Source organism: Pongo pygmaeus, chromosome 17, assembly GCF_028885625.2.
Source record: "Pongo pygmaeus isolate AG05252 chromosome 17, NHGRI_mPonPyg2-v2.0_pri, whole genome shotgun sequence".
NCBI classification, from domain to species: domain Eukaryota; kingdom Metazoa; phylum Chordata; class Mammalia; order Primates; family Hominidae; genus Pongo; species Pongo pygmaeus.
In genome coordinates this window covers 75,006,132-75,150,310 of record NC_072390.2, presented here as the reverse complement: position 1 = coordinate 75,150,310, position 144,179 = coordinate 75,006,132, and the positions used below count along the sequence as shown (strand labels likewise).

General features: G+C 37.7%; 1 long non-coding RNA gene, 1 other non-coding gene and 2 pseudogenes across 2 annotated transcripts; all 4 read right to left on the bottom strand.

Moving 5' to 3' along the window:
• Positions 1 to 34,365: 34,365 nt before the first annotated feature.
• Positions 34,366 to 36,008, bottom strand: LOC129018791 (general transcription factor IIH subunit 1-like; annotated as a pseudogene).
• A 39,439-nt stretch (positions 36,009 to 75,447) lies between these two features.
• On the bottom strand, positions 75,448 to 75,588 carry LOC129019236 (U4 spliceosomal RNA). The gene has a single exon (XR_008495568.1). It is a non-coding gene; the product is annotated as a U4 spliceosomal RNA (small nuclear RNA).
• Positions 75,589 to 77,970: 2,382 nt separating this feature from the next.
• LOC134738411 (uncharacterized) lies at positions 77,971 to 119,868 on the bottom strand. Its single transcript, XR_010124120.1, has 3 exons — positions 119,679 to 119,868; positions 114,844 to 114,999; positions 77,971 to 78,195 (listed from the first exon to the last, which is right to left on the bottom strand). It is a non-coding gene; the product is annotated as an uncharacterized LOC134738411 (long non-coding RNA).
• Positions 88,362 to 89,207, bottom strand: LOC129018979 (small ribosomal subunit protein eS1-like; annotated as a pseudogene).
• Positions 119,869 to 144,179: the final 24,311 nt, after the last annotated feature.

Genomic DNA, 144,179 nt, shown 5'->3' with positions numbered 1-144,179 from the left:
ACTTTACCCAAATTATCTAAGTTTCTTGGCACGTCACTGGGAGTGGGGTTTTATCATCCCTAGGTCATTGGCAAAGCCCAGAGATGTTGAGAGGCTTGAAGAAGATCATAATAGTGACCGCCAGCCCTTAGCTTTCAAGCAAGGTCTCTATGGCTTCAAAACCCAAGTCTTCAAATATTTATATGTTAATTAGCTTGATTTAGCCACTGTGCAAAGTGTGCACATATATTATATATATGGTAAAACATCATGATGTACATGATAAATACATACAATTTTTTTCAATTAATTTTTAAACCCATGTCCTTTCTGTTCCTCAAAACAGCTTCCTTATGGTGACTTGGAGTAGACACCAGGGGTTTTAGCCTCTCAAAGATCTTTTCTCCTAGGATGTATTTTCATGGAAAAAATAATAGACTCCACAAGAAAACTCATACCTAAATGAGACAAATGAAACACATACACATGCATGAGCTTATGCACACAAACACCTACAGTTTGATATATAGGAATATCAATTGCTATGTAGGAATCTCAGACTCTTCAGCTGAGAGTCGTTTAAGAGGAGAACTGAAGCTAATTCATTCTTGTGTTCTCAGAGTTTAAGACAGCATTTAGAACAAAATTTATGCTCAGTAAATGCTAGATGAAGAAATGAATGAAGGAATCTCCACACTCCTTTAATTTAGGAATTTTTGCTAGAGATAAATTTCTGGAAATACATAAATAGAATCTATCACATAGCTGTTCCCAGGACTAGAGAACCACTCATAACTTGGTTCGTAAAGACAGGTTCTGGTAAAAACTACAGCTTCTACCACCACTTTCTTCCATTCCCCAAAGTCAAGCAGTATATCTTTGAACCTATCAATTAATAAAAAGATCTTTGAACACCAACAAAGATATCATCAGGAAAAGCTGGTATGTATATTTCACTTACTGTTACACTGTTCCAAATATCCTCTTATTACTGCCCTGAAGTTTACCAACTTCATCTTGTTGCAAATGAAAAAATAAATGCCTTTTCTAAAGGAACCAAAAAAAAAATAGAAATATGCATGGCAAAGTAAAAATTCAAAATAATATTTTAATCTGAGTAGAACAAATTACTAACAACTACCTACATGTTTTGGTTCATATCTTTGCTGACATAAATGTAGATATTTTAAGAATACATTTTTATTTGTAAAAATAAAACATATGCACATATATACTTGTATTTATATATTTATGTAAATCCAGATGCACCATATTGTGTGATGCTGTGTGTGCATGTATACACACATGCACCTATAGTAAGGAAGCTCTCAGCTGAAAGATGGTTTTGTAAGTCTGTTGGATTTTGGATTATACATTTATTTAAAATTAACTTGACACAGTTTTTGTCCTCAAAGGTTTTATCACATAATAAAAAAGACAAATATATATAAATATTATTGGGGGAAATACAGTGTGGGAAAGAAAGGAAATTTATTAAAATGTACTAGACATGAAACAACACAGAAATTTGCTTTAAATTGGTTACTGGTCTTATAGTTCAACAGAACATTTTTAAACCTCATTGCAGTGTTGTGATCCATATAACAGCTCACTGAGAGGCTGAAAACAAGAGAGGTCACACACAGGAGCTAAGAGCAATTATGCATTAAGCAAATGATCTCACCAAAACACTGCATTTGCAATGAAGAGCATAGAAAACAATCCTCATCCTTAAATAAAACAGAAAAACACACAATTGCTTTATCTGTGGAAATAATTCTTAGGCCAGTTAAATATTCCAGTGGCCTTTCCCATCAAGTTTAATTTTACTGTTTGAAGACATCTCCCTTCCCCCTCTCAAAAACCGAAAATTAATCAAAGAATTAAAATAATTAAAGAATTAAAATAATCGAAGTGATCTGTAGTCTTTCTAAAATAAATAAATTATGAAGACACATTTGAAATCTCTATACCATCTTACTAAACACAGCACTGAGGATCTTCTATTTAAACAACAAAGTAGATTTGTGATATGCAATTAATAGAGTAGTTTTTAGCTCAAGTTCAGCTTCCCAAAAGCTGCATTATGTCACCAATTTGAAAGAAATGTGATGGAAATGATTGTGTGTGTTGCTTTGAGTGGATGTATGTGTGAATTCAAGACAAGCATATGTGATCTTTATAAAGAATCAAAGTATCTGTAAGCTGTATTTTGATGTAGATCATTAAATTTCTGCACGATACCTCTAAATCAAACTTACCTACTCACAATAAGAAACCCCCCACAGCAAGAAACCAATTTATGCTGGTTTCATGACTGACTAAAGAATTCCCATTTGTATAAAGCATTTATTCCGTGTTGCAGCAAGCTATATCCAAAATCTCTTGTTCATTTGGATTTCTGCCACCACAATATGCAGCATTGTTAATATTATAACAGCTCATCATCAATATCAGAGCCAGAATGTGTTAATCTGTTTTCACACATATGATGTTCTTTTGGAGGCTGCAGAAAAGTGAACAAACAGAAACTCTTCTGGGAATAATGAATCATGTAAAACAGTTAACATTGTAATCATCATTTGTGTGTGATGGACAAAAGCTATAGAATAACATTTAATCAATTTATAGGTTGGTATTGGCTTCGTAACTAAGTAACCACAAAACCATGGAAAGTTTCCACTTCATCTCAACTTTAGTTTCTCTATCTGAAGAAAAGATTCATTTCCCACGGGATGCCTGTAATTTCTCTGTCTCTAACCATTCTATAGCCCTCAGTGGACATAATAGATCATTGCATGGAAAAAAACGAGCCAAGTATTGTGGAACTAAAATCATTAGTTGTTTGGCTCAATGGGTCATCTAGATCCAGCAGACATCAGTGCAATGTAGTACACCTGGCAGAGACATAGTCCTTTTAAAAAACAGTGCATCTAGTATATCACTCCTTCAAGCACTTAGTGTTGCTATTGTAATCTGCAGAATTTGCAGCAAATTACATCACTTCACATAGAGACTTTTCACTCCCAAACACTAATACTCTACTATGAATTATCAGCCTCAGATGACACCCTGATCCCTTCTATTATCTCTGCCTTAGTCTGCTGGCCTACTTTCAGGGCTCTGCTTCATGCTGTTCCTGATGCCCTGAAAGCTTTTTCTTTCCACTTAGCTTAGTCAATTCCTTCTCCTTTTTCAGAACTCAGCTCCAGGGTCACTTTTGCAGAAAAAATCTTTCTGGGAACACCTGTCTGTGTCCAATACCCACAGTATGGGCATGAATAGTGGCATGAACTTTTCATGGTAACAGGTGTCACACGGCATTTTAAATTAATGCTGCTTCACTCATGAAGCTGTTAAAGCAGCTTCAAGGAAAGCAGAGATCAAGCTTGGTTTTAATACCACCCTGTACAATGACTGACAAATAGGGAAACCCCAATGAATACTTCTAATGGAAGAATATTATTGTCTTTCATACTACTATTTTAACACAATATAACCAATTTTTAATTATAATATTACCATTAGTATTACTTTTAGCTCCTCCCCACAAGCCTTTCCTAGAGTTTAGAAATGAAATAAGCCAAAGCCTTAAAATTCCACCTTTAGGAACTAATACAGTTTGAGTATTTGTCCCCTCCAAATGTCATGTTAAAACGTGATCCAAACATGTTGGAGGTGGGGCCTACTGGGAGGAGGTGTTTGTGTCATGGGGGCAGATCCTTCGTGAATCACTTGGTTCCATTCCCTTAGTGATGAGTGAGTTCCCACTCTATTATTTCATGTGAGATCCAGTTGTTAAAAAGTCTGGCTCCTCCCACTCCACACTCTCTTTCTCACCATGTAATACACATGCTCCCCGTTCACCTTCTGCCACGACTGTAAGTTCCCTGAGGTCCTCACCATGCTGGTACCATGCTTCTTGTGCAGCTTGTAGCACCATGAGACAAATCTCTTTTCTTTATAAATTTCCCAGCCTCAGGTATTCCATCACAGCAACACAAAATGGCCTAACACATGAACTGTATAAAATCCATAGATCAATAAAACAACAATTTATATGGATGCACTTGATTTCCAATTACATAACTAAAAGTCTCAACCTCTGGAATGTCATTCTTGCCCTGTGTTCTTCTCATTTAGATGACAGAACAAATGCCACATTTGAGAGAGAAATGAAAATGAAACAAATATCACTGAGCATTGCCTGTTTATACAGGTGACCAATTTAAAGCTGTATTGCTGACTAATTGGGGAGCAGCTTCAAGATGGCTGACTAGAGGTATCTGATACTTGCCCCCTCCACAAAGAAGCAAAAGTGTAGATAATCACATTTTGAATATATCAGTTCAGGGAGAACACTGGAATTCAACAGAGAAGTGACAGGAAATACCTAAACCAAGAAAGGAGAGGGAAATAAGACAGCCTTCTCAGCTTGGATAAGCTGGGAACCCGGAGAGGTTCCCCAGTGCAAGGAAAGGGTAATGGAGAGACACCCGATCATCCACATGCCTATCATGGACTCTTGCAATTCTAGCCAAAGAGAGGCCCTCAAACTTCATGGGCTCTGAGACTAACATTGGAGGCTGACTGGAGACCACATGATGGCATTGCCCTAAAAAGAGAGCTCAGGCCAGGTCCCACATATCCCGCTAAGTTCTAAGCAGCTACAGCAAGGTACCATTTTGACAGCCCTGCCTCTACCAGATAGTATCCTGCCCTGTGGCATAACTGCCCCTGCATCTCCCGCAACCCTGTAGCCCCAGTGAAATCCCTCATCCACAGACAACAGTGCAGCTGGCTGCTCCTGCCAGGGCCAAAGTGCAAGCCATTGGCAATGACCTCATTGTCCCCAGCAGTGGAGCCACCATGCATTTTCATGTGACTCGAAGACAGATCCCAACACCTGTAACTGCCACCACTGTAGACTGCCACTGCCAGGGCTGATGCATGAGTGAAGAACAAACTCCCTATCCGCATGCCTACAGTTATTTCCACTGAAAACAACCCCACCTTCCCCAGTAGCAGGGCTGAAGTGAAGCCACTGTCACCCCATCCAAGCATTCCACCAGGAGCTTGAGGATCCTCCCCTCCTACCACAGCCAGTGCCTGCATGCATTACAGGGGGCCTAAGGACAGGTCCTACCGGCCAGGAGCCACACCTCCCCCAGTGCCCAAACATGCCATGTGAGGACTAGGGGATTGCCCAGCTCAGTCCACCACCATTGTTATATGGGCATTCTTCCCAGGGGCCTGAGGTTGGGCCCACCCAACCAGCTTCTAATACCAGAGCTGCCACCCACCTGCATGTGCCACCTGCAGGTCTGGGGACTGGCCTGCCCAGCCCATTCCAGCCACCACCAGCACCAGCACAGATGGCTTGGGAGCTAGAGAGTTGTCCCATCACTGCTATTGCTGTCAACCACACCATGTCCAATGCCAAGGGAACCAAGGATTTGCTCACCTACCTGGCCCATCACTGCCACTACCGGCATCGAAACAAGCTGCCCATAGGCCCAAGAATCAGTCCACCTGGACCCACCAACACCACTGCCAAGGTACCCCACCTTGTTGCCCAAGGAGTCATCTTCATCCTGCCACTGCCAACACTGGGCCCCAAGGACTGGCTCACTTGGTGCTCTCATCCTCAGCAAAATTTCACCACGGATTCCACTAACAACCACACCCTAAGCCATTGAGAAAACCACAGATGCCATTGATGCTGTTTGCAGTCAAAGAAATCACATGGAGACTACACTACTGCATGCACCCAGAATCAAAGCCAAAGTGACCTAACCAGCCAGGACCATAGATACATTGTCAGGAAAAAGTCTTCCCCAATGAAAGCAAATTCAAAATATTGAATGATGCAACTGTTACACCAGATGCACAGATATCAATTTAAGAACACAGGAAACATTAAAAAACAAGGAAATATGAAATCTCCAATGGGGTACAATAATTTTCCAGCAACAGATTGCAATGAAAAAGATATTTATGAAATACCAGGAAAAAATGTCAAAATAATAATATTTTAAAAGCTCAGTGACAAACAAGAGAATGCAAAAAAAAAATCAGAAAAACAATTCAGGATATGAATGAGAAATTTACCAAAGGGAAAGATACCATAAAAAAGAACTAAACAGAAATTCTGAAAGTAAATAATGCATTAAATGAAATACAAAATACATTTATAAGCTTCAGCAATAAACTAGATCGTGCAAAAGAAAGAATTTCAAAACTTGAAGACAGGTCTTTTGAAATAACTCAGTGAGACAAAATTTTAAAAAATGAATAAACAAAGCCTACGTGATATATAAAATACAACAAAGCAACAAAATATTCAAATTTTTGGTGTCCCAGAAGACAAGGTGAAAACAGAAGGAATGGAAAATTTAATTCACAAAATGATACCTGAAAACTTCCAAATTTAGCAAGAGATTTAGCAATTTAGATATAAAAAGCTCACAGATGCCCCCAAAAAATACAATTCAAAAAATGTCTTCTCCACAAGACGTTAGAGTCAAACTGTCGAAAGTCGGTAACAGAATTGTAAAAGCAGTAAGGGAAAAGCTGTCACTTAGAGAAGAATCCCCATCAAACTAACAGGAGAAAGCTCTTCAGAAACCTAAAAAGCCAGGAGATAATGGTATAATGATATACTCAGGTTGCCAAAAGAAAAAAAAAAAACCTGCTAGTCAAGGGATACTATAACCAGCAGTTATATTTCATAAATGAAGGAGAAATAAAGTCTTTTCCAGACAAGCAAAAGCTGAAGGAATTCATCACCATTAAACTAAGCCAACCAAAAGATTCTTACAGGAATCCTATACCTTGAAACAAAAGGACAATATCTACTATCACAAAAATGCAAGAAAATTTATAGCCCACTGGTAAAGCAAACACACAAAGAAGAGAAAGTACTCAAATATTTCTACTACAGAAAACCACCAAAACAACAATGATAAACAATAAGAGAAAGAAAGGAATAAGGAACATATAAAACAACCAGAAATCAACTAATAAAATGGCATATTAATGATAATGCCATAATAATAATGTTGAATATAAACTAAACTTAACACTTAAAAGACATAAAATGGATAAATGGATTAATAAATTATGACCCAACTGTATGCTGCATACAAGAAACTCATCTCACCTGAGTCACATATAAACTGAAACTTAAAGGATAGAAAAAGATATTCCATAAAAGCAGAAACCAAAAATGAGCAGAAACAGCTATACTTAGACAAAACATATGCTGTCAAAAACAGTTTAAAAAAAAGACAAAAAAAGTCATTATAAAATGATAAAGGAATCAATTCAGCATATAATAATTCTAAACATACTTGCACCCAACACTGGAGCACCAAGATATATAAGCAAATATTAATAGATCTAAGGACAGAAATAGTCTCCAATACAATAATAGCTGGGGACTTCAACATGTACTCAACATTAGACATATAATCTAGACAGAAAATTAACAAAAAAACATTGGATTTAAACTGCATTTTAGACCAAGTGGACCTAACAAACATTTATAGAACACTTAATCCAACAGCTATAGAATATGCATCTTCTTATCAGCACATGAAACATTCTCTATGATAGGCCATATGCTAGGACATAAAACAACTCACAAAACATTTTTTAAAATTGAAATAATATCAGCTATCTTTTCAGACCACAAAGGAAAAAAACTAGTAATTAATAACAAGTAGAACATTGAAAACTGTACAAATAGATTACAATATTTGGAAATTAAACAACATGCTCCAGAATTGGATCAAGAAAGAAAAGGAAACAATTTAAAAATTCTTGAAACAAATGAAAATCAAAACACAACATACCAAAACCTATGGTGTACAGCAAATGTGGTGGTTAAAGGGAAGTTTATAGCAATAAATGCCTACACCAAAAAGTAGAGAGGTTCTGAATAAACAATCTAACCATAACCCTTAGGTAGCTAGAAAAGAAAGAACAAACCAAACCCAAAATAGAAGCAAAGAACAGAAATAAAATAGACACTAAAAATAAATACAAGGGATCAATAAAACAAAAAGTTGCTCTCTTGAAAAGATAAACAAAACTGATAAACTGCTAGGTAGACTAACCAAGAAAAAAAGGGAGAAGATCTAAATAAACAAAATCAAAAATGGAAAAAAAAAGATTAGAAGTGATACCACAGAAATTAAGAAGATTATCAGAGACTACTATGAACAACTATAAAGTATCAAACTGGAAATCCTAGATAAAATGGATAAATTCCTGGACACATACAATCTACCAAGATTGAATCAGGAAGAAATGGAAAACGTGAACAGACCAATAATGAGTAATAAGATTGAATCAATGAAAAAAAAAAAAAAAAAAGGCTCCCAAAGCATGGTGGCGTGGGCCTGTAGTCCCAGCTACTTGGGAGGCTGAGGCAGGAGAATTGCTTGAACCTGGGAGGTGGAGGTTGCAGTGAGCCAAGATTGTGCCACTGCACTGCAGCCTGGAAGACAGAGCAAGACTTTTTTTTTTTTTTTTTTTTTTTAACACAGTCTCCCAACAATGAAAACTCCAGGACCAGATGAATTAACTGATGAATTTTACCAAATTTTCAAAAATCAGCACCAATTCTCTTTAAACTATTTCAAAAAAGTTGGAAAGGAAGAAAGAAATTCTCCCTAACGCATTCTATAAGAACAGCATTACCCTGAAACTAAAACCAGACAAGGACAAACAAAAAAAGAACACTGCAGGCTAATATTTTTGAGGAACATAGACACAAAAACCCTCAACAAAATACTAGCAAACCAATTGCAATAGTACATCAAAAAGATAATACACCATTTTCAATTTGGCTTTATAGCAGGGATGCAACAATGGTTCAACATGTACAAATCAATTAATGTGAGATACATCACAGCAACAGAATTTAGGACAAAAACCATATAATGATCTCAATAGATACACAAAAAGCATTTGATAAAATTCAACATCCCTTCATGAAAAAAACTCACAACAAACTGGGCATAGAAGGAATGTACCTCAACATAATAAAGGCCATATATGACAAACCCACAGCTAACATCATAATAAATGGTAAAAAGCTGAAAGCCCTTTCTCTAAAATCTGGAACAAGACAAGAATGTCCACTTTCATTACTCCTGTTCAACATAGTACTGGAAGTCCTAGCCAGTGGAGTGAGGCAAGAGAAGGAAATAAAAGACATTCAAATTGGAAAAGTCGTCAAATTCTCCCTGTTTCCAGATTACATGATCTTATATCTAGAAAAACCCAAAGACTCCACAAAAAAAACCTGGATTTTATAAATGAATTCAGTAAAGTTTCAGGATACAAAATCAGCATACAAAAATTAGTAGCATTTCTACACACTAATAATGAACCAGCTGAGAAAAAAACAAGCAATCTATTCCATTTATGATAGCTACCAAAAAAAAAAAAACCCTAAGAATAAATTTAACCAAAGAGGAGAAAAACCTCTAAAAGAAAAACCACAAAACACTGATGAAATAAATTAAAGAGGACACAAAGAAATGTAAAGATATCCCATGTTCTTGGATTGGCAAAATGAATATAGTTAAAATGATTACACTACCCAAAGCAATCTGTAGATTCAATGCAATTCCTATCAAATTTCCAATGTGATTTTTGACAGAAATAGAAACAGAATTCTAAAATTTACATGGAACCAAAAATGAGCCCAATAGCCAAAGCAATCCTGAGCAAAAAGAACAAAGCTGGAGGCATCACACTACCCAACTTCAAAATATAAGACTAAGTACCCCAAACAGCATAGTTTGGGTATAAAAAACACACACATAAACCAATGGAACAGAATAGAGAATCTAGAAATAAATCCACATGTTTACAGCCAACTGATTTTTAACAAAGGCATCAACACTATACATGGGGGAAAAGGAACCCTCTTCAATAAATAATGCTCGGAAAATTAAGTATCTATATGCAAAAGAATGAAACTGGACCTCTATCACTCATCATATACAAAAATCAACTCAAGATAGATTGAGGACTTAATTGAAAGACCTGAAACTAGAAAACCTCTAGAGGAAAACAGAGAAAACATTGCATAAAATTGTTCTAGGCAAAACATTTTTGGCTAAGATCACAAAAACACAGGCAGCAGAACCAAAAATAGACAAATGAGACTATACCAAACTAAAAAGCTTCTTCAAATCAAAGGAAACAATCAACAAAGTGGAGAGACAACCTATGGAATGAAAGAAAATATGTACAAACTAGTCATTCAACAAGGGACTTAGATCCAGAATATATAAGGAACTCAAACAACAGCAAAAATAATTATTCCATTAAAAAGTGGGCAAACAACACAAATGTACACTTCTGAAAAGAAGAAATACAAATGGCTAATAGGTATATGAAAAATGCTCAAAATCACTAACATTATGGAAATACAGATCAAAACCACTAATGTCATCTTACCCCAGTTAGAATGCTATTATTGAAAAGACAAAAATAACAGATAGTAGCCAGGATGCAGAGAAAAGGGAACTCTTGTATAGTGCTAATAGGAATATAAATTAGTACAGCCACTATGGAAAACAGTATGGCGATTTCTCAAAAACAAACAAACAAAAAAAAACAAAAAAAAAAAAAACAAAAAAAAGAACTACCATATGATCCAGCATCCCACTGCTGGGTATATCTCCAAAGAAAAAGAAATCAGTATATCAAATGGATACCTGCACTCCCATGTTTATTGCAGCACTGTTCACAATAGCAAAGATATGGAATCAACCTTAAGTGTCCATCAACAGGAGAATGGATGAAGAAAATTTCATATATATACACAGTGGAATACTACTAGTCAGGTATAAAGAAGAATAAAATCATTGCCATTTTCAGCAACATAAATGTAACTGGATGTCATTATGTAATGTAAAATAAGCCAGGTACAGAAGGACAAATAATGCATGTTCTCACTCATACGTTGAAGCTATAAAAAAAAAAATTAATCTCATGTAGGTAGAGAGTAGAACAATAGAGGCCAAAGACTGGCAAGGGTGTGTCAGTGGGTTAGGGGATGGAGAGAAGCAGGTTAATGGGTACAAATGTACAGTTAGATAGAAGGAATAAGTTCTAATGATCTACGGCAGAGTAGGGTGACTGTAGTTAATAATAATGTATTGTGTATTTCAAAATAGCCAAAACAGAGGACTTGCAATGTTCCCAGCACATAGAAATGATAAATACTGGAGGTCATGGATACCCCAAATACCCTGAATTGATCATTACACATTCTATGCATGCAACAAAATATCTCATGTATTTCATAAATATGTACAAATATTACATATCAATATTTAAAAAAATAAAATGATACTGCTTGCAGTTGAGTAAGTTTCAAAAGTCCTCCTAAAAAGTAAAATGTTGGATTAAAGTATGAAAGATCTTTTGTAAGGAAATTTTGACACAGGTGACGAGAGAGTACTTTCTTTTCATATAAAATAAAATGCTTTTGAGGGGAACATCACACACTGGGGCCTGTTGTGGGGTGGGGGGAGGGGGGAGGGATGGCATTAGGAGATATACCTAATGTTAAATGACGAGTTAATGGGTGCAGCACACCAACATGGCACATGTATACATATGTAACAAACCTGCACGTTGTGCACATGTACCCTAAAACTTAAAGTATAATTTAAAAAAAATCAAGGTGGAAAAGGAAAATAAAATAAAATTAAATTAAATGCTTCTCATAAATTACTAAATCCAATCTATAATTTATTACTTATGTTTCATATTTTATATCACTGCAGGCCAAATTTAAATGTCATACAGCTCTCCCCCAACCCATCCACTAGGTGTCTTAGTGATTTGGCTGGAATGAATTTATGGTTTGGAAATTCAGGGTAACAGCCTGCAATACAGTGAAAGAGGTGAATGTTAACGATACAAAATGTTTTCTACATTCCTACTCTTTTTATCAGAAATAATAGCTTTCTTCTCCTTTCTCAAAAGTTCTGCAGATTTTCTTCCCCAGAAGTTTAAGGTGGTAAAGGTACTTCAGGGACTATAATCTAGATTATAGAACATTTTTTCTCCATTTAAAAACATGTTGTTCTATGAAAATCAGGGAGTGCAATTACATAAATTGGATAATTTATTTTATCTCATCTTCCCTAGTGTCTTAAAATTTGGGTTTCAAGCACAACATTTGTAATGTTAAATTTAAATTTTGAGGCTGCAAATTGCCTTAAGGTGCTTATTAAAATTCCATATAAAATTGGAACAAAGTAAATATAAAATCATTTCTATACATCAAAGAGAAAGATATATAAACTCCTTATTTTAGAGAATAATGTCATTTTCTAAAATTAAAATTTCATTTTCTAAAAAGAGCTTTTCCATTCCTATAGAAAAGTATTCTATAATCCATATAGTTCAGATGAGGGTTGCTAATTATAGTAATCAACCTCTGTACCATAGAGCAGAATAGATGATTGAAGATGTGGCCATCATAGACCTCAAACCCTGCCACAGGAATTGGTCCAAATATCATGATAATAAAATAAAAATTCTCAAATGCTTTTATGGGCCAAGCCTTGTTCTAACATGTATTAATTCATTCAGACTCATCCTTAGTATTTGTGAGGTCCCAGATGAGAATAAAAATGGAGGCTACATTTTTTATGTCTAATTTTAATGTTATAAATAAATCCTATGCCTAACATGAAAGGGCTTACCCATAACCAAATTAGGGACTAAACGTGCCCCCAGGGAACAGGAGTGCACAAGCTCCTCTCTAATATCTCACTTCCCATTCAGGATTTTCAGATCACTCTAAAAGCCTCCCCAAACCATATCACCCCAGCAGAAGGGAAGAAGGAGGTGGTGCTATTATCTGGGGAACCCGGTCTGCTCAGCCACCTCCTTTGGAGCATCCAAGGCAAAGCAAGAGCAGCCTTTCTGGTTTCTCAAAGCAGAGGCTCTGCATAGCCCCTTAGTGCTCTGCCCACTCCCCTGAGTGTTTGGGTCCTCTCCCCTAATTCTCACTTGCCCATTTGGTTACTGATGTTTCAAAGCCTTTCTATGAGAGTAAAAACAAAAATCCAGAGAGTTTCAAAGTTCTATATTTGCAAAGCCCTTGTATTATCTTGTTAGGATTCCTATGACTAAATACCTCAGACTAGGTGTATTCATCTGTTTTCATACTGCTATAAAGAAACTCAGGACTGGGTAATTTACAAAGGAAAGAGTTTTCATTGACTCACAGTTCCATATGGCTGAGGAGGCTTCAGGAAACTTACTATCATGGCAGAGGGCAAACCAGGTACATCCTACAAGGCAGCAAGAGAAACAGAGCATATGAGTGCAGGAAAAGCTACCATTTATTAAAACCATCAGATCTTGTAAGAACTCACTATCATGAGAACGGCATGGGGGCATCCCACCTCCATGATTCAAGCAACCCTCCCCCTCCCTTGACACATGGAGATTACAATTCAAAATGAGATTTGGGTGGGGACACAGAGCCAAACCATATCGTAGGTAACTTAAACAACAGACATTTTTTCTCACAGTTCTGGAGGGCAGAAGTCTGAGGTTGAGGTGTCAGTCAACAGTGTTGCTTTCTTTCTCAGGCCTCCCTTCTTGGCTTGTGACAGCTGTTTTCCCTTTGTCCTAACACGCTCTTTCCCTGATGCCTGCACATCCTTGGCATTTCTTCAGGGATCCAGATTTCCTTTTCTTAAAAGGACACCCGTCAAATTGGATTAGGGCTCAACCTAACAGCTTTATTTTAATCTAATCACCTCTTTAAAGACCCTGTCTCCAGTTAAAGTTACATTCTGAAGTAGGAAGATTTAGGGCTTCATCATACGAATTTGAAGGAGACACAATGCAGCCCATCATAACCCTCTTCAGTGTAAGACCTGAACAGGAACCTCTCTTGTCCAGGTCTACAAATTCACCTCATTTTAAAAGCTTATGATTAACACCATATTACAGATAAAGAAATTGAAGTGCAGAGTGGTTAAGTAACATTTCCAAGACCACAGAGGTAGGAAGCATGTACTCCAGCTCCAGAGCTTGTTAACCCTCTGAGTTCTCCATGAAGGAGGCACATATGACCAAAGCTAAGCCAGTCAGAGTCTCTTCGAGGAGTGTTTGGATCTGAGCTGGGGAAAGAGTCTTGTCCTCTCTGAATCACAGATGTAGCTCATGAGCTGCTCCTGGTCATTCCCACTATCACCTGGAAAAACTTGCCTAAAGGAACCAAATGCTCATCTGAAGATAGGCGGAGTGGAGACACGCTGGCCCTGCTAGGTTGGTCCTGGTTGGCCTTGCCCCTTTGAGGTTTGACTAGTTCTCCCTTTGAATACAGGTACTAACCAGCATCCTTCTGATACGTCTTTCTGTTTGTTTGTTCATGCTGTGTTTGGTAAGAGACAGTATCTGTTGCTTAGAACCGAAATAATCTGGACTAACCCCAAGTAATTCAGAGAACCATATCCAATTCCATTTACTTTGCTGATGATCTCTCCTTATTCTTTAGATTCAGCAGACAAAGTTAAAACACATCAATCTAAGAAGCCACCTTTTTAAAATCAGTTCTTTTCTTGCAAAAACTCTGCTTTGCCAGTCTCCATGTTAGAATGTTTATAAAAGAACAGGAAGCCTCTTCCAATGACCTGACCAGCATGGAATTATTTTAGAAACCAGCTCTGTTGTCTCTGTTCTCCATCCCTCAAATCTTCACTCTTACTATTCTTCTCCTTTATCACTGTAATGTGACATGTTGAGATTTTAATAAGGATTCATTAAGTTATAATATATCATTTGACAAGAAAGACTGAAAAGCATTCTACAAAATTCATCAGTACTGCAAATGCAAAAAGCAAACCACAGGCACTTTATTTTTTAAGATTCCCATTATCTGTTGGCGTAGAAGACATGATAACAATAAAAAGCAATTAAGTAGTCAGGGTACAAATCTTAGTGAGAAATTATTCAAATTCTACAAAATAATTCTAAATTAAAATGCCACCAACTGCAGCTATACATGATTAACTGGATTCAGTCAATTTAGGCAGAACTATCAACCTGGCTGGAGTGAGGACACAGCCTTAATTAAAATATTTCAATGTAGCTGAAAATTCATTTTCATAGTCACACTGAATAAATGGTTGGCAATTTTAAAAAGCAAATAGATTGATTTCTGTTTATTTTAGCTTCTTATTAGAATATATTTATTGTATGTTCACTGTATCTCCAATACTATATTCTCCATTGCTAGGGAATATAAATCAGTAGGAGATACTATTCTTGCACTCCAAAAGCAGGGAAAATTGTATGGGTAAAAGACAAGTGGAGAACAATATTTGCTGCTCCCTACAAAATAGGAAATCTTTTACCTTCCTGTGTATCTAGTGTAGCTATAAATACGTATTAGATTCTAAGTTCATAACTGTTGGTTGATGAATAATCCTGTGTGAGAATATATGTTACAGACCAATGTTTTCTGAATTAATTTGACTGCAGTACATGGTAAAACTTTTTAGTATGCTGACACAAAATAAATCCACGAGCATAGACAAGGAAAAAACTTATTAACAAAACAAATATGCTAGCTTGTAAGACAATATTCTTAACATTGACAGGCATTATAAAATATAGGAATATATTATTTCAAAGGTTATACAGTCAGCAAGCCTCTGAATCAATTCTCAACTTCAAGTCTTACATCACTCATTCATGCTTTGCATGCTGATCTCCCTAACCACCTGCTAGGATTTGGGCTAAACCATGACAGTTCTTAGGCAGTTGAATAATTGTTATGCCATGACAGCTATCATAACAATGTGTTTGGATATTTCACATAAAAGTTTAAAATACATTTTAGAAGTAAACATCTCCCTAGTCATGGTTTCTTTTCACCAGGTTCCTATGCTCCTCACCTGTAGGAGCAGAATGGCAAGGAACATGAGCTGCATGAAGACTCACTTTGTTCCGGGTTCTGCCACCTAATGACTATATGGGCATGGACAGGTGACCTGATACCTCTGGGCCAGGATAACCTCAGATGGTGATAATGATAGTTTTGTGATAATAATGGTAGCTAACCCATGGTAGTAGATGAAATAATCTCTTTAGTTGGAACAACACTTGGTACCTGGTAGGAGCTTAATAAATACAACACTTTTTCAGGATGGTGATGTCAACAGTAGGAAACATGTAATTCAGAGAATGGAGCCATACTGGTCAAATGGTGTGGGGACTGTGGGGACTGCAGCTGAGTCTTGAGGATGTATGAGCTCTACCCTGTGGTCTCAGTTTCTGCTGAAACTGTGCTTGGTATACCTGCCATGCGTAAACATTTAACAAATTGGAACTAATGACAACAGAATTAAGACATGACCTGTATTGACCAAATCTGGAGTATTAATATTGTCTCAGAACAGAAGATTGCCACATTTTTGAGGTTTTAGACCAGTAGGCAGACTTCCTAGCAACAGCAGACCAATACTGTCTCTCAGTTCCTGGCAATGACAAAAAGATGAATGATCAAGTAAGTCCGAATTGCCTTATGTGGCGATTCTGTAGAGAAAATCCCAGATTCCTCTCCCTTCACATTATTTGAACCTCACCTTTCTGCAACAAATCTGAGATCAGCCTGTTTGGCCCTTGATCACCACAACTCTGGTGGCACCCAGTGAATCCTGGCATGACAGACAGGCAGACACAAAGCTACATTTTTCTGAAAGCCATTTCTGTAAGTAGAATAGTGTTACATTTTCTATCATTTTGTTGTTGTTGTTTATTGGAAACATTTGGGAAAGGTTTATGCTTACGTTTCTGATGAGGTCTGACCAACTTTTTACTTTTTTAAAGCTTCAAGTGCCTTTCTGAGACAGAGGCAGGAAGCGATTACCCAGGCCTCATAATCAGTCTGGAAGTTTCTAATAGGTAGGATGACCCCAGGAAGAAAGATTAATACCATAACTATTGGGCTAGAGAGGCTCCAAACTCCCATAATACATACCTTCTATGTGGCATTCCCAAGGACAATCAGGGATTCATCAATGAAAACCTACCTCAATTTAATCCACTCTAAGTTTCAAACAGCTAACAAAACCCATGTTATCACCAGGCCCATAGGGTGTCTTAGCAGATATCAAGGGAGGCGTAAGAGTTGTGTGTATGTGTGGGCAATGGTGTTGGGGAATAAGCCCTTCTTCAGCAATTCTAAGCATAAGTGATATCTGCACAGGCTAGTCTTTGGGTTAGAGATGCTACAGGAAAAAAAGAAAGTACTCATAGGCACAGAAGTCCAATGAGTCTAATATTCAAATATTCTCTGTACAAAGACCATGTAGACAGGTCTTTTTCAGAATATGCCAGGCCACCAGAACTAGCTGTTCTGGATGGGAATTTTACCTACATCTTAGACTTTAATTCTTCACAATTCTATGTTGTCATCGTAACAACTGCTGCCCATGTTCTCTTTCAACACTTCCCTCCTTCTTTATTAGCAACATGTGGCCAGCCAGCCTCACCTGATTTCAAATTAGTAAAGGATAATCCTGCTGCAATATAATTTTGTATAATTTTGACAGCCAAATCAGGACAACTTAAGAATCTAATATTACAAAATATTATACTATGTGTCTTGGCAAACAGGCTTTTTTTTTAAATAGAGAGTCTTGTTCTCTCTCCCAGGCTGGAGTATAGCGGTGGGATCTCAGCTCTCTGCAACCTCCAGCTCCCGGGTTCGGTGATTCTCCTGCCTCAGCCTCCCAAGTAGCTGGGATTATAGGCACACGCCACCATGGCCGGCTAATTTGTATGTTTAGTACAGACAGGGTTTCACCATGTTGGCCAGGCTGGTCTCGAACTCCTGACCTCAGGTGATCTGCCCACTTCAGCCTCCCAAAGTGCTGGAATTACAGGCATGAGCCACTGCACCTGGCCAAATATGCATAATTTAAGGTCTCCGTTTACAAGAAAACTTAAAGTCAAATCAGAGGGGAAAAGTTATAAACATGGTACAAAACTAATCAGATACAAAACTAAATAGAGCTAATTCATCAGATGACCGGAATAAAAATTCAAAAACACATAATTAGACCACAGTGACAGATACAATCGAAAAAGCTCTGAGATTTCATTCTTTCCAAAAGTCAGATGCTCAAATAGAAAGGAATGCCTCTTACTTAGCAGGAATGCTTATACAAATTCTTAAAACAGGAAAAGTAGACATATTTGGTGGATTAATGGATTTTGAACAATCATCAAATTCTGTCTCCTACCAAAAAAAAGTGTGTTTTTTTTAGTCTACATTAATAGCAGTACAATGACCAAATCAAAGGACCTAACAGAATCACTTTATTCCGTACAAAAACCTTGGAATATTTTTGATTATTATTTCCTATCTATTTCACACATATTTATTTTATAAATACCGGCAAAGTAAACCACAGGATACTAAAAGAGAAACGACAGTATATTGGCAACTTTTTGTTATCTTTGTCCTAACTAAAGAACTGGGAATATTTGGCCTTAAGAGGATTAGAAGTCATAATGGGAGCCATTACAGCAAACTTACTGAAGAAATAAGCAGCTCATGCTATAAGTGGAAACCCAGAAACTGGATATCCATCTTTATGGCATTCGTTGGGAGGATTTATGCTTTGAATAGGAGTTAGATTAGAGATATCTTAGATGCCTTTAAACTTCACGATTCTATCTGCCTTTGAATCTAGTAAGTACAGAATTGGAGATAACCAAAGAGAGAGAAAACTAAATAGAGTGATAGAACTCTACTAAATAGAAGAGCACAGAGTATCCAAGTATGAATCCAGCCAAGCAAACATTGCTGTATTATTCTGTTCTCTCACTGCTGTAAAGAACTACCTGAGACTGCGTAATTTATGAAGAAAAGTTTAATTGATTCGCAGTTCTGCAGGCTGTACAGGAGGCATGGCTTGGGAGGCCTCAGGAAACTTACAATCATAGCAGAAGAACAAAGGGAAGCAAGCACCTTCTTCACGTGGTGGCAGAAGAGAGATGGTGAAGGGGGATGCACTACACACTTTTAAACAACCAGATTTCGTGAGAACTTGTTCGCTATTGCGAGAACAGCAAAGGGGAAGTCTGCCCCCATGATTCATTCACCTCCCACCAGCTCCCTCCCCTAATATGTGGTGATTACAATCTGACATGAGATTTCAGTGGGAACATAGAGCCAAACCATATCACGATCTTTCCTTGTCCTCTGTGTTAATATAGAGCATTCGTCTGAGCAATGGTCAGTGTGTTCGATGTACCGTGCTTACTCAAGACAAGACTCCTGAGTTCACAAATATTTGTGTGCCTCTATTTAGGAAAAAAAGGATAAATTAAAGATGCTATTTGCATACAGGCAGCTCAAATAGCTGTCTTTCCCCAGAAAGCTAATTTACTTACCATTACACATACATATCAGAGCCTCCAAAGTGCCATGAGTGTGTTCATCCCAGGATGTGCCAAGATAATCCACTGGGGCATGGGGGAAAGTAATGCTTTCGTAGTAGACTTCTTGAAAATTAAGAATGCGTTTTAGGCCTTACTAACATTTACTATATGGATTGATATATATCATATAGTCAAATGTCAAGGAGGACACAGGAGAAATCTGAGGGAGGAGTGGAGTTCTACCAGAAGGCTCACTGAAGTTGCAGTTTTTACTCCTTATTTGTCATCAAAATATTACAAAGTAGACTTCTGGAAAATGTACTTATAGAATATATTATTTGAACTATTTTAACTCAACTCTAACAAAATGGACACACAGCTTAAAAACCTGCATACAAAGAAACCACAAGTTGTTGATAGTATTTATAATGTAGGGTACATGTGATCAACAAGAAAATATAAGAGCTGATATTTCTCCTACTGAAAAAATAAGCTCTTTTTACCATCCCCGAACCCCAATTCAAAGGTAAAATTATAATCATCCAATGAGAAAAGATGAGATCCTCAAACTCTGATAATAAGACTATTTAAAGTATAAATTCGCCTCCAGCAGAACCAGTGATAAGCTTCACACTAAGTGCATATTCAGCCTTCAAAAAAATAGCCTATGATTGTATGAGACTATCAGTATGAGCAAAACATTTAAGAAGGCACCAGAACACCACTGATAAGATCTGAGTAGGAGAAAGATCATTTTTGTACCATAAATGAATAAGAAAAGTTAAATACTAGGGGTTTTGCCATTTTTACACTATACTTTTTAAAATGTCTCTATTTGTGTAAGTTTTATAAAACCAGTATAACAGAGCTTGTATATAATTTGTAAATTTATACATATACATATATATGTATGTATACATGTTGAACTTTCAAAATATTAGCTGATAAAGTATATCAAATATGTACATAATAAAATATATTAGTCTGTGTAAATGTGTGTGTTTAGTAATCATTTTATTTAGAAGTTTACAGTTTAGCTATAAATGCTCAGTCTTTACAGAGCTCTGAAATTCTCGTTAGCCACTTTAGCATCTAGAATTTTCCTCATTTATTTATATACAGTCATGTAGCCTCTTGTGTTATTTACCTGGTTTTTCAGGTTACCACCTCCTCAAATCCTGTAAAAATACTGCCTGGTTATTTTATGAAACAGTAAATTTTTTTTACCTACTTACTTTTCAAATAATGCCTTTTCCTTATAGTTAATTTTTAACAGTTAATATTTACAACTATTTCTTAAAGTAAACCAGACAATTTGTATTCTAAACTCTCAGTGATTACATTTTAATCAGTCAAGTCTCTCAAATCTGAGATTAATTTTATGCAGATGCAGTTACAATGGCTATTTCTATCAGATGAATTCCTCTAGGCCAAAGCAACAATCGCATCTATATTCATTATTGTCCTAAATTAGATATATTAAAGATACATAAACCATGAAGACACATGGTTATGTTTCTATGTAATACTTCTCAACTGACTCAAATGGTTTGTGTTTATACATCTGATTAGAGAATCGAAAATATTTTTAAATGCACCTGATACCAAGAGATGATAAACTATATTTTTATAGATCATGATTTATTCATATTTCATGTTTAGACAGGTATAAATAGGTCAAACTTGAAAGTAGCAGCTATCAATGTCTTTGATAGCAGTAAAATAAAATTTACTTTTCCTTTTAATTCTTGCACAACTTAATGTATATTCAAAATAATTAGACAGCAAACAGAAGTCCTTCTCTATTGGTTTAGTTATATGTTTTTGTTTCCAGTATTGTATTTGCTTGATTTGTTTCATATCTCATTCTCTACCTGTACTAGTTGCTTTTATTTTTTAAATAAAACTCTTGAGAAGTTTAAGTTTGGATTTAAAATATTAAAATAAATGGTAACAAATGAACTTTAATTAATATTAAAATGAATTAGGATTCACAGAACAACAGTACTATGCATTAGGGAGCTTTCAGCCCCTAAGCCACATAAGACATTTCACTGTAAAATTTATTAGCAGAGTTTTCTAATCAGTTCAGCTCTAATATTCTACCTTAGTGAGCACATATCCAAACTCAGAAGTAGCTACTTCTCCCCTTGTATCATTATCAGTTTGATTCTTTTCCCATCTTCCCCTCCTTCTCCTTAAGTATGTTTTATCTCAGTATTACAATAGCTCAAGAAAAACAGCCTGATTTAAAGAGTATTCAGTTTAATCAAACTCGGATGACATTGAAGACTTGCCCTTGAGATTGTCTAGTTCCCAGAAGAATCAAATTAAATAACATTTTTACAATAAGGAAATAAAGTCTCTTGTATAATCAAGTATTTAGTCTGAATTTAAACACTCACCAAAGCTTTCTGAGGAACCTCCATGCTGCTTTCCACAGTGACTGCGCTAATTTGCATTCCCACCAATAGCATATGAGGGTTCCCCTTTCTCCTCAACTGCATTTTGACTCCAGCCCATCGCAGGAGGTCAGGTGTGAAATTTTCTACTTGTGGTGTCATGTCAGTGTTCAAAACACTTTGGATTAAGGAACATTTCAGATTTTGGATTTTAAATTAGGGATGCTCAACCTGTACTAAGAGATAGGATACAGAGAAAGGAGGTACAGTCAGTATTAAAGCAGGTTTAATCTCATCACAGGAGTGCATAAGGAAGATAAATATACAAGTAACTAGGCTTTATGGCAGAACCGGGAAAGTAGAAAGAGAGAGGCACTTCAGAAAGCTGCAGGGAGTTCAGTGTAAGAACTAAAATATTGTTAGCTGGGGATCTGCATCTAAGAAAGATGTGAAGGTTCAGTAGACTCTGGTCAAGAGAGAAGAGCCTTCAGGTAGAGAGAAAAGGGTATGTTTACCCAGAAGCAGAAAAGCACTAAGACCTGTCAGGGATGAGGGACATGATTTGTTAGCATCCACAGTACTTAAGAAAATGTTTGGGCATTAAACATGAAACTTCATCAGTTACCACTGTGTTTGCCTATAAGTAAAAGAAAAACCTCATTATAGTGGCTTAAGCAAAGAGAGCTTGATTTGTTCTCATATGAAGAAGGCTGGAAGTAAGCAGTTGTCTGCTTAGGTTTAGTAACTCAAAGTTATCATGACCTTTCTCTGTGGTTTCCAGATAGCTGCTTGGGCTCTGTGTTCACAGGAAGAAGAAGAAAAGGGAAGAGATTACATTATAAATTTCAACATGTATCTCATTGGCAAGAGCTATGTCAAAGGGCACCCCTAATTTCAAGGGAGACCAGGAAATCAAGACTTTAGCTCTTACAGTCTTGACAGTAGACACAAGCCAGAGAGAAGCAAGTTGAAGTTGAGTGTTGAAGGGGCGAAAAAAGTCAACTGCAAGAGCATAAAGGGTTGTGAGGAGGAAGATAGAACTTACCTGGGCATTAGAAGAAATGAGTGGAATTTTCACAAGAGCAATAGTATCTAATGGGCTAGCTAACAAAATAACAGGCTATATCTAGCATTAGTAAACAACAATCTTAGAAATACTCAAATGAAAGGTGAATGACTTCTCGTGAGAAGTTAACACACACACGCACACACAAAAATGCTGGAATGAAAAGAAGATTGAACTAGAATGGAAGCGAAAACACCCAGCCCCCTTATTGCAGTCTGCATAACCCTTCTCGTCATTTGGGCTTGACCTGCATCTATGGGGCACACTTGTTTGTGCCAGTGACTTCCAGGTCTCAGAGCTGTCCCGAGTCCTTCACATTCCCCATTCCAAGAACTGTGACCTCTAGTTCAGTTTCTAACACTCCCTATGAATTCTTCAAGTTTCTACCATCTCACATGAAGTGTTGAAGCTCCCCGGATAAGGAAAATATCAAGTGTAGAGCAAGATTTTCTATCTCCACAGCTTCCCTGGTTCCAAAACAAGACAAAATTATTTCCTAGACAGCTTCTGTTATATGTCCCTCAGTTTCTACTTTCTTTATTAAACCCAAAGAATTGGTTCAAATCTATTGCATGTTTGGAGTGCCCCGGAGTTAGAATATCCTGTTCCCTATTGCGTTGTAATGATGACCCTGGCTTGATCTCCAGTTTCTACATTTAAAAAGCAAGAGTACTTGCAGTTTTGATTTATCCCCAGCCCTATTTTCTTGCTGACTAAAGCCACTTGCGAAGAGTGTTGTTTATTGGTTGCAAAAACATAAAAAATGGGCCGAATGCAGGAAAAGTTTATGATGAACACTAAAAGCACCAGAGATAATACTAAAGTTTGATGCATGTTCTTTCAGCTTTCATCTAAATAAAAATACACAACGATAAATAAATTATGCAGGTGTGTTTGTGCAGAAAGGTTTAGTTTAGAATCATACTGTGTATACTATTTATCCACCTGATTTATTGTCACTTAACAATATGTCACAAGAAGCTACTTTTTATGATTTTAAATATTCTTGAACAGGTAAAGCAGCATCTATAAAACAGACACAGCCACAGAATTTTCTCTAGATAGAAAGCATATTAAATTACTGAAGTATGTTTTCTCTAGAAAAGTGGTCCTGCGTAGCTTCTGGTGGCACAAGTGACCTTAGAGAGGGGACTGGCTAAAGTAGATTTAACAAAGGCAAAGTAGGCCATAAGCATCATCTTTTTTTATTTGGCCTGTTGCCTTGCACTGTTCTTCTGTGTCATTAACACCCATCATGCTACACAGCTTCTGAGGAGGCTCCACTTCCAGTGGAATGACTGATGAATGTGGATTGGAAGAAACTTCAAGAGTTCTAATTGTCTTATGGTAGGAGAGTAGATACTCTAAATACAGTCAACTTCAAGCCTTTTGGGGGTGATATTGGGATGGGAAGCTTACTTCGGCCACCTTATTTTGAATGAAATCAAATCCATGGATATTGGGCGGGGGGAAGTTACCTCTTATTTCAGATCAGGATTCCTGGGGAGAACCCACCATTATTTCTCTTCTCATCTTCCCACTCTTATCTCCTCTTTTCACATCAAAGATCCATCAAATCTCTGTGGCAAGCCTGGTAATAAGTTTTCTATGGTGGTTTTAAATTAATGGGCGTTAGTCAGGCCCAGTGTCTCACACCTGTAATCCCACCATTTTGGGAAACTGAGGTGGGAGAATCACTTGAGGGCAGGACTTTGAGACCAGCCTGGGCCACACAGCAAAATCCCATTTCTACAAAAAGATTTAAAGTTTGACTACAGGTGTGTGTGGTGTCACGTGCCTGTAGTCACAGCTACTTGGGAGGATGAGGTAGAAGGATCACATGGGCCCAGGAGGTGGAGGTTGCAGTGAGCTATGATCATGCCATTGCACTACAGCTTGGATGAAACAGAGTGAGACCCTGTTTCAAAAAATAAAATAAAATAAAAATAAAAAATGAATGGGGGTTTCTCTAAGCCTACCTTTCTGTCAAATACTTCTAGGTTCTTAATGCCATCGAATGAACACATATTTAGTAAGCATTTACTCAATGCCCTGTCCTCTGTTACTAGGAAAAAAAAAGATATTATTAGCAGCGGGGCAATGATAATTTAGTTCTGGGTCCAATATAAACATGGCAAAGACAATGAAATAAGACAATGTTAACTACATGATAAATTTAAACGAAACGATTGAGGCCATGCATATCATAAGAATTCAAAGAAGGAGATCAATGAGTATTAGGACAGTCAAGGAAAAGGCAGAACCCACGCTGGAACTTGGGAAAATATTTCTGCTGGAGACAAGATGTTGTGCAAACTGTGGAAATTATGGAAAGATAACTGGAGGCTCTTTCAATTGTCCTGTGCACACAGCAACACCTTGTGTTACCTATCTGTTCAACAAGTATTTATTGAGCAATTCTCTATCTCAAACCTTATGCTAGGCTTTAGAAATACGCACGTAAGCAGGAGAGACAAGCGCCCTACTTCAATCATCCCGCATTCCGGAAAGCTCTCTTTTACCCGTGCTTGTAACTAACCATGCATCAGTGCAGCTCACCATGTATACTAAGATGTTTGTTGTTTCTCCAGTACATTTGATCAATAGTTTTATGTTTGATACATCATAATAGTTGCTGACCAAACAGTAAAAATTCTACAGAAGATGACTTTTGACATCTGAAAAATAAAATGTACAAATGTAATTTTTAAATAAAAATGTTTTTCCTCTCATCATTCCCTTTGGTCAATATATAATTAACAAAACTCATTGTTTTTGCACCACTTACTTTTCAAAATCTATTATTTATCTCATGATGTTTTCTCCAGTTTTTTGTCACCACTAACTCATCTTTTCCTTCTCATATATCCTCTAACGCTAAGACGATTGAACTTTAGAAACACTGGTAGATTTCATAAACATCTACAAATAAATGATTTAGCAAATAAAACATGAGACAACTCACCACCAACCAGCAATCAATATATGCTATGTTACATACACCAAACTAAAGTGACAATTGATAGAATTATAGAAGCTCTTAGATATCATGTACATCAACCAAACACATGCTTTGGGTAAGTTATCTGCAGAATCCCTGTTAGTCTTTCAGCTGCTTCATAAGTATTTCAGATAAAGGGGTACTCACCAACCCAGGATAACCTGGTCCACTTCTAAGTTTCTTTCTGTTCTTTTTTTAAAAATATAGAGCCTCCATTTTTTCTCTATATAACGGTAAACCATTGGTTCCAGCTCAGTTTTCTAAAACAACCCCTAAGAATCTGTTGCCATTCATTCCATGACTACCTTTCAGAAATCATCTTGTTCCATAATAAAATCTTGCTTTAGACCTCTCTCTTTTCAAAGTTGATCATACTTAGATATTTCTTGTAAGACATGTTTCTAAATATTTCCCCTAAAATCTACAAATGAAATAACATGGCTGCCCACATTTCTAAGAAAACTAATAAAATTAAATCATTATTGTTTTCATTGTCATGTGCAAACAATGTCATTTTCTGTTGGTACCGCAACTAAACACGCTTAGGGGAAATGATTTATTCCCCATAATATAAAGGTAATTAGAATTTACTTCCTACGAAAAAAACAAAAACTGCTGCCCAACATCTGCGCATCCCACAAGGTATTCCCACCTTAGGCACTGTCCCACCACTAGACACTCTCTTGGATTAAGCATTGAAGATTTTTAAGTTTATGTATTATCTGTGAGAGCTTACAATTTGAGCAGTGATATCAGTCTCTATAAAGGCTTTGGGAAATTAAGAAACAAAATGACAGGGTAAAACTAGGAGTTCATGATGTTACCAAAAGCACAAAGTAGACATTAGGGTGATTTGGCAGGTCAATGTGCAGCTTGAGGTGAGCTATCAGAACTTTGAACAGAAAGAAAAGAACACAGGCTAAGAATACTCCATAAAGGAGGAAAGAGACAGCCCCAAAAAGCCACAGTGAATCTTCTAACCTGGCTTGACAAATATGTGGCTTTACTTCAAGGGCCCAGAGAAAGGAGAGCTCTTAGTCCAGCTGTCCTAGTGACCACATTGCTGCAATACCTCCTAGCCACTTTTATATAAGTAATAGATTTACAACACAAGACCACCTTGTGAGGCCCATGGACAGCAATGCTCTGCCCAGAAATTGTCAGTAGGATATTTATCTACAGAGAAGCATAAATAGATGTACAAAACACACAGAGTTGGAATGTCCATAAAAATAATAGCATTTGAAAACAGTTGAGAATAAAGGCAGTGGTGTCAGTCTCTGTGATGTGTTGGTCACCATTCGTTGGCATAAGAGAAGAGGAGTAAGCATTTCACTTTCTAATAGCTCTAGTACCCAACATCTAAAGAATTCTGGGGAGAGGTTGTCCAGCTCTGTCCACTGCTTAGTATATGTTGGCAAGAGGGAAGGAGGAGGGTTAGAATGAGAAATACCAATTGATACCTCACAGGTCTGCCTGCGAGAGGTCAGGTCTTGAAGTCACAATGGAAAGGAGAGATGTTTCAGTGCCCAGAGTGAGGGCTGGAAAACAGGCATTCTTCTTGGGATTCAGTTCAACACGGAGTAGCTACTGAAGTTTATTTCAGTGCCTACAGCCGCTCAACACCATGCTGAGGTGGACATAGTTTCCACTTTCATAGACAAAGGCTGATAAGAAAGACAGATTTTACTGCAATGAGCTGTCATCTCACCCCAGTTAAAATGGCTTTTACCCAAAAGACAGGCAATAACAAGTGCTGGTGAGGATGTGGAGAAAAGGGAACCCACACACACTGCTGACTAAATTATTAGGTTGATGCAAATATAATTGCAATTTTTGCCATGACTTTTTTTTTGGCAATTTTTTTTAATTATTATTATACTTTCAGTTTTAGGGTACATGTGCACAATGTGCAGGTTAGTTACATATGTATACATGTGCCATGCTGGTGTGCTGCACCCATTAACTCGTCATTTAGCATTAGGTATAACTCCTAAAGCTATCCCTCCCCACCTCCCCCCGCCCCACAACAGTCCCCAGAGTGTAATGTTCCCCTTCCTGTGTCCATGTGTTCTCATTGTTCAATTCCCACCTGTGAGTGAGAATATGCGGTGTTTGGTTTTTTGTTCTTGCGATAGTTTACTGAGAATGATGATTTCCAATTTCATCCATGTCCCTACAAAGGACATGAACTCATCATTTTTTATGGCTGCATAGTATTCCATGGTGTTTATGGGTCACATTTTCTTAATCTAGTCTATCATTGTTGGACATTTGGGTTGGTTCCAAGTCTTTGCTATTGTGAATAGTGCCGCAATATGGCAAAAATCTCCTCCTTCCTTCTTGCCAATATATACTAAGCAGTAGATGGGGCTGAACAACCACTCCCCAGAATTCCTTAAATGTTGGGTACTAGAACTATTAGAAAATGACACGCTTACTCCTCTTCTCTCACTTATGCCTCTGAATGGTCACCAACACATCACAGAGACTGACACATTACTTTTAATGGCAAAAACCGCAATTACTTTTGTACCAACCTAATAGGACAATCACTGTGGAGAAGTTTGGAGGTTTCCCAAAAAACTAAAAATAGATTACATGGTAATATGATCCAGCAATCTCACTGCTAGGTATATACCAAGAAAAAAGGAAATCAGTATATTGAAGAGATATCAGCACTTCCAAGGTTATTGCAGCACCGTTCACAATAGCCAAGATTTAGAAGCAACCTAAGTGTTCATCAACAGATGAATAAAGAAAATGTGGTAAACATAATATAAACAACGAAGTACTATTCAGCCATAAAACAAAATGAGATCCCATCATTTCCAACAATGTGGATGGAACTGGAGGTCATTATGTTAAGTGAAACAAGCCAGGCACAGAAAGACAAACTTTGCATGTTCTCACTTGTTTGTGGGAGGTAAAAATTAAAACAGTTGAACTCACGGAGATAGAATAACTACTAGAGGCTGGGAAGGGTAGTTGGTTACAGGAGGGGTAAGGAGGAATGGCTAATTAGTATGAAAATATAGTTAGGTAAAAAAGATCTAGTATTTGATAGCACAACAGGGTGACTACAGTCAATAATTTATTGTAATTTAAAAATAGTTTTTAAAGATTGTTTACAACACAAAGATAATGCTTGAAGAGATGGATACCCCATTTACCCTGATGTGATTATGCATTGTATGCCTGTATCAAAACATCTCACGTACCCATAAATATGTACACCTATGTACCCACAAAATAGATGTTTAAAAAGACTTTTAAAAAGATTCGTAAACAAATAAAACTGTGATGTGCAATGCACAAAAAAGCCAAAAAGCCTATGAGATTCACAAGTGGTACAGTGGAGAAAACAATTAATGGAGTCTGGAAGGCAGGGAGCACTTCATGTAAAAAGTAATGCCTCAGCAGGGATTTAAAATGAACAGTGTTTCCAGGAAGACAGGAGACAGATGGTCATTCTAGGAAGAGACAAGAACACATGCAATGGCAATAATGTGTGGTGAGAACTCACAAGAGGAAGTGATGGCTCGCACATTAGCATGGAAGGGAGAGAACAGGGCGCTAGGGAGGGGCCAGACCAGGAAGACTCTGTGCAATGCATAAAAGAGCTTTGGCTTCACCTTGCAGGCACAAGGGAGTCATATAAATATTGTGAACAGGAGCTTACACTTGGAAATTTGAAGTTAAGAAAAATTGTACCAGTCATAGTGTAGAATACAGATTTGAAAGAATAAGAATAGAAGAAATTGATTTAGTGGTTAATGAAATAGGGAAGAAGCAAGGAAGGGAAGCAGGGGCTAAGAACCAGAGAAGCCTAATCAGCCAGGGTGCAAAATTAGACGGTAAAAGCAAATGGGCAATGAAAGAGACCACAACAGAAAAGAGGGTAGCAAGGAGCATGCAGGCACAAAGCTGATTTGAGGTTAAACTTACATGGAGTAAGGACTTCTGCGTCACTTCTCTGATGTATAACTGGGTGACTGTTTACTTAGAGGTCTTTTTTTATTATACTTTAAGTTTTAGGGTACATGTGCACAATGTGCAGGTTAGTTACATATGTATACATGTGCCATGCTGGTGTGCTGCACCCATTAACTCGTCATTTAGCATTAGGTATATCTCCTAATGCTATCCCTCCTCCCTCATTTCTTAAAGGATAAAGTTCCCCTGGTCTTTGGTGACTGACCATGGCTCTGACAGCCGCCAGGCAGCATAGGAGGGCTCAGGGCTGCAGCAGAGGCAGCAACAATGGTAACACAGTTCCCTAAGGTCCTGGGACCTGTCAACCTTCCTTGGCATTAAGCAATAGGAATGGGACAGGAGGCAGCAAGATTCTCTTGTGCAGCAACACAGGGCCAGGGCAGCAGCTAACGGCTCACAACTTTGTGGCCTTTGTTAGTAATCTGGGAAGACTGGGGTTAATGAGAATCTCAGACAACTTTTTGGAAAGCTCATAAGTGAAAGATGCTTGAAAACCATCTGTGACCAGTCCTACAGCCTTGAGAAGGCAGAGAAATGGCTTTGTTAAATGAGGAGTTCGACAGTGGCACTATTTAGAGTTCATGTACGATGTGGATGTTAGATTCCAGAACCTCAGCAGTACAACGGTAATTTCTCTTGAGGAAGCCAGGCTGTTGAGGAAAGAGTGAAAAGATGGTCTTTTCATGGGGTACAATTAGGAGGAAAACCACCATAATCAACAGGAGGGGAGAAGGTGCCCCTGGAGGAATGCTCCTCCCCTCTCCTGGGGTCTAATAGCACTATACTTATGGTACTTCCAGTGCCTTTAAGGTTTTTGTACATCTGAGAAAAGGAAAGTACAGATCTTAGATGTTAGAGGCTGGCACATCCCTGGAGAATGAGACTTTTCACATGGAAGTCAACTGGGGATGACACATGTGCCTCAGTCCAGAGTCATCCACAACGTGAGAAAGCCAGGGGCCCAGGACTGTCTTTGTCTTGGTCACCAAGTGAAAAGGTGCTGACCACATTCCTAACCCAAGGTCATAAAACAGTATAGGAAGGTAGGCTAAAAAAGAAAGAAATCTAGAAAAGTTGTAAGCACCCTTCAAAAGTTCAAGTTGTAGGCAGCATATGGAATGGAATAGTTCTGCGTGTCCTGGGAATGATCTAGTGGGACTGAATGGAAATGGAACTGTACATGCTTTGGTATATACCTCCATTATTAATGGTATATGCCAGATACTTTTATTCCTACATCCTCTTGTTCTGAGCCCTCCACCGCCTTTTGTTCTCCCTTAGACTTTAGAAAAGCCATTTTGTTTTTCATGAAAAAAGCATTTTTATTCCATATTGTCACTTTAATTTTTTAATTCCACAGGTTACGGGGAACAGGGGTTTTTGATTATGTAAGTTCTTTAGTGGTGATTTGTGAGATTTTGGTGTACCCATCACCCAAGCAGTGTACACTACACCCTTTTTGTAGTCTTCTGTCCATCACCCCCTTTCTACCCTTTCCTCTTAGTCCCCAAAGTCCATGTATCATTCTTATGCCTTTGCATGCTCATAGCTTAGCTCCCACTTATGAAAACTTATGGAAAACTCCCACTGGTTTCCCATCCCTGATTACTTCACTTAGAATAATAGTCTCCAATCTCATCCAGGTCGCTGCAAATGCCATTAACTCATTCCTTTTTATGAGAATAGCCATTTTGGAAGCCCCACCCTGTTGTTCTTGATCTTAAAAGAGAGGAAAGAGTTCCCACTTGGAACACCTGCTAATGAGAAGCAGGTGATTCTCTTGGGGTGGAGCTGGTGTCAAATCAATGAACTAAAGGAAACCCAAAGGAAACCACTAGACTCACCTAGAAATTCTCTTTCTCATAACTAAACATTAGAGGTTCTAGGTTTGTGGTTTCACGTACTCAAAACTTGGCAAACTCAGTGTTAAGACAGCATTTATGAGACCCTTTACCAGCCCATTGAAGCTGCATAGGGATCAGTTGGGTGAGTGAGGGTGGGGGGATTTAGGTGTCAGGATTATAACCATGGCCCTTGCCTGGTAGCACCCAGCCTGGCACCCAACACAGCACATGCAAACTAGTCTGATGATGACAATCCTAAGAATCACCTGGAGAGTCTGATTCAGTAGGTCCAAATATCTATTTTTAGGCTACCACAACTAATATTTATGATCTTTACAGCCAGGTATGAATGGGAAACTTCAGTCTCATTCTAGGATTATAAATCAACAAATTAAACTTAAGTATGGAACGTCTAAGTTAAGTACATAACACACTATAACTTCGCAATTTTTCACTTTACAAATGAATGGGCAGGATTGAAAGACCTGCAAGCCTTCAGTACACAGCAAAGTCAAACTGTTACATTTTGAACATCAATACGGTGTGGAGTATCTACTAATCCTACCTGAGCCTTGTTTGCCATTTCTGTAACATAGGAATATGTATCCCTCCCACATATCTCATTGCGAGGATTATATAAGTTATCTGAAGTTACTTGCGAGAGCCCAATACATAGCAAATGTTCACCAAAGGTTCATTCTCTACCTCCCTTCGCATCATTTAAAAACATATGAAGGTATACTTTTTAACATATGGTTTGTTTTTTCCTGTTTTTTGTCTGTAAAAATGTAAGGAGTACAAACGCATTAACATGTTCTGAATTAATAAGGAATGCAAAATAAGAGGCAATATGCAAAATAAGAGGCAAACATCAATATTCCAAGTCATGTAACCCAACATTCAGAAACAGTCCTCCTCACCATAAGCCTCCTCTACACAGAGCTGTCACATTTGTTTTTTCATCATAATCCTCTTCTCATGCAGCTTTATGGCCATCAAAACATTTTATTTTCTCTTCTCTTGGGTCTATGGTTCAAGGATTTTATGCTTATCAGGTAAGACTTATCGTGTCTGTATGACAAGTATATTGAGTTATTTGCATTTATAATGCCCACTTCAGTCCTTAATTGGAATAGAGGCATCTGGTTAATGTACTAAGAGATATTCTTTCTTGTTTTAACATCAGTTCAGATTCCTATGGCAGGCCATGTTCAGGGAAAGAAAAAGCTGAAATCGAAGGAAGGCCATTAGAAGTATTGAAAAGCCACCGAATCACCCCTGCACTTTTAAGGTGCAGATAAAAAAATCTTTTAGCAAGATTCTATGTTGACAAGTTAATTATTAATATTAAAATGGTAATTAATTTCGCATTCATAAATTATGCTTCCCATGCATCCCCACTCACGTCAAGGTTGCATGAGTTTCTAATTTCTTGCCTCCAGGATTTTGGAACACAGATTTTTTTTTTTTTAAGAGTTAAAGGAGTAAGTATAAAAAGTTACACTTTTTTGTGTAATTTTTAATACAAGACATCCAAAGTCTTAAACAGTCAGTTGATCCCATCAGAAACAAAATATGGCACGAATTCCAGAAACAAGATTTTTTTTATTTTTATTTTTTGCACTTAGGCTTTTCAGTCTCTATGCAATGATTATCGATTCACCAAGGACAGTAACAGTCAAATACTAGAGGAAAGGATATAGGAGAAATATTTTTTATTTCTTCTAAAGGGGTGAAAATAAGATTTTTTTTTATATTTCTCATAAGATTTTTAAACTCTTAAAAATGCAATATTGTCTTTTCAAAGCACATGCCATCTTAAAAAAATATTAGCAATGTACATTTGCACTCAAAGGAAAACATACAGCACCATTGTCTTCTGACAAAATTGTACATAACAAAACCCTATGAAACTTTCTGCGAATATGTTCCCTCTTTATTATTCAGGGACTCCAAACCACAAACATTCAGTGCAATATTTATTGTTTCTTATTTCCGTAGGAAACACAGGACCAATGATATCTTCTAACAACTGCTTCCTGATGGTTGGGCAGCAGTCTCCCTTTGCTTTGAAGTACTCTTTAACTTGCTGATGGAAGGTATAATTGGAATTCAGTAAAACTTGAGGATCTAATGGAGTGTGGAGGATGAAGGATGGAGGAGAAATACTTAAGGTCTACCCTGTGCCACAAACAGGAAAAAAAGTTTACACAGAAGAAAACAACCAAAAAACCTCAGATTTTATCAATGCACCCTTTAAAAAAGTGGTTTTAATTTCTGAAAGCAGCTTAATGTGAATGAAAAGCAGTTCCTGAGTAACTGCAGTAAAGTCTTTTAAAATATGTATATGTACATACACATTTACATATATATGTGTATGTGTGTGTATACATGTATATATTTGCAACTTAGCTCATTTGGTTCTGCCCTAATTTACCTCCCCAGCATTTAGTCCCTTCTTTCCTTTCAGTCCCCAATGTGCAAGTATGATAGCATCAGCTCTGGGAGTCAGCTTGGAGCAGATGTTTCTTATCACTCCTGTGAGGTCATCTGCTTGTCTGACAGGCCAGGTTTCCAGAGTTGCTGCAGGTCCTAGCTCTCTCAATCTCACAAAAGCTGTGAGCATCATGGCCACCTCACATTTTCTTTCATCAGACACCATGACTGCCATGTGTGGAGCTTGTAGGCTGTCTGGCGTATCTCTATGTGACACTCACCAAATGTGTGCTTAAATACTGTCTCCAAATCTTTTCTTGGAATGGGCAGAGCTTTGTATCTTGGAATCGTTCCAAATTACTTTTCATTTTCACTACCTTTTCTTCTAGGAATGGTATATTAACAGGAAAGCAGGACAGAAATGCCGTAGAAGTTCTCCAACAGCTACATACAAGTGTTTCAGTTCAGACTGAATATCACTTGGCACCATCTGGTTTATGGTTTGCTGTGTTCCTCCCTGCTTAAGTGCCCCTCCAGGTGACAGGGCTGTGATGGTACTACTGGCAGCACTACTCAAGAGAACTCCAGTTAACTTGGGTGTATAAGCTTCCATTTCTTGTCCAATACTTGGAAAAGAATAATGTCCTGACTTGTTGCATACTGTAGTGACTAGATTGGAGTTGGCCCATGATAATACCTATCTGACTTCTTGAGGTTTATTGCAATCATTTTTATAGAATTATCTTTCCCCAAGTCTTCATATTCACTGAACTCTTGCGATTTCGCCCTTTTGACTACTGGCTGAAAGCAGTCTGCATCTCTGGAATTTCCATCCATGCTGCTGGGCTATTTTGTTCATTTTCTGCTTCTTGTTTCCTGAGTCCAGCTGCCAGGACCATGGCACTGCGATGGTTAAATCTCTTGATGGCGGCATTACTATTCTCTTTTATGGATTTAGAATTGGAAGCAGATGGCACAGAGGAAATACCATAGCCCTCATCTAATGGTTTATCTCCCAAAGCTGTTAATTCTAGTAGTGGGTTTTTCGCTTCTAATGAAACCATTGTTTTAAGGCCTTTTTCATCTATTTTGGCACATTCTGCAAAGAGATTCTTTGACCCTGTATTCAGCCGATCCCTGTGAAAATAATGGGACTGGAAAAAACGTGTCCAGAATCCCTTCTCTGTCATGTTGTGGGGAACACTTTCTGCATATTTCATTTTTACTGCTGGATAGGTCCTAAATATGAACTCAATGATATCAGAAGTTAAATTATATCTCAGACTGTTACAGCCATCAGTTTGGGGCCAGACATCAGCCAGAAATGCAGCAGAAATGCCAACATCCTGCTTATGATTGGATGTGGAAGAATTTTCTGTTGCATTAACATTTAAACGATTGGCCCAGAATTCCTCAGCACTCATCACTTGGCTCACAACAAGGTCTTTATAAAGCTGAAACAAAACAGGATCTTCTTGCAGCATTCTGTTCTTCTCTTCCAGTTCTTTATTTGCTTTCCTCTTGAATTTGGGCAGCAGCTGCTGAAGAAGGTCCTTTACTGCATCTTGCTCTTTCACTGCTGTGTTTTCATTGGAAAAATGGAAGTTAATTGTATCTCCTGCATGTAGGTCCAGCTGATGCTGAATTTTAGCTTTTCCTTCTGGACTAATTTTCTGGCATTTAATATCCACATACATATGGCTGATTGTAAATCTATTTTTGCCTTCAGGTGCCCAAGCAATTCTTTGTGCCATGAGGTATAGAACTCCATCCTGCTTCTTTTGGTGCACTTTCTTTCCAATCAGCAAAACTTCTTCAGAGTAGGTTGCCATGGTGGCTAGAAGGTGCAGGTGGAAGCTACAATTCTGGGCAAGTAACTAACTGGATTGGATATGGTTGAGTTGCGCTGCACTTCTTAGAGTCGCTGCTGGGAAGAGGCTGAAATCCAGTGGCCGCAGCAGTCGCCACCCCCTCTGTTACCGGGGGGAGGGGTCTCACCTCCATCGCTGACTGTGAGGAGTCTGAGGGCACGTGACTGGGAACACAGTTTTTTTTTTTTTGGTTTTTTTTTTTGTTTTAATATGTAGGTCTTGGGCCGGGCACGGTGGTTCACGCCTGTAATCCCAGCACTTTGGGAAGCCGAGGCGGGTAGATCACCTGAGGTTGGGAGATCAAGATAATCCTGGCTAACACGGTGAAACCCCATCTCTACTAAAAATACAAAAAAATTAGCTGGGCGTGGTGGCACATGCCTGTAATCCCAGCTACTCGGGAGGCTGAGGCAGGATAATCACTTGAACCCAGGAGGCGGAGGCTGCGATGAGTTGAGATCAGCCATTGCACTCCAGCCTGGGCAACAAGAATAAAACTCCATCTCAAAAAAAAAAAATGTATATATATATATATGTATGTGTATATATATGTGTGTAAATATGTATATATATATGTGTGTGTATATCTAGGTCTTTGGAAAGTTTTGTTGTTTTTTTTTTTTTTGAGACAGTCTTACTCTGCTGCCCAGGCTGAAGTACAGTGGCACAATCTCGGCTCACTGCAAACTCCACCTCCTGGGTTCAAGCAATTCTCCTGCCTCAGCCTCCTGAGTAGCTGGGATTATAGGTGAATACCATCATGCCCGCCTAATTTTTGTATTTTTAGTAGAGACAGGGTTTTGCCATGTTGGCCAGGCTGGTCTCTAACTCCTAACCTCAAGTAATCCACCTGCCTCAGCCTCCCAAAGTGCTGGGATTACAGGCATGAGCCACCATGCCCAGCTGGAAAGCCTTTTTAAAAGACTAAGTCATTTTATTGGAGAGAGGGTGAGCACCTCTGAAGCCTACAAGAAGTGAAGAGATGCTCCAGGGGCCCCAGAGAAATCCAAGTCTGAGACTGTCAGGGGAGGAGGACTCTGACTCCAGGAAGCAATCTGGGCTTCTGCTCTGTCTCCACTCCCATCCCCTCCTGAGGCCCTCAGTGGTATGGGTCTAGGGAGCACCTCGTAAGAATCAGTGCTGGACACCCAGATTCCTAGTCTTGCCAAAGACGAAAGCAGGCTTTACAACAAGAAGGGCCACAAAACCCAACCCAACAGGCAGGGAAATGCAGGTATCTCATCAGTGATTAGTAGGGCCCTGAGATGCTTGCCTGAAACTGTGGCCCTTTCCTTAGCCCCAGGAGCTTAGGATGACTCTGAAAGAAGAAACTCCAAGAAAGGAACCTATTCAATGGGTGCAGGATCCGAACTGAGTTTATGTAAACTCAATTAACATGTGCTATAGTTTTTCAACTCAACTCTGCGATTTGTACCCATTGCTATTCTAGTATAATGACCCCCAAATAGCTCTTCTGTCATTTAATTTTGTAGAGGTGAGTACAATTTTTAAAAATATATGCTTTCAACTGAAAGAGTCTAAACACTGAAGCAAACCAGATTCCAAATTTTTTAAAAGTTTAAAAATATGCATATAAACTTGCCAAGAGAGAACCAAAGACTGTCTCGTACCTAGTACTCCTATTCCCTTTTTTCCCTCAAGGCATTAATTTTATATTAATAACATTTAGCTTTGATGGATGGTTGCATTGTTTGAAATATTGCAGAGTTAAGTAATTTAAACACTGTTACCTGGTTCAGGACATAAATTCTGAAATGTTTCATCTCAGTTAAGGTCACCATGACTAATAAAATAATATACAATCTATAGCTGCTTCACAGAGAGTGCCTAGAAAAAGAACGTATTGCCCAGAATTATTCATTGTAAAAAACGCATTGTAACTATCAAAGAAATTAATATTGTTGTTTGTTTATCCACCAGGATACAGAAATAATAAATGCTTACTAATTATATAATATGTAAAGGAGTTTCAAACTAATAAAGATTAGATTCGCCACAGTCACTTGCGAACATTCACAATAGGCCATTCCTAAATATCAGATTAATGGACTGCACATCTCTTAGTAGAAAAAGAAATGGATGGAGAAGAACAGCATCGAGGACCAGAGACTGGCTATATAAGATTTTTATATTACCATTTTCTATTTAAAAAGACATTCCGTATTACCAAATAGCTAGATAATAAAGGGAGAACAGAAATTGTTATATTATTTTATCACAGTAGGAAATGTTTTAAAGAAAAAGCAATGAAATGAATAGGATTTTTCTAAGTCAATAACTATTCTATTCTCATAATTGTCTTAAGGATGCTGCTCAATTTCAGGTTTTCTTTACTCGTCTTTTATCCTGTTTTATTTCTTCACCACTTTTTAAAATGGGATGGTAGGCCCCTATTCTAATATTCTAATAGCCATGTTGCTATGCAAAAGTGCAGGCCATTTTGGCCTGGCTGTTCCTCCTGCCCTTAGTAATAGTTAAATAAGCAAATTACCTTTGCAGCTCGTAAGAGTCCTGCTGTTCCTCATTATTTCCCTTGCAAATTAGACCCCGAGGAAGTCACTGATGTCTGGACTTAGGAAATTGTAGTGGAAAGCAACTCAGATTCTTAGAATTAAATCAAGAAAGATTTCCAGATGAAGTGTCATATAGGGTGACTGACTACAGTTGACAACAATGTATTGTACATTTCAAAATAGTTAGACAGGACTTGAAATGTTCCTAACACATAGAAATAATACATACTGAAGATAATGGATACCATACATATCCTAACTTGATCATTATTCATTCTATGCATGTAACAAAATATCACAGGTACTCCATAAATACATACAAATATTGTGTACCAATTTAAAAAATTAACTCATGTATGTTTTGGGTTTATTAACTACTAGATTTTTTGAGAGCTAAGGAAGACTAGGGTAGCAACACGTAGATGAAGATTTCTGTTTGCTCTTAAATTGGTTCATGCAAATTTACTTTTTTCCAATAATATTCTTATATGTAGGAATACAAATTATATGTTCATTCCAGCAAGAATAAATGCTATAAATATTAATATGAATTTAAACTGTTAAGAAATTGTGTATGTGTTCCTCGGTAGCAAGTTTACTTACACAGACAAATCTCAGGCAAAAAAAAAAAGGAATTATGATTCGGATCAATCATATACAAACTAATACTGGTTTTTGACAGCCTATTAAGACATGCAATCATTCCCCGCCAGACAACACAAGGAAGAGGGCGAGGGAGAGGCAACATCAAATGAATGGTTTTATTGCAATAATTTCAACATCAGGCTGGAGAACCTACACAAGGATGATGGTAGACAGCTCCTGGAAGACAGGCACAGTTCCCGGTGTATGTGTGGCCTTACACCTTGCCAGTGCCAAGTATATAGTAGTCACTTACAATATGTCTGTTAGAGTGAATAAATCCAGAGACATTTGGGGAACAAAAAAAATAAACAAGAACGTTCGACAAATTATTTCACATAGAGTTTAACATTAAGAATTCTCAAATCTTGGAAATGTAAAGATTGGAAAGTAGAGTTGGTTCCTGAGGAAAATGTGTCCTGGTCAGCTTTATGTGTCAACTTGACTAGACTACATACAGTACCCAGTGATTCAATCCAACACTAATCTAAATGTTGCTGCAAAGGAATTTTGTAGATGTGGTTATCTACAATCAGTTGACTTTAGGTAAAGATTATTCTCAGTAATAGGAGTATGCCTCATTCAATCAGTTGGGAAAGCCTTAAAAGCAAGACTGAGGTACCCCTGGGGAGGAAGACATTTGGCTTCAAAACTGAAACATCAGCTCCTATCTGAATCTTCAGCCTACCAGCCTGTCCTACAAATTTTGGACTTTCCAGCCTCTATAATCTCATAAGCCAATTTTTTGAAATAAGAACTAAATATATTAGTGATATAGGAGATATATCTTATTGTTTCTGTTTCTCTGGAGAAAGCTGAATGACAGTGGCAGTAGAAATTTTAGGGACAGTAACTTTTTGTCAGTTGACATTTTTAAGCAAACACCATTTTGTAATGAGATGGTCTTTCCTTGGTCATCAGACTATCTGCTAAATTAGTGGAAGTTTAAATGCCTTAAATATAAAGTTGACTATTGCAATTTGATTATAATGCCATGGTTTGTGTCTAGGTGTCAAGTCTATGTTTGAAAAATAAAAGCAGCTACATTACCATTTTAGAGGACATGTGAGTTCCTTATGCATGAGCTTTCTAAGCCAATAAATGCCTGACCGCTCTCAATTAAAGTCAGAAGTATAAGTCAGTTAACCAACAAATGAAGGCACTTCCGTTGTCAGCCCCACTATTGTTTCACATGCTAACAGCATGGAAATGACGTCTTCCTCCAGCAGGAACAGAAAGGACTCAGTAAGTATCCTTGGGGGAATCATTGGCTGCTAAAACAACTAACTCACCATCTTCTCTTCACAATCAGTACACTCTGCATTCTGCCTGGGTTAGTGAGAAATAAAACTTGCACTCCACATCACACATAGGTAGGGGTTTTTCTTTTTCTCCTAAGACTTGGGAACTTTGGGAAGAAGGTGGGAAGCAAGGAAGACCATTGTTAATGTTTACTTGTATTTTATCCCATAACCAAAAAGCTTTTCTCTCTTTCTACCTCTGATATTATCGTTACTCCAACTAGTTTGGGACATATTGATCTCTAAAGTCTTCTGTATGTAGATAGAGAAGATTTAGGAATACTGAACTCACCACTAGAGTTAGGGCATGGGGAGAACAAAAGAGATTTTTTTTTTAAGCTGACAAAGAATAACTCTAAATATAGGGAGACATACTGGATAACGTTTTGAGTTTTCAAAAGAACTGACAAAAAAATCCTAATTTTTAAAAAAACAAAAAAGGAGTGATTATGCATTGGTTTATGCCAAGTAAAAATAAAGAATAAGATGAACAGAGAGATGACTTTTTGATTTATCTAGAATCACTGAAGGCAGGAATGGTGAGAAAAAAATAGAGTAATTATCGAGAACTTCAGAAATTAAAAAGATACAAAAGAAATTATAACTACGTGGCAAACAGAAGTTAAACAGTCTCTGTCAGATGAGTTAAAAGGAGACATGGAAGCAAGAAAATTGCCTCAGAAAGTGGGGAAGAATATCTAGAATACATACAGGTGAAGGAGAGAGCTTAGGGAAAACAGATGATTGAGATGAATTAGACAGATGAGAGACAGAGAGACAAGGAAGGGAGGAAGGAAGGGGAGGGAGGGAGGGAAGGAAAATTTAAAATACACATCCTTCAGACCATAAAGAAAAAAAGTGCATTGCAGTAAAAGTAGTTAAAAAAAATGAGGGAGTTCATAATTTACAGTTTTTATCTTCTCAATTAAAAAAAAAAAAAGTGAGGTAATCTTCCAGAAGTCAAGAGTCAGAACTGAGGGTCTGTGGTATAAATTGATGGTGTGTAACTGCTGCTTTAGGGATTTTTCCATGAAATTGTTAAAAAAAAAAAAAAAAAAGAAAAAAAAGAAAAGAAAAGAATTGCTCAGCTAAGCTGCAGGATAAGTTGATTTATCAGACACTAATCTCTTCCCTCTCCAATTTTTCCTTGAAAGAAACTTAAAAATGATTACTCTTCCTAATCACATTTTTATGTCACTTCTCTACCCAGAAACAGACCATTTCATACTTAACATAAAAAATTCAGACTCACTCTGAGTGCAATTTCTTACCATAATCTATCCAAACCCCAACCTTCTTTCCCAAAACTTGTTCCCAAATTATTTCCCAAATTTTTTCCAAACAAGAATTTTTCAGTCTAGTCAGTGAGTTTTTCCTAAATCTCAACAAGATGTTCATTCTAATTGTCTGTCTGCCTTTAATCTCTTCTCTCCCAGCTGCAAAAAAAAAAAAAAAAAAAAAAAAAAAAAATTCTTCAAACTTCTCATCTAAATCATCCAAATATTTTTAAACTACAATTATTCTTCAAGGATCACATGAAATCATCACACTCCATAAAAACTTCTGCTGACATTCCAGCCTGCATGAATTCCTAGTCATTCTCATGTCATCTCTCATACGTACATGGAGTAATACGGTATTTAACTATAAATAAAACCTTTTAATTCAATATTTTGTTGGCATCAAAAGTTTGCCAGCAGATCACCTGTTGGGAACGTGAATCACAATTTTCTATAGAAACAATGGTAGATTTGTGTCTGCCTCGCACAGACCCACTTAACCAATAAAGTGGAAAACATCTGGAATTCTCCCTGGCAGTGGTGCTACACAAATAAATGCAAGCACGCCCTTTTAAAGAAAATAAGCAGGTTTTTGCTGTATTATCAGGCCCAATGGAAACCTTAAAAAAAAAAATCAATAGAACTAACTGTATGAGTTTCTTTTTAAAACTAAATTAAATGCTGCTGCTTAAGAAAAACACAGTTTAGAGAAAAAAAAGTTGATAGAGATATTTGTGAAAATGCTGAAAGAAACTTTCAGCAGCTTTAAAGGTTGAGGCTAGTTCTTGTGATGTCTGATTTCAGAAGCAGTCACATTCCTCGCCCTTAGATGTCTTGATGTGGGAAGAGGGGTTACAGTTTTGACACGCAAATGAAACAAATAGACACTGATATCTTTCATTAAATCAGAAAATTAGAAGTCACAAATGCAGCGTGGCAGCCACACATTCTCCCTCTATTCTTGCTTGTCTGCTTCTCTCAAGCTCTACCTGCTTCCCATCTGCCTGTGATTCTTTCTGAGAAACACCAAAACCAAGAGACAGCACATACATGCAGTTAGACATGAGTGTTATTCAGTGTTGAAGAGGGGTTTCTGACCTAAATTGATGTAAAACAGCTTATTTTAAATATAGAAAAATCATATGTTTTAGTTTTTCATATTTTAGCTATACCCTTTCTGCATAGGGTGCTTTAAAAAGAGAGTCCTCCTCACTGGTCTGGGAAACAAAGAATTAATCCCATTCTCATTCTCTGACTTTGGCCCAGAGCATAGCTGGCCGAGTGTCCTGACATTCTTTCCCGTGGCATGGATATAACTCTGAAAATGCGATATTAATGACTCCTTCCAGACCTCTAGGGGATGTTTGAAGCTTTATTTCTAGCCAGTTCTCTCAGAGGGTAAACAGGCTAGCTAAGACTAAATAGTCATTGGTTTATTTTTTGGGGGGGAGGACATAATTTTTTTTTTTGGACGTAAGCAGGATATTTTTTAAAGTCACCACTGGGATGTACCCAGCCCCTGCATTTCTATTTCTCTCTCTACCCTCCTTAGAGGGGAATGGTGGTCATGCCCCAGGCTGATGTGGCTCAGCTATCTTGGCCTTTTCAAGGGTGTTCTAGCTGCTGAGGTCCTGCACGGTGCTTCCTTGTTTTGAACCTATGTAAAAAATGTTTAATTTCTCATTGTAGTATGTATTAGTCTGTTCTCATGCTGCTAATGAAGACATACCCGAGACTGGGTAACTTATAAAGGAAAAATGTTTAACTGACTCACAGTTCTACATGGCTGGGAAGGCCTCACAATCATGGCAGAAGGAGAAGGAGGAACAAAGTCATGCCTCACATGGCTGCAGGTCCAAGAGAGCTTGTGAAGGGGAAATCCCGTTTATATAACCACCAGATCTCATGAGACTTATTCACTACCACAAGAACAGTATGAGGGAAGCTGCCTTGTGATTCAATTATCTCCACCTGGCCCCACACTTCACACCTGGAGACTATTACAATTCAAGGTGAGATTTGAGTAAGGACACAGCCAAACTATATCATAATGATTGCATACTGGGATTAGAGGTTAAGGAAAAACAAAACCTGATTTTTATTCAACGTTTTTATTCAGAGGAGGATTGAGAACAGTAGGAAAAATATTCAGGCCATCATCTGAAAGGGGATATTTATATCAATAACTGCAACCACCCCAGTTTGTGACCAGGGCTCACCCCTTTTAGAAAGCCATGTTCCCCACCCCCTCTTCCCCACTTCCCACCGCAATCCCTCACCATCCTGTGGCTCCCATCTAGGGGAGCAAAGCCAGCTCCCAGCTGTATCACCTCATCCAAAAGTAGTTATATCAGAACTGACTTGCCCTTTTTTGTGTTTTGTTTTTTTGGTTTTCTTTGAGACAGAGTCTTGCTCTGTCGCCCAGTCTGGAGTGCAGTGGTGCGATCTTGGCTCACTGCAACCTCTGCCTCTCAGGTTCCAGTGATTCTCCTGCCTCAGCCTCCCAAGTAGCTGGGACTACAGGTGCCACCACACCCAGCTAAATTTTTTTGTATTTTTAGTAGAGATGAGGTTTTGCCATCTTGGCCAGGCTGGCTCAAACTCCTGATCTCAGGTGATCCACCTGCCTTGGCCTCCCAAAAGAACTGACTTATCTTTCACTGGTTCCTAAGACATGGTCAGAGAAGTGAAGTTCCAATTATCACTAGTTTAAATATTTTATCTTAGAGAGAAGAAGAATTGACTAACATTTAGAAATCAAAAGTCTTCTTGTAGCCAAGACTTGCTAGCTAGCATAATTTCATTTCTCATTTATTTTACATTTAAAAACAAAGCATGCACGATACCTAATCCTAGACTTGCCATTGCTATCCAGGACAAAATTCTTCAGAAATTTCTTTATGCAGGCTAATATCTGTTTTTGCTTTCCTTATCCCCTAATCCCAATGTGCAATCATTACAACGAGAAGTTTAAAAATGCTTCCATAGGCTCAAAATGAGGAAGCACCATTTGCAGGACCTCAGCAGCTAAGACACCATTGAAAAGGCCAAAGTAGCTGAGCCACCATCAGCCTGGGATGGGACGACTCTAAGGAGGGTAAAGAGAGAAATAGAAATGCAGGGGCTGGGCAAATCCCAGAGGCTACTTTTTAAAATATCCTGCTCATGTCCAAAAAAGAAAAAAAGATTTTGAGGCAATTTCCCTAATGATTCTTTAGGCTTAGCTAGCCTGTTTACCCTCTGAGAAAATGGGTTAAAAATAAAGCAGACAAGGGGAGTGACAATGTCTTCATAACAAATTAGTAATGAATCACTTATAATAACAAGAAAGAGAAAGGAGGTTAACATTCCTTGAACTTCTATTACAATATACAAGGTTCAGTGACAAGCACCAAACGTAGAGCATACCATGTCGTCATCTGTACAACCCTATTAGGTAAAAAGTTATTCCATCTCATGTAGGGGGAAATTGAGGCTCAAAGAAATCAAGTAACTTTAACCACCCATCTAGCATGCTTTAGAGCCAAACTTTGCCAAGTGTGTGTACCATCAAAATCCATGCTCTTTCTCCATTATGCTACTCCCTCATATAATAATATTCCTAATAATAATGAAATAACATAACATTTGCAACACTCATAACAATTTATGTAGTGATTTAATATAAATGTCATTTAATTAACTTTCATGATTAACTCTCAAGGTAGGTATTATCATTATCAGAAAGTATCTGTACAGTGGAAACCGTATTTAGTATCTGTTTTTATGACCATGTCCTACTTGTTCATATATACATGCTTTATTCCTTCAGCAAGAATATGAAATACAACTATTTGATTTGGGGAAGGGGGCAATGGACTGTAAATTACCCTCCTCACTTTTTAATCTCCTATAGATAGGTACCAAGCATTGTTTCTAACACCCAGTAGGGAAACATGATACCTTTTATGTTTGTTGCTTTATTAGAAAACTAAGTCATTTGAAGTACTGTTTTTTATTTGATTTTTTCTGATTGCACAAATATTTCATATGCCATGAGCACTTAAATGCATTACTTAAGGGAAAAATGAAACCACCAAATTGTACTATACCTGAGGTTAAATATTTTGACCATTGCATTTTAACACGAATTGCAGATCAACAATTATTTATTGGTATAAAATGCCATCTTTGACATAAGTTTTCGGTATTTTATTTGTAATTTGGGCACACTTAGTGCTTCATACAAGTCAATTTAACTGTGATTCTTCAAAAAATTAATTTGCCTTGATGGGAATGCTGAATCTGTATCAGGGACAAAACACAGAACAACATCTCTCTATTTACTATATATAATTTATTTTATCAATTAAATAATTGAAGCAAATATCATGCAGTTTACTTCTTATTTGATGCATATTCTGATATTATGTACACTTTCTCTAACTAGAAGAAATGAGCCAATTTTTGTTTTGCTCTCTTTGTAACTAAACAAGAGACTTTATTCAGATTTCACCAGTTTTTCTATCAATATCGCTTGTCAGTTTTCTGTAAATTATCACAGTCTTTTTATTATTATTATTATTATTATTATACTTTAAGTTCTAGGGTACATGTGCACAATGTGCAGGTTTGTTACATATGTATGCATGTGCCATGTTGGTGTGCTGCATCCATTAACTCGTCATTTAGCATTAGGTATATCTCCTAATGCTATCCCTCCCCCGTCTCCCCACCCCACAACAGTCCCCGGAGTGTGATGTACCAACCCAAATGTCCAAAAACAATAGACTGGATTAAGAAAATGTGGCACATATACACCATGGAATACTATGCAGCCATAAAAAATGATGAGTTCATGTCCTTTGTAGGGACATGGATGAAACTGGAAACCATCATTCTCAGCAAACTATGGCAAGGACAAAAAACCAAACACCGCATGTTCTCACTCATAGGTGAGAACTGAACAATGAGAACACATGGACATAGGAAGGGGAACATCACTTGTCAGTTTTGTTAAGAATTGACATCTTAACAATATTGAGTCTTTCAATTCATGAACACAGCTTAACTCTCCATTTCTTTAGGCTCGTTTAATTTCCTTTATCAGCACATTGCAGTATGTCAACATATAGGTTACACATGTATTTTGCTAGATTCATTACTATTTTTGTGCTGTTGTTAAATGCATTTCTTAACATTTCAAATTCTACTTATTCATTGCTAGCATATAGAAATACAGTTGACATTTGTATATTAACCATGTATCATGTGATCTTGCTAAGCTTATTTACTGATCCAGAGCTTTTATCGGACATGTTTTGGGCTTTTCTGCATTGTCTATCATATCAGAGTCATTTTTGTTTTTTTTTTTCCAATTTGAATGTCTTTTATTTCTTTTTTGCCTGATTACATTAGCTGTTACATCTTTTAAAGAATGCGTTTGCAATATTTTCAGAAAGAAAAATTATCCTAAACTCAGTTAATAGAGTTTTTGAGTACATGTTTTTATAAAGCCCTGTTTTGATTAATCAACTCATATTATTTTTCAGAAGCAGCATCTGAGTAAAGAGAAGACTTCTTAGTCTGGCTGTCAACAAACTGTGGGGTGTCGGTGAAATCAATCCTATCTCTCAGAATCTCACATTCAAAATCAGGAATTTCTTGATGAACTCATAGATTGCTTTTTATTTAAAATGTTATAGAAGGCCTTGAGGGAAGGACCTTCATACTCTCCCATTTTATTGATGAAGAAACTAAACAATGGAAAAATTATGAGATACGCTTAAGATTACAAAATAGAGTGCCATTGCTGAGACAGTGGCATTACCATGACTTGAAACTGGACCTTCCAATTGCTACTCCAAGGGCTCTATTTGTATATATCAGAAATGCGACAGAACACCTTTATGACTATTAGTGCTCCATGTGCAGATAGAATCTTGTCCTTGGTTTTCCTGTTCTGTTTTCTTTATTCTTCTAATCATCTGTTCACTAAATGATGTGAGAACAGGAGTGAAGATTTGCCTCTTTGCTAGACTGTGAATGCCTTGAAGGTCGGGACCATAACCATATAGAAATCAACACTTTTCATCCCTAGCTCTAAGTAAGAGATTCAGAATTTGGCAGGCTGTTTGCTAATTAGACATTAATTGATGTATATTGAAATTTAATTATTGAAGAATGACAATCTGAAAAAACTGAAAGCGTAAAATTTCAGATAGTGCAATGTGGTAAAAACATCAGGATGTCAGTGACTGAGAGTTTATCCATGATTCATTACATAAATCCACGACCCTTAGCCTATCAAACCACCTCTTCAGGTCTCACAGTAACGTGACAGTGATAATGCCTCAATGATTTGAAAGCAAAGAGCAGGACCAGCAGATAACCTAAGATTCTATCCAGCCTTAGGAGGCATATTTCTGTGAAAACAGCACAGTCACACGCATGACATTGTGTAAAACACATCAAGATATCAATATAGGTGTATTCGCATCCTTGTCCCCTCCCCACCTTCCAAAAGAAAGGAGTGTTTGTTTGAGAACTACTGGGCTTGGCATGTTTTGGTGAGACTATCTACAAAACCAATAGCCAGGAGAATTGAAAAAGATCCAGAAAGGCTTGACTTATTTACACTGAAATAGGGAGACAGTCTCAAGAAAAGAGATTGGAATCCTGAAAGAGGAGGTGCAGAGTAATCAACACAATGTGGAATCACCCTGATGCAGTGTGGAGTCAGCCGAAAGAGGAGCGGGTTGTTTGGTGAGGTGGAGGCAAACGACCTTCTGGAGGCAGCTTCTGTGCTTTTTGAGTGAGAGAGAGAAAACAAGAAAAATTGCTAAGTTTTTAAAATGTGTTTTCTGAAAAGAATCTCCCATACTTGCACCACACAAAAGTCTTTAATATTTTTTCCATGTAGGACTAATGATTCTTTTAATGGTAATATCATGCTAAGACAGGTTCACAAAAAGAGTCAACTACATTTAAGTAACATTTGTTTTCAAAATTTAGTTTTACAAGATATATGATTTTCACAAAGCTACCTCAATCCCAGATGCTAAAATGATACTCCTCAATAATATTCCAACTTAAATGTGACCTTCCCCATGAAGCTCTTTCTGTCATTTCCATTAGGATACAATTTCTCCTGCTTTAAACTTCGATAATGTTATAGTCATTAAGGATGCTCACATATATTCTAGTTTTCCTGCTTCCAAGCACATGGTAGGTAGAACTTGCTTATGCCCTTGAAATCAGTAACCCACTTGACTGTATTGGTCTTAAACCAATAGAATGTGGAGAGAAGACTAGAAAAGCCAGTGGATTTTCATGGTTCCCCTATCCCTGCTATTTCCTCTGGCACTCAACAGTAACATTCCAGGTGGTGAAGTCTCCCTTAGGCTGGATGCAGCTGTAAAGAGACACGGAGCAGAGCCTCCAGTGGTCCCAGAACAGGCACATAATATGCATGAAAAATAAACACATGCCATTACAGGCCATTATGACTTGGGGGCTGTTTGTTATCTTAGCACAAGCTAACCTTTCCTGACATATATAAAATCTATGTGAGTCTCTGATGCAACTCATCACTTTCAATGTCATGATAATACTTATTGACCATGATTTTTTAATCTCATAGTCAAAACTATAAGCCCTTTGAGGACAGAATAATTTTTAATACATGTCTTCTTATTTCTCATCATCGTGAGTGCTATGATATGGGTAAGAATTAGTGAATGGATAAATATATAGTAAATGCATTATTTATTTTAGCTATTATAGATATGTTATTATTATTTCCACATAACAAAATTATGATGAGTTAAAACTCTACATACAGTATTTTCCTAAATTTCTTGAGCCTTTCTAACTAATGCCCTATATTGATGAACCTCTATGATCATCATTTATAGTTTTTGAAGTCACCCACTGACATACTGAGATGATCTTACAGAGATAATTATGTTACTGTCCTAGGATAATTAAAAGCAATCATGAAAAATCTATTTTAAAGTAAATATTAATGAACATAAGAAATGCTCACTAAAGAAGAAATCAGTAAGAATCTCCAAAATATACCCAAAAAATGAGCTTCAAAAGAAAACATGAATGAAGTAAAGCCCACCAATATTTAAATGGTTTTAACATTGCGATTCAAACATCAGACTTACAAATTAACAAAGAGATTTTGACAAATAAAACTGGCAAATTAAACTTAATGATTATTTTACTATGAAAACAAAATTTTAGTGGTGAATGTCATGCATCAGTTAAATAAGTTTTCCTTGTCTTGATGAACAACAGCTCAGTAAAAATCAAATGTGTAGAAAAGCACAGAATAGCTTAAGGTGAAAAAGTAAAATGTTTATTTGAACTTAGATTCATTAGCAATCCTCATAATGACAAAATTTTCTCAGATTAAAAGTGAAACCTAGAGAACTGACAAAAACAATACAGAAAACAAATTATTTATTATCCACATCTAAGCAATCCCAGAGCCACTCTTCACTTTTCTAAAACAGAAGTAAACAGATTAATATTGTCAGCCCCCACCCTTTATCTCATTTATCAAGACACTGGCCAACCCCACAATCTGGGGCATCTACACAATTGGAGCTGGTGAAACCTCCCTAGCAGCAGGTCCTGCCCCTACTGACATAATAAAAAGAAATTCTTTTAAAATACAGTCTGAAAAAATAGGGGAAAAAAGGTTACATCACCTAAAGGAAGAAATAAAAGAATTATCAGAAACTTATTTTTAGAAACTTTGCCAGCTAGAAGACAATGGAACAATATCTGAAAGAAATAGTTAACCAATAATTTTATATTGAGAGAGAAAATAAATTTCTGAATTAAAGGTAAAATAAAGCATTTTCAGACAAGTAAGTTCTAAGAGTCTTTGTTACCAGTGTATTGTGTAAACAACAAACGTTAAATAAAGTTATTGAGGTACTCCAAATAAAGCCTGAACTTTAGTTAACAATAATGTGCCAGCGTTGGTTGCCTAGTTTAACAAATATCCCCTGACAATATAAAGTTCTAACAACAGCTAAAAACTGGGTGAGGAACTCTGTGTAACTTTTCTGTAAATCCAAATGTTCTCCAAAATCAGAAGTATATTGAAAAAAATTTACAACTCCTGCACTTTGAACGATACAATTATGGAAATAGAAATATAAGCCACAGAATGTGATAAAATATTTGCAAAACATACATATAATAAAGAAGTTATATCTAAATGTATAAAAACCCTCAGAAGTTATTAATAAGAAAACAATCCAAAAGAAATAGACAGAATATTTAAACAAAGAACAGATACAGATGACATATAAACACACACAAAAAGGATGTTCAATATCATCAGTCATTGGGAAAGTACAAATTAAAACCACAATGAGATGGTACTACACACCTATTGGAGCGGCTAAAACTCTTAAATCTGACTGACAGGCAAGAATATGGAACAAATAAAACTTTCACACATTGCTCACAGAGTTGAAAAATGGTGAAGGAACTTGGAAAATATGTTGACAATTTTGTATAAAGTTAAACATACTATTGTCATACTAATCATAATCTTATCCCTACCATTTAGCCAAGACACATGAAAATATATGTCCGATCATAGACCTATACACAAATGCTCATAGTATTTTTGTTTATAATAGCTAAAAATAGGAAACAAGTCAAATGTCAATGGGGAGCAGATATACCAGCTATATAATGGAATGCTACTCAGCAATAAAAATGAACAAGCAGCTGATACATGCAACAGCATGGATGACTCTCAAAACCATTTATGCTAAGGGGAAAAAAGCTGGATGAAAAGCTACATACCATAGGATTTCATTTTTTTTTAATGAGTAACGATTTTATTTTTTTAAATTTTTTAGTTTTGTTCTTTAAACTTTTATGTTCAGAGGTACATGTACAGTTTTGTTATGCAGGTGAACTCATGTCACAGTGCTTGTTGTACAGATTATTAGTACTTAGGTACAAAGCCTGGTACCCAATAGTTGTTGTTTCTGATCCTCTCCCTCCTCCCACCTTCCACCCTCAAGTAGGCTCTAGTGTCTGTCGTTCCCCTCTTTGTGTCCCTGTGTGACATTCAGATGAAGGCAAAGCCACAGAGAGAGAACTCAGACCAGTGGTTGCCGAGGGCTGGAGGTGAGGATAGGTTACCATTTAAAAAGGGTGTAAAGGAACTTCCAGGGATGATAAAAAAAATTCTATGTCTGGATTATGGTGAATGTGTATGACTATATACATTAGTCAAAATTCATGAAACTATACAACTAAAAAGGATAATTTCTTCTATATATAAATTATACCACAATAAACCTGACTCTTAATTAAAAGACAAACAAACAGATATCTTTGGAAGTGAAAGGTAAACTTTTCATAAGTGTTTATGCTTTAAAATAAAAATTCAAAGAATCATTTTGCTTGTTATACTTGGCTAAGGCTCTGCTGACACTTATGCTGGATGGATACAATCACTTTCCTTTGCTTTTGAAATATTCCAGTAGAAAATATTAAGAGAAACTGGTATTCTGTGTAATTTGTCATGCCTTGAAGGAAAGTTTGTTTAGAATTGTCCATGAAATATCTGGGATGTACATCTCTGAGTGGTTTTTATCCTGAGTTGAAGAATATATCGAGTATAAAGAAAAATTTGTACAGCTGCCTTCAAGCAATGACAATGTAAGGTAAATGTCACTGAAAGTGATTACTTTGAAGTAAGTTGTTTAAGAATTACCAGGAATTGTGCTGGATTGAGATCTTTTTAAGTTCCAAACAAAAGACTAATATAATAAAGATAAAAATTGATAAATATATGAACATCTAAAGCTATTGGATGTCAAAATTATGAAAAGTAAAATTAAAAATCAAATTAAAAACTGGGAAAAATGTTAGCAAACCACAAAATGTACCGAGAGTTAATAAATTTAGGGCTCGTAAATAACTACTGAAATAAAAAAACCTAGTACAAAAAAACCCTAGAGAGGTATAAATTGACAATTCACAAAAGAATAAATTGAATATTCAAAAGATAATGAAAACATTTCATCTGATTGGTAATAAAAGGAATGAAATTTGTGTTTATTGCATTGGCCAGAATTTTTAAATGAAAATAATCCACATGGTGCAATAAAATGGTACGTAAACATTTAATTTTTTTCAAAGATTTTTAACGATGGTTGAAATGCAAATTAACACAAATATTCTGGAAAATAATTTGGCAATATGTATCAAAAACCTTTAAGCTGTTCATACTGTTTGCCTTAGCAATTGTATCAGTATTGATATATGCAAATATTTAACACATGGGTATTCACTCAGTGTTATTTATAATTCTGAACTGGAAATAAACAATAGCGTTATTTAAATAAATTATATCATACAATGGGGCTACTATGAAAATATTAAAATGATGTTCTAGAAAAAATACATTATATTTAATAAGAAATGTGTAGAGCATTTCAGTAAGCAACATACAAAAGTTTGATCCCATTCATTCATTTATTTTTAAATGGAGAACAGAAAATGTACAAGATAAGCCTGAAACGTTTTGTCATATCAAAAAGCCAAGAAGCATCTGCACATTATGGAGGTCTTTATAGGACTCTGAAGTAATCTACAAGAGACTTTCCCTGCAAAAGTTTAAAATTTGGGTATCTATAAGCATATCTACAATGGACTTAAAAATATCAAATGTATTTACATCTATGTCCATAATACTCCAAAAGAAAAACGAAACTCATTGATTACCTTTGGACAATATTAGGAAACCAACTGATTATTTTCTGAGCTGGCACATAAGGGAAATTAAGAATTTATTCTCTTTTCTATATAGAATATAATTTGGGGTAATCAAAAGATTAATATACTTAAATATATAAAGTTAAAATGTATTTAAATATATAAATATATTTGTATTTATACATTTATATGTGATGTGTATTTGTATTTATTTAAATATGTAGAAGATATATATATTTAAATAAATTTTAAATATAGAATATATAAGCACATAGAGAAGTATTTTTATAGAAGCACCATGGCTAACAAATGAAGAGTGATAGAATTAGGTTACCAAGCCAGGTACCGTGGCTCACGCCTGTAATCTCAACACTTTGGTAGGCCGAGGCAGGAGGATCACTTGAGCTCAGGAGTTTGAAACCAACCTATGCAACATAACAAAACCCTGACCCTATAAAAAGTTAAAAAAATTAGCCAGGCATGGTGGCACATGCCTGTAGGTCCAGCTACTTGGAAGACTGAGATGGAAGTACCATTTGAGCCCAAGAGGTCAAGGATGTAGTGAGCTGTTGAGAGGTGAAGCCGGCTGGGCTTCTGGGTCAGGTGGGGACTTGGAGAACTTTTCTGTCTAGTTAAAGGATTGTAAATGCACCAATCAGTGCTCTGTGTCTAGCTAAAGGTTTGTAAACGCACCAATTGGGTGGGGACTTGGAGAACTTTTCTGTCTAGCTAAAGGATTGTAAATGCACCAATCAGCACTCTGTGTTAGCTAAAGGTTTGTAAACACACCAATCAGCACTCTTTAAAAACGGACCAATCAGCACTCTGTAAAATGGACCAATCAGCAGGATGTGGGTGGGGCCAAGTGAGGGAATAAAAGCTGGCCACCCCAGCCAGCAGCGGCAACCCACTAGGTCCCCTTCCATGCTGTGGAAGCTTTGTTCTTTTGCTCTTTGCACTCAATGTTGCTGCTGCTTACTCTTTGGGGCCGTACTACCTTTATAAGCTGTAACACTCACTGCAAAGGTCTGCGGTTTCACTCTTGAAGCCAGTGAGACCACGAACCCACTGGGAGGAACGAACAACTCTGGACACGCAGCCTTTAAGGGCTGTAAGGCTCACTGCGAAGGTCTGCGGCTTCACTCCTGCAGTCAGCAAGACCACGAACCCACCAGAAGGAAGAAACTCTGGACACATCTGAACATCTGAAGGAACAAACTCCGGACACACCATCTCTAAGAACTTTAACACTCACCGCAAGGGTCCACAGCATCATTCTTGAAGTCAGTGACACCAAGAACCCACCAGAAGGAACTAATTCTGGACACCCTGTGATCACATCACTGTACTTCAGCCTGGGTGACACAGTGAGACCCTGTCTCTAATTAAAAAAAAAAATTAGAATATTGCTCCTGTGCGATATCAAATGCTTAGTGGATCTAGGTGATGATTGTCAATGACTGCTAATAACACATGAAGAAACAACTACATATTATATACTACTAATCTATGGAAATAAGGGAGGGAGAAATACATGGAGAAACACTGCAGGAATGCTATCAGAAAAGTCCAGAATATAAGAAATTCTATACCAAGTAACGTTTTTCAACAAAAGAAATTGAAAGAAAAGAAAAAGAAATGAAAGCACAATTTGCAGATTAAGAAGTAAGCTATGTCCACCAAATTGCATACTTCATTTAGATCCTAATTTGAACAAATAACTATAAAAATAAGAAAACATATATGAAATGAATCAGAGAAATTTGACCACTGAATAGATATTTGATTTTACTAAAGTATTATCTTTAATATTTTAGAAATACAACAATGGTATTGTGATTGTGTTTTTTAAGATATACCAGTCTTATGGAAATATATACTTATCTATTTATGAATAAAATTATACAATGCCAGGAACTTGCTCCAAAACAATGGAGAGAAGGGGTTTACATTTGAGTGGGGGAAAGATGAACTTATGTCAGAACTAATAATTTTTAAAGATGAGTGATGGGTACCTGAATGTGTTATATCATTTTTTTTAAATGTTGTGTGTACTTGAAAGGTTTACTACGTTTTATTACAAATGACAGATTGAATCTGTTGCTTTCCATTCAAAGTAGAGCACTCCTTTATTGTCAAATTGTATTGCCACAGGGCCTATTTTGATCATATTTACGGTAGACGTTGCTATTCACCCTTCAATATTCATGTTCTCTTCTTTCCTATTAATAAAATTTTCAACTTAGAATTCCCCTGCCGTCTCCTGCAACTAGGTGTAGCCATATGACAAAGATTTTGCTAACGAGATGTGAGCAAAAGGAACCTGTGCGACTTCCAGGTTGTGTTAACCCCTTCCCATCCCGCTTTCTGCACGTTGGAATGTGGAGGTTGTAGCCAATAGCTCTAATTTGGGATGCAGGGGTGGCCTCTTTTCCTGACAAAACCACTGTTCATTATCTAGTATATTCTGCTAGTGTTTGAAAGAGCAACTCCATCAATTACTTCCCCTCTGTACTTTTGACAGGTTTCGGGCGTTTAGGGTTTTTTGTTTTGTTTTGTTTTGTTTTTTGTGTGTGAGAACTCTTACAATCTACTCTCTTAGCAATTTCCAAGCATACAATACATTGTTATTAACTATAGTCACAGTAGTGGAACAACAGGTCTTTTGAATTCTTTCCCCTTAACTGAAATTTTGTATCCTTTGACTGACTGCCAACTCTACCATCCAATCCCCTGACAGTTTTTAAATTGAAACTCCCAAGAGTGAGGAAGTTTATTTCTACAGCAAGCACAAAGTCCCGCCTGTTTATAGAGTGTGTCTCAGCAGCTTTTGCCTTCTTGGAAGAATAATGCGAATTATCATTCACATATCAAGTAGAGGAGCAGAAGATGTATAGTGTTTGCTCTTTTGTTTCTTTTCAAAATGTCTTCAAGAACAGCACAAGTAGGATGTGACCTAGAGTACTGGTTTGATGCAGCTTCGTACATTTGATTCAATTTAGATCAACTTGATTTGATATTTTAGATGTTAGTCAATTAGGCTTTTAAAATGAAGTCATGAATTGTTACCAAGATCATAAGCAAAGAAAGACTGCCATGAATTTTTGATAGCATTAAGAGGAACATGTAGTTAGTGGTAAAAAGTAAACTCCAAAAGACTTTGAGGTAAAAAAAAATCCAGTGATCAAGTGGAAAATTGATCTTAGATAGAATAAACTCATTTGAGTATTAATGCGAAAGTAAAAAATATTAAAATAAATCCTGAAGCACTTTAAAAGAATAATGAAACAGAGACACTGTAGGCTCTGAAGCTCGACTGCCTGTGTTCAAATTCCAGCACTGTTGCTTTTTCCTCTAGCTTGGGCAAGTGACTGAGCCTCTCTCTACCTTAGTTTTCCCATCTAATTATTGGAGAAAACAAATATACCTCCCTGCTATAGCCTGAATGTTTGTGCACCACCCCCATAAAAAAAAAAATTCACACGCTGAAATCCTAACCCCTAGCGTGATAGTATTGGTAGGGGATAGTGAGTGTTGGGAAGTGATAGGCTGTAACCAATTTGATTGGTTATAGTCACATGGCTACCTTATTTAATCTACTAGTGCCCTTATAAAAGTGACCCTAGAGAGCTTCCTTGCTCCCTCCAGTATGTAAGGACACAGCAAGAAGGTGCCATCTATGAACCAGAAAGTGGGCCCTCACCAGACACCTAATCTTCCTTGATCTTGGACTTCTAGCATTCATAACTATGAAAAATAAATTTCTGTTGTTTATAAGCCACCCACCCAGTTTATGGTCTGTTATGGCAGCCCAAAAAGACTAAGATGCTGTCTTATAGAGTTGGGTTGACTGTTGTGTTAAAAGGCACACTGAGGCACAATCAATTTTAGTTTGTTTGACCAAACAGTGACTCATGAATCCGGAAGCACTAAACCAAACTTGGTTGTGGACTCTGCAAAGGAACACAAGGGGAAGGCTTTTATTGGATGAACGTGGATGTAAAGCAAAGAAAATATCTGATTGGTTATAGTCACATAGTTGCCTTATTTAGTCTGTCCTGCTGGAAAATTCCTACTTATATGAGCTAGTTGGTAACTTTTGATTGGTTACCCTTAAGTTTTATTTTTCTTTTACATAGGTGTTTATGAGAAGTACCTTAAGTTTTGCTTATGTTTGCAAATTGAGCAAGGTTAAGGTCACTTATGAGGCCTACCTAACTGGCTTTGTGGGCTCAGGAGTCTTCAGGACTGAGCTCCATTTTAATTTACTTTAACAATTATTATGGGTGGAGTTGTGTTTGCCCAATATTCATATGCCAAAGTCCTAATGCCCAGTACCTCAGAATTTACCTTATTTAGAAAAAGAATTGTGTAGATGTAATAAGATGAGTTCATACTGGAGTAGGGTGGACCCTAATGTTAATATGATTGATGTTCCTATAAAGAAGGAAATTAACAGACACACATGCACACAGGGATAATTCCAGATAAAGATGGCAGTGCGGATCAGGAAGAGGTTTCTACAAGTCAAGGAACTGTAAAGGTCCCAGCAAACCACCAGACGTGAGGGAGAGGTCTGGAACAGATTGTTCCTCACATCTCTCCATAGGAACCAACCCTGCTGACACTTTGATCTTGGACTTTGATCTTCCAGGACTGTGAGACAATAAATTTTTGTTGTTTAAGCCATTCATTTATGCTTTGTTATGGTGACTTTAGCAAAGTAACTACAAGAATCAAAAGAGCCATTACCTGTGAAGCACTTAGAACAGTAGCGTGCACATAACAAATGCTCAATAAAAGCTAACTATTACTATTGTTTAAAATTATGTCTTTCATTTTTGTTTTTATTTTCATGACTCTGAACAGTAGCAATAACTATAATAAATGGGAAAAACTAATCTATGATGTTAGAAAGTTGGTGCATTTTACAAGACTAAATGATTTCTCTACATTCAAAAGAGTGTCATAGAATTATGTCAATTGGAATAAAACATTTTAAAATAATCATTTAGTTATAAAGTATGCCATTTTGCATATGTTTTTAAATGAAATGATGCTAAATTAAATTATATTCAGTTACAGAAAGATTAATATGTAAATCAACAATGGAGCCTCAAGACAACTCTTTGGCTCTTATTTGTGGGAGTCAATTTATACCTTGAAGAAGTGCAATCTCTTGAACACTAATTTATATCAATTTATTATACTAATATCAGGCATTTTGTTATTTTGTCAGGTTTTTCTAAGAAAGTATAATTCCTTTGCTTTGTTTTTTATACATGTGAATAAAACTACAGAGTGTGTTAGGAGCCTTGTGAAGAATTTAAGTCATCCTTGACTTTCAGCATAATTTCTTTAGAGAAAAATGGCTCACGTTATTTTGCCACTTTTCTATTTCACAGGTTTTTGGCTACTAACCAATATTCTTAAAATTGAACATTTGGATCCAAGTAAAAGCATGACTCTTTTAGCAGTTATGTTACTTACAATGAAAATTTTCAAAAATGAGTATTAGTTTAGGGCAAAACAGAGTCTACTTAGAAGGATGAAAACCTGGAAAAAGTGTTTGAACAAATATATAAGGCCAGCGCTACACAACGGCAATAAAAGTCCAACATTTAAAATAAAAGGTAGGGTTAGCTAAAATAAAAGGTAGCATCACAGGAAAAAGAGCATTTGTTACCTGAGTGCTTATTTTGACTTTATATAGACAAAGCCTGAATCTCAAACTACAATCACACAAAAATTATTCAGAAACACAAATGTTTAAGAGCAAAAGGTGCCAAAATGTTAGACAACATTACAGGGATAGCATAATGAACTTTGTTCTTAATAATTCAGTAGCAAAAGTTACATCTGAAGTCAAATTAAATGTTTTGAGATTTAACAAATATTCAAGCACAACATTGCCATTCCTTCCCTTTTGTAGTGAGATCTGTAAAAGCAGGTATGTAACAACCTACAAAAACATATGTTAAATTTGTTTAAAGTTCAGAAGATTGTTACATAATAGATGTCATTTGTGTAAAACATACTTATTTTATTGTGCGTGCACTGAAGTCTCCAGAAGAGTCCTCAAGAATCTGGGGAAGAGAACTGAATGAATGAGAGCTCATGGCAGGAGGGAGAATGTCCTCTGTAGTAAGGCTTCTCACAACTCTTGTATTTGTACAATGTGCCCTATTACCTAATTGATATGGTTTGGTTGTGTCCCCACCCAAATTGCATCTTGAATTATAGTTCCCATAATCCCCACATGTCATGGGAGGGACCTGGTGGGAGGTAATTTAATCATGGGGGCAGTTACCCTTATGCTGTTCTCATGATAGTGAGTTCTCATGAGATCTGACCGTCTTATAAGGGGTTTTTCCCCCTTTGCTCAGCACTTCTCCTTGCTGCTGCCCTATGAAGAAGGACATGTTTGCTTCCCTTTCCCCCATAATTGTAAGTTTTCTGAGGCCTCCCCAGCCCTGCAGAACTGTGAGTAAATTAAACCTCTTTCCTTTATAAATTACTCAGTCTTGGGTATGTCTTTATTAGCAGCATGAGAATGGACTAATCCACTAATCAAAGAATGAATGAGGTAAAATAAATATTAGAATTATATTTAAGGCAACGTAGTCCTTTCCATAATTTAAACAACATGGGAAGTAGCATCATTCTTCCAGTAATGATCTGAAAATTCTATGGTAAAGTTAAATTTCAGGTGCCTTACATAGACCTAGGAAAGTTCTTCTAAAAAAAATAATAAAATACGCACACCACCACCCACCATCACCACCACCACCACCATATAGCTTCTAAAAGCTTTTCAGGAAGTTCACAAGAAAATACAGTGGAAACTCTGACTATTCATAATTTCTCGAGAGGGGATTTTCACTAAGTGAAACATCTTATCTGAGCCTGCTTGATTCAATTATATGAAGATTAAATTACTTTTTCATATACCACTACAGGTCAATGGATTCTATAATCTTTTCTCATTTCATTTAAATCTGGATTACCACAACACCAAATAAGAAGAAATTGGATAGATGAGACTTATGGATAAATTTTACACAAAAATCGAGTCATAGGTCACTTAAAGCTGCAACTCAGATTTCAGACTTTTAACTTGACCATTTTGAACTTATAATATAGACTTTATTTTTTAACACAGTCCTTTCATTTCTTCTTTTTTATTGCGATAAAATTCACAAAACATAAAATCACTGTTTTAATCATCTTAAAGTTTATATAATTCAGTGGCACACAATACATTCACAGTGTTTTGTAACCGTCACCACTATTTAGTTCCAGAACATTTTTATCACTCCAAAAGGAAACTTTATACCCATTAAGCAATCACTCACCATTCCCTCCAGCCTCACCCCCAGCCCCTGGCAATCAGTAATCTGTTTTATATCATTATGAATCTGCCTGTTCTGGATATTTCATATAAATAGAAACATACAATACATGGCTTTTTGTGTCTGGCTTTTTTCATTTAGTTTATTACTATCAAAGCTCATTCATGCTGTAACGTATATTAGTACTTCATTCTTTTATGGCTGAAGAATATTTCATTCTCTGGATAGACCACATTTTGTTTACCTCTTAATCAGTTAATGAATATCTGTATTGTTTTCACCTTTTGACCATTATGAACATTATTGCTATGAACATTCATGTACAAGTTATTTTTTTTTTTGAGCTCCTGTTTTCAATCTTTTAGGTATATTCCCAGAAGTAGAATTGCTGGGTTATATAGTAACTCTATGTTTAGCTTTTTGAGGAACCAACAAACTGTTTCCCACAGTGGCTGCACATTTTACATTCCCACTGGAAATGGTCAAGAGTTCTAGTCACTCCATGTCCTCACCAATGCTTATTTTCCTTTTTTGATTATAGCCATCCTTGTGGGTATGAAAAGGTATCTCACTGTGGGTTTTGATTTGTATTTTCCTAATGACTAATGATGCTGAGTGTATTTTCATGGGTTTCTTGGCCATTTGTAAATATTCTTTGGGAAAATGTGTACTCAAATCCTTGGGCCATTCAACTTTCTTTTGCATTCTTTATTGCATTCGACTTTCTCTTTGTTATTGAGTTCTAGGAACTCTTTATGTAGTCTGAATACTAGACCCTTATCAGCTAAACGACTTGCAAAGATTTTCTCCAATTCTTTTTTACTTTATTGGTAGTGTCCTTTGATGTAGAAAGTTTCATACTCGAGTCCAATTTATCTATTTTTGTTGTTGTTGTTGCTTATTTTTTTGGTGTCATACCCAAGAAACCATTGCCAAATCCAAGGTTATGACTATTTATTCCTATATGTTTTCTTCTAAGAGTTTTACCTCCATTATTTAGATCTTTAAGCCATTCTCAGTTAATTTCTGTAAATGATATAAGCAAGGGTTCAAATTCATTACTTCGCATGTAGATATCCAGCCATTTGAAATTTGGACTAATAAAGGTAGCACATGTCAACTTGTACTACCTTTTTGTAAGTACTGCATTTTATATAGTAAAGTATATTTTAGTGGTTAATTCAGAGTGTGATATACATTGAAATAATGAAGGAATATTATATATATATATAATATTCACTCACAATTGGGCATCCAAATGTTTATTAGTAGTAGTATGAAAAACTTACAAGCAAGTATGTGACTTATTTGCCACAATGAAAATCACATGGAATAGTCACAATGCAAGCACACATGTTTTTTTTTCTTTTTTTTTATTTACAATTTTTTTTCTTTTTATTATTATTCTTCTTCTTCTTCTTCTTCTTTAGGCTCTATGGTACATGTGCGCAACGTGCAGGTAAGTTACATATGTATACATGTGCCATGCTGGTGCGCTGCACCCACTAACTAGTCATCTAGCATTAGGTATATCTCCCAATGCTATCCCTCCCCCCTCCCCCCACCCCACAACAGTCCCCGAAGTGTCATGTTCCCCTTCCTGTGTCCATGTGTTCTCATTGTTCAATTTCCACCTATGAGTGAGAATATGCGGTGTTTGGTTTTTTGTTCTTGCGATAGTTTACTGAGAATGATGATTTCCAATTTCATCCATGTCCCTACAAAGGACATGAACTCATCATTTTTTATGGCTGCATAGTATTCCATGGTGTATATGTGCCACATTTTCTTAATCCAGTCTATCATTGTTGGACATTTGGGTTGGTTCCAAGTCTTTGCTATTGTGAATAATGCTGCAATAAACATACGTGTGCATGTGTCTTTATAGCAGCATGATTTATAGTCCTTTGGGTATATACCCAGTAATGGGATGGCTGGGTCAAATGGAATTTCTAGTTCTAGATCCCTGAGGAATCGCCACACTGACTTCCACAAGGGTTGAACTAGTTTACAGTCCCACCAACAGTGTAAAAGTGTTCCTATTTCTCCACATCCTCTCCAGCACCTGTTGTTTCCTGACTTTTTAATGATTGCCATTCTAACTGGTGTGAGATGGTATCTCATTGTGGTTTTGATTTGCATTTCTCTGATGGCCAGTGATGGTGAGCATTTTTTCATGTGTTTTTTGGCTGCATAAATGTCTTCTTTTGAGAAGTGTCTGTTCATGTCCTTCGCCCACTTTTTGATGGGGTTGTTTGTTTTTTCTTGTAAATTTGTTGGAGTTCATTGTAGATTCTGGATGTTAGCCCTTTGTCAGATGAGTAGGTTGCGAAAATTTTCTCCCATTTTGTAGGTAGCCTGTTCACTCTGATGGTAGTTTCCTTTGCTGTGCAGAAGCTCTTTAGTTTAATTAGATCCCATTTGTCAATTTTGGCTTTTGTTGCCATTGCTTTTGGTGTTTTAGACATGAAGTCCTTGCCCATGCCTATGTCCTGAATGGTAATGCCTAGGTTTTCTTCTAGGGTTTTTATGGTTTTCGGTCTAACATTTAAGTCTTTAATCCATCTTGAATTGATTTTTGTATAAGGTGTAAGGAAGGGACCCAGTTTCAGCTTTCTACATATGGCTAGCCAGTTTTCCCAGCACCATTTATTAAATAGGGAATCCTTTCCCCATTGCTTGTTTTTGTCAGGTTTGTCAAAGATCAGATAGTTGTAGATATGTGGCATTATTTCTGACGGCTCTGTTCTGTTCCATTGATCTATATCTCTGTTTTGGTACCAGTACCATGCTGTTTTGGTTACTGTAGCCTTGTAGTATAGTTTGAAGTCAGGTAGTGTGATGCCTCCAGCTTTGTTCTTTTGGCTTAGGATTGACTTGGCGATGCGGGCTCTTTTTTGGTTCCATATGAACTTTAAAGTAGTTTTTTCCAATTCTGTGAAGAAAGTCATTGGTAGCTTGATGGGGATGGCATTGAATCTGTAAACTACCTTGGGAAGGATGGCCATTTTCATGATATTGATTCTTCCTACCCATGAGCATGGAATGTTCTTCCATTTGTTTGTATCCTCTTTTATTTCCTTGAGCAGTGGTTTGTAGTTCTCCTTGAAGAGGTCCTTCACATCCCTTGTAAGTTGGATTCCTAGGTATTTTATTCTCTTTGAAGCAATTGTGAATGGGAGTTCACTCATGATTTAGCTCTCTGTTTGTCTGTTATTGATGTATAAGAATAATTGTGATTTTTGTACATTGATTTTGTATCCTGAGACTTTGCTGAAGTTGCTTATCAGCTTAAGGAGATTTTGGGCTGAGACAATGGGGTTTTCTAGATATACTATCATGTCATCTGCAAACAGGGACAATTTGACTTCCTCTTTTCCTACTTGAATACCCTTGATTTCCTTCTCCTGCCTAATTGCCCTGGCCAGAACTTCCAACACTATGTTGAATAGAAGTGGTGAGAGAGGGCATCCCTGTCTTGTGCCAGTTTTCAAAGGGAATGCTTCCAGTTTTTGCCCATTCAGTATGATATTGGCTGTGGGTTTGTCATAAATAGCTCTTATTATTTTGCGATACGTCCCATCAATACCTAATTTATAGAGAGTTTTTAGCATGAAGGGTCGTTGAATTTTGTCAAAGGCCTTTTCTGCATCTATTGAGATAATCATGTGGTTTTTGTCTTTGGTTCTGTTTATATGCTGGATTACATTTATTGATTTGCATATATTGAACCAGCCTTGCATCCCAGGGATGAAGCCCACTTGATCATGGTGGATAAGCTTTTTGATGTGCTGATGGATTCTGTTTGCCAGTATTTTATTGAGGATTTTTGCATCAATGTTCATCAAGGATATTGGTCTAAAATTCTCTTTTTTGGTTGTGTCTCTGCCAGGCTTTGGTATCAGGATGATGCTGGCCTCATAAAATGAGTTAGGGAGGATTCCCTCTTTTTCTATTGATTGAAATAGTTTCAGAAGGAATGGTACCAGCTCCTCCTTGTACCTCTGGTAGAATTCGGCTGTGAACCCATCTGGTCCTGGACTTTTTTTGGTTGGTAAGCTATTGATTATTGCCACAATTTCAGCTCCTGTTATTGGTCTATTCAGAGATTCAACTTCTTCCTGGTTTAGTCTTGGGAGGGTGTATGTGTTGAGGAATTTATCCATTTCTTCTAGATTTTCTAGTTTATTTGCGTAGAGGTGTTTGTAGTATTCTCTGATGGTAGTTTGTATTTCTGTGGGATCGGTGGTGATATCCCCTTTATCATTTCTTATTGCATCTATTTGATTCTTCCCTCTTTTTTTCTTTATTAATCTTGCTAGCGGTCTATCAATTTTGTTGATCCTTTCAAAAAACCAGCTCCTGGATTCATTTATTTTTTGAAGGGTTTTTTGTGTCTCTATTTCCTTCAGTTCTGCTCTGATTTTAGTTATTTCTTGCCTTCTGCTAGCTTTCGAATGTGTTTGCTCTTGCTTTTCTAGTTCTTTTAATTGTGATGTTAGGGTGTCAATTTTGGATCTTTCCTGCTTTCTCTTGTGGGCATTTAGTGCTATAAATTTCCCTCTACACACTGCTTTAAATGCATCCCAGAGATTCTGGTATGTTGTGTCTTGGTTCTCATTGGTTTCAAAGAACATCTTTATTTCTGCCTTCATTTCGTTATGTACCCAGTAGTCATTCAGGAGCAGGTTGTTCAGTTTCCATGTAGATGAGCGGTTTTGAGTGAGATTCTTAATCCTGAGTTCTGATTCTTAATACTGAGATTCTTAATCCACAGTTGATTGCACTGTGATCTGAGAGATAGTTTGTTATAATTTCTCTTCTTTTACATTTATTGAGGAGAGCTTTACTTCCAAGGATATGGTCAATTTTGGAATAGGTGTGGTGTGGTGCTGAAAAAAATGTATATTCTGTTGATTTGGGGTGGAGAGTTCTGTAGATGTCTATTAGGTCCGCTTGGTGCAGAGCTGAGTTCAATTCCTGGGTATCCTTGTTAACTTTCTGTCTCATTGATCTGTCTAATGTTGACAGTGGGGTGTTAAAGTCTCCCATTATTAATGTGTGGGAGTCTAAGTCTCTTTGTAGGTCACTCAGGACTTGCTTTATGAATCTGGGTGCTCCTGTATTGGGTGCATATATATTTAGGATAGTTAGCTCTTCTTGTTGAATTGATCCCTTTACCATTATGTAATGGCCTTCTTTGTCTCTTTTGATCTTTGTTGGTTTAAAGTCTGTTTTATCAGAGACTAGGATGGCAACCCCTGCCTTTTTTTGTTTTCCATTTGCTTGGTAGATCTTCCTCCATCCTTTTATTTTGAGCCTATGTGTGTCTCTGCACGTGAGATGGGTTTCCTGAATACAGCACACTGATGGGTCTTGAGTCTTTATCCAATTTGCCAGTCTGTGTCTTTTAATTGGAGCATTTAGTCCATTTACATTTAAAGTTAATATTGTTATGTGTGAATTTGATCCTGTCATTATGATGTTAGCTGGTTATTTTGCTCGTTAGTTGATGCAGTCTCCTCCTAGTCTCGAGGGTCTTTACATTTCGGTATGATTTTGCAGTGGCTGGTACCGGTTGTGCCTTTCCATGTTTAGCGCTTCCTTCAGGAGCTCTTTTAGGGCAGGCCTGGTGGTGACAAAATCTCTCAGCATTTGCTTGTCTGTAAACTATTTTATTTCTCATTCACTTATGAAGCTTAGTTTGGCAGGATATGAAATTCTGGGTTGAAAATTCTTTTCTTTAAGAATGTTGAATATTGGCCCCCACTCTCTTCTGGCTTGTAGGGTTTCTGCTGAGAGATCCGCTGTTAGTCTGATGGGCTTCCCTTTGATGGTAACCCGACCTTTCTCTCTGGCTGCCCTTAACATTTTTTCCTTCATTTCAACTTTGGTGAATCTGACAATTATGTGTCTTGGAGTTGCTCTTCTCGAGGAGTATCTTTGTGGCGTTCTCTGTATTTCCTGAATCTGAATGTTGGCCTGCCTTGCTAGATTGGGGAAGTTCTCCTGGATAATATCCTGCAGAGTGTTTTCCAGCTTGTTTCCATTCTCCCCATCACTTTCAGGTACACCAATCAGACGTAGATTTGGTCTTTTCACATAGTCCCACATTTCTTGGAGGCTTTGCTCGTTCCTTTTTATTCTTTTTTCTCTAAACTTCCCTTCTCACTTCATTTCATTCATTTCATCTTCCAGGGCTGATACCCTTTCTTCCATTTGATCACATCGGCTCCTGAGGCTTCTGCATTCTTCATGTAGTTCTCGAGCCTTGGTTTTCAGCTCCATCAGCTCCTTTAAGCACTTCTCTGTATTGGTTATTCTAGTTATACAATCTTCTAAATTTTTTTCAAAGTTTTCAACTTCTTTGCCTTTGGTTTGAATATCCTCCCATAGCTCGGGGTAATTTGATCGTCTGAAGCCTTCTTCTCTCAGCTCGTCAAAGTCATTCTCCGTCCAGCTTTGTTCCGTTGCTGGTGAGGAACTGCGTTCCTTTGGAGGAGGAGAGGTACTCTGCTTTTTAGAGTTTCCAGTTTTTCTGCTCTGTTTTTTCCCCATCTTTGTGGTTTTATCTACTTTTGGTCTTTGATGATGGTGATGTACAGATGGGTTTTTGGTGTGGGTGTCCTTTCTGTTAGTTTTCCTTCTAACAGACAGGACCCTCAGCTGCAGGTCTGTTGGAGTACCTGGCTGACCGTGTGAGGTGTCAGCCTGCCCCTGCTGGGGGGTGCCTCCCAGTTAGGCTGCTCGGGGGTCAGGGGTCAGGGACCCACTTGAGGAGGCAGTCAGCCCGTTCTCAGATCTCCAGCTGCGTGCTGGGAGAACCACTGCTCTCCTCACAGCTGTCAGACAGGGACATTTAAGTCTGCAGAGGTTACTGCTGTCTTTTTGTTTGTCTGTGCCCTGCCCCCAGAGGTGGAGCCTACAGAGGCAGGCAGGCCTCCTTGAGCTGTGGTGGGCTCCACCCAGTTCAAGCTTCCAGGCTGCTTTGTTTACCTAAGCGAGCCTGGGCAATGGCGGGCGCCCCTCCCCCAGCCTCGCTGCCGACTTGCTGTTTGATCTCAGACTGCTGTGCTAGCAATCAGCGAGACTCCGTGGGCGTAGGACCCTCTGGGCCAGGTGTGGGCTATATTCTCCTGGGGCACCCTTTCCTAAGCCCGTCGGAAAAGCACAGTATTCGGGTGAGAGTGGCCTGATTTTCCAGGTGCCGTTTGTCACCCCTGGAAAGGGGACTCCCTGACCCCTTGCGCTTCCCGAGTGAGGCAATGCCTCACCCCTGCTTCGGCTGGCGCACGGTGCACTCACCCACTGACCTGCGCCCACTCTCTGGCACTCCCTAGTGAGATGAACACGGTACCTCAGATGGAAATGCAGAAATCACCCGTCTTCTGCGTGGCTCACGCTGGGAGCTGTAGACCGGAGCTGTTCCTATTCAGCCATCTTGGCTCCTCCCCAGCCGCACATAATGTTTAACCTAAAAGGCAATACATTACCATTTAATTTATGGGAATAATAACAAGTTTTAGCACTGCAATGGTTCTGTGTAAAATAAGTCACAGCGACTTTGGTTCTCAGCTGTGTCAAAAATTTTTCAACACAAAGAAAATTTTTAAAATTGAGATAACGTTTCTTCGGTGAATATATTCATTTTATTTCTTTTAGAGTTCATGTTATACTGGTGATTCTTTCGTCTGTCTCAAAGATGACAGCCTGCTATACATCTTGTTGACCAAAAGCAATATCAGGTAGAGAAGTTTAAGTCAAACCTTCACTAGTATTTAAAACTTTCTTTCCAGTTACAACAATGTGATCTAATCATACATGTTAGAACTAAAAGAGTTTAGAGAGATTCTAATATTTTTTACTAGCAGAGAAGATACTAGTATCACTGCTTTCTAGTCATACATTTTTCTAGTTACATAACTAGTGAGTGGTTGTAAAAGCACTAGAAACAGATCACAACCAGGTGCATGTCTACTGCTAATACAGTGCATTTTCAATGACAGTGATCAATAATCATGCTTTTAGTAGAATACCTATCTTAATATTCTGAAGTCCCTTTTTCTCCTAAAGAATAAATTAGGGACATGAAAAAAAAATCAGTGCTTCAATTATCTAACATCCTTGAGATATTCCAGAGACTGCTCTAACTATAACAGGTATGTTAAAATCTTATTAATAATTTCTCTGTTCCATAAAAATCAGTTTCTTTAAACACTAAGTTAAAGGGCTAAAGGGTTGCTTTATGAGCTGATAATGCTTACTATTGGACATGATCTCACAAATAATTACTTCCCTTTATATAACACAGAAATGTGTATGGGAATTATATATTTGATAATTTACTATTGATAACTTACTAATAATGTTAGTATTGAATGTTGCTATAAGCAGGCATTCAGTGTGTTTTAAAGGACTTGTGCGATTGAATGGAATCACACTTCAAAAGATAGTGAAAAGGTCCCCCACATCCTGGGTATCTTTTAGCCCTAAAGTTGTCCCACAGGCCACACTTATCCCTGTCCTCACTCCTCACTATGGTTTAAATGTGTTCCCTCCAAAAGTGTTGACACTTAATGGTCAATGTGAGAGTATTAAGAAGGGGGGCCTTTATTTGAGGTGATTAGGCAGTGAGAACTCCTCTCACATGAACAGGATGAAGGCCCTGATACACAGTGTTTGACTCTCTTGTCCTCTGACTTCTGCCACACACAAGGACACAGCGTTCACCCCGCTAAGGAGAAGATGAAAAAGGGGATAGCATGCAGCCACAAGGAACAATCTCAAAAGCAGAGAGCAACCCTCACCAGACAACCACACCTGCAGACACCTTGATCTTGAACTTCTCAGTGTCTAGAACTGTGAAAAATAAAACTGTAGTCTTTGTAAATTACCTGGTCTAAGGTACAATCACGTGTCACTTAACAATGTAGGGATGGCCGGGTGCGGTGGCTCATGCCTGTGATAGCCCAGCACTTTGGGAGGCCAAGGCGGGCAGATCACCTGAGGTCAGGAGTTCAAGACCAGCCTGGCCAACATGGTGAAACTCCATCTCTACTAAAAATACGAAAATACAGTTGGCCAGGCTGTATTACAGGCACATGCCTGTAACCCCAGCTACTCAGGAGGCTGAGGCAGGAGAATCGCTTGAACATGGGAGGCAGAGGTGGCAGTGAGCCAAGATCGCACCACTGCACTCCAGCCTGGGCAACAGAGTGAGACTCTGTCTCAAAAAAAAGACAGTGTGGGGATACATTCTGAGAAATGGGTTGTTAGGTGATTTCCTTGTGTGAACATCACAGAGTGCACTTACACAAACCTAAATGCTGTAACCTACTACACACCTGGGCTAGATGGCAAAGCCTATTCCTCCTGGGCTACAAACCTGGACAGTATCTTACTATACTGAGTGCCGTAGGCAACTGTACCACAATGGTAAGTATTTGTGTATCTAAACACAGAAAAGATACAGTAAAACTGAGGTATGAAAGAGTAAAAAAATAGTACACCTTTACAGGTGTACAGGCACTTACCACGAATGGAGTTTGCAGGCCTGGAAGTTGCTCTGGGTGAGTCAGTGAGTGAGTGGTGAGCAAAGGGCCTAGGACATTACTGCACACTACTGTAGACTTTGTAAACACTGTAGACTTTGTAAACATGCCACACTTAGGCTACACTGAATTTATTTTTATAAAAATAAAGTAATTGCACTACATTATGATGGCTATGACATCGCTAGGTGATAGGAATTTTTCAGCTCCATTATAATCTTATAGGACTACAGTCACATATGCAGTCTATTGTTGACCAAAACATTATGCATCTCATGATTGTATTTAATTACAGCAGAAGAAATGGACTAAGACACTCCTGCCGCAGGGATACCTACTATGTCAGCAGAGCCAGCAGCACCTTTTCTATGTCTGAGAAAGACTCCATTGTGGCCCCCTCACCAGTTCACTAGGTGTCTCCTCCAGGCTCCTACAGACTAAATCCAATGATGGGTGAAGTTCCCACAGACAGACTTAAGAGAGGAAGTACTGGCCAGCAGCAGATAGCCACAACCTCAGAGAGCCGGATGGGCACGAGATGTTTGCCTGCTGAGTGCCAGATCTACTACCGTGGTCCAGGGACCCTCAAGGGTGGGGGCCACACACAAGAGCCCTAATGGCCTACCTGGTGGTTTGGCAGGTAGAAGAGTCCCTAGACAGTGCCCAATGGGCCTCTTCAAGGACAGGCCCAATGCATGTTCAAGATATAGGCTGGCCCTCTAAGAAAAGAGGGAGAGGAAATCCAAAAAAAAAAAAGAGGCCAAAAATTCAAGACTTTGGGGGCACCGATTTGTCTGGCAATAACCAATCTGAAAGTAATACTGGAATGGGGTGCTAGGGATCTGCTGAGGTGCCAGGCATTACTTCTTTTGTTGCTGGACTAGAGAGGAGGTCTAGAATCCCTTCCCCCTTGGCCCTGGAGAAGGAACAAGGATGGCCATGTAAGTAGAGGACATTGGCTACCTACCAGTCAGTAGGTGAGTTTTATATTTTAATATATGGTTAAATACCAGATCTGCCCTGAAACATTGTAAGTGTTCAACAAACATTAGTTACTATGATATATGCTATGATCATAATATGAACTATATGATGATTATTTCTTTTTTGCAGTGTGTTGTTATTTTAAATAGGTAGGCTAAGGAACTACTGTCATCTCCTTTAACAAATGAAGAAATTGAGGCCAATGAGGTTAAATAACTCAAATTCACAGTTAAATACATCTGTGTCTTCTTTTTTTAAGACTAGGTGTCACTCTGTCACCCAAGGTGGAATGAATAGTGCCATTGTAGCTCACTACAGCCTTGAACTCCTGGGCCCAGGTGATTCTCCCACCTCATCACTCCCCTAACCCCAAGAACCTAGGACTACAAGTGAATATTGACATACCCAGCTAATTTTTAATTTTTTTGTAGAGACAGAGTCTCGCTTTTTCCCAGGCTGATCTTGAACTCCTGGCCTCAAATGATTCTCCCACTGTGGCCTACCAAATTTCATGGATTACAGGTGTGAGCCACCATGCCCAGCCCATGTCTTTTCATGTATGTTTCAATGCACCTTTCCACCTACCCTCATGTAGGTGAAGGATTCAAATGATGGGGAAGTACAGATGTGAAAGGGTGGATAGAGGGATACAGCTGAAAAAATAACAAGCTTGAAATATATGTACATCTAAACCAGATTCAAGAAGTAGAAATCAACTAAAAATAGAGGAATACAATCAGATATGGCAAGGTTCAATGTGCAGGAGAAATTGAGAGAACCTATGGCTTCATGAAAGATATACCAAATTTTCTTAACCTTGTATATCCACAAGTCAAAAAAAATTCAACATTTTGTGAGAAATCCTAGTTTAAAGCCAGTGACATAATGTGATTTCTGTTGTTTCCTTTTACTTTCAAAAGTGTTCTAATTTGGGCAATAAATTATATGCTTACTCTTTATGCTTAAATTGATGATATGTGGTCTCATGGAAGGTGGATCATTTTTTGAAGGCCCTTTGTCATCAGACCTACTGTGGTTCTAAAATACTAACAATTCAGAGAATAAAGTAGTCTGAAGATGGGTGGGAAAGACCACAAGTATAGACAGAGGGCTACTGGAGTTCACAGGAGAGAAAAACTTTTGAGATGGTTGAGAACTGAACCCATACAGCCCTATAAGCAATAAAAGGACACCATTGATATGAATAGTTCAGTCCTTAAGCAGAACATCACCTCACTCTGAGGACAAAGGAGGTCACTGGCACTCTTGTCCTTTTCCTATTTTCTCTCCCTGTGAGAACATCAAAGGATTAGGAGCTGAGAAATTTTGCAAGCGATCTGAGATGATAATAAAAGGGTTGAAAAGAGGCTCTTTGTGATGAAAGAGGAGCCAAGAAGAAGGAGAAAACTTCTTTAGCACAATAAAAAAGAGTTATGTTTTATAAGAAGTAGAATCAATATTATACAATAAAATCAATATACTATTTTCAGATGAACATAAGCTGCGCTCTCTTTGGAATAAAATTAGTTGTTCTTGTACAGAACAATTGTCAATTTAGGGCCACACTGCATCCATTACTCTTTCCCAAAGGCCCTTCATTTTTCTATATAAAGACTGAAGTATTTTTATCATGCAGAAGCTTGATAAAATTCTATATTCAAAGAGCCTTGAGCTACCATTATAAGACTAAAGTGGTCTTAGAGCTCTTTCTACAAGATCCTTTCTCTTGACTGCATCCGTTACTCTTTCCCAAAGGCCCTTCATTTTTCTATATGAAGACTGAAGTATTTTTATCATGCAGAAGCTTGATAAAATTCTATATTCAAAGAGCCTTGAGCTACCATTATAAGACTAAAGTGGTCTTAGAGCTCTTTCTACAAGATCCTTTCTCTTGCTGCCTAGATCGACAGTAGCCACATGATCCAAGTTCAGCCAATTGATCACTGTTTCTTTCCCTAGGTGTGGACCCTATAACCACCCAATGGGTTTATCTTGCCCGTTGCCTAGACAGAGCCGATTTATCAAGACCAGAGAATTGCAACAGAGAAAGGGTAATTCATGCAGAGCTGGACGTGTGGGAGACCGGAGTTTTATTATTACTGAAATCAGTCTTCCCGAGCATTTGGGGATCTGATTTTTTAAGGATAATTTGGTGGGTAGGGGGCCAGTGAGTTGAGAGTTCTGATTGGTCATGTCAGAGATGAAATCACAAGGAGTTGAAGCTGTTGTCTTGCAAAGTCATTTCCTGGGTGGGGGGGTGGCAGGGTGGGGCCAAAAGACCAAATGAGCCAGTTTATCAATTTAGGTGGTACCAACTCATCCTTCGAGTGCAGGGTCTGCAAAATGTCTCAAGTGCTGGTATTAGGGTTTACAATAGTGATGTTATCCCCAGGAGCAATTTGAGGAGGTTTAGAATCTTACAGCCTCCAGCTGCATGACTCCTAAACCATAATTTCTAATCTTGTGGCTATTTGTTAGTCCTGCAAAGGCAGTCTAGTCCCTAGGTAGGAAGGGGGTTTGTTTTGGGAAAGGGCTGTTACCATTACTGTTTCAAAGCTAAACCATAAAGTAAGTTTATCCCAGAGTTAGTTCAGCCTCCACCCAAAAATCAACAAGGACAGCATGAAGGTTAGAAGCAAGATGGAGTCAGTCAGTTAGGTCAGATCTCTTTCACTGTAATAATTGTCTCAGTTATAGTTTTTGCAAAGGCAGTTTCAACCCTCCGAGAGGTGACACAACAATGAGAGAAAATGTTTAGAGATCATTTATTCTGTGAAAGCAGGTGAGACAATCTAGAAGTTTCTTTCAAAAAGGTGACTTAGAGCTGCCCGGTTTCTATCTCTTCCAAGCCTGATTGGTGTCACTTGCTTTAAACCAAAGAAACTTAACATATTCAAGTTGATAAGCTGTGTTTGCCCTAATCAAAGGGAAAAGTTTCTGATGCCATCCTTGGAGGAGGAAATTGAATGGAATTGGTACTATATTCTTCCACCTCATGATACAAGAGCCCTGTGATTTGACAACCAGTAGAAGCATGGTCCAAAGAAAGCCTACCATAACATTCTTTCTAAGCCAAAGATGATAGAGTTTGCAGGGCACAGGGAAAAAAAGATGGCCAGAATCTCCGTCTTTTATGTAGATGAGTATTCCAGGAAATGGGAAGTGGTATTTCTAAAGCAGAGTAGGAAAAGGAGAGAAAATTAGGAGTTGATGTTAGAAAGTGAGGGTACATCTACACAGAGCACTTCCAAAGGCCTGTATCTTGTGGGGGCACATTTTAATATGTACTTACCCTTCAAGTGTTTAAATCACCATGGAAATCTGCCTGTATTTTCAGTTGGGGGTTATGTTCTAATGGTTCTTAGGAAGATCAGTGCCTACCTGCTTCCTGTTGAAATAGGGCTGCTGGGGTCCCAACCCCACCCCACCAATCATAAGGAGAAGAGGCCACAGATCTGCATGTGTGTAATTCACTGGCAGTAAGACCCCAGGGCTCTTTTCTTTGGTGGTTCCCCTATCCCAGCAGTGTAGTATGGGCACCTTCTCTTTTGTGGGACAGAGAGAAAGACCATTGACTCACCCAAGTAAACATTTCTCTCCACTTTGTAATCATTTGTGGTAATTGTTAATTTGACTGTCTCATTTTGGAAACTTCTATTTCTCTTGGTGATTGTGGGATCCCTCAAAGCTAAGAGGGACTGGATTAGGGGTTAGGGTTCACAGCAAGTAGCTGGCAGATTTGAATGGACTCTGTGTCGAGATTTCCCAGGAATAAGGCCAAAAAAAATCTGGAGATTTCCCTCTTGCCAAGAAAGCAGAAACTCAAGCAAGGACTTGAGACAGGTGACTTGGTTAATAATCAACTGTCTCCCAACCACAGCACTTCCCTTGTGGTCCCAAGCACCCAAGCTTGGCACTCGAAGACAAGTGACAGAGTGCAGGATACATCAAATACAGTATTTGCACATTATGGTTAAAAATGAACCCTCTTTTTTCTTTTTTTAAATTCTGTCTCTGTAGAGACTGTCAAAAATTGCCAATGCACATTCTAATGCAAGTTATCACACCAGGATATTGGGAAATGTTTTTAATTAGCAATAATCGCACCCTGGAGGAACCTCAGTAGCTACAATAGTGCCACTGCACAAAGCTTAAACTAACTTATTTTTATTATTCTTCCAGTGCTAATTTATTAAAATACAGATATGGTGTAAATAATTCAATTTCCTGCAATATGTCTTTTCTATTATTGCTTCTGGAACCATTTGATTCCTTCCATTTTCTTCTTATCACAAGCTAGTCTCTATTTATCTTGACCTATTTATTGTTACAAATAATGTTTTCCTAAAACAAATTAGGCCATCAGGCAGGTATTTTAAATGTTTTTTCTTTCCTTGTCATTTAGTAATTCTATTTGGCAGGAAAGATGTTCTATTGAACACTTAGAGAAATGTTCTTCTCTTGGGCTGCAGACTGTTTTATGAGCTTTGATCCGATTTTCTCAGTTGACTCATTCTTGTGCAGAATGCAATTTGGCCAAGCTTAGTATTAGAATATAGCGCGAGTTCTCAAATTTCTCTCTTTGTGGACAAGTCAACCTCTCAGTTCACATGCTGGAGGATATGCTATAAGGTAGAATGCCTACCATATTCTCCCAAAAATACAGAAGGCCTTAGAAAAATTTGGCTTCCTTTTAGGTGTACGACCCCATCTTTTCACTCAGAATAGGAAAAGACTCCATCAAAGTTTCATATGTTGAAAAAAATCTTTCATTGGTTTGTGTGTGTTAGAGACTCATGATTTATCAAGTTATACTTACTCTAAGCCTTGCATTAGAAGTTACTGTGAGAGGATTTGTCACTAATTCTCCTCTTCTGCCTCTCAGAGTTTGCCCAGGTACTACCAACACTGTTCATTTAGAGTAGGTGAAAATCCTTGATATCTAATTAGGAAATGACAAAGAATTCTCAACTCTGTGTGCATATTGGAAACACCTAGGGGTCTTTCAAAAATTATCAACGTCCTACTTCTATCACAAAGATATTGACATCAGTATTTTTTACAATGCTCCTCAAGTGATTCATAAAAAGATACCCAAGACTGAGAACCACTAACCACAGTTAACTTCCTAATTTTAGGTAGTTCAGAATAACACCCTTAATTTCCTCTCAGCTGCCATGGAGAAGAGAGACCTTGTAATAAAGTAGTTCTCAAAACTTGGTCCACAAACCAGCAGCAACAAAATTATTTCAGAACTTGTTAGATGCCAATTCTCAGGTCCCACCCCACTGCATTAGAAACTGTGGAAGTAGGACCCAACAATTGCGTTTTAACAAGTCCTTCAGGTGATTCAGATGCACGCGAAGGTTTAAGAATCACTGCGGTAATACATCAATGCTTTTTCTTACTTTTAAAGTGCCACAGCACAGAATGACAAACAGAACATCAAAGCTGTGCCACTTCAGACCCGGAACTGTAGAATAAGGAAATAGGCCAATGCTATTTCTTAATCCTGTTTCCTGTGTTGTTGTCCATAAAAACTCCTATCTGAACCCCACATCTGCTCAATTCTTAATATAAATTTTTGGTGCTATAGTGAAAAATTTCCCCTTCTTCAGTTATTTTAATGGACAGCATGGTAGAAAGTTAAGCCAAGGGGTTTGGGCCCTAAAACTCAAAGATCCTCTTCCCCAGAGTTCTTTAAGTGATCTCTTTATTTTGCAAAATTGAATAGGAACAAATGACTTGACATGGAACAGTTCTCTTTCTAAAAGTTTGAAACTTAAATTGGCAGCTCAGACATGACTTGGCAGTTAGAAACTCAATAAAATACCATTAGGGCAGGCTGTGACTCAATCACTCCTGTGTTTGAAAAAAAAGAAGAAGAAAAATAAGAAGAAAGCTGACAGAAAGCTTTTCTTTTAAATCCATGCTTGTTTTGTTTCTTTGATTATTTTTCTTCTCATCCTCCTCCAGGTTCCCTCCCTCAAGGGAATTACATAATGGCAGGGAGACCTATCCAGGGCCAGTAGGGTGTTGATGGCTGACAGATGATCTCTTTAATTTCTTTGGTGATCACTCCAAAAAGTAGCTCTAAAAAATAACTTCTTGAAATATTTTTGAATCAATAAGAAGAGTTAGTGGAAAACTATAAAAGAATAATAACCACAATGTACAATTTATAGACTACAGGTTTCCATTTTTTAGAAAAAAAAGACTGGGGACAATTTAAAGTTTCCAGTCTTATGGTGGCTTTTTTTACCCAATAGTTTTATAGTAAGTGTGCAAATTGTCTCCCTTAAAATAATCACAATATACAAAATATCCGAGACAAACATGCAGCTATTAAGAAAAAGTATTTTTAAAAAATTCACACAGCAATAAAGAAGAAAGGTAGGAACTATTTCATTTGATTGTTTTAAAAAATAGACTAAGATAAGATTCCTAAAAGGGAGCCAGTAAAAATCACTCAAGACAAATTCTATCTTACTTAAGATATACTTACCTACATTCTGCATATTTGTTTCTTTTGGCCCTTCTCCAAAAAGAAACCTTTCTGTAATTCCAATTTGCACTATCAAAAGAGTAATCTGATGGATTGATGACAGGCCTCATCTCTTCCGTGTGAGACCACGATGTTGTGGGTACAACAGAACACTGCTGTCCACCCTTAGGTCATGAAGCCATTTCTGGTCATCTTGGGAAGACATCCCTGGGCAAAGAACAGCCTGGGACTGCTTCTTTGAGCAAGGAACACTGCTAGGGAAATTTATGCCAGAAAGGAAAGTCAGGAGGACAAGCAAGTACATTGACATAGCCTGTAGAATTTCTCGCTGACCTCTGGCAGAGCCATGCCTAGAACTCAGGCCATCTTAACCAAGTAATTTTCCAAATTCACACCCCAACATGTAATTTTATTTAACTATAAGTTTAGCTAATGTCACAGAGACAAGAAAACAGCATAAACACAATTGCCTATTTCTTAGTATCAGCATGGCTGAAGATGTGTTTCCTGAGAAGCTGGTATTCTATGAGATGCAAATAGGAATTGCTTGTAAAAAAAAAATAATGCTACCAATGTATAAATATTTAAATACATATAATTCATATTTACAATTATATGTGGATGTATATGTAAATATATAATTTTTAAATGGTTATTTTGTTATATGACAGTCTGCCTCTTCAGGAAGTGGTATGACATGTAACTAAATTTTTGATAATTGTACAGCTCAAGACATTTGATCTGAGTATTGACTCATCAAAAACAGTTACTAAGAATCCTTCATTTTGTCAGGCAGCAATATAATTACCTTTGGTAAATGTTGTGCTTTTTTTGCTCCAATTACAATTGTATTTCCAATAATGGATATCTCTTTGATAACCTCATTGCAAATGTGTATTATAGCTCAGCAGCTCCAATTGGTGTGCCCTTGGTTCATTATAATGTACAACAGTGTCCCCTGGTCGAATATCCTGGAGAAATGTTGCCAAAGGTGATACTTCTAGCTTGGAGGAAGAGGAATAAATGGAGCTAGTTGCACTCAATATAGAGAGGCACCATAACTAATCTGATTAACAATATAAAGAGTGAAACCATTATTAAATGGCTCTTTTGTTATATGACAGTCTTCTTCTTCAGGAAGTGGTATGACATGTGACTAAATTTTTGATAACTTTCAGGCTCAAGACGTTTGAACTGAGTATTGACTCATAAAAACACTAAGAATCCTTCATTTTGTCAGGCAGCAATATAATTACCTTTGGTAAATATTGTGCTTTTTTTGCTCCAATTACAAATATGTATTTCTAATATTGTAGAGATAAAGAATGCTCCATGGCATTCCTGCATTTGCTTCATATCCAAGAAATAGGACTCAGCCATTCTCACAGCTTCATGGCCACTGCTGTTTGTCATCAGGAGAAGGCTGAAACACTCAATGCTACTCCCCAAGAAGTTTACCTGCTACCTGCTTGCATTCTCCCTCTCCACCCACTGTCCCCTGTCTCCACCACTGCTCCACTACTCAGCTAACTCTAGTCTCCTCTTCCTCCTCATTAAGAGGGAAGCATGCTCTTAACTCTCTGGGTTCTCAGAGAATGCTCTTAGTTCTCTGGGTGCAATCACAACAGAGGAGAACGAGTCAGTACTCAACACTACGGCTGCCCTTCCCTTGGAACCATAAGCTGGCTTGGGTAAATAAATGGCTAGGCATAATGGTGCTTTAAGGGAAAACAAAACTGATGAGAAGGGTGATGCAGTCTAAATATAAATATTTTTAAAATAAGAAAACATAAGATCTTAAAAAGAAAGGGAGTACCTCGAGAAACTTGAAAATCGTAAAATTTCTATCAAAGAAGATTAATACTAGAAAGCAAACCAAGTCAGTGTCACTGTGAAATGGGGTAACCCTTGCAAGACCTAAATCTAGGAGCACAGTTTGGAAACATTACATATCACAGGTGGAAAGTCATTTTTTTTTTCTTTTGGGAAAAATCAAAGTTACCTTTAAAATAGATAGGCCTTAATTTTAACAAAACAATTCAAGCAGCCTCCTTAGGTGAACAAATATAAAATAAATATTCACACATTCTTATGGGGGAATAAAGTCACCATTAACTGAAAAGCAGATGAGTTAGAATGAAGACATACTATTTTACTCTTTTAATTGTTCTTCCTCATTGCACTGTATGCTCTGTGTTGGCAAGAGTCATAGCAGTCTATTTTACTCATCATGGTCTTCTCAGCCCACATAGCACAGGGTCCCACATACAGTAGGACCTCACACACTGTGGGATATATACACATATGAATAAAGACTATCAATGCTATGAACATGACTTACAAAGCACTAGGGCAGTGCTTATCATGAGGAATTGTTAGCTTCATATATGTTAAAATATGACACAAATATCATAGCGATATTTAATATTTATTGAAGAGACTAAAGTTTAAATCATTTATCTTTCACTGTTTTCTATTATCTTAAATTCAGAATAATTATTGATACTTTTTTCTGTACAGTAGCACCTATTAAAGGTCATTTCACTTGTAGTTGCCTCACAATAAGCCCTCTTATTTTCTTTTATTAGACTCAGAAAACTGTGTATGTGCTGGTTTCAAAGTCAAGGGGTACTTTCTAATTAGATTTTACATGCATATTTTTTGTCATATCAAGGGTTTAATAAACTAGGGAAGGCAACGACACAAGAAATATACCCCAGTAAAAGTAAATACCTTCTCTTATCATCTTACCATGATTTCTGAAAAGACATCTTTATGATAATCTGGATAACTTTATTTTTTCAATTTGATATCAGATGTTAAAATGAGCCACTTTCTTAAGCAAATTCCTTAGAGCCCTATTATAGTAGGGCTTGGATAGTAGTGAATTGGATCCCAGCATAGTCATTTACTAAGCTGGGGCAAGAGTTTAACCAGTAAGCCTCAGTTTCCTCATTTGTAAAATGCAGGTTTAAAAAACCTACTTTAAAGAGGTATTTTAAGATTAAATGATATGATGCATACAAGGTAGACACACTGTGCTGGCATCTTTAATGTGCTCAATGAAGACTGGGTGTCCTTGACAATAATGGCCACCCTCCCGCCTTTTAGACCTCATGTACAGAGTACCAGATGTGGTTCTGAGCACATGACAAATATACTCATTGAATTCTCATGTTACCTCTTTCAAGTACTATTATTATTCCCAGCTTACATAAGAGGAAGCTGGGGTACAAAATGATTGAGTGACTTGCCAAGATTTACAGGGCTGGTAAATTGCAGAACTGGAATTTGGAGCCAGGCACTCAAGGACTAGAATGCATGCTCTTTATAATTTCACTCTAGCCATTCATGTGGCAGTTTTTAAAACCAGGTCACTCTACCATACACAGAAGTATGCCTGTCCTATTAGATTAAATCAACATGGATGGTAAGCATTCTGAAGAAATTATGGCTGTTACTTGTGCAAGAAAGATTTTTTTAAAAGGCACAATTTTCTGTGATTAGAAAACGCCTCCACAGCTGTCTTTTCACTTGTGAATATCTATTTTTTTAATTATTTTTATTGATACATAGTTGTGCATATTTATAGGGTACAGTGCAATGTTTCAGTGCTTGTGTATGTTGTATGATGATTAAATCAGGGTAGTTATCATATCCATACTTTAAACACTGATCATTTATTTCTTTGTGGTGGTAACATTCAAAATCTCTTCTTGCTATCTTGAAATATATACAACACTGTTATTTGCTATAGTCACCCTACTGTGTAATAAAACACTAGAACTTATTCTTCCTGTCTAACTGTAACTTTGCATCTGTTGACCAACCTCTCTAGGTCCTGTCCTCTCTACCCTTCCCTTCTCAGTCTCTGGTGACCATTCTACTCTCTATTTCTATGAAATCAGCTCTTTTAGATTCCACATATGAGTAAGATCATGTGGAGGTTGTTTTATTGTGCCTGGCTTATTTCACTTAACATAATATCTTTCCAGTTCATCCATGTTGCTGCAAATGACAGGCAGGATCTTATCCTGCTTTATGGCTGAATGGTATTCTATTACCTATGTGTGTGTGTGTGTGTATACACACATACACGTATGTCTATTACATATGCATGTCTAATATGTATGTATGTAATATATATACATATGTGTGTGTACATATACACATAGATTAATATATGTAATAGAATACTATTATTAAATGTTTTATATATATATAACATTTTCTTTTACTTTTTTAAAAAATTTTTTTATTATACTTTATGTTCTAGGGTACATGTGCACAACGTGCAGGTTTGTTACATATGTATACATATGTCATGTTGGTGTGCTGCACCCATTAACTCGTCATTTACATTAGGTGCCTCTCCTAATGCTATCCCTCCCCCCTCCCCCCACCCCACAACAGGCCCCAGTGTGTGATGTTCCCCTTCCTGTGTCCAAGTGTTTTCATTGTTCAATTCCCACCTATGAGTGAGAACATGGGGTGTTTGGTTTTTTGTCCTTGCGATAGTTTGCTAAGAATGATGGTTTCCAGCTTCATCCATGTCCCTACAAAGGACATGAACTCATCCTTTTTTATGGCTGCATAGTATTCCATGGTGTATACAAGCCACATTTTCTTAATCCAGTCTATCATTGTTGGATATTTGGGTTGGTTCCAAGTCTTTGCTATTGTGAATAGTGCCGCAATAAACATACATGTGCATGTGTCTTTACAGCAGGATGATTTATATTCCTTTGGGTATATACCTAGTAGTGGGATGGCTGGGTCAGATGGTATTTCTAGTTCTAGATCCCTGAGGAATCGCCACACTGTCGAACTCCTGACCTCGTGATCTGCCTGCCTCAGCCTCCCAAAGTGCTGGGATTACAGGCGTAAGCCACCAAACCCAGCCTATTTGTATGTCTTTTTAAGGAAATGTTTATTCGGGTCATTTGCCCATTTTTAAATTGGATTATTTGTTTGTATTGGCACTGGGTTGTTTGAGTTCCTTAGATAGTCCTGATATTAACCCTGTGTCAACTGCATAGTTTACAAATACTCTCTCCCATTCTGTAGGTTGTCTCTTCACTCTATTGATTGTTTCCTTTGCTGTGCAGAAGCTTTTCAATGTGATGTATCCCATTTGTCTATTTTTGCTTTTGTTGCCTATGTTTTTGAGCTTCTATTCAACATCTATTTATGTTTTATTCTGTCATGTTCAAAATGCACAGTTTCATGTAATTATATAAATGCAGTGCATTTATAATCTTTCTTAAAACTATATTTGCCATTTGATTGTTTACACAGGATGTTTTCTGAATATCATTCCAATTATTTTCATTTAAGTATCTAGTTCAGCTTGATACTGAATTTGTCTGTGTAATTTTCTTGATAGCCTAAAATGATTTAAACCATGGAGTTGGCTTCAGAGGGTAAAATGTGTAATCAGTGAATGCATTGTCAAGAGAGAAAGAGGATTTTTGGAGACATGTTAATAAAGAAAATGGTTAAAAAGAAAAGAGAAGTGACACAACCTACATCCTGTGCGTCTGTGCCTCAATATCTTAAAGAAATAGCATTGGGATGGAGGTTAACTTATCCCTTTTTATGAAACATTATCAAGAACTGAGAGTATTAGTGATCCTCTTCTGGGTACTTACTCTGCCAATACCAAGTAATTACTATTCCATTCTGAATAGATTTTGTAATAGAAATTTTGAGGACTGGAGTCAGCCTACAATCATGTCAGATTGTCAGATAATTCCACTGAAGGGAAAAATAAGATAATGAGAATCCCAATTAAATGAAAAAAAATGGGGCACATTGAAATATGGAAACAGACATAGTCCCTAAAGTAATATACGTATTGAGATTGCTTACACTGTTGACCATAAACACACACATTTAAAGAGAAAGACATTTTCAATTAATAATTCATCACTTTTTAAATGGCTGCAATGTATCAGACATGTTATAAACTACAGCTACAAAGGACTAGACCATGTTTTTAAAGTTCTTGCCCAAAAAATGCAGAGACAGGCCTGTGAACAGAAACTTAGCATTTAACACTAAAGCAGGCAGAAAGGTTTCATACCTTTCCTCATAAATGAAGACAGTATGGCGATTCCTCAAGGACCTAGAACCAGAAATACCATTTGGCCCAACAAGCCCATTACTGGGTATATACCCAAAGGATTATAAATCATTCTACTATAAAGATACATGCACACATATGTTTATTGCAGCACTATTTACAATAGCAAAGACTTGGAACCAACCCAAATGCCCATCAATGGTAGACTGGATGAAGAAAATGTGGCACATATACACCATGGAATACTGTGCAGCCATAAAAAAGAATGAGCTCATGTCCTTTGCAAGGACATAGATGAAGCTAGAAGCCATCATTCTCAGCAAACTAACACAGGAACAGAAACCCAAACACTGCATATTCTCACTCATAAGTGGGAGTTGAACAATGAGAACACATGGACACGGGGAGGGGAACATCACACACTGGGGCCTATTTGGGAGTGGAGGGCAAGGGGAGGGAGAGTATTAGGACAAATACTTAATGCATGCAGGGCTTAAAACCTAGATGACGGGTTGATAGGTGCAGCAAACCACCATGGCACATGTATACCTATGTAACAAACCTGCACATTCTGCACATGTATCCCAGAACTTAAAGTAAAATAAAAAACCAAAAATTAAAAAAAAAACTCTTCAATAAAAAAAAGATGTCTGTGAACCAAAAAATGTTAAAGTCCATTGAAGATCTCATGTTGACATGTTATGAGTCTGGATTTTTATCCTGAAGGTTATGTGAAGCTTTCTAAGGATTTTAAACTGGGGAAACCTTTTAATCAGATGTGAGTTTCAGTACAATCAGCCTGATTTGGGGTTACAGAAAGGAAAGCTGTGGGTCAGAAAGGAGGGATGCTGACAGCTGTTATGAGGGTCTGCAATGAATAATCAAGGTAAAACAAGAGAAGCGACTGAACTCAGGCAGTGTCAGTAGAAGTGGATAGGAGGAGACTACAAAAATATCTAGGAGGCACAGTCAACAGGATTTTGGGGGAGGTTGAATTCGAGAGAAGAGAAAGAGGACTTGGACCACCGGGTATATCTGAGGGGCCCATTCAGTGATACAGAAATGAAGGAAGTGAAGCAAGCCAGGGGAGGGTTCAGTGCAAAGAGGAAAAAAGTTTAATTCAGTCTGTAATATCTGAGTTCAAAATACCAATGAGACAGTCAATAAAAGTGTTTACGCAGTAATAACTGGGTGTATGGAACTGGAGCGCAATCAAGAAATGCAAGCTGGAGATCCAGGCTTGGAAGTCATCAACTCATTTAGGCTATACTTGCTGCCAAAGGAGCACATAAGATTACACGATGAAGAGGAGTAGCATGCAAAGAGATGTATGTCAGGAACCCAGTGAACCCCAGACACATAGGAGGAAAAAGCTGGAAGAAATAACAAAAGAAATCAGAAGAAAACCAACAGAAAATGTTGCCCCAAAACTCTCCTCAATTGGCTTTCAAGATGAAGGTAGCAATTAGTAAACAATGACAAATCTTAAAGCATTTTAGAAGACACAAAAACCTAAGTTTCTTCTCTAAGATTACTGAACATAGCAGAGAGAATGAGTTTCATATATGGTCTTGCTTTATCTATGGAAAGTGGGTCGAAAGTTTTTCTGGGACATGCCCTTTTCTCCTCCAGATGGTGGGTGGGGATTTGTGGCCTGGGTCTCCTTATGGGGAACACCAAGAAGAGGAAGGATAGCACCAGAGATAGTGGGGCAACTGCCCAAGAGCAAGGCAGCACTGGCTAACTATCCTACAGCTATGCCCACCACCCTTCCTCCATATAGGAAGGGCCAGATTCTAGAGACAGGCTAAAATGCCTGATAGTTGTTTTGCTTGCTTTTATTCAACTAGGAATAAAAAGAAACTAATATGAGGAGCACTCTTTGCTGCAATTTTCCACTGCATCACTTTTAACCCTGCCCTTTCTCCTAACTTCAAAAGAGTTTTATGAGGACATGATCCTACAATCTTTTACAACTATCTTGAGTCCATAGATATAGACATGACATCACTGACATATTGAGGATGACAGAGCTTACAGATGGCAGGAAATTGGGTCTTGTGCACTATTATTGAATGCCTAAAACAAACTGGAACACACTAACATCTGGACTTTTTGTTACATGAAAAAAGAATCAAGCCATATCATTTAATTCTATTTCAGTCAGCTGTTTGGTTACTTGCAGTGGAGCATTCTACCTGCTAACCCAACATACTCAAGGTCTAAGCAATGCTATTTAAACATAAATAGAGTAAACATACCTGCTCTGAACAGAAGCGATAGTGCTACTTCTGGAAAAAAATCAGACTGTGCAAAATGTCTAACAAATGGGGCAATTTCATATACTTTCCTATTATAATGCAAATGTCTATTTTGACAAAGGCAGTTGAAGCATACAGCCTGAAGTATCTATCATGTTCAAGTTTAAGATTAATGATTCCAGGAAAGATTTGAGCTGAAACACAACAAACTAATAAGCTCTGCACATATCTGTTGTTGAGCTTCCACAGAAAAAGAACAAAGCATGTCAGAAGAACAGATTAGGATATACAAACAGACTCCTCCCTGTGCCTTAACTTCAGGTTTGAAGCCAGATTGTTTGGTTTCTTTGGTTTTTAAATTTTAGATGTAGCATCTTGCAACAATCAACAGTATAAATTTCTATAATAATGTTCTTAGAGATAGCAGCAAATCAGACCATTAGGCCAGAATTAAAATGAACATAGAGGCCAAGCACGGTGTCTCATGCCTGTAATCCCAGCACTTTGGAAGGCCAAGGCAGGAGGATCACTTGAGCCCAGGAGTTTGAGACCAGCCTTAGCAACATAGTGAGAGCTTCATCTCCACAAAAAGAAAAAAAACAAAATGAACATAGAAAGAAATCAAGTAAATGGACATTATCAGAGCCTGTGCCTCCATTTGGCAGTTATCATCCAGGAAAACGATGCATAAAACAAACATTCTCTTTCAACTTTCCACATGATTAAACTCTTTTAGAGTAATAGTAGTCTGCAACTTCCAAGGATACTTAGGAAGATTGCTTTTCCTTCCTAAAAATCTTCTTTATTCTTACAACCTACAAAATTAGCAAGGCACTATCTATGGGTACTTAAAGAATTGGTGAGTATTACTCATACTAACCTATGATCTCAGAGTCAGCAAACAAAGAAAAAGTTCTCATAAAAGCTGTTAGCCTGACCTTATTTGATGTTCAAGATCTGCACTTAATCCAAATATATTCTTGTGATGATTTCTTTATCAACTAGGGTGATGTCCTACTGACGCTGTGTAAAACAGAATCCCCTAAGCATGCTCTAAGATCAATAAAGCCTTCTCTTGCTTTCCTTTAGCCCCAACACAATCCAGCTCTCTGAGCCACTGGGCAAATATTGTCTGCCTAAAATCTACCCAGTGACTTTAACCAGATTATCAAGGCCTCTGAATGTCAGAGGCCAAATCTGTTGCATTGAAATTTTCCATTTGTTCAAGAATTATCTATTTCTATCTAGCTCATGAGACACACAAATTTCAACAATAACTACTGGGTTCTGAAACAATAATTAAGGTGAACAGGAGACTGTAATGTGCTTATAATGAATAGAAAGATGTGGTGCACAAATAGATCTCTCCACATGTAAATAGCAGCCATAATGCTTTTCTTCCAAACATCATGTTATTAGTGTTGTGAGAGATATATTGCCTTTTCTGCAGTCACAGGTATTGTTACTCACCAGATAAGTTGTTTTTAAAAAGCAAGATTCCTCAATTGTGAGTGTGTTTCTTGATACTGAGACAAAAAATAGCCCTTTTGAAAAATTTGGCGGGTTCAAAATTATAAGCTTAATATAATGCTCTTCCATTAGGAGTAAATCCACAGGCAGAGCTGAAAGCCAGTTCATATTATTTTTTAACAAAGCCTAACTATAGAAAATTAGTAGGATTATCGTTGTATCAAGGAAACCAGAAACGCTATTTCAAACAAGGTCTCTACAAATCAGCAGCTAGAAGAACAAAAGTTCAAAGCATCCTTGGATGCTGAGTGCCAGGAAATTCCTTAAAGTCCTCCACCGAAGTGGATATGTTTGTGACAACAATCCTTATTTTGATGGAAGTAGCTTTTCAAGATCCATTCTCCAAGGTCACTAGGTCAAGAAAAGTCTTTCCTTACATGGTTTTGAATGTTTGTTTAATCCTCCAATTCACCTATCTTGTAGCATTTTTTACTGGTATTTGATAGTACATTAGAATAACCAAAGTGCTGTTCATTTTTTATTAGGGCCGATTAACTGGAGATATTTTGTTTGTAATTTCCCTTTTTATATTTTTTTATTATTTTTTTCACAAATAGCACTTTTTATTTGCCACTATTTGAAGTCTGAACTTTAAACAGATTCTTGGACTGGTGGTTCATATCAATCAGCTCGTTCAACTTTAGCACCTGTCTCGTCCCCAGCGGCTTTTCCAGAACTACTGCCTTCACCATGAAGCTCCATGAGCTTTCCCAGTTCAAACTTGGGCTTCTTCAGCATTTTTACTTTTCTAACGAAGACATCATAGAGAGGATAAATAGATTGGCAAGTCTTTTCTATGTCTTTTCCAATGCTGTCTGGAATCAATTTATTGACCACTTCTTTCAAGTCATTTGTCTGCACCTCTCGAGTCATGATTTCCATCATCTTCTTCCGGATTTGGCGGACATGTTGTTGCTGAGCATAAGAGGTCTTCCGTATCTGATTGTTGCGTTTTTTAGTAAAACCAACACAGAACAGATGAAGCAAGTAACCATCGGTAGTCTTGACATCAACATGAGCTTCAATCATTGTCTGCCATTTTTTGACCATGGAACACATTTTGTCATGGGTAAGATCCATGCCATGGAAGTTAGGCAGTTTTTGCCCTGAACATCTTCAGTAATCAGCTTGAATTTTCTAAATGCAACTTCATCATTCTGCAAATCAGCAAGACTCACTTCAAACACACGACCCTTGAGACCATCAGATGCAATTTTGGTTCCTTGGGTCCTGGTGATGAGCGTCTTTCCAATATTTCTTATATTGAACACAGTAGGTGCTTTCACATCTTTCTTAGAAAATGGATCAACCACTTTCTTCCTGGCTCCCTTTTTGCTGCCTTTCGTAAGGTGCTTGTTCTTGCCAACCACCATGGTGCTGGTCAGAGAGCCAAAAGGGCGGAAGTCTGTAATTTCCCTTTTTAATATGGGCAGCCTGCCAGAAGCCTACGATTGTTGCTATCTGCAGGCAAAGCAGAGTTCTAACAGAATGACCTAAGGGTGCAATGCTAAAAGCCTTTATGTTTTCTACTTATGTGTGGCTAAAATTGTCACCTGTAGCAACTGTGTATCTTTATCTTATGTAACTTGCAGTAAGGTAGTTTTTGTGGAAGTTTTCTTTTTAAAATACAAATATATCATCTTACGCTCTAGTTAATGTCTGGGCTCATTAGTAGTCACTAAAAACTATTTCATTTGATGAGCAAAGAAAGAATCCTGAGAGTGAAGACAGATACATTTTGAGGAGAGCTAAAGGCAGAGGATGAGAAAAAACTTCACAGCATGAGAAGAGCCTGATGACAGCTGTTAGGGACTAAATGTGTCTTACCAAAATTCACATATTGAAACCCTAATCTTCAATGTGACTGTATTTGGAGACAGAGCTTTTAGGAAGGTAATTACAGTTAAATGAGGTCATAACAGTGGGGCCCTAATCCAATAGGACTGGTGTCCTTACAAGAAGAGGAAAGACACCAGAGCTCAACCATTCTCAGCCCTGACACCAGCCCTGAGTACCTAAGTTCAGGGGAAAGGCCATGTGCAGACGCAGCAAGAAGGTGGCTATCAACAACACAGAAACGGAGGCCTCACTAACCCTGCAGCACCTTGATCTCGGATGTATAGCCTCCAAAAGTGTGGCCAAATAAATGTCTGTTGTTTGAGCCACCTAGTCTGTGTTATCTTATTATGGAAGCCCAAGCAGACAATGGAAAATCCTGAAAAAACAGAAAATATCCATCCCTACCTTCAGAGAAAAGGAAATGGAAAGACAGAGAGAAGCCAAAAAGTGAGGTGAACAATTTAGAAAAAAGAGGCCAAAATGCCTCAATGTTGCCCCTTAGCTTAGTGCCAGCCCAATATGAGTGATGGATGAATCAATAGTCCTATCTTTGAGTTAAAAGGTACACTAGGTAAATCACAGATATTTTGAACCTTCTATATTTTAGATTTGTATGCTATTTCGAGATGAATTTAATGGTACTGATATAATAAAAAATTGCAAAGGCACTTTGTTTTTAATCCAAACGTTTGGGCAAAATTCTAAAACTGTGGGCACCAAATTTTAAATGAAATTAATTATGAACGACACTTAGAACAATGTCACCCAATAAAGAGGTTCTGAAATATTATCTATATTTTGCAGCACTGTGGATTCACGGCTCGTCAGAGCTGGAGGCAAACTATGAGATTAGCTTAACTCCCTCATTTCAAGCATTTATTTAACATTACTGAAAATCCTATTTTAAGAAAATTATTATTATTAATTTAAGAGAGTTACTTAAGATCATTATTAAGATAACATTATAGTGCCTTTGGAAGGGTAGACTTTATTATTTTAAAATGATTGATGGAACTGCAGGTCATTATCTTCAGTGAAACAACTGAGAAACAGAAAGTCAAATACCTTATGTACTCATGTATAGGTGGAAGCTAATAATGTGTACACATGGATATGGGCTGAAATAGTCATTGGAGACTCAGAAGGTGGGACAGCGAAAGTGGGTTGAGGGATGGTAAATTACTTAATGGGTACAATACACACAATTTGTGTGATAGTTACACTAAATGCCCAAACTTCACCATTACACAACATATCCATGTAACAAACCTGCACTTGTACCCCTTGAGTTTATATACATTTTAAAAATAATAATAAAATAAATCTAATCTATCAACTTCTCAAATAGAATATTTTCCAACTTAAAGTAAGTTTTAAAATCATTAAAGCATCAGTTGAGTGAATAATATAGACAAATACAGAGATAGGCACAGATATAGATGTAGATATTCCAGGTAAAAAACTCTGCAAGTTCATTTTAGCTGGTTTCCATGCCCAAACTATGAAAAAACGTTTCTTTACTTCCTCAGCACCACCTTGAGCATACATCTCAAGAAGACTCTGAGAACACCATGAGGAATGGCCCCTGACTTCAGGTGGCTTTGCAAACCCACAGTACATGTGCTGCGGTTATGTGACAGTTTAAACCTGTTTTCTCTTAAAGCTGACCTGTATTTGAAAAAATATAATAGCTCATCCCTGAGAATTTTCTTTTCCAGGGAAATAAAAACAATTCTACTCCAGGACTGCTTTGTTTCGTTTTCATGTTTGGTTTCAAATGAAGAAAAAGATTAGCAGCATTTATATTAAATACTGTTGAATTAATAGATTCCTGACTCCGTTGACTAATATAAAGCAACAGAACTGACTAAAGTAATTATAGCCTGAAAGGTTTGCAAATGCATACTTTTGAATTGATTTTTTGTTATTTACTCTCATGTTCCAAGGCAAGTTAAAGAAGCCTGTATGTGTCTATTCATTATCCATATTTGCAAATATGTCTAGGTGCTAAAGGAATAATATTTGGAATCATATCAAAATTATTTGTCCTCTGTCTAGCCAAGGTCACACATGGCTGAAAGGAGAATTAGGATCTTTTGAGCAAGAATACACATAAAATGAGTCAGTTACAGCTTTTGACTTACAACCTGGTACCTTGAGACACAAAGTCATGCTACAACCTTGAAAAGGAGACTTTGTGAAAAGGAAAAAGAGGGTTTATAAACAACAAAACTTCTTTTTATAGATCAAGAATCGAGATTAGTGAGTGAGCCAGAAGCCTTACTTCCCATTGGCTCTGTCTCATGAGGCCCTGTCATGGGACGCCAGCACAGGGGAGTCACTCGCGGTAGCGTGGAAAGGGAGGTGTAGCATCTTTAGGCAGGGAGGGACCTTGAGACTGCACTCTCCAGTTCTTCATGGCCTGTGAACGGTGCAGAAGGGATTGTGAATTTCCCAAGTGTCCCACGAACCATGTGAAACTCAGGAGAAAGGTGAAGGTGCTGGCTATGTTCTTGAGGGGTGTGCTGAAAACTGAGAAGGGTCTGCGATTTTACCCTACTTGCCAGCTAATAAGTTAGACTGCCACTGTTTTCATAGATCCTGGAAGAAATCATCAGACCCCTGGGACAGAGATGAAGGTCAGGTTGATGAGTCAGAGTAACCACCATGGTCTGGCTATCAGCACCTCTCATGCTGCTTCTGCAAGCCCCAGTCCCACAGGGAAACAGAAAGAAGACTGAATGACAGCTGCACGCACGCAGGTTAAGGAACCCAGCTCTTTCATATGGGCAGTAAACATCCCTGCTCTGTGCTCCAAAGAAGACAGTATCTCTACCTCCTGAGACAGTTGAGATCCTTGAAATGATAGTCCAAAACAAAGAGCTATCCATTCATTGCTCACAAAACATGCAGAAATGTCAGATAGCCATGGGAAATTGTCTCCCAACAGGGTAAAGTGAGCCACTAGCTTAATAATGTAGTGAAGGAAAATCAGACAAGAAATCACCTGGGAGTCCCAGCTGAGAACAGAGGAGGGAGCCTGGTTTAAAACCCTGGTGCAGTCACCATGTATTGCCCATGCCCTAAGAACAGAGCACAAGACACAGCAGTGAGGTCAGAGGCCTCTGTACAGAGACAGCAGGATAAGACAGCTCCACTGGAGTTAAGCACTATTGCCACGAATGCCAGGGGGATATCTGGGATCTCCCAGCACCCGATCCCTTCTTAACAAGGAAGAGGGAAGACAGAGGCCTGCAAGAGAGGGAAGAAAGTTACCTGGCAGAGAATTAAACCCTGAATTGTCTATTTACTCAAATAATACTGAATTAATCTGAAAGAAATTGTCTTAAGTGGAAAAAGAACTGGGTTATCGTTCTTTAATTGGCATGTTTAATTCCACTGCTGGACAGCCTCAGTCCAGCTTCAGTATAAATGGAGACTGCTGAACAAGATGAGATCAGTTATAGGTAGACAGTAACTATTTTTTGCCTGACTGTAGTGTGTAAATTTTGACCCAACATTTACGTGTTAAGTTTGTACTTCATTATTTAATATGCCACAATGACAGGATATGTTTATCCTATCATTAAGTTTTTAAAGGGTGTTTTTAATATACAAAAATATTACTTTATAGGGTATATTTATGAAATCCAAACATTGTAGATTTAAAAAAACAAGAACAAAAAGTAGGTCTTTGAAGAGTTTAGTTGAATTCACACGATTCCACAAATCAACTAAGGGAAGTTAGAAATTTTTTCAGCTACAACCATAACCTTTTGAAGTTAATGTCACAGAACACAAACATGTCCTTTCATAAAACCCACCTTAAAGACACTGTCATGGCATAATCATAGCGTGGCAGACTATTAATCTGATCACATTTTCTAGTCTTCTCCACAAAGTCCAATTTCCCATTGTTTAATAGTCAGTGGCTCTTCTCTGACCTTTCTATAACATTTTCCATTTCCTTAGTTTAAGCCAGCACCTCAGACACTTCTGTGAGAGGGCAATTTTCAAGTATTATGTTGGGGTTTCTATATGCAGCCTTCATATTAATGTATACTGGTGTCAACTGGTATAATGTAAAGAATCCTGGCATAGAAATTCAAAGGCCTGGGACCAAATTCTGCTTGTGTTCACTTGCTGGCTTTGTGATTTTAAATAAATGACAATATCCATGCCCCTCATCTTTCTCACCTTTAAAACTGAGAAGATAATTTATCACTAAAACCAATCAATTAGTTACAATTATTGAAATGCACAGCATAATCCACGTAAAATTAGTATTTTGTACAAATATACATTTCTACCCTAAATTCTCTGTGAAAGAAAATTAAACTGTTATTCAGGGCCAAAATTGACTAGAGGAATTGTACTTCCTATGTAAGCGACATTATTTCTCTCTAGGATAAGTGGCTCTTTATTTAAGCAAAACTATTAATGGTTGTTTTAGATTTGAAAAGGAAATGTAAAAATGATCATCTGCAAGGGAAAAAATGAAAGAAAGAGAAATAAAATTGTACAATACACTACATTAAGAGGAATTCTGAGGTTCTCCAGCAGCTTAAGAGAGAGACACAGGGAATTAGAGGACCTGCAGAGAAAAGAAGGGCCCAGCAAGATGGCCAGGAGCCAGGGCTCTACACGGTGAGATGTTCAGGGAAAATGGCCAAGTGACTTTAGTAGGCAAGTTATGTTACTTATTTTATTTTATTTTTTGAGACAGAGTCTCGCTCTGTTGCCCAGGCTGGAGTGCAGTAGTGTGATCTCAGCTCACTGCAACCTCCGCCTCCCAAGTTCAAGTGAATCCCCTGCCTCGGCCTCTCGAGTAGCTGGGATCAAAGGGATGCGCCACCATGCCTGGCTAATTTTTGTATTTTTAGTAGAGTGAGGGTTTCACCATGTTGGCCAGGCTGGTCTCAAACTCCTGACCTCAGGTGATCCACCCACCTCGGCCTCCCAAAGTGCTGGGATTACAGGAACGAACCACCACACCCGGCCCAGTTCTGTTATTCAATTTTAACTTACTTGTTGCATGATGCTGTGTAATACATCACCCACCTAAGCCCAAAATTTTATTAAAATCCATTACAGACTCTCAGCATGCATGTGGTCATTTGGATGATGAAAGAATCTGGATGTCGGTCAATGGTGGACGGCACTAAGGGGAAAATACCTGCAATAGACAAGACCTCAGGCAAAGGGAAGACATGGCTGGAAGCAGTGAGGAAAAGTATCACTTCCAGAGCTCCCATGACTTTTGGAAGAGACTCGGGTTTCTGCTTTTTGTAGGGTGAGAGTTAAATCGTTTTATTTAAATCAAAAAGGCAAAATGACTTGGAATAGCCTGACAGTTAACACCTGGTTTTCCTCACTATTGCCACAAAACAGCATGGAAATACCTAAGAAAAGGTAGGAAAAAATAACATACAAATAGCCACATACTTTACAATCGTTTCTAAACCATAGCCTCCTCCCAGCTCATATGTTTAAAAGCTGATTTTTATAAATGTCCAAATTTTACATAATTTGTATTAAATAATTTCACAAAGTGACTCATTTCACCCAAATTTGGAAGTTGTTGACTTTAAGGCATTAGAACACTATCATTTTTTTTTTATTTTTTCCATGGAAAATGCTGAAGCCTAGAAATATGTTGTAACTAATCAGTTTCATTCTTTGTCTTTTTTTTTTTTTCATTTTATTTTGCAGAGTAATCACTTGCTGAGAGTCAGTAATAAAGGTCTGCTACCGGGGCACAGGATACATTTAATGCCTATGGGAATATAGGCAGCTGAGAAAGAGTTCCGATGACCATGTTTGATGAGTTTTTGGGTTATTTTTCTTCTGACTGTTGCCATAGTAACTAAGGAAGATGAAGTGAAGGAATCACTGATGCTTTCTTGCAAAGCATTTCTTTTTTTTTTGAGATGGAGTCTCGCTCTGTCACCCAGGCTGAAGTGCAGTGGCGCCATCTCGGCTCACTGCAAGCTCTGCCAAATCTGTAGTCCTACCATTGGTATGGCTGACAGATGCAAGATTATGAGGAGGGAAAAGAGAGACCAAAGAGATAACTCCAAGAAGAGGAAGAAGTATCTGGCCTAGCAAAGGAGATTTACCAACAGTTGAGAGAACCTCAGAAAAAGTGGTCACAACTGGCATAGCTCGTAGGGGTTTTAGCCTTAGTGAGAAATAATTTGTGACTTCTAATGTAAATAAAATATGAAATATGAAGGACAGTACAAAACTATTAATCACACTTGTTCTTATATGTGTTTACGAAAATTTTTCTTAGAAAAAAGGAAGAATTAATACTCTTTAAAACATTATAAAAGCTACTAGTAGGGCTGTCCACATACTTTTGTTCATATGACTTCAACTTATTGAAGTTTCCAGGTTCTAGAGCAAAAACCAAAGAGGAATTATCTTTTGTTTTGGTTTGTTTGTGGCTTTTCAATTGCAGTAAGAACACAACATGAGATTTACCCTCTTAAGTGTAAAGTACGGTAATGCTAACTTATAGGCACAATTTTTGCAATAGATTTCTGGAACTTGGTCATTTTGTATAACTGAAACTTTATACCTGTTGAATAGCGGCGTCCCATTTTCCCCTTTCCCCAGCTCCTGGAAACCACCGTTCTACTTCCTGGTTCTATGTGTTTGACTATTTTGTGTACCTCACATAAGTGGTATTCGTGCAGTATTTGCCCTTCGATCACTGGCTTATTTCACTTAGCATAATGTCCTCCAGGTTCATCTATGTTGTCATATATGTCAGGATATCCTTCTTTTTTAAGGCTGAAGAATATTCCATATTTATAAATACCACTATATATACCAATATATACCACATTTTCTTTATCCATTCATTCACTGATGGATATTTAGATTGTTTCTGCATCTTGGCTATTGTTAATAATGCTGTAACAAACATGGGATATAAATATTGTTTGAGATCCTACTTTCGATTCTTTTAGATAAATGCCCAGAAGTGGGTAATTCTATTTCTAATTTTTTAAGGAACCTCCATATTGCTTTCCATAGATGCTGCGCCATTTTACATTCCTACTGTGTACAAACGTTCCAATTCCTCCACTTTCTCATCTACACTTGTTAAACAGCCTTTGTGTGCTTATCCTATTTTATTTTTCTTCATGGCAAATTTTGTCTATCTGGTGTTGAACTTCATGTGCTTATTCATTTATCGTATTTTGTCCTCCTAGAATATAAACTCCATAACAACAGGAACTTTGTCTTTTTTGTTCACTGCTGTGTCCTCATCATCTAGACAAGTGCCTGGTGTGTAGTGTGTGCTTAAAAAATTTGGTGAATAACTGCTTGAAATTTGTATTAGAAAAATAAATTTGCAATTTAATGTTTAAAATACATTTTGAAAATGAGGTGAACCCACATACCAAATATCCTCCAATTTTTATCATATTATTTTTATATATCTTAATCTTTAAATTGTTTAGCTAAAAGGATAGCCAAGGTAATTGTTACCAACAGTTTATCTAATACAAAATGAACACAGACACAAATTTAAGGATTATGTTAAAATTAAATTCCTTGGCCAGGCGCGGTGGCTCATGCCTGTAATCTCAGCACTTTGGGAGGCCGAGGCGAGCAGATCACAAGGTCAGGAGTTCGAGACCAGCCTGGCCAATATAGTGAAACCCCGTCTCTACTAAAAATACAAAAATTAGCCAGGAGTGGTGGCGGATGCCTGTAGTCCCAGCTACTCGGGAGGCTGAGGCAGCAGAATCACTTGAACCCGGGAGGCAGAGGTTGTAGTGAGCCGAGACCGGGCCACTGCACTCCAGCCTGGGAGACAGAGCGAGACTCTGTCTCAAAAAAAAAAAAAAAAATTAAATTCCTTGACTGAGCGTGATGGCTCACACCTGTAATTCCAGCACGTTGAGCGTTGAGAGACCAAAGTGGGAGGATACCTTGAGTCCAGGAGTTTGAGACCAGCCCTGGCAACATAGTCAGACCCCCATCTCTACAAAAAATACAAAAATTAGCTGAGTGTGGTGGCACATGCTTGTAGTCTCAGCTACTTGGAAGGCTGAGGTGGCAGGATCATTTGAACTTGGGAGGTCAAGGCTGCAGTGAGCCATAGTCACGCCAAGGCACTTCAGCCTGGGTAACAAAGCGAGATATTGTCTCAAAAAAAATTAATTCTTTAATGTGTCTCTCATTTTTCTCAGGAAAACAGTTTCAACTTAAAGAAAACTACTGACAACTCACATGAGTTGCCCATTATATGCTCAGAAGTTGGCTACTATTAAAAAACGTCTATTTCCATAGGAAAGCACCCTTGAAGGTAAAACTAAATGTAGCCTGTCTTACTGGGGTATTTTCATTCATGCAGTTTGCCAAAGAGAATATCCCATATTCAACACTACAAAGGCTAAATATCACACTTTAAAAATAATTATCAATCCATTTTAGTTTCCTTTGAATTAATTCATGTATCCTGGTTTAAAAAGTGACATCAGGAGGGAATAGTTAGAATTGGTAGCCGTCCAAGATATTTTCTCTTGTCTCAAAGAGTATATTCTTTTTTTTTTTTTTTTTTTTTTTTGAGATGGAGTCTCACTCTGTCCCCCAGGCTGGAGTACAGCGGTGCAATCTCGGCTCACTGTAAGCTCTGCTTCCCGGGTTCACGCCATTCTCCTGCCTCAGCCTCCCAAGTAGCTGGGACTACAGGTGCCCGCCACCATGCCTGGCTAATTTTTTTTGTATTTCTAGTAGAGACGGGGTTTCACTGTGTTAGCCAGGATGGTCTCGATCTCCTGACCTTGTGATCCGCCCCCCTTGGCCTCCCAAACTGCTGAGATTACAGGCGTGAGCCACTGTGCCCAGCCCTTCAAAGAGTATATTCTAATATTACTTCTACAATGTCTGCCAAATCAGTTCTTCTTAACCTTTTTTGGTATTGAGGATATCTTGAGACTATAATGAAGGCAATGCAGCCTATTCTAATAATTTTTCTAAAAGAAACACAAATGTGCACAGACCAAACACTTTCCATACAGTTTTGGGGGCGTTTGGATGACTCTTACCCCCAGCATCGAAGTCCAGGGACACGTTGTCAAGAACCTGTCATTAATAAAGCAAAGTAATGATGATATTTAAGTCTTTGAGATCTACCAGATAACTTATTTTACAAACTTACTTTTCCAAGGAAGCAGGAAATTAAACTGTTCAAAGATTGATTCATAGAAATGCAGCATTTTGGCTCTCTTGAATTAGGCTTTGAAAAAAAAAAAAAGCAAAAACTTGAGAACTAGAGGAAGAGCTCCATTATGGCATTATTTTATTTTGTATTCAAAAACTTAGCTAGGAATCACCAGCTGAAGCTTGAGCTAATTTCTTGTCTTATAAGGGTAAATGGAGCTTTTAGCTCAAGAGAAATAAATGGGACATTCTGCCCTTCGGTAAATGAGAAGGACAGGCAAACCCTCCATCAATACATCTGGTAAGTAGTAGACTGGGTTTATGAATACAGTGCATTTTCATACAAATACTTGATTAGCAGAGTGAAGACAGGGTACATTTTGATCCTGAGATAGTAGAAAAGCCAGTTGAGGTTGGGTGTACTATGTTCTAGCTGTGTTTTTCTCTCAAGTAACAGTTTTTAAATTGAGCAAGCCATTATCAAAGTGACCATAGACTTAATCTCTGGGAAGCAATGTGACTGACAGCATTCTCCCACCAGACCTTGGAGAGGCGATTCACAGCCTTGTAGGGTCTTGCCTTCTCTGGGATATTTTCTTTCCCTCTGAGCTTTTTCTGCGTAGTAGGAAAAGGAAAATGGCTGTAACGGCAACAGCTAAACACTGACAGTTCTTTTAGAGGACATGTGTCCCGACTTATGAACAATCAAAGGTTTTTTCCTCTGATGAGCTTCCCACTGGTGCTAGCTGATTGATGGTAGAATTCTTACAGCATAGCATCAATGATTTCACCACCTTTGCACCTGTGCCAGCTCCTGGCTTCTCTTTCTCCTGTGTGCACTGCCCAGGATGTAATGAGAACAGTCTGGTGCCAATGGTGAGCAGGGCGTCTCTTCTTCCCTAAACAGAGCCATGAGAAGAAAGCTGTGTACACCCAGTCACGCCCTCTTCCTCCAACCTCGTAGATCTAATGGGTAACGCTAATGGTTTCCTAACAAACATTTTGTAACTTAAAGATCAAAATCTTCACTGACAACATTTATCATGAATACATTGATCATAACATTCAGGAAAAGGATATATTAGACCATCAACCCCAAAAATGCTAAGAAAGTCCATTGTAGAGATTATGAAACTAGAGTTATTTTTTATATTTCTTCATTTTCATTTCATTAAGGTTTTAGCTTATGGATTACTATACAGCATTTTTATATCCTATTCTAACTTATCCCAATGTATATAATAGTCTATGAGATTTAGATGACTATGAACTGTTTCTAATAAAGATTTTTATTTTTCCTGTTTTTCTTTTTTTCTGAAGTTTTTTTCAGAAGAGACCTATTATTAATAAGAACCATTACATGTGTCAGTAATAGTCAAAACCTCAAATAAGCATGGTCATACTTATTTTACATTTTTTCTCTCATACTGCCATGCCTATTTAACTACAGAATTCCATGTAATGGGATTTTAACTTTGCAAGTTCTATTTACTTCTTAGTTGCTGAGCTTGGGAGACCTAACTTAAGGATGCGACAAATTCTTTCCATCTAAATATCCAAAGAAATTTCTCAGAAAAAATCCATACACTCACTGCCTATGTCTAAATCCTTCATTGACCTGAAAATCTTGAAGGACTCAGAATTCTATGGTCATTGTTCTAAGAACTGTAGAGATCAGGGCTATAAAAGCAATGCAGTTAGTTTTTCCTCAAGAAGATCTGGCAAATGTTTAACAAATACTGTTTTTATTAGAAGTTCCAAACGAAGAGTATATTTTTTGAGAAATGGATGTTGATATATGATGTAGCATTTGTATTACTACTAATAAACACTCAACTGATCATGCACGGTCAGTCAATTCTGGCCTAATTTGCATACTTTGAATTTATTTATGCAACAAACAATTATTTGGTGTATATCATGGCTTAAGCAGTGTGTTGGTTTGGAGGGAGTACTCAAAAGTATATCAAACATGCAACCCTCAAAGAAACGTATCAGCAGAAGTCACGCATACAAAAAGTGCCACTAGAGTGATGTGGAGATGGAAGTAGAATAAGAATCACGTCTGGTTGTGGGATAATAGGAAGAGAGTCCCAAAGATAGCCTTCTTCTGAGGGCCCTGAGTGGGTAGATTTACTTTGAATGTCCTGCTAGAGACAAGGCCAGTTTACACTTAAATGCTCTTTCAGAGGTTTTTATCCTCATCAATCTGACTTTCAGAACCTACTCTCCATCATCTACCTGCAAACTACTCTCCTTAATTAAACAATTAGACAAGTAAAGAGTTTATACTTTTGGTTGTTGTTGTTCTACACTCCTTATTGGCCAGAAGTTCTGTGGCTCCATATGCTAGCTGCCCTTCTTTTATTCTCTCCACTTAATCAAATCAGGAAAAAAGTAAAACTTCTTGCTTTATTTTTAAATGCTGAAACACAAAGGAGAGCTGTTTGCTAACCATTCTACTCCATCTTGAAAGTGCTGCTTGCACAATTTCTACTGATGTCAACTTTTTCGAACATTTCTTTTTCTCTTTTATTTTCACTTTATCATATAAATAATCATAAGCATAGAAAATTGCTCATTGTTATTTATTATATTAATATAGAGACTGTAGTAAAATTTTCCCCCCACAAGATGAAAAAGAATACTAATATTTTAATATATTTATTTCAGGAGACTTTTTCCTGTGCAGATAGAGGCTTTTTTAAAACCGTATATAGACTGTTTCTGTTTTAATCACTGGAAACAGTATCTATCTCTTGTTAATGTTTTTCATGTCAATATACATTTATTTATTTAATGAGTATTTATTAAGCACCTTCACTATCCTATATGTGAGTGTGTGTGTGTATGTGTGTATGTGTGTGTTCTTTTTTTATTTCTTTTTTTTTTGAAATAGGATCTTGCCCTGTCATCCAGGTGGGAGTGCAGTGGCATGATCACAGCTCACTGCTCACTGCAGGCTAGGGTTCCTGGGCTCAAAAAATGCTCCTACCTCAGCCTCCTGAATAACGAGGACTACAGATTTGTGCCACTGCACTCAGCTAATTTTTATTTTTAGTAGAGATGAGGTCTTGCAATCTTGCCCAGGCTGGCCTCAAACTCCTGGCCTCCAGTGATCTGCCCACCTTGGCCTCCCAAAGTGCTGAGATTACAGGCGTGAGCCACCATGCTCAGCCTACCTTCACTATTGTAAACACTGAGAATACCATAACAAACAAATGTCTAACCTCAAAGAGGTCATATTCGGACCAAACTAGACAGATACAAATAAAAACAAGCAAACAAGTAAACTAATGAGTAAGAATAATTCCAAAACCAGTAGGTGCTATAAGGTAATAGAACAGGTAGATGAAAGAAGACAGCAAGAGGGATGGGAGTGTGGGTGCCCATCTTAGGCAGGTGGTCATGGAACATGGGTTGGAACAAGTAATATTTGAAGCAAGATAAGTGTGGCAAGAAGGAGCCATTCATGTGAGGATTCAGGGAGAGCATTCCCCAACCCCAAGGAAAAAAATGGGACAGCAAGGATGAAAAGCTGAGGGAGGTGTCAAATAAGAAAAAAAATAGCTGCTGATATAGCTGAGAATGGTGAACGAGAAAGTACAAGATGCTAGAGAGGAGGCAGCACCTAGCAGTTTGAGAAATCATGGTCATGAGGTGGATTATTATCTAATTGCAGTGGGAGTTCTCAGAGAACTTCATCTCCGGACTCTCAGACTCCTCTCTTCTCTGTTGCCTCTCCCAGCACAGTTTTCCCTTTTACTTTTATGAACCTGTATTCAAGTTCTGCTCACCTATCTTAATTTTTCTCTTTATATCCTGGGCTCTACTTTGCAAACTGAATTTAATGACATTCTGTAGACCCAACTTTTTTTTTTTTTTAAAGACAGAGTCTCACTCTGTCACCCCAGGCTGGAGTGCAGTGGCACAATCTCGGCTCACTGCAACCTCCGCCTCCCAGGTTCAAGTGATTCTCCTGCCTCAGCCTCCCCAGTAGCTGGGATTACAGGTGTGCATCACCACACCCAGTTAATTTCTGTATTTTTAGTAGAGACACGGTTTCACCATGTTGGCCAGGCTGGTCTCGAACTTTTGACCTCAAGTAATCCGCCCGTCTTTGCCTCACAAAGTGCTGGGATTGCACCAGCACTTTGAGCAGTTTGAGAAACCATGGTCATAAGAGTGGATTCTTACCTAATTGTAGTGGGAGTTCTCAGAGAACTTCATCTCCAGACTCTCAGACTCCTCTCTTCTCTGGTGCCTCTCCCAGGCACAGTTTTCCCTTTTACTTTTATGAACCTGTATTCAAGTTCATAAGAGAGCCACCGCGCCCAGCCAAGACCCAACATTCTAATTTTCAACATTCCCCAAATGGCTAATTTATTCCCTCCTTTGTGCAACTATGAGCTGTGATACTTAACACATGCATGCACTAAAATAAAAATTTAATAACATTTGTGAAAAATAAACTGAACAAAACACTTAAAATATCTGTTCTTTGGAGTACCATAGTTAATTTTATAAACTTGCTTCATTGTTTATTCAGATCACTGACCCCTCAATAACTTGGTGGAACGTTAAATTAACACATTATTGTTCCACCTCTTTGGTCGTGCCTCTTTTTCTCCAACGTCAATGCTACAGTATATGAGGGACCAAATCCACTTTGCATGAGCAGTTAAACTCACAACCTAACAGGATTTGGAATCCCTAATAACTGTGTCTGGGGATTATGTTTTTCTTAAATCTTAGACTTTTGGTCAATCAGAAGGGTTATATCACTGGTTTGGATGCGACAGGAAAGAAAAGTAAAATTTTAATTATGCTTTTAAAGCATTAACTCAAGACCCTGCACATCTGCCCACAGTCGACCTTCCTAACTTGTTCTGTAGTGAAGGGTAAGGCACTTTTCTGTACTAATTTGTCTGGGCCCACGAGTATCCTTGTATTGTGAATGGTTTCCATGAGAATTGAGGGCTTTCTAAAGATAGTCACATGCGGAAAAAAACAACTTAGAGCCCTGTGCTATGATGAAAAAGAGATACTTCCCCTTGGATACTGTAAAATAATTTTTGGGAAACCAAAATCTACCCAAATGTTTCAGTAGAAAGTGACTAAAAGTAATTGGATCAAGGTGCATGGTTTTTGTTTTTGTGTTAGGAGGGAACTGGAGTAATTATGGTTTTTTTTTGTTTGTTTGTTTGTTTTTATACTTCAAGTTCTAGGGTACATGTGCACAACGTGCAGATTTGTTACATATGTATACATGTGCCATGTTGGTGTGCTGTACCCATTAACTCGTCATTTATATTAGGTATTTCTCCTAATGCTATCCCTCCCCCCCTCCCACCACCCCATGACAGGCCCTGGTGTGTGAAGTTCCCCACCCTGTGTCCAAATGTTCTCATTGTTCAATTCCCACCTATGAGTGAGAACATGCAGTGTTTGGTTTTCTGTCCTTGCGATAGTTTGCTGAGAATGATGGTTTCCAGCTTCATCCATGTCCTTACAAAGAGCATGAACTCATCCTTTTTTATGGCTGCATAGTATTCCATGGTGTATATGTGCCACATTTTCTTAATCCAGTCTATCATTGATGGACATTTGGGTTGGTTCCAAGTCTTTGCTATTGTGAATAGGGCAGCAACAAACATACGTGTGCATGTGTCTTTATAGTAGAATGATTTATAATCCTTTGGGCATATACCCACTAATGGGATGGCTGGGTCAAATGGTATTTCTAGTTCTAGATCCTTGAGGAATCGCCACACTGTCAAGCCAAGCACAGAAAGTCAAACATCACGTTCTCACTCACATGTGGGAGCTAAAAAAAAGTGAATCTCATGAAGATAGAGAGTAGACTGGTGATTACCAGAGCCTGGGAAGGGTACTAGGGAGGTGGGATGAGAAGTTGATTAATGGGTACAAATATACGGTTTCATAGAAGAAATAAGAGCTAGTATTAGACAGACAACTAGGGTGACTATAGTTTACAACACTCTATCGTATATTTCAAAATAGCTAGAAAAGAAGCATTCAAATTGTTCTAGCATAAACAAAAGACAACTGTTTAAGGTGACAGATAGCCCAAGTACACTGATTTGATCTTTACAAATTATCCAAAGGTATTAAGTTATCACATGTACTCCCAAACTATGAACATCTAGTATGTATCAATAAAAAAGATGGGGATAATGAGGATTAAATGAGACAATACATTTAATGGACCTAGCACAGAGCCTGCCACACACTAATTTCTTACTAAATGTGGTTATGACTACTATCAAAAATAAAAATAAATACAGCATTTTAGAAAGAAGATTGTAAATCCATAAGAAGCAATTTTACCCAAGCAACCAAAACCATGATCAAATGATCAAAAATAAGTTAATGTGGGTAATCATTAAAACGATATATATTTACCTTGAACATTTTATTTCAGCTTAGAACACTTAAATGTACATTTATTTGCTGATCTTTTAACTTAGAAAAACCTAGGTCTTTTCCTGGATATGAATCCTCAGGTTCTGCTTCATCTTTATACTTATGATGCATTTGCTTAAGGTTGTTTTAAAAAAATAAATGGAGTAAAAGACCAGCCTGGGCAATACGGTAAAATCCCATCTCTATTAAAATACAAAAAATTAGCTGGGTGTGGCAGCATGCACCTGTAATCCCAGCTACTCGGGAGGCTGGGAGAGGAGAATCACTTGAACCCGGGAGGTGGAGGTTGCAGTGAGCTGAGATCGCGCCATTGCACCCCAGCCTGGGTGACAGAGCGAAACTCCGTCTCTAAATAAATAAATAAATAAATAAATGGAGCTAGAATCCAAGACTATATCTGAAGTTATATGACTACATATTCCTCTCAGTCTTTTATAGAGACCTCCCCAAAGCTAATTTGAAAGTGGTTTTCTAGCAATTCTTTTTCATTATATCTTTTGAAAGAATCAATTTAGTTTTCCCAGAAAAAAATAACCTTCTTGCTTTTGATATTTAACATTAGCAAGTTTATACAATCTTAATTAAATGACATAATTTCCATATTAACTACAGCTGGCACTAACAGGTTTTGGAACAAACAGAACCTGACTGTCAGCAAGCATACTAGTGAGAAAAGCAGAGGTGTGCAGGCCTATTAAAGGGGTGCCCAGAAGTTGAATGTATTAAATTATCACATGTATCCTAAAACGAGGTACATCTACTATGCATCAATTTTTTAAAAAGATGGGGTGAATGAGGATTAAATGAGACAATGCATGTAATGGACCTAGCAAATTCTGGACAGGTGATGGGGAGTGTCAATTAATCTAAAGAATTCCTTAAGAGGTGTTTGCCAAAGACAGTATCTATGCCATTAATATCAAAGAATAAAAATGTAGCATTTACATCCCCAAAAGGATTTTTGGAGTGTCTCTGAACTATTTGTGAAGCAAAGAGAAAAGAACATTCTCTGTCAGTAACCAATGCTACTGCCTGTCAACAAATATTTGGGGTCTATCTCCTAAGTCAAGAGTGAAATTGCAATAGTCATACATTCATTCATTCATTCACTTATTTTTTTAAAAAATGTTTGAGTATTATGTACCCAACATTGTGCAGAGCCGGAATTCTAAAAATGAACAAGACAAGCTCCTTCCCTTAAGAAATTCACAAATGACAGAAGAGATAGTCAACTAAATAGTTAACAGTGCATGGGAACCATGATTAAAATGCAGTCCCTGAAAAGTAGGATTCAAGGAGCATGATTGACAACTAAAAACACCTCAGAGAACAGTACATTTCCAGTGTTCTCTCCAACACTACAGTAATATACAAGATTTATGGACATTTCAAAGACTTCCATCTTAATGGAGATTGAGAATTATGATCGAGAAACCGAAGAGAAAAATAAGATATGTCTCAGAGACTGATGATGAGAAGTAAAGGAAGGCATGGAGTCAAAAGAGGATATTTCTGGCAATTTATAAAACTGTAATGTTATAGTCTATAAAGCATATAATTAAAGAGTTTTGTAAGAAAAATCAAACAAATTGTTAGTACTTTTTTAAAAAAAAAAATTATAGGGGGAGGAGCCAAGATGGCCGAATAGGAACAGCTCCGGTCTACAGCTCCCAGTGCGAGCGACGCAGAAGACGGGTGATTTCTGCATTTCCATCTGAGGTACCGTGTTCATCTCACTAGGGAGTGCCAGACAGTGGGCACAGGTCAGTGGGTGAGCGCACCGTGCGCCAGCCGAAGCAGGGGCGAGGCATTGCCTCACTCGGGAAGCGCAAGGGGTCAGGGAGTTCCCCTTCCAGGGGTGACAGACGGCACCTAGAAAATCGGGCCACTCCCACCCAAATACTGTGCTTTTCCGATGGGCTTAAGAAACGGTGCCCCAGGAGAATATAGCCCGCACCTGGCTCAGAGGGTCCTACGCCCACGGAGTCTCGCTGATTGCTAGCACAGCAGTCTGAGATCAAACAGCAAGTCGGCAGCGAGGCTGGGGGAGGGGCGCCCGCCATTGCCCAGGCTCGCTTAGGTAAACAAAGCAGCCTGGAAGCTTGAACTGGGTGGAGCCCACCACAGCTCAAGGAGGCCTGCCTGCCTCTGTAGGCTCCACCTCTGGGGGCAGGGCACAGACAAACAAAAAGACAGCAGTAACCTCTGCAGACTTAAATGTCCCTGTCTGACAGCTGTGAGGAGAGCAGTGGTTCTCCCAGCACGCAGCTGGAGATCTGAGAACGGGCTGACTGCCTCCTCAAGTGGGTCCCTGACCCCTGACCCCCGAGCAGCCTAACTGGGAGGCACCCCCCAGCAGGGGCAGACTGACACCTCACACGGCCGGCCAGGTACTCCAACAGACCTGCAGCTGAGGGTTCTGTCTGTTAGAAGGAAAACTAACAGAAAGGATATCCACACCAAAAACCCATCTGTACATCACCATCATCAAAGACCAAAAGTAGATAAAACCACAAAGATGGGGAAAAAACAGAGCAGAAAAACTGGAAACTCTAAAAAGCAGAGTACCTCTCCTCCTCCAAAGGAACGCAGTTCCTCACCAGCAAGGGAACAAAGCTGGAAGGAGAATGACTTTGACGAGCTGAGAGAAGAAGGCTTCAGACGATCAAATTACTCCGAGCTACGGGAGGATATTCAAACCAAAGGCAAAGAAGTTGAAAACTTTGAAAAAAATTTAGAAGAATGTATAACTAGAATAACCAATACAGAGAAGTGCTTAAAGGAGCTGATGGAGCTGAAAACCAAGGCTCGAGAACTACGTGAAGAATGCAGAAGCCTCAGGAGCCGATGCGATCAAATGGAAGAAAGGGTATCAGCCCTGGAAGATGAAATGAATGAAATGAAGTGAGAAGGGAAGTTTAGAGAAAAAAGAATACAAAGAAACGAGCAAAGCCTCCAAGAAATGTGGGACTATGTGAAAAGACCAAATCTACGTCTGATTGGTGTACCTGAAAGTGATGGGGAGAATGGAAACAAGTTGGAAAACACTCTGCAGGATATTATCCAGGAGAACTTCCCCAATCTAGCAAGGCAGGCCAACATTCAGATTCAGGAAATACAGAGAACGCCACAAAGATACTCCTCGAGAAGAGCAACTCCAAGACACATAATTGTCAGATTCACCAAAGTTGAAATGAAGGAAAAAATGTTAAGGGCAGCCAGAGAGAAAGGACGGGTTACCATCAAAGGGAAACCCATCAGACTAACAGCGGATCTCTCGGCAGAAACCCTACAAGCCAGAAGAGAGTGGGGGCCAATATTCAACATTCTTAAAGAAAAGAATTTTCAACCCAGAATTTCATATCCTGCCAAACTAAGCTTCATAAGTGAAGGAGAAATAAAATACTTTACAGACAAGCAAATGCTGAGAGATTTTGTCACCACCAGGCCTGCCCTAAAAGAGCTCTTGAAGGAAGCGCTAAACATGGAAAGGCACAACCGGTACCAGCCACTGCAAAATCATACTGAAATGTAAAGACCATTGAGACTAGGAAGAGACTGCATCAACTAACGAGCAAAATATCCAGCTAACATCATAATGACAGGATCAAATTCACACATAACAATATTAACTTTAAATGTAAATGGACTAAATGCTCCAATTAAAAGACACAGACTGGCAAATTGGATAAAGACTCAAGACCCATCAGTGTGCTGTATTCAGGAAACCCATCTCACGTGCAGAGACACACATAGGCTCAAAATAAAAGGATGGAGGAAGATCTACCAAGCAAATGGAAAACAAAAAAAGGCAGGGGTTGCAATCCTAGTCTCTGATAAAACAGACTTTAAACCAACAAAGATCAAAAGAGACAAAGAAGGCCATTACATAATGGTAAAGGGATTAATTCAACAAGAAGAGCTAACTATCCTAAATATATATGCACCCAATACAGGAGCACCCAGATTCATAAAGCAAGTCCTGAGTGACCTACAAAGAGACTTAGACTCCCACACATTAATAATGGGAGACTTTAACACCCCACCGACAACATTAGACAGACCAACGAGACAGAAAGTCAACAAGGATACCCAGGAATTGAACTCAGCTCTGCACCAAGCGGACCTAATAGACATCTACAGAACTCTCCACCCCAAATCAACAGAATATACATTTTTTTCAGCACCACACCACACCTATTCCAAAATTGACCATATCCTTGGAAGTAAAGCTCTCCTCAATAAATGTAAAAGAACAGAAATTGTAACAAACTGTCTCTCAGATCACAGTGCAATCAAGCTAGAACTCAGGATTAAGAATCTCACTCAAAACCGCTCAACTACATGGAAACTGAACAACCTGCTCCTGAATGACTACTGGGTACATAACGAAATGAAGGCAGAAATAAAGATGTTCTTTGAAACCAACGAGAACCAAGACACAACATACCAGAATCTCTGGGATGCATTCAAAGCAGTGTGTAGAGGGAAATTTATGGCACTAAATGCCCACAAGAGAAAGCAGGAAAGATCCAAAATTGACACCCTAACATCACAGTTAAAAGAACTAGAAAAGCAAGAGCAAACACCTTCAAAAGCTAGCAGAAGGCAAGAAATAACTAAAATCAGAGCAGAACTGAAGGAAATAGAGACACAAAAAACCCTTCAAAAAATCAATGAATCCAGGAGCTGGTTTTTTGAAAGGATCAACAAAACTGATAGACCGCTAGCAAGATTAATAAAGAAAAAAAGAAAGAAGAATCAAATAGATGCAACAAAAAATGATAAAGGGGATATCACCACCGATCCCACAGAAATACAAACTACCATCAGAGAATATTACAAACACCTCTATGCAAATAAACTAGAAAATCTAGAAGAAATGGATAAATTCCTCAACACATACACCCTCCCAAGACTAAACCAAGAAGAAGTTGAATCTCTGAATAGACCAATAACAGGAGCTGAAATTGTGGCAATAATCAATAGCTTACCAACCAAAAAAAGTCCAGGACCAGATGGGTTCACAGCCGAATTCTACCAGAGGTACAAGGAGGAGCTGGTACCATTCCTTCTGAAACTATTTCAATCAATAGAAAAAGAGGGAATCCTCCCTAACTCATTTTATGAGGCCAGCATCATCCTGATACCAAAGCCTGGCAGAGACACAACAAAAAAAGAGAATTTTAGACCAATATCCTTGATGAACATTGATGCAAAAATCCTCAATAAAATATTGGCAAACAGAATCCAGCAGCACATCAAAAAGCTTATCCACCATGATCAAGTGGGCTTCATCCCTGGGATGCAAGGATGGTTCAATATACGCAAATCAATAAATGTAATCCAGCATATAAACAGAACCAAAGACAAAAACCACATGATTATCTCAATAGATGCAGAAAAGGCCTTTGACAAAATTCAACAACCCTTCATGCTAAAAACTCTCAATAAATTAGGAATTGATGGAACGTATCTCAAAATAATAAGAGCTATTTATGACAAACCCACAGCCAATATCATACTGAATGGGCAAAAACTGGAAGCATTCCCTTTGAAAACTGGCACAAGACAGGGATGCCCTCTCTCGCCACTTCTATTCAACATAGTGTTGGAAGTTCTGGCCAGGGCAATTAGGCAGGAGAAGGAAATCAAGGGTATTCAATTAGGAAAAGAGGAAGTCAAATTGTCCCTGTTTGCAGATGACATGATAGTATATCTAGAAAACCCCATTGTCTCAGCCCAAAATCTCCTTAAGCTGATAAGCAACTTCAGCAAAGTCTCAGGATACAAAATCAATGTACAAAAATCACAAGCATTCTTATACATCAATAACAGACAAACAGAGAGCCAAATCATGAGTGAACTCCCATTCACAATTGCTTCAAAGAGAATAAAATACCTAGGAATCCAACTTACAAGGGATGTGAAGGACCTCTTCAAGGAGAACTACAAACCACTGCTCAAGGAAATAAAAGAGGATACAAACAAATGGAAGAACATTCCATGCTCATGGGTAGGAAGAATCAATATCATGAAAATGGCCATCCTTCCCAAGGTAATTTACAGATTCAATGCCATCCCCATCAAGCTACTAATGACTTTCTTCACAGAATTGGAAAAAACTACTTTAAAGTTCATATGGAACCAAAAAAGAGCCCGCATCGCCAAGTCAATCCTAAGCCAAAAGAACAAAGCTGGAGGCATCACGCTACCTGACTTCAAACTATGCTACAAGGCTACAGTAACCAAAACAGCATGGTACTGGTACCAAAACAGAGATATAGATCAATGCAACAGAACAGAGCCGTCAGAAATAATGCCACATATCTACAACCATCTGATCTTTGACAAACCTGCGAAAAACAAGAAATGGGGAAAGGATTCCCTATTTAATAAATGGTGCTGGGAAAACTGGCTAGCCATATGTAGAAAGCTGAAACTGGATCCCTTCCTTACACCTTATACAAAAATCAATTCAAGATGGATTAAAGACTTAAATGTTAGACCTAAAACCATAAAAACCCTAGAAGAAAACCTAGGCAATACCATTCAGGACATAGGCATGGGCAAGGACTTCATGTCTAAAACACCAAAAGCAATGGCAACAAAAGCCAAAATTGACAAATGGGATCTAATTAAACTAAAGAGCTTCTGCACAGCAAAGGAAACTACCATCAGAGTGAACAGGCAACCTACAAAATGGGATAAAATTTTTGCAACCTACTCATCTGACAAAGGGCTAATATCCAGAATCTACAATGAACTCCAACAAATTTACAAGAAAAAAACAAACAACCCCATCAAAAAGTGGGCGAAGGACATGAACAGACACTTCTCAAAAGAAGACATTTATGCAGCCAAAAAACACATGAAAAAGTGCTCTCCATCACTGGCTATCAGAGAAATGCAAATCAAAACCACAATGAGATACCATCTCACACCAGTTAGAATGGCAATCATTAAAAAGTCAGGAAACAGGTGCTGGAGAGGATGTGGAGAAATAGGAACACTTTTACACTGTTGGTGGGACTGTAAACTAGTTCAACCCTTGTGGAAGTCAGTGTGGCGATTCCTCAGGGATCTAGAACTAGAAATTCCATTCGACCCAGCCATCCATTACTGGGTATATACCCAAAGGACTATAAATCATGCTGCTATAAAGACACATGCACACGTATGTTTATTGCCGCATTATTCACAATAGCAAAGAGTTGGAACCAACCCAAATGTCCAACAATGATAGACTGGATTAAGAAAATGTGGCACATATACACCATGGAATACTATGCAGCCATAAAAAATGATGAGTTCATGTCCTTTGTAGGGACATGGATGAAATTGGAAATCATCATTCTCAGTAAACTATCGCAAGAACAAAAAACCAAACACCGCATATTCTCACTCACAGGTGGGAATTGAATAATGAGAACACATGGACACAGGAAGGGAAACATCACACTTCGGGGACTGTTGTGGGTTGGGGGGAGGGGGGAGGGATAGCATTGGGAGATATACCTAATGCTAGATGACGAGTTGGTGGGTGCAGCGCACCAGCATGGCACATGTATACATATGTAACTTACCTGCACATTGGGCACATGTACCATAAAACCTAAAGTATAACAATAATAATAATAATAATAATAAAAGAAAAAAAATTATATTATGCTATTTATTTTACCTCAAGTGTGTGAATACTATTAATAACAGGCCTTAACTTTCATTTTTAATCTTTTAACACTCTGGTACCTAAAATAAGGCCTAACATAAAATTAGTGTAAAAGTAAAGTTTGAGAAATCAGTGAATAAATAAATAAATAAATAAATGGAATATTAGGGTAGACAGTAAGATATTGTAAGGTCTGATGCATTTCTTTTCATCCAACTTTCATCCAACTTTAAGTTGAGTCTTAAATATAGGAGTTCACTGACCCAAGCAGTGATGAGCATGTTTAAATATCTTCAGATACCTGTGAATATAGCATATTTGGGGAAAGACAAAATATTTGGTGTAACTATTGTATAGGGTATGCATAGAATTGGTTTTATCATCAAATGGTAAACAAAAGACATGCTGTGGTGATATGGCAGAGTCTTACAATTCAGGCTACCATACTTACAGGCAACGAGAATCGGTGAAAATTTTCAAATAGAGGACATGCAGATGGGATCTCAGAAAAGATAAATCTGGCAGTAGTTTGGAGAATGAATTGGAATGAAAAGAGCCTGGAACAAAGATATAAGTTAAATATTAGTCATATAATTAACTTGAGGGAAATTTGGTAAATTTTAAGTTCATATGACTCTGATCTCTTTTTTATTAAAGGTAGGAGGGAGGGAGAGAGAGACAGAAACCAGGTTACTCACAGTCTTTTCACTTTAGAGAATGGATGCATAACTCTAAGACAAGAAAATCAAGAAAAGAAATGATGAGCTAATTTTTAACATGAAGATCTTAGGTTGTCTGCAGTCATCCATGCAGATATATGTATCACAGAGTAGTTGATTCATTCATTTATTCAACGAATATTTATTGAACATATACTATGTTATCCTCACAATGCAGAGAACTCGGGACTCAAGACAGAAATGATAGATGTTTTTGCTTCAATGAATTCATGTCTGATGTAGAGACAAAAAAGTAATAATATAAGATGAATAAGTCCAAGGTACATTAGGGTCACAGAAAGTGTAGCCTTTAAGTGTGTGGAGGAGTCTTGAGTACAGTAACCTGACTTGAAAGATAAGCTTATGTTTCCTGGATGGGGAGGTGGGTAAGAGAGCTTCTTGGAGGAAGGCTGAAACATGAGATGTTCTGCTCAGCTGGTGATGGGACAGAGAATAGGAAGAAGCAGATGCTGAAGTGAAAAGGGCCAGATCATGAGGCCCTTTGCAATGCAAGGAAACTTTACATTTTATCCAGTGACAGCAAGCAGTGGAAGAAATGTGAATAGGAAAATGATATATGAATTAAATTTGCACATTGAAAGGAATACTTTGTGGGCGAATCAAAGACTTGATTGCTAGCAAGTCAACAAAGAGGTTGTTGCACTTTCTCTCAATATAGATATAGAAGATATAGATAAAGATAACCTGCCCTGGTATAGTGACAGTGACAGAGGAAGGGAAAGACGAGGACTAGAGGAATTCAGAGGTAAGTAACCTGGCCTAGAGATGATTAGATGAATGGAAGTATTAATAAAAGAGAGTGAATAATTCAGTATGACCTTTGTTTTCAGGTTTTGGCAGCTGGGCAAATACTGGTGCCATTTCACCAAAAAAAAGAAGATCTCTAGGATAAAGTACTTAATAGACTTCTCTTGTCAAAAGTACGACAGAAATACAAAATCTACATAAACACAGTATTCTCTGAAGGATGCTGAATTAATATTGTTTAAATTCATTACTGAGATTAAAGCAAAAAATGAATCAGTTCATGATGAATCAGAATTTGAATAGCAAAATGAAACATTATTTTATTACTGACAAGGCTGTATTGGAACAACTGTCCTGAAAATAAAATGCCAACAGTTAACTGCCACTTACAGACTTACCCGTTGTTTTATTCCAGCTCTGTCTGCCAGCTTTTCTCCATGAAATTTCTCTGTCCTTTAGCAGTTTTTGTGGAATTTGCTTCACTGTCATGACACTATATATATCAACTTGCCTCTATGCTGCAAATGATCCATATTCTTGGCCAGAAGAGCTGTCTAAAATATGTACATATGACAAAGATATTCAGGACAGAAAATTTCTTAACATGGTGGGATGATGAAAAATTGGCATTAACATGCACAGGACACATAAACTTTGCATTTGAAAGAGACACAACAGCATAAGATAACTTCACATGAATTCCAATTGTAAGATTTTGGTTTTTCAACGACTTATAGAATAAAATGACTAGAAAATAGAAGAATTTAAAATGATTTTTATGACTGTTTCTAAATTATCTTTGATAAGTCCCAAGAAAATTTTCCACAAAATACTTAATAGTTCTGACCCACATTTCTTTCACCTTTACATGTTTTCATTCATTCAGTAACTACTACATATAACACACATGATGAATATTTTTTCAAAGAAATAAAGAGAAAAAGGAAAAGAAAAAAAGAAAGGAAAACAAAGGAATGAGAGAGAAAGAAAGAGGAGGGGTTGGGGAGAGGGACAAAGAAGAAATACTCTAAATCTTTAGTAAAATTTTGGTCATACCTAATTACTATCTCTTTTTTAAAATCACTGATAATGACTCACTTCTCAAGAGAAAGTATGGTCGGACATAGTGGCTCACATCTATGATCCCAGCACTTTGGGAGGCTGAGGTGGGAGGATTGCTTAAGGTCAGGAGTTCAAAACCAGGCTGGGGCAACAAAGTGAGACCCAGGCTCTAAAAGAAAAAAAAAAATAGCTGAGTTTGGTAGTGTGCACCTGTAGTCCCAGCTACTTCGGAGGCTGAGGAGGGAGACTCATTTGAGCTCAAGAGTTCAAGGCTGCAGTGAGCTGTGATTGCACCACTGAACTCCAGCCTGGGTAACAGAGTGAGATCCTGTCTTTAAAAACAAAGAAAGTACGGCTTGACAGAAAAATTCCACTGAATGATCTTCAAATGATTTACATTCTGCTAAATGTTTGAGGTCCAGTTCTCTCTATTGCTTCATTTCCCATCGATGTTGTTAAATTTTTAGAGAAATGAAAGTACTTTTAACTTTTTTAAAATGAAATACTGAAAAACTACCTTTGGAACTGATAATTTTCTAAAGAAATAAACATTTAGAATTTTTATATTTTAGGGAAACATTTCAAGCTCAATACAAAAGCAAACTAAATGAATCTTATTTCAAGTTATAATATACACTAAATTTTAATTTTTTAATTTCAGGAATAGAACAAACTATCTTATAATTTTGCTAAATAAGATGCACTATGTATTATCATTAATAATTACTTGTTATTAAACATTTCATCAACACCATCATTAGCGTTGTCATTAACAAGTCCCTCTATTCTAACTCATCTTAGGAGTCAGTCTCTCTCTCCATTCTTCTCTTCCTCCCTACCTCCATTTCTCATTTTTCTAATGCATATTTATTTACCTGATTTGCCATTTAATCAAAGGCTACCCTATTTTGCCATTACTTAATATTATTGAATACTATAATTCTATTACATTAGTTCCAAATGTAAACAGACTTATTTTCAAAGCTGTGAATTCAATATATTTAAAGAGCAAAAAATTGCTATTATCAAATGGAGATATGTATATACACATGTAGTTTATAGTAAAGCTTTACTGTACATATATATTCATAAATAATGTACTTTGAAACTATCCTGTGTTTATCCCAGACTCAATGGGATTATGACAAATAATAAACAATCTAATTTTTAAGGGTTTCATATTCTATTAAGCAATTCAGAATGTTGGCAAATATTGCAAAATCATGACAGCTGATATTGTTTTGATCTGTGTCCCTACTCAAACCTTAGGTCAAATAGTAATCCCCAATGTTGAAGGTGGAGCCTGTTGGGAGGTGACTGGATCATAAGGATGGAGTTCTCACAAATAGTTTAGCACCAACTTTTTGGTGCTGTTCTCATGACAGACTTCTTATGAGATCTGGCTGTTTAAAATGTGGCACATATACACCATGGAATACTATGCAGCCATAAAAAACGACGAGTTCATGTCCTTTGTAGGGACATGGATGAAATTGGAAATCATAATTCTCAGTAAACTATCGCAAGAACAAAAAACCAAACACCGCATATTCTTACTTATAGGTGGGAATTGAACAATGAGAACACATGGACACAGGAAGGGGAACATCACACCCTGGGGACTGTTGTGGTGTGGGGGGAGGGGGGAGGGATAGTATTAGGAGATATACCTAATGCTAAATGACGAGTTAATGGGTGCAGCACACCAGCATGGCACATGTATACATATGTAACTAACCTGCACATTGTGCACATGTACCCTAAAACTTAAAGTATAATAATAATAAAATAAAAAAATTTTAAAAAAAGTGGCTGGAACCTGCCTCCCTCTCTCTCTTCCTCCTGCTCCAGCCATAGAAGACGTTGCCTGCTTCCCCTTCGCCTTCCACCATGATTGACAGTTTCCTGAGGCCTCCCCAGAAGCTAAGCAGATGCCAGCATTATGCTTCCTGTACAGACTGTGAAACCATGAACCATTTAAGCCTCTCTTCTTTATAAATTGCCCAGTCTCAAGCATTTATTTATAGCAGTGTGAGAACAGCCTAACACAACAATGTTTACTGTTACGCTATTACTTTCTCTATGTAGTATTACAATTTCTATACAAATGCCTTCACAAAAGAGTAAGACATAAATATCAAATAAATAAAATCTATAGTTTTTCTTAATTCTAAATTATAACCTCTGCAATAAATACAACTGTTTTATAAGAATTTTCTGCCATTCAAAATAGATTGAAAATGGCATATTATAAAAAGAATATAGACAAATACCCTCTCTACCTTTCAATTTTGTAGCTTTAAATTGATACCTGACCTTCATGGTTGCCTATCTGTGTTTATTCACTCATCTACTCATTCATTTGCCATTTTCAGACAGTTTGGTTCCATCTGTTACCTGGTTATCAGACTTCTAGGAAGAAGAATCATGTTACCATGTAATAAAAAGAAAATGGGCGTTGTAGTCGGAATATTTAAATTGGCATTCCAGCTCAATCATAACCCTGTGGGCAGAATCCTGGACTCTCACACTGGGGCTTTATCTACCCCTTAGGGAGCATTTGGAAAAAAACATAGAAGTGGTTTTGATTAAGCTTCTATGTTAGTGCCTAGGAATAAGAGCTTCTACCTGTGATAGTCTCAAAATTAAGACTTGTTCTGCCTAAAATGTTAATCATCATCCTTACGAATTTAAGAAATAAAGCCTGGCATGGTGTCTCATGCCTCATCCCAGCACTTTGGGAGGCCAAGGCAGGCAGATCACTTGGGTTCAGGAGTTCAAGACCCACCTGGCCAATGTGGTGAAACCCTGTCTCTACTAAAATTAAAAAAAAAAAAAAACTGGGCATGGTGGTGCACACCTGTAATCCAGCTACTTGGGAGGCTGAGGCAGGAGAATTGTTTGAACCTGGGAAGTGGAGGTTGCAGTGATCTCAGATTGCACCACTGCACTCCAGCCTGGGCAACAGAGCAAGACTCTGTCTCCAAAAAGACACTTTAAGAAAAAGAAATTAAGAAATAAGCTACTCATTAAATATTTATTAAATATTGCTTTTAGCATTGCAGAGATGCAATTACTCCACCAAAGTTCACCCTCACCTGGGTATGTAAGTTTCTTTGTAATTATGCTATATAATTTATGTGTATGCCCATGTTAAGAAACTATTCATTTTCTTCTGTGCTTCAAGTACTCAGATAAGCCTTTTTCAAGCAAAAATAATCTTGTAGGATCACACAAAGTCAAATATTAAGCAACCTCAAAGAAGTGATGAAACTTTAACTGACCCCGATCGAATTAATCCTGGTTCATAAAATACTTACCATATTAAAAGAGAGATCTGAGATAATCTGTTTCAAAGAAGTTGTTTGAAAGTCAAATAGAGTACTTACTCGACCAAAAGTTGCTGGCCCATCTCTTTAATATAACCAATTTTAAAAATTACAAAGCCTGATTTCAATCCCTGGGATGGAAGAGAAGAAATAAGGACAAGGCTCCTGCATCCACATGAGTCCAAAGTCAGGAAAAGACATGAGGACACATCAAGTTTGACCCTTGAACATTTGAACAGAAAGTACTGGACAAGCCAATAACCAGGAAAACATTTCAAGTTCTGGCCAGAGAGTCTAACCCTGGTTTTTACTTCCCCTCCATCTAACATTGGCCTATAAACGTCTGTCCCCCACCTCCTGAGTGTTCAATTCTGTTGAAGTGCTTTCAACTATCCTCCAAGTTACACCCAAAAACTATGAATCTGAATGTTCCCAAATGTTTCTTTCCAGCTGTACCAGAGTCGTGCTGAGTTCCACCTAGGCAGGTCCCAGTGGTCTGCAGTACTCTTGATTTCTTCAATCTGATAGTAGGCATCTCCAGACCCAGGAATAACTCAGTTTCGTTTTTAATTTGAGATTTTATACTCTGCATCACTCCTAAATCATTTAAGAAAGCTGAAATAGCTTTTCCATTTTCCAAACTCCCCAGATCAAATACAGTGCTGATGACCCAATAGGTATTAAATAGGGGGGTGATTGCAGTTACAAAGTTGTAATGGTATCTTTTTCTCCTTTGTAAAGGAATGTGTAAATCCAAGTATATACACTGTGTGGTGTTCCTGTTTCTGGAGTTTCATGAGGATTTACACATGGCATTCGGTGTTCTGTATGGATCTGCCTACCTTTGTGAATTAATCTGTTAACCCCTCTTCCTTTGAGAGAGCACCTGCAGTGGTGGTGAACTCCTTGTGTTTTCTCTCTCTCCTGATGGTTATTCTTGAATTAAGCACAGACTCGTTAGCTCGGTTGCTTTATCATGAATAATGTGTGTGACCTTGCAGTTCTTCCACAGTTCAGCAAACAAGTGCTAGCTTCACTGACCAAAAATTAAGGAAGGAAAACACAGTTTTTAAAATGATCCATCTTTTAACAGCCGAAACCGATGTGTCTATGGTGCTGCATCTTGCTGTCGTACTTCTGAAGTCAGATCTGTGTGAACGATCATTTCTGACTTAACCGTGAGATGCTCACGAGTACCCTTCCTGTTGTTTTGTTAGCGTTGAAATCAAGACTATTTATTTGGAATATATACAACAGTGTTTTTCCACTGTATTTCACTTACGAAAGTTGAGGACTGCTTTCTCTACCTTTTGCAAAATAATTGATATATTCCATATTGGATTCTCAAAGACTTTGATATGGTGAACCTATCAAACCTAGAAATTGTATTCATCCTTTCATGACAGTGGCCTGAGTTCCCCAGCCCCTCTCCTCCTTTTTTTAGATGAGATTTAGCACACTCTCAGTTATTTAAACATGCAACATTTCTTGAGTATGTATGTTGAGGCCATCTGAGCTCATAGCTGATTCAGTAACCAGTTTCATGCTGTGTCATTCACACTCACTACTTAATACTGCCATGGTGAAAATGTGGAGAAAAAATGTATCCTTGTGTGTCTGGGAAGCATATACACTTGTACATTTTTTAATACTTTGATTCTGTAACATTTCTGAGTTTTCTTTTGTTTTACAGAAAAAAAAAGTGATAAAGCAATCAGAAGACAAGAGGTTTACTATTGATGCTTAGGGTCATCAGACCTTGGCTGGCTAATAGACCTACATGGCCAAATTAATTTACAAGAGTAATAATTTTTTAAAAGCCAATTTTTTTTCTGTATTTTCTGTATGAAACTGCCAATATCATGAATAGAAAGGGAGAACCATAAAGGAGAAAGAACGTGATGTTCTGTTATGTTCGTGTGAACCTAAAAAACAATGTGGAGGCAGGCGCAATCAGCCGAAATCTAGGGACTTGATGGTGTTGCTTGGAAGGCATCCATACCTGCATTTTGCATTCTTCGTATGTAATCGTATTGCCAAAGACAAACTATTTCATCATTTATTGTAAACAACACTTTTCCCCAGACCTACCACAAAGTTTCTGTGATGTATTGTCTTCCAGTTGCAATAAAAATTACTGAGTTGCATCAATTGAAGAAAAAAAAATAGAGGGTGATTGTTCTCCTATTCTAAATGTAAAAACGAAAGAACTATATAACTTCAGGCAGTATGTACAATACTTTCTGAGTTGGAAAACTTTATTAGAAAAGAAGAAAGTAACCATAACTGCCTGTCTGTGGAATGATTATTTAGCTGAAAAATTCAATTTGTACAAGAGGATTGAAAAGTGCTTTGTGGAAGAAAAAATTGATTAGACGCACACTTGAAATCATTTGCATAACACTCTATTCTCATACTTTAAGCTTTAATAGTCTCTAAGTAAAAACTCTTGTCTTTCAAGGTCTGTACTTCTAGGCTGCAGGGTCTGTAGGTAATGACTTCAAGGCCTCGGCAATTGAATATGGCATCCCTGAAGGAGAAAAAGTGGAAAACTAACAATTTGTGCCCCCTACAAGATGATCCTCAAGAAGCCTAGAGACTGAAAGCTTGGGGATTTAAATTTTCCCTGTAAGAACTAGGAGAGTAAGTATTTCAAAAGGCAGAGGTGGAGGTCCTTCTGCAAAGATAAGTGCTTAAGAGTTTAATCTTGAGTTTAAAATGGAGCAAAACCAGAAAGTACTGTCTTCCACAGGCTTGGGGACAGGGAGAGTTAAGAGCTGCAGCCCAAGCTCCAAACAATGACTTTTAGAGAAGGCCCTGACTCTGAAAAACAAACCACAATGGACAGATTCAAATATATCCTGGAAGCATCCCAAAATCTGTAGCATCATGGTGGGAACTGGAAATCAATTCTGTAGGGCCATGATTGTTTGGTTAGAAGGATATTGTTTCTTTGATGGGGAGTCCTTCCTTCTTTGATATAATTCATGTGATGAGAAAAAGAGAGAAAAATACCTGGAGTCATCTGGAGGTTAATAAGCCTCACCTCAGTATCTAACAAGGGCAGAATCACATAACCATACCCACCCCACCCCCACCCCCAACATACACACACAGTAACACAAGAAGGGGGTGAGATGAAAAAGTTCTTGAGGATCAAATGAGCAGTCGGCAATTCCAAGAAGCAAGTATGGGGCATGGAGGGAAAGGAAGGAAGCTTCACCACCTAAAAAGCAGACAAAAAAAGATCATCTTCCCTGAAGAAAGATGAGAAGAGTCTATTTAAACTCCAAAAAATGTCTTGCCCCATATCTTGAAGGAAAGATGTGACAACAATTTCTTTTTACCACTCTGACCAATATGACTTGACTTGTATTTGCTCAAGCTGGTGGAAATTGAGGAATATCTACTAAAATCAGGAAAGACTAGACATTGAATTGAAAGGAGAAGATAAGAAAGGAAGGGACTACTTGATTTGACTCAGCATCCTCGCGGTCTACCCAGGAAACCTCTAAGTCACCTCCTGCCAGACCACCCTCCTCATCTCACTCTACTTCTTCGCAAATTCTACCCTGTTTTATTACAGGGGCTTTGCCTTCCTCCTGTAGTTCCTGCTTAAAACCTAGATTTTCTTTAAGATACATGGCACACACAAAAGGAGGGGATTTTTTTTTCTCCTCAAGATGAGGAAATGAAACAAATATTACAAACAAAAGAAACCCAAGAGAATTCCAAAGTATCAAAAACAAAATCACATTTGAACTCATCTATTTCTGGCTCCAGAGTTTAATTTCTCTGCTTTATTCTTGGTACAGAGAATGTGACCTCATCAAGTTTAATTTCTTTGTCCACTTTTATAAAAACACAAAAACACATCGATATTTATATTAAAATATAAAAACTATTTTAAAAATTGCAGAGGTATGGTTACAACTTAGTGAAATATTAGTAAAAGCAACTAGCTCAGTGCTCATTAAATATTAGTATTTTTTTCTCTCTACTCCCACATAAGTCTGCCTGTTAAAATATAGGACACCCAGTAAAATTTGCATTTCAGAAAAACAACAAATAATTTCTTAGCATGGGTAGGTCCCAAATGTTGCATGCATTTTTATTTCCTTAATCTGGCAATCCTACGCTCCAGAAAACAGAAATAAACAACATAGACAGTGTGGGGTGATAGAAACAAAACTAACCCAATATTTAAATTCCAGCTCCATCTGGTCCACACAATGTATTGCTTGTTTAAAGTATAATATTTCACCTCAATTTTGAAAGTTCCCAACAGAAAGAAATGATAAACGTGTGAGGTGATGGATATACTAATTAGTTTGATTTGATAACTACACATTATATGTATTGAAATATCACTATAAACCCCACAAATATGTACAATTATGTGTCAATTAATTTTTTAATTTTTAAAAAAAGTTCTTTGCCTCAGTGAAGCTTTGTAATCCATGGGCTGAAATAATGATCATTAAGGTCTCTTTCAAAACCAAAATTATATAAACCTATGGCAACCATTGAATATTAATAGACCCTCTCCTCTTCTAGAATTATGAAAATGTTTAAATGTCTAATATTAAAGGAAATTCCACAAAACCCTCTGTTGCAACAGGATACTCTACTAATGATACGAGACTATCACTGTGGCAACTAGGATATGTGTTAGGACATTTGAAAGCAAAGCCATAGGAGAAAAATAAGTCGCTCTTCCATTAATTTTTGTGATCAGAGAATTTTGAAGAAGTTGTTTTCATTTTGGCATATATGTAAGTTTGAGCTTTACTACTTAGTAATCTTTTTTTTTTTTTTTTGAGACAGAGTCTCGCTCTGTTGATCAGGCTGGCGTACAGTGGTGTGATCTCAGCTCACCACACCCTCCACCTCCTGGGTTCAAGTGATTCTCCTGCTTCAGCCTCCCGAGTAGCTGGGACTACAGGCATGCGCCATGATGCCCAGCTAATTTTTGTATTTTTTAGTAGAGACAGGGTTTCACCATGTTGGCCAGGCTGGTCTTGAACTCCTGACCTCATGATCTGCCCGCCTCGGCCTCCCAAAGTGTTGGGTTACAGGCTTGAGCCACCGCTCCCTTCCCTACTTAGTAATTTTTTAATTGATATTACATATAGGGGCACAACGATTGTTTCAGCTTTTCTAAAGGTTTTAATCTAGTCCTGTATGCCATGGGGCTAGCCAAGTGGTGGGAGTTTGTGAAGAACTGCCTGGAGCAAAACAAGTGGTGATGTGTCCAGGAGAGCATGAAAGAAACAATGTGATGGTCTAGAGACTGGCCTGAAAAAGTCCTCATGAAAAAGAGCTAAAACAGGATTTACGTTGTGTTTCAAAATCACTGTGTAAGGAAAGAACGTGCTTCAAAGTAAAGGGCATGACATATATCTAAATATGATGAATCAGCTTCCTAACTAAGGGAGAGAACTGTGTCTTTGCCTTTGCACCACAATGGTTAAAATCATGGTAAAGCAAAAGTTATTTAATGAGACAATAGCCCATGATCACTATTTTATAACCATTTCAAAGCAAAACATAATTTCCACTGATAGCATGTTATCAACTACAAAGTTCATGCAAACATTGCCAGCTGGGAATATAAAGATGAATAAGCCTTTGTCCCCAGTGGTTATTCATCAAGTGGATAAGACACACCTATAAACATGTGATAGCATTAGAGGGAGATGGGGGATAGGGGTGTGAGAGCAACAATAGCATTGGAGGGAGATGGGGGATAGGGGTGTGAGAGCAACAGGAATGGAGGATTTCCCGACACCTGAATAGTCAGAGAGACCATCACAGGGAAGGTGACACATGAGAAGAGGCTTCACAGAAGAAAAGGAAGAAACTACCAGGTAGGCACGCATTCTAAAAGAAAGGAACAGAATGTCAAAATCATGAAAGCCTGAAATAGAAGGAGAGTTTCAGACAACAGTTGGTGCAATGCCTCATTCCATTAAAAGTAATGGCAAAAACCGCAATGACTTTTGCACCAACCTTAAATGTACAAGAGAAGCTCCAGAGAAAAAATAGAGGCACAAAGGAAAGATGAACAGAATAAATCATGAGGGATTTTGTACGTAAAGTCCACATGTTCAGATTTTATCCTGTGGGAAATAAAGGGCTATTGACAGCTTTAACTTGGGGGTAACTCTTGAAAAACACTGGGTGGATATGTAGAGTACTTAGGAAAAGAAATGCTACAAACAATATTCTGAGATTATTCTTGCCTTCTGTGTCAAAATAAAATGGGAGAATAAGATGGAAGGCAGATGCATCTCTATTTCAGGATGATTCTTCCCAAAGAATAGCAGCTCCTTTTGTGAGAACAAAACAACTGAGATTTTTTTTTCTATATTTTCATATATTTTTATGTGTTCATTATAAAAAATCAAATGGTGCAGATATATACATAGAAAGTTAAAGTCTTATTCATGTCCCCAAATAGATACTGATTTATTTTTTGTTTGTTAGGTAGTTTGTATTTTTTATTATAAACATTATAGGAAGAAACATTTTCACGTGTATACATACTCTAATAAGTCTTACTCTTCTCATTCATGCAAAGTTATGTTACTGGATCAAAATGTTCATGTGCTACAAATTTGAATGACTAATGCAAAATTGCCTTCCAAAAAGGATGCAATGATTTAGATATCACCAACATTCTAGGAGAGCATCTGGTCCTCCATATCTTTGCCAACACTGAGTAATACTTTTTCTTTTATTCACAAAAACAAATTCTTGCTCTCTTATAATTGACACTGTTCACTCATACTAGAATCTCATTCGATAAACACCTATTGAATGACTATGACATTTACATTACACCACTAAGAATTTTTAGTGTATACAAAGACAAGTAAACTATGGCTGTCACTCTGGAAAACTCAGGCTAAAGACCCAATACGGACAATCATATATCTTTAATATAACATGAAATTCAGTAAATAATCTAATGGTGTAAACAAGTAATCAATCAAAGGAAGAAACAATTCCTTCTTGCTTGGGTGCTCAGAGAAGACTTTGTGGAAGAGGCAGTCTTTTATCTTTGTCTTAAATGCTGGCCAAGATTTAAATAAACTGAATGCCCAGAACTCTTCTCAGTCTATTGAACAGCATAAACTACAAGTGCTGCACAGACAAGCACAGGGCATGAACGGGCAGCAGCAAGGAGCCTCCTGGGACTGGGAAGCCTTGTCTGATTCTGGGCTTTCTGTTGACAAGAAAACACCAGGAAATCAACCTGAGGTCTGATTCCCCCTCTGTGTGCCCAGAATTTAGTCTGTGAAGTCTCTAGCCTTTCACTCACATTGAATTACATCATGCATTTCTTTTTTGTCACCAACATTTATCGGCTCTTTAAAACTAGCACTGTTCTTGTAAGAGCCATAAAGAAAAATTTTTCATTTTGTACAACAAATGACATAATTTGTATCTGTGTGGAAACAGTGGAAAGAGTAACTTATGGATTAGATGCAGAGAAATAAAGCCATGCTTATGGCTTTATTCTAGGTACATTCAATACCTTGCTCAATTTTTATTTAATATATTCTATGTGTATATTGATTCCAATATGAGAGTGTGTTGATATGCTAGGTACTATGTCAACTTATGATTTTCTTTCTCCAGCTCTTGCTTACTTTCCTTACATACTGGTTGAGTTAAAAAGACTTCCTTCTCTACAAGAGTGATGATTTTTACTTAAAGTATTACCCAAGCCAAATAATTCTTTTTCAAGAAAGCTGATGTGAAGATGTTATATATTACTATGTTGATCTATGCTATTATCACCATCATATTGATTCTATTCTGCAAAACCCACTTTTTCTAGTGAATAGCTTCCTCTTTTGACCTATCCCCTACTTAGTGCTTGAAGTTAGGCTTGCCAACTAAAACTGAATCCTAAACAAAGTATTAGCTCTGGGAGAAATTATGTCTCTTCTAATATACTTGGACAATTATTTCCCATTAGTTTAATAAATTATTTTCTCTGGTAAGAAAATAATGTAGCTTGAGAAATAATGGATCAGAGCTAGGCTGACTTTATTTAATTTTCCATGCAGAAGCACTAAACCATTGCCTCTAAATCAAACTATCAAGAAAGTTAAGCTTCACAATCTGTAGTAATAGCTTCATAAATTAATTCTGGTACTTCCAAGAAATGCAGGTAAATATAGTTGCCTCAATTATCTCTCCTAAATTATACAAAGATATGTTTTTCCATGGTTCACCTGCACATGGCTTTCACATCAATACTCCAGCAAATAAACACCCAAGGACCCAGTGGCTGGGTGAAAAGTAGCATCCTTGTCCTCTCCACTCTTATTCTTCTTATCTCACAACCTTGCAATCTCCTCCTTGTCTTAGTAGTATCTTTATTCTCTAGTTACTGATTAAAACATGCCCCAGATAAGAAGAATGAAACAAGTAATACAGTCATAAGGAACCCAAAGGAATCCAGTAGTAAAACAAGGAGACCACCCGTTCAGCATAGCACCTCTGGACCACAGCAATTCTTCCCACATTCCCAAATCTCACCACTATCAGGGCAGGACCTTTGCTTCCTACAGGCAACTCATTTCCAAGATAAAGGAAGAGGAAGAGGTGGAGGACGGCATGCTCACTTTCTGCTGTTAAACTTATCAGCTGAATAAAGACCGAGCAGAGAGACATCAGGAGGGATTTGATATCCCTTCACTTGGAAATAAACATCAGGAGTGGAGAAACAAATGTTCAACACTCTGCAACACTTTTTGGAGTATTTATATCTTTTTTCTTTCTTTCTTTCTTTTTTATTGTAAATTTAGGGGGAACAAGTACAGCTTTTGCACATGGATATATTGCATAGTGGTGAAGCCATCATCCAAATAGTCAACATTGTACCCATTAAGTAATTTCTCATCCCTCACCCCCTTCCCACTTTCCCACCCCTCCAAGCCTCCAGTGTCTATTATTCACACTCTATATCCATGTGTTACATTATTTAGCTCCCACTTATACATGAAAGCATGCAGAATTTGATTTTTTCTGTTCCTGAGTTATTTCACTTAAATAATGACCTCTAGTTCCACCCAGGTTGCTGCAAAAGACATGACTTCACTCTTTTTTATGGCCAAATAGTATTCCATAGTGTGGAATATATATATATATCTCCACATTTCAATTTCTTTTTCTTTGGGTAGATATCCAGTAATGAGATTACTGGATTGAGTAGTAGTTGTATTTTTAGTTGAGAAGTCTCCATATGGTTTTCCATTGAGGTTGTGCTACTTTCCATTCCCACCAACCATTCCTGGTGTATAAGCCTTCCCTTTTCTCTGCATCCTCACCAACATCTATTTTTTTGTCTTTTTAATAATGGCCATTCTGACAGGTTTGAGATCGTATCTCACTGTAGTTCTAAATTTAATTTCTCTGATTATTGGTCATGGAGACCATTTTTCGTATGCTTCTTAGTCATTTGTATGTCTTCTTTTGAAAAATGTCTATTCACGTCCTTTACCCACTTTTCAATGGGGTTATTTATTTGTTTTTTGTTGTTGTTGTTGAAATGTTTCAGTTCCTTCTAGAGTCTGGATATTAGTCCTTTGCTGGATGCACAGTTTGCAAATATTTTCTCCCATTCTTCAAGATGTCTGTTAACTCTGTTGATAATTTATTTTGCTGTGCTAAAGCTTTATAGTTTAATTACGCCCTACTTGTCCATTTTTGCTGCATTTGCTTTTAAGGTCTTAGTCATGAATTCTTTGCCAAGGCCAATGTCCAGAAGAGCTTTTCCTAAGTAGCAGTTTTATACACCAATAACAATCAAGCTGAGAACTGAATCAAGAAGTTAATTCCATCTACAATAGCTACAAAAAAAAAAATCTTGTAATATATTTAGCCAAGGATGTGAAAGATCTCTACAAGAAAAACTGCAAATTGCTGGAGAAAGTAACTGCAGATGACACAAACAAATGGGATAACATCCTATGTTCATGGATTGGAAGAATCAATATTGTTAAAATGGCCATACTGCCCAAAGTACTCTACAGACACAATGCAATTCCTATCAAAATACCAATGTCGTTTTTCACAGAAATAGAATTCATATGGAACCAAAACAGAGCCCGTGTCACCAAAGCAATCCTAAGCAAAAAGAACAAAGCTGGCAAACCTGGAGGGATCACATTACCTGGCTTCAAACTATATGACAAGGCAATAGTAACCCAAACAGCATGTTACTGGTATGAAAATGAAACATGCCGGATGCGGTGGCTCACTCCTGTAATCCCAGCACTTTAGGAGACCAAGGCAAGTGGATCACCTGAGGTCAGGAATTCGAGACCAGCCTGGCCAACATGGTGAAACTCCCATCTCTACAAAAAATTAGCTGGGTGTGGTGGCACATGCCTGTAATCCCAACTACTCAGGAGGATGAGGTAGGAAAATCGCTTGAACCCAGGAGGTGGAGGTTGCAGTGAGCCGAGATCACACCATTGCACTCCAACCTGGGCAACAAGAGCGAAACTCCATTAAAAAAAAAAAAAAATGAACACATCGATCACTGGAACAGAATAGAGAACCCAGAAATAAGCCACATACCTACAGCTTACTGATCTTAGACAAAGTCAACAAAAATATACACAACGAAAGGATACCTATTCAATAAACACAGCTGGGAAAACTGAATTGGCATATGCAAAAGAAAATAACAGGACCCCTATCTCTCACTATACATAAGAATGACTCGAGATGGATTGAGGACTTAAATGTAAGACCTGAAACTATAAAAATACTGTAGTATTTATTTCTTTATCATTTTCTTCATCTTCTTTGCCAAGCACAAGTACTTTTATATCTGGTCTGCCTAGTCCTGTTACCTACCCAATCTAGATTTGATCAAATTCAGTTACTGTAAATACACCATAGGGAAGATCACTTTATTGAGTCATAATTTATTCATTAAATTGTCATATAGTACCTAATAATAATATTAATACCTATACCTATCATTTATTTAGTGTATACTCTATGTTATGGCTATTCCACCTGCCTTACATAAATTACCTCATTTAATCCCAAAAATTACAATTTACATTGAAGAAACTTGTCTGATTCCAAAACCCATAATCTCATGTTAGTTAGAATTATTTTGTTGCAAGCAAGAGAAGGTGATTTTGAATAGCTTAAGTCGAAGAGGAGTTGTCATAAGGATTTGGAGTAGTCCACAGCAGTGGAGGGAACACAGAAGAACCAGAAATAACAACAGGTGAAGAACTGCTGAAATAAATAATCAGAAATGATTGCCCAATAGGTAGAGTGTCACCTTCTGGGGTGATGAAAAAGTTTTGAAACTAGAGATAGGTGGTGGTTGCACAACATTGTGAATGCACTAAATGCTACTGAATTATTCACTTTACAATAGTTAGTTGCATATTATGTAAATTTTACCTCAATGAAGTTGAAAAAGAACTAGTATACTGTCTCTACAGGGTGTTGCCTCTGTGACCAATCACCTCCAACAAATTTCAGGGGTTTTTAAATCTCTGAAATTTAGGGAGAGAGTGTACAGCTGACCTAGCACACACCATACCTTGGGCACCAGGAACAACAGCCCTAATAGATGATATTTAACAGGGACAATAGTATTTCCCATAGAGAAACATTGGGATGCTGTTTTAGAAAAAGAAAAATAGAAATTGAGTGACAAAAAATATAGGTATATATTTTCTCTAACAGCTCTTAATCACTGTGATATATTTCCTCCTTACTAAGCCAGAAATTGTGCTAGGCCCTAGAAGCCAAAAATAAGCAAAATGCAGTCATTATTCTCACTGATAGCAACAGGTTTTGAAGTAAAATGAACCCTTTAAGGACAAAGAAATTGGGTAATGTTGGAGGTGAGTAACTGATAGATGTGAAATTAAAGGTAAGAGAAGGTACTAACTTCTTTGTTACTAGTAGATAAACTGTTTTAAGCATTTTATTTGGAAAGCTATTTTTTCCTAGAAAACTCAGGAATAAAATTCTAGCACTTCCTTGAGTGGAAGGCAATGGAATAAAGAAAGAGCAGAGAGGATAGCATCTTAAAGTCAGGAAACTAAGATTTTGAAAGCAGTCTAGGAGAGACCATGTACTTGAAAACAAGTGAAGTGTTATCGTCTTAGCATAAAACTGACCTACAAGAGAGATGTCAAGGGATTACATAACTACAGGAAAATGTCAAAGGATTATACTGCAGGCTCCTGAAGAAACAAAGCACTGGTTTGACTCAGCCTCAGTTAATCTCAGGATTAACTCAGAGCCAGTGTTCACATAATGTAGGAGGTAGAAAAAAATAAGCTTCCATAAGTCTGGATGGAAATACAGCCATAATTGGCCATAGGACACATAAGCAGACTGGAGAAGATAATTAAGCCCAAGACAGGATAACCTGGGGCCCATGAGTTAGGTCCTTTTGATGTGCTGGGCATGAGCCTTCCACATCCAGAGGATACAGGACAAGAGCGACCACTAAGGCCCCAATTTGATGCAGCCCACCTGAAACACAACAGAGCAATAGAGGGTCCCAGCAGGAGCCCATACCTCCATGTTTGATCTTAAAGAAACAAGAAGGCTACTATACCCGCCCTGGTAACAAGGACAATCTAAATGTTCCTTGGCCTACTTTGGCCTCAGTGACCCCAACTCTAAGGTGAGGAAAGCTTGGAAAGCCTAAATGGGTCCAACAAATGTTATTCCTTTTTTGTACCCAGGTGCTGAATAAATTGAAAAACAAAATTAAATAGTGACAGGTGGGAGGTCAAAATATTATCTTTATTGTCTATAAACGTGAAGTTGGAGGGCCTAGCTGGTGTGAGAACCAAATGAGCAAGGACTAGACAGACTTCCCTATTCAGGGGGCAAGTCTGGCAGGCCTTCCTGCTGCAGCAGAAGAGCTTGTTCCTGGGGACAGCTGTAGAACATCTGTTCTCTCTGAGCAGCTATGTCCCCAAAGTAAGAAAAGCATGACTGAGTGAGCTACCTGTATTAGGGGAAATTTTACCTTGCCTAATGGTAGTCTCCAAGTACAATACCACACAAACTATCTAAAAAGTTACAGAACAACAAGTCTTAGGTATCACGTTAAGATGCTCAACTCATGCAATGTATTAAATCAATTTTAAAACATATAGAAACAAGCAGAGGAACAAGATGGGATAAGATATGGTGGATATGGAAGGACCACACTACTGAGTCTGGGATTATGCAACGTTCATATGTCCTATTTCTCTCCACATCAGCCTTTCCTGCTAATGGTGTGATTACAAAGATCAGGGTTGAGATTGAACAACAGGTCCCCACAGGTAGATAGTGCCTGGAGCCAACACGTACTTGTGGTGTTGGAGAAATGAGGAGGCAAGTATGCCTGGCCACAGCTGTAGCTATCTACAACCTACTGAGCAGCCAGGCCTTATTTCTGAATTTCCGCATCAGCATATAGTTGGGGCCAGACTTGGTGTCACCAATAAGTGGTTGATTTAGGAATGATTTGGTTGTCACTGTAGATGTAACATGTTCTGTGCTTTGCTAATATTTAATGTTTACTTGGTTCTTCCATTTCTATCTACGGGTGGCACTCTCATTTGTTCCATTCTTCATCTATGTTTGACCCACATCTTGCACTTACTTTGTCTTAGACAGGTCATACAGGCTTCCAACTTCACAATTTGTACCAAATGGAGACTATCAGTTTCATCCATCCCGTTACTTTTCTCTTTTTTTTTTTTTGCACAAAATTAAATATTCTCAAATATAACATTAAACACATGATATACAACTCCAATTATTCTTCCCAAATTTGCTAATAAAATAATGATCCTGGAATGAGTGAAGAGAATCCAGGAGTTACATTAATTGAGTTTCCTAGACACAGAAGCAAACTTTAAGATGTTAGAGGAAGTATTACCCTGTAAAAATAAGGTTAGACTGTGATCTCTAGATTCTCTCAGACAATTATGTTCTAAATACAGATGAGATATTCTCCAGTTTTTACAGTGTGATAAAAATATATATCACATAAATCTGTAAATGAAGCACTATGGAATAACCTACTGATTATTCAGGTTTGCTCAATTTGCAAAGGAATGAAAAAGGATAAAACAAAGTGATTCTAGAAACCATAGACTATTTCTGTTTATCAAAGTAAGTGGTAGGTGTATTCTCCATAAGCGAGACATTATTCTGGAATTATGTCAATTATTCACCAAACATTGCAAAGCACTCTGACTTCTCAGAAATACTTTAATTCTATGGCAAAAAAATTAAATTGTCTTTTCAACTGACTCATGCTCTAAATTTAATTGTAGGTTTATTTGCTAGGAGAGATTTTAAGAAATGTATGACACTATTTGGTATGTGGCCACCTTTTTGCCATATTACTTTGAAAGTTTAATAAAACCAATGCTTCAATAAGTATGTAATGGTAAAATATTAAAATTATTTGTACTTCTAAATATTTGCTTATCATTTAATTGTATATGAATATAATTAAACAGTTATTCAACTACTATAATTATGGCAACAACACAAAACATACTCCTTGATATTATAAAATGAATCCCTAGACTTTACAGATATAAACTTCCCATTTTCTTTTCACTTTGCCAGAAGATGGGAGAAAATGGTAGCTTTTTAGAAAACCACAAATGGAATCAGAGTCTGGACAAAACTAAGCAACTTCATGTTTGTTTTAGTTCAGATTTCAGATAATTTTCTAGTAAGCTTCCTAAACTCCCCAGCTGGTTCTGCTCTGTAATGCCCTTGCTTCCAACTTTGGCCTTTCTTCCCCTTTCTTTTCTAAACATGCTGCCTTATGTCCCATTCTATGGGTGTCCTAGAAAGTGTCTGGTTATAGAATGAGGTAAACTTATTCAGTTCTGATGTTGAATGTTAATTCATGCCAAGTTGCTGAATCTGGTGACAATTTAATATTTCTCATCTCTCACTCCTAAAGTGTTACTTTGACATTAACCCATGATGGGATAAATCAAAGGAATGAATAACATCAAGAATAAAAATATGCTAGGATAGAAAATATTGATTTTTTGTGGGGTTTTGTTCGTTTGATTTTACAGGTAAAATGGCTTTTGATGCTACTCAAGTCAGAAACAGAAGCAGATACCTTGTTCTGTCTCTGAATGAGGATGCTCACTCAAGGGCACAGACCTGGACATCAGCTGAGCAGCACCAACTCTGCAGTCAGCTGGGCTTTGGTCTACTCCCTAGAATGCAATTCTAATCAGGCCAAGTTTTGTGGATTGTTGTTAGATGTTTTTGTTAACTTTTCCCTCTTTATTGTCCTCAGATGGCTTCCTCAACCTGGGGAAGTCATCGAAAGCCAAGATCAGACAGAGGAGCCCAGATTCATGTACTTACCTACAAACAACTTAGAACAATCCATTCTCTGTTTCCTTCTTTTTATGACAAGAATTATGATGCTGGCCAGGCGCAGTGGCTCACGCCTGTAATCCCAGAACTTTGGAAGGCCGAGGCGGGCAGATCACCTGAGGTCAGGAGTTTGAGACCAGCCTGACCAACATGGAGAAACCCTGTCTCTACTAAAAATACAAAATTAGCCAAATGTGGTGGTGCATGTCTGTAATCCCAGCTACTCGGGAGGCTGAGGCAGGAGAATCGCTTGAACCCAGGAGGTGGAGGTTGCAGTGACCCAAAATCACACCATTGCACTCCAGCCTGGGCAACAAGAGCAAAACTCCATCTCAAAAAAACAAACAAACAAAAAGAATAATGATGCTTTTCCTACTTCACACTGGTGTTATGACAAGAAAATAATGTAAAAATATTTGCAAAAATGCCAAAATCCCATATACCCATATGCAAGAAATTACTAATTTTATCTTAAATTATAACTTGCTACTAAAACTGCTACTAACAAGCAAAATACATGGAAAAATTTTGAGCTTAAACTAAGCTTTTAAAAAATTAAAATGGGGGAGAAGAAGTGGTAAAGTATAGGTCAAAGAATACAAAATAACTTATGTAGGATGAACAAGTTTAGAGCTCTAATGTATGACATGAGGACTAAAGTTAATACAATTGTATTGTATTAGGAACTTTTATTAAATAAGTAGATTTTAGCTGCTCTTGTGACACACAGAAAAGTAACTATGTGAAATTATATATATGTTAACTCATCACTATAGCAACCATTTTACTAAAGAAATGTACCCCATCTCATCATGTTGTCAACACAGATATATACAAATATATACAATATACACAATAAAATTTATTTTTAAAAAAATAAAAGTGAACAAATTGAGAAGAAAACAAATTAAATTACTCTCGCTTTGGAAGCACCATAGTGGAAAGCAGTTAGCCCCTCTACTGGATCTGTGCTGATCTGAGGTAATATGATTATTCTGGCATGGCTTTTTCACAGCTCAAGCATTTGACAAACTGAAAATCTGTTGTATTTTTCCTTTAGGAAAGGTTTATTCTAATACTCAAAGTCCCTGAGATTCTCATGTGTCTACTCAATAGATTTACTTTATGATATCCAACTTTCTTTAACAATTCTGTTTGTATATTCCACATATTACCATTTGCCCCAATGACATGTATATTTATGTCTAGCTTTACGTATTAAATAGATACCTAGGATGATAGCCGCCTTCTGGATAGGTTCTGAAAATAACATTCAATCATTTGTTCATTGCCATATCTCAGTAACTTGTAAAAAATCACCATGATGTTAACCAGTAGTAACATGAATGGTTAAGAGGTGAGTGTACTTATTTATCTATGTATAAACTTCCTTCTAATGAAGTAAACATAATAATCCTAAAAGGGTAAATAATGCATCTTTGTCCTAGAATATCTGTCACTAAAATATGGTGGAAACACCAGAAAACAAACAAACAAAAAAAAACTTTCTATTTAAGACTTTGCATTTCTCCAACACATTCTTTTCAAAGCCTTTTGTAAGTGTTCTATGTGGCTCCCAATATGAATTAGAGTACAGCAGGAAAACATTCCGATTTAACTGTAGCAAAGAAACAGGGAGGAACTAATATATAAAGTATTTGAGATCCTAAAGATAGATGATAGACGAAGTTATGACATCAGAACAAAAAGTGCTTGAGTTTCATTTTTATAAACTAAAGCTTTCTAAGCTGGTGTCATAATAGGAAAGTAACAAATTCTTTATTATTGCCAACTGTTATAAGCTCTGCTTCTCTAATTGTTTGCTTGCCTGTCTAACCCACCACCTGCAGACTGCCCTTGAACATGTCCATAGCTTTGTGACCTCATATGTTCTCTCTCTTAACAAGCTCTCCGACTTTGCTTTTTCCAAATTACTTTGACTACTTACCATTGTTCCGTGAGAACATAATTAGGTCCAACGTGTTATAGCATTTAGTGTAAGATTTGTTTGAAGTGATTGTGATCTAATCTTGCTAAAGATGGTTGAGAACTCCTAATTTCTTAATTTCTCCGATGGTTTTATGTGAGAACGAGAGTTGGTTTTGTGGCAGGCTTAGCCCAATAAGGAACTATTGGGTCAGGACAAGTAGACCCACTGGGCCTAGACAAAAGGGCCAAGAAAGTCTAAAGAACAGGAAACATGAGGAAGCCCAACAGTCAGGCAGTTGCCATTCCAGATGGTTAATGCTAAATCGCAGACAGAGTCTTGGGGAAAGGCAGAAGGAAGCTTGGAATGATGGAGAGATAATGGCAGAAGGGCACAGAGACCCAACCTCAGATTTTGAGGTCCTACATCTCCTGAATAGGGTGCAAAGCCCAAAAATAAGATTCCAATTCAGAAAGAAATGGGAATTGAAATCAAGGCATGGACCATCTCATGAGAGTTAAGTCAGGCACGAGCAATGAAAAATGACGGCTGCATCCTAAGATCAAACCCAGAATTTAGTTATCCAACCAAAAGAATGAAAATAGAAAAGCCAAGAGCAGAATCTTCATGTTAACAATGCCTATCAGAGTTCCTTGCATACAATTGTTTAATAAATTGAATTTTCTCTGCCAGTTTCCTTCCTGAGGCCAAGACAAAAAAATCAATGACTCAAATTATTGAGACAAGAAATTATGTCCATTCTAGCACCAGGCCATCTCTCACTCCTCTGAGCTGTTATAGATTAATTCAAATTCAAATTAATTCAAATCAATAGTATATCCATGGAGTCTGGGAGGAGCCACAGATCTCCACAAGACAGTACTCCAGGAAGTCACCACCAACAGATTGGTATCAGCCCCAGGTGAAAACTAATGCACACATAGCAACTCCTTCCCTGCAACACGCTCCCAGATAATTGTAGACCAAAACTCAAAGGCTTTATTATTCTTGCCCCTTACTGATGAGTGATGTCATACTGGTTATGAGCCTGGTTCTAAATATGAGTGCACTTTGCTTATTAATTAGTGTCACCTAATTCTGGACTAAGACTTTTAGGAAAATGTCTATAGTGTTCTTTACCTTGCCTATCGGCACTACGCTCACAACCATCTCCCTGTTTTCAGTTGGGTAGGTATATTATGAGAAGAACTGTTTCCCCCATAAAACATATACTGAAGTCCTACCCCCTACCCATATCTCAGAATATGGCCTTATTTGGAAATATCATCTTTACAGAGATGATCAAAACAAAATGAGATCACTAGGATGATCCCTAATCTGATATGACCAGATTCCTCCTAAAAAGAGGAAATGGGGTTTGGGGTTTTTTTTAATTTTTATTGTTTGAACTTTTATTGTAGCTTCAGGGGTACACAGGCAGGTTTGTTATGTAGGTAAATTGCCTGTTGTGGGAGTTCGGTGTATAGATTACTTAATCAACCAAGTAATAAGCATAGTACCTGATAGGTAGTTTGTCAATCCTCACTTTCCTCCCACCCCCCACCCTCAAGTAGGCCCCAGTGCTTATTGTTCTCTTCTTAGTGTCCATATGAACTTGATGTTTAGCTCTCACTTATAAGTGAGAACATCCAGTATTTGGTTTCCTTTTCCTGTATTAGTCCACTTAGGATAATGGCCTCCAGCTCCATTCATGTTGCTGCAAAGGACATGATCATATTCTTTTTTGTATCATGTGTTCTTTATATAGTCTAACACTGATGAGCCTTTAGGTTGATTCCATATCTTTGCTATCGTGAATAGTGTGACACATGTGTACTTATGTGCATGTGCCTTTTTGATAGAACAATTTGTATTACTTTGAGTATATACCTAATACTGAGATTGTTGGGTTGAATGGTAATTCTGTTTTAGATTCTTTAAGAAATTGCCACACTGCTTTTCACAATAGCTGAACTAATTTACATTCCCACCAGCAGTGTATAAGCATTCCTTTTTCTCTGCAACCTTGCCAGCATCTGTTTTGTTTTTTTTGTTTTAGTAGTAGCCATTCTGACTGGTGTAAGATGGTATCTCATTGTGGTTTTAATTTACATTTCTCTAATAATTAGTTATGTTGACCCTTTTTTCCATATGCTTGTTGGTCACTTGTATGTCTTCTTTTGAAAAGTGTCTGTCCATGTCCTTTGTCCATTTTTTAATGGGGCTATTTTTTTTTTGCTTGTAAATTTGTTTAAGTACCTTATAGATTCTGGATATCTGACCTTCATTGGATGCATAGTTTGCAAATATTTTCCCCTATTCTGTAGTTTTCTGTTTACTCTGTTCATAGTTTCTTTTGCTGTGCAGAAGCTCTTTAGTTTAATTAGGTCCCACTTGTCAATTTTTGTTTTTGTTGCAATTGTTTTTGGTGTCTTTGTCATGAAATTGTTGCCTGGTCTTATGTCCAGAACGGTATTTCCTAGGTTACCTTTCAGGGTTTTTATAGTTTTAGGTTTTAAGTCTTGACTCCATCTTGAGTTAATTTTTGTGTATGGTGTAAGAAAGGGGTTCAGTTTCAATCTTTTGCATATGGCTAGCCAGTGATCTCAACACCATTTTTTGAATAGGGAGTCCTTTCCCCATTGCTTGTTTTTGCCAACTTTGTCAAAGATCAGATGGTTGTAGGTATGTGGCCTTACTTCTGGGCTTTTCATTCCGTTCCACTGGTCTAGTGTCTGTTTTGGTTCCATCCTCATGCTGTTTCAGTTACTGTAGCCTTGTAATATAGTTCAAAGTCAGGTAATATGATGCCTCCAGCTTTGTTCTTAAAAAGAAGAAATTTGCACACAAATATACACACAGGGAGGACACAAGGTGAAGATGAAGTCAGAGTATAAAGGTGATACATCTAAAAGCTTAGGAATGCCAAATATAGCCAGAAAACCAAAGAAGCTAAGGAAGGAACAGGAAACAGATGCTTCTTTATAGCCCTCAGAAGGAACCAAGCCTGCCAATACCTTGATGTTGGACTTTCAGCCTCTAGAACTGTGAAACAATAAATTTTTCTATGGTTCTAAGCCACACAACTTGTGGACTTCACTACAAAATCCCTAGTAACTAGTATGATAGAAGACCAAGATTGGTGAATAGCCCTGGCTGTAACTAATATTGAATCATACTTTCTGCTCCAAAGTACAGATATTTCATTTTATCTCATTTTTGACAGTGTTGTCTAAGTATAAGGCATCCACAGATATGGATTCTTCCTTAAAACTATTCCTGTATGATAATGACAGTTTCAAAGTTCACAACATGTTGTTTCTATAGATACTACTCTAGAAGAGGTCCAAGTCCTGACACAGGTTAAATGCATCAGAACTTAAGTAGTATCTCATCAACTGGCTCATGGTCTCGCATTGAACAGGTAGCAGCATCACCTGAAGGGCTTGTTAAACCAAATCACTGGGTCCTCACCCCAGAGTTTCTGATTCTGTAGGTCTGGGCCCCTAAAGTTTGCATTTCTTACAAGTTCCAGGTGACAACAAGGCTGCTTGGTCCTGGGACAACTTTAAGAACCCCAGCCCTCTGAATTGTTGCAATTACTCATAGACAACCTTTTTTTCTGGATGAGACGTCTGTATTCTCATTACATAATGAATGCAGAGGAGGAGGTCTATGGACAGCAACTTTTCTTCTAATTCTTCTGTATCCACTACATAAACAGCCATCCCTAATTCATTCATTAAAAGAGAGAGAAACCTAAACTCCAACACAACTAGTAGTCCTCTGGGCCACCATTAGCCTCTTCCAGAGTAGAAAGAGCTATCTCAGTGAAAATGAAAAACTATTTTTGTGCGTATTAGAATATCTTTGTGAATATTAGAAGTACCCTCTCTGGGTAAGCATTTTGATGAGAGGTGAGCCTTGGCTGGTGCCATGGGCAATGCTTACTGCTGGTCACTATGCATGGAAGCTCTAGGCTAGTGAGTCAAGGGTGGGCCAAGAGAGCCAGGTTAGAAACCACATGTTTGTAGAGTCCTGAGTGAGAATTGTAAGAAGAGAATGAGAGAATGTGACATCCAAAATGAGTATAAGAGCAAGGGTCAGAATCTGAACAGATTATATCCAGCTGGTGAGGCCTACTTGATCTAGGACCAAGTCAGAGTCCTAGACCAAGTGGGCCTCACCAGCTGGACATAATCACACCCTGCCCCAGTATTTAAGGATTTTGGAGTCAGAGTGGCCTGAATTGGAATCCAGTTGTGTGATTTTGAGTAACTAAGCTCTCTAAAATTCAATTTTCTCATCTTTAAAATGTGGACAATATTATCTTTATTAAAAGGATACTATGAGTTAAAGTCTATAATGTATATTTTAGGTTAGACTTTTTTACACCCCCTCCCTATCACTGCTTCCACAAACCACTCCCCATCACCCACCCCATCCACTTCCTCACGCACAACCCATAACCCCAGCGAGGATAGCAGCTGACAATATGTCAAAACTCACTAGTTGTGTTGGAGTTTAGGTTTGTCTACCTTTTAATGATTATCAGTAATCACCACCAGAGAAGTCCATTGGAAAGTAACACTTCCAAATAGTATATCCCTTCCCACAAGAAGAACCCATGGCACCACTCAATGGATACCATGAAAGTTCATACCTTGGCCAGGACAGGAAGTTATTGTGGTCTGTAGCTATCATTGGAATTTCAAAGTGGCAACTGAAGATGAATATATAAACCCTAACATACCTTGAGTAAAATTGAAAAAAAAAAAAAAGGTAAGCCCAGCACAGTAGTGCACACTTGTAGTCCCAGCTGCTGCAGAAGTGGGAAGATTGAGAGGATTGCATGAGGTCAGGAGTTCAAGGCCAGTCTGTGCAAAAGAATGAGACCACCTCTATTAAATAAAAAGTGATACTTAAGATGAAACATTTAAATAGGAGCATTCTGGATAATTCAGAAGACCTGATTTTTAAAAAATATATTCTTGCTTTCAATAGGCATTTTTTCTTGCATCCTTTAACATTACTAAAAGCAGCAGCAGCTGTTAAAGTAAATAGGGACTTAAAATCAGTCAGGCTGTGAGGAGTTGGAGCATAGAATAGGGAGGCAATGCTTCTAATGATTATTCTTATTTATTTTTCCAGATAACTTTGAAGACACACGATAACCTACATTTTACAGCAAATGAAGATATCGGACCAGGGGGAAAATAACTTGCCCCAGGATATAAATCAGAAATGTTGGAAGTGGAGGTTAAAAGAGGTCTATACCAACACTCCAGGAGCTGCACTGCACCCATCAAAGAACATTGGCAGGGTGAAGAGCCAGGACTCATCCAAAGAGAGCCTTACTGATCCAAATGATGCAGCGAGGAAAACTGTGAGAAATAAGCCAGGGGTAAGGATTCAAAGCAAAAACACATCTCCGAGAAGGCTAAAGAGGTTTACGGAAAGGCTTACCCTCCTGGAATGAATGAGCACCACATGGTACTGGGCATTGCACTATTTCCACAGGGCCTTACAATACTGACACAAACTTCTTCACTCTGAGAGCACATTGCTGCACATTGCTAAACACGTTTCTCTAAAAGGTAAGTCCTCTGAGAACAGGGCTTATGTCCCCCTTTGTGTTCTTAGACTACCTTATGGGCAAACTGAACCACTCTTGTCCTCCTCCAAGAAGATGTTACTCACTGAAGGGCATTTGGGTTGCTTCCAAGTCTTTGCTATTGTGAATAGTGCTGCAATAAACATACATGTGCATGTGTCTTTATGGTAGAATGATTTATAATCCTTTTGGTTATACACCCAGCAATGGGATTGCTGGGTCAAATGGTATTTCTGGTTCTAGATCCTTGAGGAATCACCACACTGTCTTCCACGATGGTTTAACTTATTTACACTCCCACCAACAGTATAAAAACTTTCCTGTTTCTCCACATCCTCTCCAGCATCTGTTGTTTCCTGACTTTTTCTAACTGGCATGAGATGGTATCTAATCGTGGTTTTGATTTGCATTTCTCTAATGACCAGTGATGATGAGCTTTTTTTCATGTTTGTTGGCCACATAAATGTCTTCTTTTGAGAAGTGTCTGTCCATATCCTTTGTCCACTTTTTGATGGGGTTGTTTTTTTCTTGTAAATTTATTTAAGTTATTTGTAGATTCTGGATATTAGCCCTTTGTCAGATGGATAGATTGCAAAAATTTTCTCCCATTCTGTAGGTTGCCTGTTCACTCTGATGATGGTTTCTTTTGCTGTGCAGAAGCTCTTTAGTTTAATTAGATCTCATGTGTCAATTTTGGCTTTTGTTTCCATTGCTTTTGGTGTTTTAGTCATGAAGTCCTTGCCCATGCCTATGTCCTGAATGGTATGGCCTAGGTTTTCTTCCAGGGTTTTTATGGTTTTAGGTCTTACATTAAGTCTTTAATCCATCTTTAGTCTTTAATCCTTTCCCCATTGCTTGTTTTTGTCGGGTTTGTCAAAGATCAGATGGTTGCAGATGTGTGGCATTATTTCTGAGGCCTCTGTTCCGTTCCATTGGTCTATATATCTGTTTCGGTACAAGTATCATGCTGTCGTGGCTACTGTAACCTTGTAGTATAGTTTGAAGTCAGGTAGCGTGATGCCTCCAGCTTTGTTCTTTTTGCTTAGGATTGTCTTGGCTATGTGGGCTCTTTTTTGGTTCCATATGAAATTTAAGGTCGTTTTTTCTAATTATTTGAAGAAAGTCAGCAGTAGCTTGATGCGGATAGCATTGAATCTATAAATTACTTCGGGCAGTATGGCCATTTTCACGATACTGATTCTTCCTATCCATGAGCACGAAATGTTCTTCCATTTGTTTGTGTCCTTTCTTATTTCCTTGAGCAGTGGTTTGTAGTTCTCCTTGAAGAGGTCCTTCACATCCCCTGTAAGTTGTATTCCTAGATATTTTATTCTTTTGTAGCAATTGTGAATGGGAGTTTACTCATGATTTGGCTATTATTGGTGTATAGGAATGCTTGTGATTTTTGCACATTGATTTTATATCCTGAGACTTTGCTGAACTTGCTTATCAGCTTAAGGAGATTTGGGGCTGAGATGATGGGGTTTTCTAAATATACAATCATATATGGCTCTAAGTGACCCACTGATGATGTTGTGGTGTCCATCTGGTGACACAGTTAAGCTGGTGTGGATAGTAACAGACAGTTTCAAGGACATTGTTATGCTTTTGCTATTAATATGTGACTTTGATGATGGTATTATTTTTAAAGGCAAGAATTTGAAGTATTGAATAGAACTTGTGTAGGCAGACAACACCCCAGCCTAATTCTGAGAACACTGTTCATCTAAAAGAGCCAGCCATTCTGGATAAAGAGTCATTTATTATAGCTGCTGAATAAATGGGTTATTTTGGAATATTAACATTATTCCCTAGTGCCCAGCATAGTATCTTATTACATCCACTTTATCCTAGGCATGTCATGATCACTTCTGCCTCTCTACTGGTTCTCTAATACAAACTGCCCAACGTCCCTCTACTGTTCACTTTGGTATAATGGAGAGCATTCAGCATTTCAACACAGAAGACCAAGATTTGGGTTCTACTTCTGTCACTTACTAACTCAGGCAAATTGCTGAACGTCTTTGCAAAGTAATATTTAAAATAACCATGACTGTCTTTACTTATCATAAAGTATTAGTGAGGATCAAACAGGATAATGTGCATAAAAGAGTAAAGCTCAATGTAAATGATTTATTAGCTACATTCAAGGTTTTTCTTAAGTTCCAAAATCTCGACAGAACTTCACTGAATTATGTGGGTCCATATTTGTCTCACACATATCTCATCCTATGTGAAAAAAAATCTATCAATCTTCATTACTTTGTCTTTCAGCCACCAACTTTCTTATATTTTCTTCTGATCCTTTCTCATGTGTGTGCAATGTCATAGCCTACCAACGAAAATGGTATGTGCACTTCCTTTGTAACTACA